Below are 114615 nucleotides of genomic sequence, written 5' to 3'. Positions count from 1 at the left end.
GCAAGCATGGCCTGGGGCACTGGGTGGCTCAGTCGGTTAAAGCCTCCGACTTTGGCTCAGGTCATGATCTCACTGTCCGGTCGTGAGTTCGAGCCCCGCGTCGGGCTCTGTGCTGACAGACAGCTCAGAGCCTGGAGCCTGCTTCTGATTCTGTGTCTCCCTTTCTCTGACCCTCCCCCGTTCATGCTGTCTCTCTCTGTCTCAAAGATAAATAAACGTTAAAAAAAAATTAAAAAAAAAAAAAGAGCAAGCATGCCCTTCATTTGGCAGGATCCAGTGCAAGGAAGAGCTCCTTTGTCATTAGTTCAGGAAATTTGTCTCCGCGGAGGTTATCCAGGAAGGTCTATCAGACCAGAAGGTTACCGAGGTTTCTACAGAATCGCCCCTTTGTTTCAATTCTCTTTTGCCCTGTACAGTCCCTTTGGTGGCTAGCAGATGAGAGTCACATTATGACCAAAAGAAGTATCTCTGCAACTCTCCTTTGCCATCACATCCCTTCCCAGAATGAACAGATCAAACCTTGGTGGGCTCTGCTGCCTGAGGCTCTTACTTTCATTTTTGCCAAAGCAGCCCAAACCAGCCAAGAAATGGTTTTCTTGGAGGACTTCCTCTCTGAGTTTGTGCGAATAGCTTAGCTCTTTGCTCTGGTTCAGGATCTACCACCGGTCCCTCCTGCTCTGCTTTTCCTCCCATCAATAGTTCTCATACTTGAAATCAAGCCACTGATGCCTCAGCAGCCAGCCTGGCCTCTGTGGCTTGAACTCTTTTCATTCTTTTCTCATTCTCCCACTTTTCATTCTTTTTTTTTTTCTCCCAAAGTCTTAGCCATCATTTAAATTTAAAAGAGGGGGGCGCCTGGGTGGCTCAGTTGGTTAAGCGTCTGACTTCAGCTCAGGTCATGAGCTCACAGTCCCGGAGTTCGAGCCCCGCGTCGGGCTCCGGGCTGACGGCTCAGAGCCTGGAGCCTGCTTCCGATTCTGTGCCTCCCTCGCTCTCTGCCCCTCCCCCGTTCATGCTCTGTCTCTCTCTGTCTCAAAAATAAAAAACATTTAAAAAAAATAAATTTAAAAGAGGAACAACGGGTTTCCATTATGCCAATCACAGTGCCCCGTCTCCAGCCATCACCCAGGGTTGGCTAACTGAAAAAACTCACAAGACTCTACACAGTATACTTACATAAGGCTTTAACAACAGTGAAAGATAAGATACAAAAATTAAAAATCATGAGGCACCTGGGTGGCTCGGTCGGTTAAGCGTCTGACCTCCACTCAGGTCATGATCTTGCGGTTGCTGAGTTCGAGCCCCATGTCGGGTTGGCCGCTGTCAGCCTGTCAGCGCAGTTTGCTTTAGATCCTCTGTCTCCCTCACTTCCGTCCCTCCCTCACCTGTGCTCTCCCCAAAAAATAAATATTGAAAAAAAAAATTAAAAACAGTCTACACGAGAGAGGGACTCAGACTCCAGGATCAGTACCTAGGGATTTTTCTCTGTTGCACAGGACATTCTTCATTTTAGGTAATGAACCACCTAGATAGCTCTTAGAGAAACCATAATCTCATCTGAGGAGGAGTCTTAGAGACCCCTCTGGTCCTGTGACCAAAACTAGGCTGCGGGACCGGTCCCAAAACCAGAAACAAGCTGACACCAGCTGCCTCCCACCCCCACCCCGGTCTGTTTCAGACCCTAGCACACGACTGACTACATTCATCACCACTTTGGACATTTCATTCAGGTTTGGCCAACATGCAGCATCTCGGATCCCTATCTCTCCGGGGGTACGGAAGTACAGGATTGCAAGAGACCAGCTGGTCCGCAGTCGTCCTGTACGTAGACAACCAAAGTTCATCCGGTCAGTTTTGCTGGTCCCCAGGCTGTTTCTGGGCAGAAGAGACCTCCGAAGCCCTCTCCAGCTTTCCTGTTCTTTTACAGCAAGAGCTAAGAGAGCCAGGGAGGCTCCTGTGTCGTGCAGCTAGGATTCAAACCCATCTGTGTGACCCTAGTGCCTGTCCTCTGGCCTCCCAGAGACAAACAGGAATGGAGAGAAACATGAGGAACTGCGAGGTGAGGTGTGGAAGCAAAGCACCATGATCAGAGAAGGTCATTTACTTACTGAGAGGCTTGTCGGAGTCCCACTCAGAAGGAAGGAGAGTGTGTGGCTGAGCCTCTGGCTAGCCCTTTAATGGGAAGCACTGAGAAAACATTTGAGGAACCAAAACTCAAATTGCGCAGTTCACTGGGAAGTTACCGGTCAGTGTTCCAGGGTTGTGAGTCAACAGGCATTAGGTCAGAACTCGAAAGGAATAATAAAACCTGCCAAGTTCCACAGCAGAAAGTATGTTATTCTAAATAGTTCATGATTAATGAAAGCTTATGATGCTAGTATAAATCTTCTTTCTGGGATGATGGCAGTTTCTAACCTTTCTGGTATCTTTGAGGATTTTCTCTTTTATCTTTGGGGTTTATTCATTCTTAGGATATTGTCTAGGTGTGGGCGCTTTTACATCCATTGCCCTGGGCACCCAGCGGGCTTTTTCATTCTGAACAGGTGGAGCTCCCAACAGCCCTGGGCGATTATCTTTAATTTCCTAACTTCCTACTGTTTTTCTCTTTTCACTCTGCCTGGTAACCCCATTCAGTTGGAAATCTAAGTCTTAACTTTCTTTTCCCTCAAACACTCTCTTACTAGTTTGCTCTACTTTCCAGAGATTTCCTCTCCTATTCTTTCAATTCTCCCACAACAATCCTTAGTGTCAGCCATTCTACTTCTATTTCCCCACAGCTCTTTCTTGTGGTGACGGTTCCTTGTTTTCACATCTAATTTTTTAAACCAATGCAATCCTTTTCAGTCTCTTCTATGATACTATCAAATGACAAAACTAAAACAATCTAGTAACAAGTTTGATGTCCTTTATTCAAGGGAACAGAATCCACGTATGGGGGAGTACATGACCTCACAAGCAGCTAGCATGCTCTTCCCGAGGGATTTTGCGCTGGCGCCAGCTTTATAGAGAAGAGTTAACATGGAAACAGTATGACTGGGTAGGAGGTCGACGCTTCCCTCGTAAGGCTGGCAGGCTCTGTTTCTACAGTGAGCTAAAGTAGCTAAAGCTGAGTTGAAGGATTGTGACTGGTATCGTTAGGCTTCCTTGACAGGTGTTCCTGTAAGTGCAGGCTGACTTAGGCTTTGTTGTTGTTTGTTTCATGTTTTTATTTATTTTTGAGAGAGAGCATGAGAGAGGGGAGGAGCGGGGGAACAAAGGATCCGAAGCAGGCTCTGTGCCGCAGCACGAAGCCCAATGCAAGGCTAGAACTCACAAACTGTGCACCAAAGAGGGATCCTCACCGACTGAGCCACCCAGCCGCCCCTGACTTACGTTTAGATTGTGACTTGACCTGGGCCCCTGGGGTCATCTCCATTTTGTGGGGCCCCTGTCTACAAATTAACTTTATCAATACTGATGTTTAAGTCCGTCTGTCTCCTGCATATCTGTTTCCTCCAAGGTTCTTACCATTTATCTTGGTGTCTATTTTTTCACATCATCAGCTTTCTCAAATGTATCCTGGTCTTCGGTTTCACATTTAGAATGAAGCAAATTAAATGCTGATTGGTCAGAGTTAGGGTTTAAAAAATCAAATTAAGTCACATGAGTGTGATTTGAACCTAAGCCCTTTATGGAGAACAGACTGGAAAACCAAGATTTACCCCAGCCAAGCCAGCCTTAAATGTCAGAGAAATCCCTCAGAAAATGATTTCCAGTTACCTGTAGGGACAGAGCTAGCAGCTGAAAGAAAGCTCACTTGAGATGTTCCTTGAGCATCAAATGGTCGGTTCTGGAAGGATTCTTTGGGGTGCCAGTGCCCACACTAACTCCTCAAAGTTCATTGAAACAGTTTTTTCTCTGTTTTTTAAGAGAAGAATCTGATTTTTTTGCCTTGGGGCTAACACCTTCCTACAAATAACCGAATGGTGCAGCAGAGGGAGCTGGCCTTTAAACTGGTCCCTCGACATTCAGCCCTTCCTGTCATTCCTGCCCTTCTCACCTGGCAATTTGGGTCCCCAGTCTTCTTTGCAGGGGACATACTCTCCCACAGGTTATGGGTACATTCAGGCTGTGGTTTTTCTTCGGCCTATTCATTGATACTACAGCGGTGTGCTGTTCCCAAGGGAACTCCCAGTGGCGTTCCCACCTTCCAAAAATTTGTTAAATATTCTGTGCATGGATGGTACCCTCCTGCTTTCTTAATTTTGGAGGGTTAATACTTTTTTAAAATCATTTCAGCAAGACTGTGTAACTATTACCAACAATAGGCAATTTACTAGGGTCTAAAATAATAGGTCTATTAAGTAGGTAATTTAACAGGTAAATTATTAAGGTCTAGTACTTGCCTGGCACAGCTCTAAGCATGTTAGATTTGTCCATCCATCCCTTGAACAGTCCAAAGGAAGTAGGTATGATTATGATCTCCATTTTACAGACGGGTAACTCAAGGCACATAGGGGTTCAGATGATCAGATAGTCTGGCTATGGAGTCTGCACTTTTAACTGCTATGTTGTGCTGCCATAAGGCTAGATTTTAGAGAAAGGCAAACCTAGGTAATCCAGAAAGCTCATTCCCTACCCTTTTTGGTAGTTGAGCAAATTGCTGAGTTAGGGAGGCTTTTGTTACCCGCATCATTGGAATGTGAACTCACTGGCTAAGCTCTGATCCACAAGGTCAGTTTCCCAGCTAAGAAGCAATCATTGTTGACTAGAGACCAGGTATTCACCAGCCCCTCCTCGTTTTTCTAATAGCATGTATATGTTACAGGGACAGTGCTCTTTTGATAGCACGTTCCATGGTGCATCCCGCTGTTGTTGAACCACAGTTCCTCTTATAGGTAGTCCAGAGGTCGGTGGAACCTGTCCACACCGCTGACACTTCTGCCTATAAACTTTCCCCAATCCACCTTACTGTTCATCTATAATGTTGTGTGCGTCTTGCCCATGCACATTACATTTATTGTAGCACCTTATAGATTTTGTTGCCTCTATGGACTGGATATTTTTTTTAACTTAAAATTCTATCTTCAAAATATTTATTGGTGATGTACAGGACTCTTTCTGGTCTGTTTTAAAGATATGAATGTAATGGGCACCTGCGTGGCTCAGTCGGTTAAGTGTCCAACTTCAACTCAGGTCACGATCTCACAGTTTGTGACCCGCGTCGGGCTCTGTGCTGACAGCTCAGAGCCTGGAGCCTGCTTCGGATTCTGTGTCTCCCTCTCTTTCTGCCCCTCCCCTGCTCACACTCTCTCTCTTTCTCTCTCAAAAATAAATAAACGTTAAAAAAAACTTTTTTTTAAATGTATGAGTGTAAATCCTCTTGTATATTGGAAGTAGATATTTGTATCTTCTCAACATGATGACACTTTGGTCTTTTACAGTCATTTCATTGTCTTGTCACATGGATTATATGCTTCAATATTATATTGCTTTATTTATTTAAAAAAAATTTTTTTTTATTTTTTTTTCAACGTTTATTTTTATTTTTGGGACAGAGAGAGACAGAGCATGAACGGGGGAGGGGCAGAGAGAGAGGGAGACACAGAATCGGAAACAGGCTCCAGGCTCTGAGCCATCAGCCCAGAGCCCGACGCGGGGCTCGAACTCACGGACCGCGAGATCGTGACCTGGCTGAAGTCGGACGCTTAACCGACTGAGCCACCCAGGCGCCCCCAAAAAAACATTTTTTTTAACGTTTATTTTTGAGACAGAGAGAGACAGAGCATGAACGGGGCAGGGTCAGAGACAGGGAGACACAAAATCTGAAACAGGCTCCAGGCTCTGAGCTGTCAGCACAGAGCCCGATGCGGGGTTCGAACTCACGGACCGCGAGATCGTGACCTGAGCCGAAGTCGGCTGTTCAACCGACTGAGCCACCCAGGCACCCCAATATTATGTTGCTTTAAAACAGTGATAATAGATATCCTATCTTACTTTTTATAAGATTCTTTTTAAGTTTATTTTTTGAGAGAGAGAGTGTGAGCAGGGGAAGGACAGAGAGAGAGGGAGAGAGAATCCCAAAGGCTGCTCCACATCGTCAGCCCAGATGCAGGGCTCGAATCCATCAACCGTGAGATCGTGACCTGAGCCGAAATCAAGAGTCCCTCAACTGACTGAGCCACCCAGGCACCCCACCCTTATTCTTGACTTCACTAGGAATTCTTCTAAACTTTCACCCTTAAGAATATTTGATGTGGGGGGTGCCTGGGTGGCTCAGTTGGTTGAGCGTCTGACTTCGCCTCAGGTCATGATCTCGCAGTTAAAGAGTTTGAGCCCCATGTCAGGCTCTGTGCTGACAGCTTAGAGTCTGGAGCCTGCTTTGGATTCTGTGTCTCTCTCCCTCTCTGCCCCTCCCCCGCTCACACTCTGTCTCTCTCTCTCAAAAATGAATAAATGTTAAAAAAAAAAAAAAGAATATTTGATGTGGATTTTTAGTGGATATCCCTTATCAGTTGAAAGAAGTCCCCATTTACTCCCAGTGACACTGAACTCTGCATAGCCTTAAAAGTCAGTAGAATTCTATTATTAGGACCTGTTTTTAAGCTCTGGGCACGTTTACAATATAGTGAGAGGCAGTGCTTTTCCTACTTTAGCATTTATCACAGCCACCCGGAGGATTTGCTGAGACACAGATGTCTAGGCCCACTCCCAAAGCTGGTGACAGGCCTGAGAATATGCCTGTCTATAGTTCCCAGGTGATGCTCATGCTACTGGTCCAGGAACCGGCCTTAGAATCATTGATTATAGAGGTCCTTGAAACATCCCTCTTCCTCCAAAGAGTCGATTCTTAATACCTAAAATTGGAACTGAATTATCCCAAGAGAGGCACATCTCAGGAAAGTCAGATACCTGAAAATTAAAAGATTATCTGCCCTTACGGTAAGATAGAGACAGGCCAGTAGATAAGTGTTATTTAGCCTGTGTGGCTTTTGAAAAATTATTTTAATTCTAGTACAGTTAACATAGCGTTTTGTTAGTTTCAGGTGTACAAGTAGCGATTCAACAATTCTATACATCGTATAGCCTGTGCGCTTTTTAAAAATTAGATGTCAACACTTAAAACTTAGGAGAACTCATTATTAGCACTTTCACACTGACTTCTTCATAGCTCTGCGTCTTAGGCTGGGAGGTCCACCGATCCACAGGGTTAGAGTTTGTGTCCTTTTTTTGCTGTCTACATCCTAATGCCTACGATCCCGTCAAGTAGGCAGCAGGTGTACAAGGTTTATTTAGAGAATTAATAAATCAAGAAGCTGTGTATTATTTCCAGGGCCCTGGCCCGAGGTGTGACTCAAATAGCAATCTAGTCAAGTGAAATAAGAATTTAAGTCCCATGAAAACCCGAGGAGAGTCCCCAGTCAACCTCATAACTGGAGGCCCCAGAGATTAGAGAACATGGAAAGAATATAATGAACCCTCTATTCTTATAAAACCAGATCCAAAGAGGGTATTAGGACACTCCTAAGACTATTTCCCAAAAGTGTGCCAATGTCTTCTGACCCCTTCTTCCTTGCTAGGTTCCCAGGACTCAAACTTCTCACCCTTTCTCATGAACTCTTGCACCCACTAAAGGCCTTAAGATTCTACCACCCCACTTTCTGTCATCTGGACATACCCTATATCACCACCATGAAACCATTCCTCTTGTTATGTATTAGCCAATCATTACAGAGATACAGACAGCTGAACACAGATACGGCCGCAAACATGAGGAAGTTACAAAGGATTGAGAAATGTTGCAAAATGTTTATGGTTCTTCTTCTGACTGCCATTCGGAGCATCAGTGGCCCTGTTGTCCCCTCACAGTTTCCACACTGTGAGTACAGCATGTATTCATATATACAGTGGGTCACATACAGTCCTTAAACACAGGACCTACAGGCTTTTAATCTACTCATTTCTTCATCTTGCATGGATATAGTTATCCTCAAGGGTATATTGCCATATGGAAAATGTATTGCTTGAACCAATGACCCAAATAAAATTTTATTCCAGTTCCCTCCCAACCTCCAGCTCCACACTTCCTACCTTATTTGATGAACATGACCGCTTTTGCGTTATTATTCAGGCCCTCAACTAACAGCTAACATTTAACTACATTCCTTTATTTTCATTTGCTTCATTACAGTTTCCCAGGATTCCATAAATTTTATTTTTGAATAATTTGTTTACAGGGCTCAAAAATTTAAACTGTGTAAAAATACTGAAAAATAATTCTCACTCTCTTCCCTGTGTTTGTCTACTCAGTTCTAGACCCTCACCCCAGACAAGTATTCTTCCAGTGTTTTATTTATTTTAAGTGTTTATTTTGGAGAGAGAGAGAGTGACCAGGGGAGGTACAGAGAGGGAGACAGGATCTGAAGCAGGCTCCTTCCTAACAGTGGAGAGCCTGATGTGGGGCTCAAATTCATGAACCACGAGATCATGACCCAAGCGGAAGTCAGATACTCGACCAACTGAGCGACCCAGGCACCCCTATTTTTTTTAAGTGTATTTATTTTGAGAGAGAACGCGTGAGTTGGGGAGGGGCAGAGAGAGAGGGAAAGGGAATCTGTCAGTGCAGAGCCTGATGCAGGGCTTGATCTCACGAACATGAGATCATGACCTGAGCTGAAGTCCGATGCGTAACCAACTGAGCCACCCAGGTGCCCCTGTGTTTTATTTTTTAAAGGCCCCTTACTGAGATATACTTCACATACCACACGACCTACCCATTCAAAGTGTACAATTCATCAGTTTTCAGTAGGTTCGCAGAGTTGAACAATCATTACCACCACACAATTCTAGATTATTTTTATCACTCCAGAAAGTAGCTCTATGCCCATTAACATTCACTCATTGCCCTAGCTGTTCACAGCACTCGTTTACAATCTTTACTTTCCTAAGGTGCAGAGAGATATCTCTTCCTTCATTCTTTTTTTTTTTTGGCCCAACATGAGGCTTGAATTCACAACCCAGAGATCAAATCTCATGCTCTACCTAATGACCCAGCCAGGCATCATAACGTATATTGTTTTTTGTTTGTTTTTTAAGTAATCTCTATGCCCACTGTGGGGCTCCTCATTCTTGATCTCAGTAATAGGAGTCTTTTTTTTTTTTTTTTTTTTTGGTTAATCTAGCTAAAGATCTGTCAATTTTGTTGAACCAACTTTAGGTTTGTTGATTTTCTCTATTGTTTTCTAGTATTTCTTTGCACTAACACAAATCATCTGAATTTTCCTTCTTCCTGACATAAATAGGAGGTAGCACACTGTGTACTTTGAGCATCAGTATATTCTGAAGGATGTAACTGAGGGAAAATGGTCCTAAATAAATCTGAGATGTAAGAAGAAATGAAGAGCCATGAAACTGGTAAATATGTAATTAGATCTTAATAAACGACGACTGATTAAAACAAATATTGTTTTATGAAACGAAGGAAATAATTATATACAATGACAATAACATAGAAATGAGGAAGAAGGTAAATGAGGTTTACTGTATTATCTGTGAGGAGCGTAAAGGCCCATATCAACTTTAGATTCTCATGTTATGAATGAATATTGTACACAAACTTTTTATTTATTTTTGAAAGCAGGGAGACAGCATGAGTGGGGGAGAGGCAGAGAGAGGGAGAGGGAGAGGGGAGAGAGAATCCCAAGCACTCTGCACTGTCAGCAGAGCCTGACACGGGGCTTGATCTCATGAGCCACGAGATCATGACCTGAGCTGAAATCAAGAGTTGAACACTTAACCGACTGAGCCATCCAGGCGCCCCTGAACACAAACTTCTATTGCCCCTTTACATTCCCGTGGCTGCTTCCTTCTTTCTGGGCTCTTGCCTGCCTCCAAACTGAAGTACACCAAGCCTATCTGACCCGAGGTTCCCCCACCTTCCACAGTTACCTGCAATGCCACACCACTGAGCAGGATGTTTGGCTTTCTAAGCAGTTGCCGATGGACCAAGTGACAACTCTGTGTGGCAAGCCTTGGCCAACGGGAAATGTCAGATGGAAGAAATTAGGAAATCACACTGCCCTCTTTCCTCCCTTTGAAGAACTGCTCGGAGGGGCAGTTTCTTCTTATAAACCTCCTGGAGAAGTCACGCACTCTGAGTAAACACTGCACGCTGGGTGACTCTTCACAGCTCATGACCAAGCCTGGCCATTGTGGGAACACATCACATCAGGACTTTCCATTTTCTTCCCTACCCTCACTTCCCTGAATCTATACCTCCTAATACTTTCATTTTCTGCCTCAAGTTCTACTTTCTAGAGGACTCAAGTTGAACAGTGGTGTGTATTGTAAATTCTAGGATAAATGCTAAAAGAATAAAAACAAGTATACACTTTCCACATTAGACAAGGAAAAACATAAAACGGTAAACTGTTGATCCAAAAAAGGACAAGAGAAGAAAAATAAAGATGGAATAGTTTAAACAAATAGCACAAAGTTAGATGGTAAATTTAAATCCAAATATATCAGCAGGCACATTAAGTATAAATGGACTAAATGTTTCAATTAAAAAACAAAGATTGTCAGGCCAAGTAAAAGAGAATATGAAGTAAGGGGTGCCTGGTGGCTCAGCTGGTTAAATGTCCCACTTGGGCTCAGGTCATGATCTCATGGTTCATGGTTTAGAGCTCTGCATTGGGCTCTGTGCAAACAGCCCAGAGCCTGGAGCCTGCATCAGATTCTGTGTCTCCCTCGCTCCTTGCCCCTCCCCCACTCACACTCTGTCTCTCAAAAAAAAATAAACATTTAAAACATTTAAAAAATATATGAAGTAAATCGTAGGCATTTAAAAGTATTTAAAATGAATCTAATTTTCATAACGAATGCTATGTATTAAAAAGTTTTCTCATTAATTCAATAAAAACTGAGAAATCCATACCATTCAGAAAGATCTCTAATGTTAAATAGTTTCCTTCAATAGCATAGTATACTGTGAAGTTCCAACACGGAAAGTAAAGACCAGAACTAAGTCTTAGATCACCATTTCTATTTCTGTAATCTTTTTAAAATTATTATTATTATTTGAGAGAGAGAGCGTGCGAGCAGGGGAAAAGGCAAAAAGGAAGTGAGAGACAATTTTAAGAGAATTATAAGACCCCAACTCGGGGCTCGATCCCATAACCCCAGGATCATGACCTGAGCCAAAATCAAGAGTCAGATGCTTAACCAACTGAGCCACACAGTTGGCGCCCCTATTTCTGTCATCTCCAACAAGCCAATATCTTCTCTATAATTGTGACAGAAATTCCTCAAGCCTAACTAAAATATTCACCTTACCCTTACCAAGTATGCACAGGAAATGCAACCATGTAGAGAGATAAAGCAGATTAAAAAAAGATGGCACTGAATATTCCTTTTATATAAGGTAGCGAGGGCGTATCTCTAACATATGTCTAGTAACTTTTCAAGACTCATGGCCTTTCTTCTAAATCAGGTGAGGGGGATACAACACTGTAATCATGTTAAGGAATCTCCTATAAGCTACTGATAACCTCTGTTGACAGAACAGAAGGAAGACAGTTTACCTATAGCTGAAATCTATTTCTGCATAAAGAACAATTTGGGGATAGGCTCAGAGAGTAGTAAGACTCATGGGAGAAAGATCTATTACTTTCATTTGGTCACATTATGTCTTCGTGAGTGTTTGTGCACACTATTCAAAATGCATATTCCTGGGCTCAGTTCAAGATTTTTTTTAGCTTTTGAAGTTTTATTTATTTGGCGGGGGGGGGGGGGTGGGGTGTGCAGAGAGAGAGGGAGAGAATCCCAAGCAGGCTCTGTACTGTCAGCGCAGACCAACACAGGGCTCAGTCCCCCGAATCATGAGATCATGACCTGAGCCAAAACAAGAGTTGAATGCCTAACCAACTGAGCCATGTGGGTGCCCCAAGATTCATTGAATAGACTCTCTAAGGTAGGATTATCATTTTTACTGATAATGTTTTTCACTAAGAATTGCTTTTATAAAATCATAAATATCATAGTGACACTCAATCTAGAGTAAAGTTTGTAGATTTAAAATAAACCTACCTTTGCTATGGAAACCTTAATAATTCTCAACAGGGTATACCATGAAGAGTTCTCCCTATAATGGTCCATCTATACTGAACCTGAAATACAGACCTCTTCATGCATTCTCACCTAAGTTTTTCCAGTAAAAACACTGGGAAAGTTGAAAGGGATTTTGTTGAATAATCCCTGGTTATGAACCTGAATGAGGCTAACAGGAACAGACACAACTTTGGCTCCATTAGCCTAAACAAAAAGGTAAACCTGTTTCATATCCAACAAAATGGTGGTATTAGATATACTCCATTAGGTAAAATCCTTTACCAACTATTACAAAGGATGCAGTAGGCTTACCTTATGAAAGTGAAGGAAGACCTTTTCTTTCCCTGCATATGAATGTCCCCTTTAGTTAAGCTTTCTGGCTGTGTTATCACGGTAACTGATGAAGGTAGGAATGTCAACTGTTTCTAGCCAACTTTCTGGTGACATAAAGGACTCCTGGCTACTAAACTGTATCTGGACTGAATGCACTATAAATCATCGGATGGGAACCTCAAGCTTTGGGCTCCTCTGAGTGTGGTATCTCTTAAGACTGATATGTCCCTTGTGGGGACCCTGGAAGTTGTAATTAGAGATAGTGGCTCCTTGAGGCCTGTGAAAGATCTCATCACCTTGCACCTAAACTGTTTTGGGTGAACACTACAGGACCTCTCGTGCTAAGAAGGACTGCTGGACACTGTCCTACTGGCAGCCCGCTGTTCCCATTTATTATCTCTTTTGAGTATACTGGTGCTACATGTGGTCATGGTAATCTTTTAAGTTTGAATGCTTAAACTTAAAAAGACCCCTTTTGGGGCGTCTGGGTGGCTCAGTCGATTGAGCATCCGACTTCGGCTCAGGTCATGATCTTGTGGCCTATGAGTTCGAGCCCCACGTCGGGCTCTGTGCTGACAGCTCAGAGCCTGGAGCCTGCTGCCGATTCTGTGTCTTCCTCTCTCTCTACCCCTTCCCCACTCATGTTCTGTCTCTCTCTCTCTGTCAAAAATAAATAAACATTAAAAAAAAAAAGGCCCCTTTTGGTCATAGCTATAAATAATTTTAGATACATGAATTCTGCAATTATATTCTAATTGTTTAGTTAAGCCTAAAGAAACCCCTCAGGTGGGTGTAGCAGTAATAATTTCCTAACTACTGCTTAATTTTCTTTTTTAATTTTTTTTAACATTTATTGATTTCTGAGAGACAGAATGTGAGAGGGGAAGGGCAGAGAGAGGACACACAGAATCCAAAGCAGGCTCCAGGCTCCAAGCTGTCAGCACAGAGCCTGACGCAAGGCCTGAACCCATGAACCGCGAGATCATGACCTGAGTCGAAGCTGGACACTTAATCAACTGAGCCACCTAGGCGCCCCTAACTACTGCTTCATGTGAGACGAATCTCAGTGAATTCACACTTATACTTTTCTTTTTACACTAAAATTGAATAAAAATAAACTATAGATTCTTCATTTACTTTAATTATAAGGCAGTAAACTGTCATATCAATTTAATAATTGTAAATAATTTAAATACAATAATGTATAATGACTGAAAACATTGTTAACTCAAAATAATAGAAAACAAAATTGAGTAAAGTACTATTGAAATCTGGGCATTTCTATGACAAGACATAAATTTTAAAATGTAATAAAATCCTACATTTTCTTTTTTACTTTTTTTTTTTTAAGTTTTTTATCTTTTAGTAATCCAACATGGGGCTCGGACTCAGAACCTTGAGATCAACAGTCTCATTCTCTTCCAACGGAACTAGCCAGGTGCTCCAATCCCTTATTTTCTCAGCAAAAAGCTTCTTAAATTTTCCTTTCAAACTGGTCTTCATATTTTAACTGGAACTTCTTTTAAAGGATCATTTCATTTACAGTTGCAGATGTCCTTTTAACACATACAATGTGCACTATATGCTGGAATCAAATCCCTGAAGAAGTTGGAATCTTATGAATACAGCCAGGACAGCAGTGGAGAGAATCGTGAACAAAAACATCACAGTCCACACAGAAAACATTTTGGCACACAGCACAAACATAGACCTGCAGTGAAAAGAAGAAAAGAAAATTTAAAAAATAGTTTCCCAGAGTTAAGTGCAGCATAGCTAGAAACATTCACACTGCTTTGCTCTTCCATTATCAATTTAAAATTATCCTTATCAATTTGCCCCGCCCACCTACCTATTATTTCCACTGTACTATTTATACTCAAATCTCAGGTGATTTTTTTCCAAAAAAACCCTATTCCTTAGAAATCAGAAAATTACTTTGTTTTGACTCATTACAGTCTGTTGTTATTGTAAGACACTGTCAATTGCTTCATTTTATGTAAATGTCTGGGGAAGACACATGAACTTGAAAGCAGGGCTGGTTTCAAATGCTTAGAGTGGTCATTTCTCTGATGCGAATAAAAAGAAAAGCATGGGAGCACCTGGGTGGCTCAGTCAGGTAAGTGTCCGACTCTTGATTTCAGCTCAGGTCATGATCTCACGGATTAAACACCCAGGGCTCTGGGCTGTCATGGCAGAGACTGCTTGGGATTGTCTCTCTCCCTGTCTCTCTTTCTCCCTCAAGATAACTTAATTGATATGAGACAGCTGTCAGTGCAAAGCCTGCTTGGGATTCTCTCTCCCTCTCTCCCTCAAAATAAATAAACTTAAAAAAAAAATCTTAAAAAAAATAAAAGAAAAGCACAAAATTGTAACACAGATTTAGTTATTGCTAGGGAATGACCTCACAACTGCACAAATCATATTCCCCTTTTACTTAACTATTGAACTACTTAATATGGGAAAAGACACCAATAAGATAAAATTTAAAAATCTATAATTCTATCAGTATTACATATAGGGATACTTGTGCCATGGAGTAAAATTACCAAGGCAGCACCATACACAGATAAAAAAATTACTAAATCTCAAAAAGTATACAAGTAAAGATGTGTTCTTAAAAACAGTCAAATGATGGCACAAAAATAGATGCTAAGAGGGCGCCTGGGTGGCGTAGTCGGTTAAGTGTCCGACTTCAGCCAGGTCACGATCTCGCAGTCCGTGAGTTCGAGCCCCGCGTCAGGCTCTGGGCTGATGGCTCAGAGCCTGGAACCTGTTTCCGATTTGTCTCCCTCTCTCTCTGCCCCCCCCCGTTCATGCTCTGTCTCTCTCTGTCCCAAAAAAAATAAATAAACGTTGAAAAAAATTAAAAAAAAAATAGATGCTAAGATCAATGGAACAGAAGAGAGAACCTGGAAATGGCCCCACAAACGTATGGCCAACTCATCTTTGACAAAGCAGGAAAGAATATCCAATGAATAAAAACAGTCTCTTCAGCAAGTGATGCTGGGAAAACTGGACAGCGACATGCAGAAAAATGAACCCGGACCACTTTCTTACACCACAGACAAAAATAAACTCAAAATGGATGAAAGACCTAAATGGAAGACAGGGAGCCATCAAAATCCTTGAGAAGAAAGCAGGCAAAAACCTCTTTGATCTTGGCCACAGCAACTTCTTACTCAACACGTCTCTGGAGGCAAGGGAAATCAAAGGAAAAATGAACTATCGGGACCTCATGAAAATAAAAAGCTTCTGCACAGTGAAGGAAACAATCAGCAAAACTAAAAAGCAACCAACAGAATGGGAGAAGATATATGCAAACAACATAGCAGATAAAGGCTTAGTATCCAAAATCTATAAAGAACTTATCAAACTCAACAACCAAAAAACAAATAATCTGGTGAAGAAATGGGCAAAAGACATGAACAGACACTTGTGAAGAAGACATCCAGATGGCCAACTGACACATGAAAAAATGCTCCCTCCACGTCACTCATCATCAGGGAAATACAAATCAAAACCACAATGAGATACCACCTCACACATGTCAGAATGGCTAACATTAACAACTCAGGCAACAACAGATGTTGTCAAGGATGTGGAGAAAGAGGATCTCTTCTGTATTGTTGGTGGGAATGCAAGCTGGTGCAGCCACTCTGGAAAACAGTATGGAGGTTCCTCAAAAAACTAAAAATAGAACTACCCTATGACCCAGCAATTGCACTACTAGGCATTTATCCAAGGGATACAGATGTGCTGTTTTGAAGGGATACATGCACCCCAATGTTTATAGCAGCACTATCAAAAATAGGCAAAGTATGAAAAGAGCCCAAATGTCCATCGATGGATGAATGGATAAAGAAGATAAAGAAGATGTGGTGTGTGTGTGTGTGTGTGTGTGTGTGTGTGTGTGTATTACTCAGCAATCAAAAAGAAGGAAATCTTGCCATTTGCAACTACGTGGATGAAACTAGAGGGTAATAGGCTAAGTGAAATTAGTTAGGGGAACACAAATATCAATATGACTACACTCATATGAGGATGTTATGATACAGCACAGATGAACATAAGGGAAGGGAAACAAAAATAACAAAAACAGGGAGGGGGACAAAACAGAAGAGACTCATAAATATGGAGAACAACTGAGGGTTGCTGGAGGGGTTGTGGGAGGGGGGATGGGCTAAATGGGTAAGGGCATTAAGGAATCTACTCCTGAAATTAGTGTTGCACTATATGTTAACTTAGATATAAATTAAAAAAAATTTTTTTTTAAAAAAACACATTTAACAGCATAGTCTAAGTTCAGACCTTCAGGAGGACAGTCTGGTAGCATATATTAAAATGTCAAATATGAATGCTGAATATGAATACCCTTTGACCTAACAATTTCTGTTCTGAGTCCCCAGAGAAACCACTGTGTATATGCAGAAAGAAATATGTACCAGATGTTCCCTGCATCATAGCTTGTAGCAAAAAAACTGTAAGAATCAAACCCACTCCCCGTCCAAAAAAAGTCAAAAGATTCAATGGTGGTTATAATGAGGATGAAGCTACCAATGTCAGAGGCACACAAAAATTAATAAATTGTTTTATCAAATATGAGAGTAAAACAAGCAAGCAATCCTGCCAACTAATATTTTATAGTGTATAAAGTACAGTTTTAAATATGGACACATTACCAATAAAAATAAAACTACACACTGATCTTATCTGCATCTTTACATCAGTGTATACATTCAAATTGCACCCTTCAAAATTTTTGAAAATATTTTCTAATTGGCACAATCGGGGAACAACCTCTGGTCTGAAACCACCTTAAATGGTAACTTCAAAGTACACTGTGACAGAGCCTAAAGTAAGGTATGGAGAAAAAACTTTTAATACTTTCCATCTAAATGCATTTTAGCTTGCAAACTAAAGACAGTTTAAAGTACTAAAATATTATTACAGGAAAATTAGAATGGAGAATTATAAAAAAAAAAACCTAATTTTTAAAAATTTTATTTATTTTTGGGAGAGAAAGAGAGCATGATTGGGGGGTCGGGGTCAGAAAGAGAGGGGGACAGAGGATCTGAAGAGGGCTCTGTGCTGACAGCAGCGAGTCTGATGCGGAGCTCACACTCACGAACTGGTGAAATCATGATCTGAGCTGAAATCAGATGCTCAACCAACTGAGCCACCTAGGTGCCCCTATTTAAACTAATTTACTTCCATTTACCCTCTACCTACTGTTATCCCTTCTGAGGGATAACCTGATAAGAGCCTGGTTTTTAATAATATACTGTAAACTTCTAATGCTATTTCCTCAGTATTTCTTAGACAATACTTAGCATTTAGAAAGCACATGAACTTACGTGCTGGTCTTTTAATTCCCCCTGACATCCATAACAAAATCTGAAAAAGAAAGTTTAAGAATTATTTGTTAGGAACTCACTTGTTAATACAGTTCGGCAAAATCTCAGTAACAAGATCCTGTAATTAATAAGTAATTATCTTTACATATGACTTTTATGAGAAAGACAGAATCAAGAATACCAATAATTTAAGAAAATTCTATAGTCCCAAGGTCATCTCACAAAGCAAAATGCTACCTTAAAAAATTTTTAATTTTTTAGATAAAGACAGGTATCATGTTTTCACCCATAGGAGGAAGTTGAGAAACTTAACAGAAGACCATGGGAGAAGGGAAAGAAAAAAATATATATCTATATAGTTACAGAGAGGGAGGCAAACCATAAGAGACTTTTAAAGAGAACAAATGGAGGGTGGAAGGGAGTGGGGGATGGGGAATGGGTGATGGGTACTGAGGAGGGCACTTGTTGGGAGGAAGCACTGGCTGTGGCATGGAAGTGATGAACCACAGGAATCTACAACCGAAGCCAAGAGCACACCATATACACTCTATGTTAGGTAGCTTGAAAAAATATATGTACTTCATTATATTTTATACAATTATATACATAATTATATATAAACTGGAAAAGAAATTGAATCACTATGATGTACACCTGAAATAACAGGATCTATGTCAATTATACCTCAATAAAAAATTGTTTTGGCTAAAAAATAAAAATAAATTAAAGTCGTAAGAAATTTTTAATTTTATTTTCATCAAGGTTAAATACGAACACACCTTTCCTACTGGGATTCTGCCAGGGAATTAAGCCCTACAGAAAATAATCCGAGTGACTATTTTGCAACTCTCCTGAAGATAGCAGACAGCTGGTACAATTCTAGGTGGACAGAAGAGAAATTAATTTATGTGTGGATGCCTAAGTGCTTAATTTTCAAGGAATGGTTTAAAGAGTTACAAGATCCCAAAATGGGGGCACCTGGGTGGCTCTGGCATCTGACTCTTGATTTAGACTCACGACCTCAGGGTTTGTGAGTTCCAGCCCTGTGCTGGGCGCCATGCTCATAGCATGGAGCCTGCTTGGGCTTCTCTTTAACTCTCTCCCTCTGACTCTCCCTCTCTCTCTCTCTCTCTCTCTCTCAAATAAATAAATAGACTTTAAAAAAAAAAAAAGAAAAGAAAAAGTTCGGGCACCTGGGTGACTCAGTCAGTTAAGCAGCTGACTTTGGCTCAGGTTATGATCTCGTGGTTCCCGAATTTTAAGCCCAGTGTTGGGCTCTATGCTGACAGTGCAGAACCTGCTTGGTATTCTCTCTCTCTGTGCCTCTCTCTCTCTACCCCTCCCTGACTCTCTCTCTCTCTCTCTCAAATAAATAAATGAACTTAAAAAAAAAAGAAAAAAAAACCTTACTACAAAAAAATAGAGGCCCTCTCCCCATCCACCCCCACTTCATTTCCAGTTCCCCACTTGCAAAACTTTTAACTGTTTGATAGTTACCTACGCTTACAGTGAGATCTCGTTTTTTTCTGGCATTGGCCATAGACCTCCTATTATGGGAGATGAGAATTTAATTCTCTTTCAACCTTCTTGAACCAACAGCATGCATACACACAACTAATTCTCAATTCTTTCTACGTAACGAAATAATTTTGAATAGAACAATATTAAATGTTTCTTTTTATTATGACTACATAAACATATTCAGCTGAGTCATGTAATAAAACTCTTCTTTTTTTCAAAATATTTCTTGGGGCACTTCGATGGCTCAGTTGGTTAAGCCTCTGACTTTGGCTCAGGTTATGATCTGGTGGTTCATGGGTTTGAGCCCCACGTTGGGCTCTGTGCTCACAGCTCAGAGCCTGGAGCCTGCTTTGGAGTCTGTTTCTCCCTCTCTCTCTGCTCCCCTCCGCCCTTGCTCATGCTCTGTCTCTCAGAAATAAACATTTAGAAAATAATAATAAAGCACATTAAAAAATATTTTCTTGCTGGAGGCATCAGGGTGGCTCAGTTGGTTAAGCATCTGACTCCTCTTGATTTCAGCTCAGGTCGTGACCTCGCGGTTTGTGAGACAGAACCCTGCTTGGGACTCTGAGAGCAGATTCTCTCCCTCTCTCTCAAAATAACTAAATAAACTTAAAAAAATTTTTTTTTCCTGGAGTTAATAACTATATTGTGGTCCACAACCTTAGTTTTATTTATTTTTTTTTAATTTTTTTTTTTCAACATTTATTTTTGGGACAGAGAGAGACAGAGCATGAACGGGGGAGGGGCAGAGAGAGAGGGAGACACAGAATCGGAAACAGGCTCCAGGCTCTGAGCCATCAGCCCAGAGCCCGACGCGGGGCTCGAACTCCCGGACCGCGAGATCGTGACCTGGCTGAAGTCGGACACTTAACCGACTGCGCCACCCAGGCGCACTGACAACCTTAGTTTTCTATGTAATTATCACCAACTCAGCCCCAACCTTTCCCTGAGAAGTCTCAAAGCCTTCTCCATGTTTGCCTCCATCAGGAATTCGTCCTCCAGGTGACATCTCTCCTGGCTGGAGCATTCAGACCTTCTCCAAATTGGATTTTTATTCTCCATATCTGATACACAAGTGTCATTCTGTAATCTCCCCTTAGCATCATCCTAGGGCTTTCTTTAGATAAATATTCCTATTCTCTTCTGGTTATTCTCTTTCTCAGTTCCTTTGAACCATCTCTTCCACAGCTTCCCCAGAAAGTCTTGTTTTGCGGCCTTACAAGTCTGAAAATGTCTTTATTCTACCTACATTTACTTGATAGGTTTGCCAGGTATGTAATTTAGGTTGGTAACAATTGTTACTCTCCAAATTTTGATGGAAATTGCTCCCTGGCAGCATCCAGTATTGCTAAAAAGCAAATTTATTTTAATTCCAGATTATGTAACCTAACTTTCCCTCTCCAGAAATGCTTACAGTTAGTATTTTGGCTGCATATTCTAATATTTCACAACAATAAACTTTAGTGTGGGTCTATATTTCTTAACTATGTTAGGCACTTGGCAATCCGTTTCAATCCACCAAGCTCTGTCCTCCAAAAGTAGAAAATATCCTTTAGGAAAGAAATAGCTAAAGAACATTAGACCACAGTATTAGACCTTCTGGATAATCCTTCGGTTTTACACTGCAGAAACTGGCTAAGGCTACAAATCAGGGCTTTTTTGTTGTTTTGGAGAGCTGATATATCAGCATACGACTACACTTACTATATATAGATGGGTTTAGGAAAATTAATTTCTGGAAATCCAGATCTCTCTAATAATGAGTCATTTCAGTCATAACGAAGGCATTCTACCATCTTATTATCAGAAGTAATCTTGCCCAAATTAATATGACTATCTTTTTATATGTAGTAACAATGCATTCAAACATTACGACGTATAATAGATATAAATTAATCAAAACTCATATACCTTTCTCCATTATGTTCTTCTAGAGGAATCTCTTGAAAAGCATCCAAAGGAAATAAATGATGATAAGACCGTGCCAAGTGGGGAGCAGACACCAAAGTAAGACCTAACAAATAAAACACAGAGTCATATTTAATAGCCCAAACCTCATTAAGACAATGGCTGAGGGGCACCTGGGTGGCTTAGTCGGTTAAGCATCCAACTTCAGTTCGGGTCATGATCTCCCGGTCCGTGAGTTTGGGCCCCGTGTCAGGCTCTGTGCTGACATCTCACAGCTAGAGCCTGTTTCGGACTCTGTGTCTCCCTCTCCTCTCTGCTCCTCCCCCATTCACGCTCTGTCTCTCTCTCAAAATAAATAAATGTTAAAAAAAAAAAAAAAACAGACAACGGCTAAAATGTGAAATGATAGGCTAACTATTTTCAAGGTATTTTTTTTTTAGGACTGCTGGTATTCATTTCTTATTTACATGTCTCTTAAAAAGGAGATTCCAGGATGGAGTCTTATTTCTGTCACTAATTGTGTGACCTCTCTTGGCCATTAGCCAACTTATAAATGAAACAATGAAAGTAGAGCTGTGGGGCGCCTGGGTGGCTCAGTCGGTTGAGCATCAGACTTCAGCTCAGGTCATGATCTCTGCGGTCCGTGAGTTTGAGCCCCACATCGGGCTCTGTGCTGACAGCCTGGAGCCTGCTTCAGATTCTGTGTCTCCCCTCTCTCTCTGCCCCTTCCCCACTCATGCTATGTCTCTCTCTCTCTCTCTCTCTGTCAAAATAATAAACATTTAAAAAAAACTTTTTTTAAAACGAAAGTAAGAGCTGCAAAAACGTCTACCAGATCTACTGCAATGCCTTTAAAGAACATACTCATTTCAGAAAGAGAATCAGAAAACTGTTCTAGAATGCCATGGTTATTCTTAGAAATGAAAGTACTGAGCATGTCAATAAAAAATATACTCTTCTCACACATTAATCCAGAAACATAGGCAGAGCTTAATACTAACAATTTACTTTAATAGCCATATATGTAAGAAACTTTAAAGATTAATTTACTGGATAAAGGATAGTTCGTTCCTACCACAGATTTTACATTCAACTGGAAGTTCACAGTACTTTGCTCGACATTGTGGGCAGAAATACCCTCCTAATGTAAGTCCTGGCTCAGTGTTGCTATCCAAGTGCCTGTGGGAGGAAACATTACTTTAAAATGACTATATGACAATGTGAATGGTTACAGCAAAAGAAAGTATCCTACCCTGTAAAATCTTGAAGTTGTTTCATAGTTTACTTACACAAGGTTCATTCTTAACCTTTTTTTCTCTCTGCATTTGTTTTGAATAGTGTGCATTAATGTCTTTGTTTTCTGGGTTTTTTAAAAAGTAATCTCTACACCCAACATGGGGCTCAAACTCACAACTCCGACATAAAGAGTCGTATGCTCTACTGACTAAGTCAGCCAGGCACCCCAATTTGCAGTAAGGTATTTGAATTCACTCATGTTTCTTCTTCAGGGACTCATCTGCTGTTAATGCCATCCAGGGTATTTCTCATCTCAGACATTTGTGTCTAGAACTTTGATTTGGGTCTTTTTTGTAATAGCTGTTTTAACACCTTAACCACTAATTCCATCAACTGTGTTGTTCTGGATATGTTCTGTTCAATGATTTTCTCCTTGTTATGGGTGATATTTTCATACTTCTTTGCAGGCCTGGTCATTTTTGATTGGCTGCCAGGCATTATGAATTTTATTTTGTTTTAGGTGCTGGATTTTTCTGGTATTCCCTTAAATATACTGGGGCTTTTTCTAGAATGTACTTGGAAATGAAGTATAGAATATTCTAGAATATACTTGGAAATAGTTTGATCGGTTCAAAACTTGCTTTTTATTTCATTAGGCTGTCCATAATAGCTGTTAGTCTGGAATTAATTTGGTTCCATTTGCTGTGAACACTGTTCAATGCCCATTGTTAAAAGGTTTCCTTCTCCACAATGACTGTGAGAACATGAAATATTCCCTGCCCCGTGTGAGCTCCAGTGACCTATGCTGCCTGTTCCTCTTCAGTGGTTCTTTCCTGGGCCTCTAGTAGCAGTCATAGGAGTGGGATAACCATAACTCAGCTGATGACTCCAGGGAAGTCCCTGCGATCCCAAGAGTTCTCTGTCCAGCCCTTTACTTTCTAGTACTGTGCCTAGAAATTATAGCCATTTCAGCCTCCCCAAACTCTGAACTTTTGTTTTCTTCAACTGATCAAGACCTCCAGGCTCTGTGTGGGTTTCCCCCTCCTACAATGCAGCCTAGATATTTCTTCTAGGCAGTAAGCTGCACTCACAGGGCTCACCTCATTTGTTTCCCTTCTTTCAGTGGACATTTACCTGCACTGTCTGTTGTCCAGTCTGAAAATCATTGGAGTTATATGTTTTGTCTGCTAGGAGGGGAGAAAAGTAAATTCAGTCCCTATGGTACTTTATAGCTGGAGACACAGAGTCTTACTTGTGATTTACGAATTATTTAACTTTGCTTTATAATTATGTAAATATAAGTTCTACAGTTAAAACAAGGTATGTTCAGAAAAGTCTAGGGGCCATCCCTTTGCCTTTCTCTACACACTGCCAGGTAAACATTTTTTTAGTGTCTACTTTTTATTTCAATAGTCTTTTTATCATTAATATAAACATACTGTATATCTAGTCAAATCCCACCTTCATCTTAAGAGGACTGGCAGTATACTATACACTTTTCTCTACTTTGCTGTTTTATCTAATAACATATCCTGAAGATACTCCACAGGAGTAAAGGAGATAGTCCTCACTCCTTGTTACAGCTATATAGAAGGTAACCTTTTACAAAAGCCAATACACTGCAAGCCCATATAATTTTAGCATTTTTTTAACTTATAGAAGGAATTTAAAACGTAAAAACATCATCACTGACAGTTTCAAAGTTTTACTTACGCCATGCTGAAAGAGGGTTTTGCATCTTGATCAGACAGAGAAGCAATGGTATGCTGAGGAAATCCTTCACAGAAGAAATGTATTACTTTCTTTTTCCAAGCACATAGCAAAATTCTAGGACTAGGAAGCTAAAAATGTTCTCTACCAGAAAGCCCACAAAGTTGTACAAAAGTTCTCTCTCCTGACTTTTGGAATGGCTTATTATAGTATGTATAGTAATTACCAGGTTATAAAAAAATTAAAAGTTGAGATATGGGGGAAAGATCGGTCCATACATATGGCCGTAGATTCTAAAGTTTGTAATTTTCTAATTCAGTAACAACACGTGCTGCTTTTTTAAAAAGAAAATGTTTGTAATTTTTAAATACTTCTGACATCATTGAGAAGTCTATTACATAGCTGTCACTTTCATTTATATAAGAATATACTTCTATGTTTAAAATTTTGGTATGCCCAAACCCATGTAATTTGCTTTCCATACATATTTTTTTAAGGAAGTTCTTTTTTCTTTTTTTAATGATTATTTCTTTACTTTGAGAGAGAAAGAAAAAGCAAGCGAGCACAAGCAGGAGAGGAGTAGAGATAGAGGGAGAGAGAAAATCCCAAGCAGACTCCATGCTGTCAGTGCAGAACCCGATGTGGGGCTAAATGTCACGAAACTATGAGATCATGACCTGAGCTAAAATCAAGAGTTGGCGGCTAACATGAGGCACCCAGGTCCCCCTCCATACATATTTTTAAATTCTGAAAACAAGTCCAAGAGAAGCAGAAACCATAAGAAAACGTATTTCATTACTAAAAAATTTAAGTCTATCTACAGATCAAAACAAGGAAAGGTAAAGGTAAATGGCCAAAATGAAAAAATATTTGCGGCATGTGACAAAAAGGGTTGATATTCCTAAATGGCTCTAACAAATCAATTTGAAGAATACATTATTATAAGTTTAAATAACTTTAAATGGGCGAAAGAAATGTTATCGGTAAATAAAAAAAATTAGCCAACCATAACATTTAAATATATTAACTGTTTATGTCAAGTATTATTCTGTATGCTTTAAGTGTATTACGTTAATTGTTGCAACACACGAGATAGACACATCATTTACAGATAAGGAAACAGGAGAGGTTGACCAGTACTAGAAATGGACTAAAAAAAGACAGAAAAGCATTCCATCTCACTAACAGTTAAAAAATGTGTATTAGCAAAGAAAACAAGAGGTGCTTGGGTGCTTCAGTCAGTTGAGCAGCTGATTTCAGCTCAGGTCATGATCTCAGTCAGTGAGTTCGAGCCCTGCATCAGGCTCTGCACTGAGCGCTCAGAGCCTGGAGCCTGCTTTGGATTCTGTGTGTGTCTCTCTCTCTCTGCTCCTCCCCCACTCACGCTGTCTTTCTCAAGAATAAATAAACATTAAAAAAAATTTTTTTTTAAAACACAACAAAATAAAAAAAATCAAAGGGCACCTAGGTGACTCAGTCACTTAAGCCTCTGACTCTTGATTTCTCCGTTCATGATCTCATGGTTCCTGGGATTGAGCCCCATGGGCTCTGCGCTACAACACTGAGCCTGCTTGTGTTTCTCTCTCTCTGACCCTTCCCCAGCGGCATTTGCAAGCGCTTGCTTATGTTCTCTCTTTCAAAATAAATAATAAACATTTTTATTTTTAACTTTATTTTTTAATGTTTGAGAGAGAGAGAGAGCAAGCGAGCACATATGCGTGGGAGGGGCAGGGAGACAGAGGATGGGTGGCTCAGTCAGGCATCCAATTCTTTATTTCAGCTCAGGTCATGATCTCACCAGTTCATGAGTTCAAGCCCCACGTCGGGCTCCATGCTGATAGTGCAGAGTCTGCTTGGGATTCTGTCTCTCCCTCTCTTCTGCTCCTCCCCATCTCGTTCTCTCTCTCAAAATAAATAAATAAGCTTTAAAAAAATGTATAAAGAAATCCTTTCTCATACTTAAAAAGTTTATGCCTTTTTCCACTGTAAACATGATAAGTGTTCATTATAAAAGTTTTGGAAAATATAAGAAAATGAAAAATTGTTTCAGACGATGCAAAACCCATCATTCTTCTTTTCTTGAAAAAAAATCCCTTTTAAAAAATATTTTATTTATTTTAAAAGATTTTAAGTAATCTCTACACTTACAGTGGGGCTCAAACTTATAACCCTGAGATCAAGACTCACAGGTTCTACCAACTAAGGCAGCCAGGTGCAACCCCCCAAAATCCCTTTTAAACAATGTGATGTACCTCCCTGCAACCTTCTGTGTTTGCAGTTTGTATTACACAGCTTTGATCAAACAGTACAAAGAATTTTGTAGCTTATCTTTTAAATTTCTTAACACAATAAGAATTTTTCTATAAATGCATTGTCTTTGTACCTTTCTAGCTTTAAAAATAAAACAAAGTCAGTAATGGCTGTTGTGACAGGACAACAAATGGTTTTGTTTTTTTTTTTTTTAATGTTTTATTATTTATTTTTGAGGTACAGAGAGAGAGAGAGAAAGAGAAAGACAGAGAGTGAGTGGGGGAGGGGCAGAGAGAGAGAGGGAGACACAGAATCTGAAGCAGGCTCCAGGCTCTGAGCTGCCAGCACAGAGCCCGAGGCAGGGATCGAACTCATGAACCGTGAGATCATGACCTGAGCCGAAGTTGGACACTTAACCGACTGAGACACCCAGGCGCCCCGGTTTTAGTTTTCTTTTAACTTCTTTGTACTTTCCAAGATTGCTTCAACAGGATAATTTTCTCTAATTATAAAACATTTAAGTTAAAAGAAATAAATTCTTAAGCATTAAAATAAACTTGTACAAATGAAAACAGCAAGTCTAATTTGACCCCAGTCATTTTTAAATATCCATTTTACAACAACATAAAATAAACACTTACCCATACGAATAAGTGAGCATTCAGAACCTGAGCTAGCAGGTGGAGGACTGACATGATGTGTCAGCAATTCTTTGTAATGGCTTTCATCTAAAATAACATGGTATGTGCCTAGGAAGACGAAAGTAAAAGAAAAAAAAATCAGCTTTCCAGACATGATATCAATTGTAATTTCTACGTAATTCTGTAAGTTATACCATCTGAAAATGTACATTTTCAAAATTAAGTATTTAAGTTAAATCATCATTTTTCAAAAACCTCATTTAACTGACATCTCTAAATTGACTTCTCTAGGAATAACTACAATTACAATTTAATTAGAGCCAAGTTATAAGATCTTTATTATTATTTTTAAATGTTTTATTTATTTATTTTGAGAGAGAGAGAGAGAGAGGAGGGAGAGGTTGAGCAAGGAAGGGGCAGAGAGAAAAGAAGGGAGAAAGAATCCCAAGCAGGCAAAGCCTGATGCAGGGCTCGATCCCATAAACAGTGAGACCATGACCTGAGCCAAGATCAAGAGTCAGACACTTAACCAACTAAGCCACCCAGGCGCCCCTAAGATCTTTACAAAGTATTACACATTAGTGAAATTTCTAGCATTTCAAGAGTCATAACACTTCCTCTAAATACTGCCATAACTACTAAAAAGTTCTTGCATTTTGAGATGATATCTTACAGAATCAATAATACATTTAAGATGACTATACTATTACAGACTTCAGGACATGAAGTGATTCAAACTTAGTAGCATGAAAATATCCTAATTTATAATTTTTTCCCATGTTTATTTATTTAATTCGAGAGAGAGTCAGAGAAAGAGCAGGGGAAGGCCAGAGAGAGACAGAGAGAGAGACAGATGAGAGAGAGAGAGAGAGAGAGAGAGAGAGACAGAGAGAATCCCAAGCAATCTCCACGCTACCAGTGCAGAGCCCCACACAGGGCTCTACCTCACGAACTGTGAGATCATGATCTGAGCTGAGATCAAGAATTGGACATCCAACTGACTGAGCCACCCAGGTGCCCTGAAAACATCCTAATTTAATTAATCAATTGTTATTTCTTACATAGTAATTATGATACTAATGAAGATTTTAGATATATACCACCAGTTTCACGAGCAAGTACAGTGCAAACCCGAACCTCTGCAGACAATCCGATAACAGACACTCTAATTTTAGTTGCCTTTAGGGTCTTCATAAAATCCACGTAAATGGAGCATTTGGGGGGGAAGAAAAAAACATGCAAGAATTAATGTGCTTGAAAAACAAGTTTCTGAAAACTAGTAATAAATTCACTACAGAATTCTCCTCTGGCTTTTATTATAAAGAAATGCACTGATTCTACCTTGATTAGATCATAGATATTAGATGGGTCACAAGTTGTGAGGCTGCTAAAGATGATTAGCACTTCTCTACTTGTATGTCCAGGCATGTGTCTACAGAAAGATAAAACATATTCCAATTAGGAGTAGATTAATTAATTTACCTAGAAAAAATAGTATTGTGGTTTATTTATTTAGACTATTGTTTTAACACCGCAAAGGAATGAATTGCGAGTATACTCTACGTCAATGTAAATTTTTCTAAAATTAGCTACACAAAAAATTGATTCATTTATTCATTCCATAAATACTGACTGAATACTGTTTTTAGGTTCTGGGGATAGAGTAATAAGCAAGACTGAACAACATTCCTGACATCATGAAGCTTACAAACTAGTAGATTCATTTCATACAAAGTCTAAAGTGTACATTGGAAAGTATGAAAATACCATACAGATCGACTTTAAGGTGTACCTTGATAAGAGTAACATACTTCTTTTTTACACTTATTGATTGACTTATTGATCAATTTATCTATTTATTTATTGAGAGAGTGCACAGCAAGCAGAAGAGGAGCTGAGGGAGACAGAGCATGAGAGAGAGGGACGAAGACTCTTAAGCAGGCTCCACACCCAGCACAGAACCCAGCGCAGACCCAGCATGGGGCTTGATCTTACAATCTGAGCCAAAACCAAGAGTCAGATGCTTAACCAACTGAGCCACCAAGGCACCCCAACATACTTCTTTTTTAAGGCTACAATTTAACCTCATATTTGATTCAGACTCACAATACTCACAAACAGTAATTTTTGTGTATCAATTACACAATAATTCATGGGACTTTAAGATGTGATGAGCTGTTTTCCACTCTACTAAACAGATTTTTATGCTTTTGGGGGGCAATTTTGTCAGTTATTTCTAGCTTTCTTCCTTTTATCTTCATTGTTGGGCTGATTTCATTTGTGGATGTTGCCATTGTGCCTACCTTTAATATGGGTATTACCTCCTCACCTACTTCAAACTAGAAAAATATCTATTATATAAAAGTACAAAAACCAGGATGGACAATCCAGGAATAAAATATATGAGCTAATACTAACTGAATATTTCTATTAGGGTCTTAGCTACATTCCACATACTTGAACTTGCTGGAAAAGTGTGCTATTGATTTGCAGATATACTACAAAACAAAAACGTCAATAAATGTACAACAAACTCACAATTAATTTCACATTAAATTCCATATATAATCAATTTTCAAAAAAAACATTTTCCATCAACATTTTCTTTGTACTAATACTGCTACAGTTTTAATTTTCTAAAATCTTTAAGAATCTATCTTACCAGCTAAAATGTAAAATAAAAATTACAAATCAATACCACACTAAACATCATAAATGACATTAGATATTTCTCTTAATAAGAGTTTCGTTACAGCTCAGTTTATGGACACACATATCAAAACATTATCATCTCAATTCACTCAAAAAGCTTGAAATGAATTATAAATAAAAAATGTAAAATACCAACTTTAGAGTTTGCATAGCCATGCTTAATGAGTTATAGAGAGATGGTTCTCCATGGCAGGTCATATCTACAGCTTTCTTCAAATGTAATGTGTTTCCTTGGGTTTCCTAAAATAGAAATGTAATAATCTACTTATAATAAAATTTTATTATACATTATAGAAATTTGTGTTTTCCCTAAATTTACTTATCCATGTTGTTAAAGAACAGAATCTCCTCATTTACATTTTACAGCAAGTGACTCTTTTATGAGGAATGTTTGTTGCATAAACTTTACTTCATATTGAAAAATAGAATAAAATAATCTGCTTCTATCTATTAGCACACATTTTTTTTTTTTTTTTTTTTTCTAATTTAAGTAGGCTCCAAATCCAACAAGGAGCCCATGACCGGCCTGAACTCACAAAACTGAAATCAAAACCTCAGCTGAGATCAAGAGTCAGATGCTTAACCAACTGAGCCACCCAGGTGCCCCAACACACATTTCTTTTTAACATGGGGCTTGAACTCATGACCCTGAGACCAAGAGTCGCATGCTCTACCAACTGAGCCAGCTTGGCGCCCTATTAGCACATACTTTAAATATTATTAAAGTGCACAACTTTTTACTTTTTTCCTTATTTCATCATTTTAGAAACTCATACATTTTAGCATTTTAACATCTCCAAAATCACACTGTGTCTTACAACCAGTGGCAGCCAGGCAGCATCACTGCCTGGTTACATGTGAACCTATGAATGGCTACTGATATGTTGTACCAACTGCATTACATACACTGTCCTATTCAAGTTCAGTTTAACTGCCATTTAAAGTGTTTCTAGGGCCCTGGGAGGCTCAGTCTGTTGAGCATCTGACTCTTGATTTTGGCTCAGGTCATGATCCCAGGGTCGTGGGACTGAGCCCCACATCAGGCTCCGCGCGGAGCACGGAGCCTCTTAAGATTCTTTCTCTCTCTCCCTCTGCCCCTCTCCCCTGCCTGTGTGCTCTCTAACATAATGTAATGTAACATAACATAAAGTGTTTCTAAAAAAGGTTATAATGCAAAAGGTGATATTTTATGTAGAAAGGCAAAGAACAGTGAAGTATAATTTATTATTAGTGAAGCAAAATGCATTGAGAGAAGAATGACTGTAATTTCCTATTTTTATTCAGGGATAAAAAAAGGAATTTTATATGACCTAAGAAAGGAAGATTTCCACAAATAAACATAGCTGTGTTATCTTCTATTACTGAAGTAACATCTGAAAAGATGGTCTATTTCATACCAAGCAGTACATATAAAGTGAGGAGAATTGCCAAGTTCTTGAGAATAGCTATCAGACATGTCAAATTATCAAGGAGCTAGTGTAAATATAATTTTTTTCTTTTTTTGGTATGAACAATTTACATTATCATCAGATACTATGTCAAAGTTTAACTGCTAGAGTGTTTCCTTCTTGATGGCTCATAAATAAAGGCATCTTATAAATGATGTAATCTGAGATTCAATGAAATATAGTTAGACATTTTCTATTTCAACACGGTCTTCACTTTAATGAAAACCAAAACATTATTAAATTGATTTTATCATATAATTCATCCAACTACCTCCATACTGTTGAACAATTCTTCCCAGTTTGTCACTAGTATATTTGTAAAATGAGGCTTTTTCTTTCATAATGTTTCCTAAGTATAAATTACAAGGAACAACCATTTTTATGGCTTTTCCCAAAAATGTTAAAAAATTAATCAGCCCATAAGCACTATAAGTACCAGTCAGTTTCTCCGTGGTTCAACAAGCAGTATACTGCTTCTCAAACTTCATTCTCCTCATTGAAAATACATAAAACAATTAAATGTTGTTGAGTGGTTTTGCTTTGTTTTTTGATCATTTGTTTGCCTAAATATTTTTTTAAAAAGTTTATTTCTTTTGAGAGAGAGAGACAGAATGCATGTGGGGGCAGGAGGCAAAGCGAGAAAAGGAGTCAATCCCAACAATCCCAAGCAGGCTCCATGCTGCCAGTGCACAGCCTGACACGGCACGGCGCTCAATCTTATAAATCGTGAGATCATGACAGAGCTATTTAGTTTTTCTTTTTATTCTGGTATGAATTATCTGTCTTCTTTGTCCATTCATCTCCTTGGAGCTTCTTGGTGTTCTTATTTATCTAAATAGGTTTTAAAATACTAAGCATTTGCCATTATTTATACATTTTTCAAGTATTTATTCTTGTAATCATAAAATTTAAAAATGAAAATTACCAGGGCATTGGGATGGCTTAGTCAGTTAAGCACCCGAGTCTTGATTTTGGCTCAGGTCATGATCTCTCGTTTCCTGAGTTCCTGAGTTCAAGCCCTGAGGCAGGCTTTGTACTGTCAGCACAGAGCCTGCTTGGGATTCTCTGTCTCCCTTTATCTCTGCCCCCCCTGCCTGCACACATACACACACACACTCTCTCTCTCAAAAATAAATATAAGATAAAAAAAAAAAAAGAAATAGTGGTACCTGAGTGGCTCAGTCAGTTAAGTGTCCAACTCTTGATTTCGGTTCAGGTCACGATCTCAAGGTCAAGGGATTGAGCCCGTGTTGGGCTCCATGCTGAACATGGAGCTGCTTGGGATTCTCTCCCTCTCTCTCTACCCCTCTCCCTGATTAGCATTCTCTCTCCCCCTCAAAATAATAGACGTGAAAGAAAAAGAAAGAAGAAAAAGAAGAAAAGAAAAGCAATAAGAAGAAAGAAAGAAAGAGAAAAAGAAAGAGGAAAAGAAGGGAAAGAAAGAAAGAAAGAAGAAAGAAAAAAAAAGAGAGAGAAAGAAAGAAAGAAGAAAGAAAGAAAGAAAAAGAAAAGAAAGAAAGAAAGAAAGAGATGAGAGGAAAGAAAGAAAGAAAGAAAATGCAAAGTACCTTACTAGGTCCAAATTCCTCCTTCATAAGTGAGAAACAAACATAACAAGTTAAATAATTGGCCACAAGACAAACACCTACCCAGTGGCATGACCAGAACTTAAACCTACATTTCCGGCTCTCCATCCACTTCTCATTCTACCATACCATACAAAATATTTTGTTCATCTCCTACTATATTGTGAGTACAGAAAACAGCCTATACATTACTGTCAGTGTGGTTTATAACAGTGATTCTAATCAGAGAGACAAAGTGTGGTTTATAACAGTGATTCTAATCAAGAGACAAAGGGTGCCCTCAAGAGGCCTATCAGAATATCGAGAGGATTTTTTTTTAATTAAAAAAAATTTTAACGTTTATTCATTTTTTAGAGAGAGAGAGAGAGACAGAGTCGTGAGCGGGGGAGGGGCAGAGAGAGTGGGAGACACAGAATCCGAAGCAGGCTCCAGGCTGTCAGCTGTCAGCAGTCAGCATAGAGCCCGACTCGGGGCTCAAACCCACAAACTGTGAGATCATGACCTGAGCCGAAGGCAGACGCCTAACCGACAGAGCCACCTAGGCTCCCCTCCTGAACTAACTTTTAAGATGATAAAATTCAGTTAGGCATGCCATATAAGCAGAAAAACTGAGTTATTAACAATATCTACAATTCAATTTTTAAACTCTTATTCTTTAGAGGTTTAAATTAAAAAAAAATTTTTTTTAATGTTTATTTATTTTGAGAGACAGAGAGACAGAGTGAGAGCAGGGGAGGGGCCAGAGAGAGAGAGGGAGACACAGAATTTGAAGCAGACTCCAGACTCTGGGCTGTCAGCACAGAGCCCGACACGGGCTCAAACCCACGAACTGTGAGATCATGACCTGAGTTGAAGTAGGTCGCCCAACCGACAGAGCACCTAGGCGCCCTAGAGGTTTAACTTTTAAAAAATTAATTTTAAGACTAAGTGGATTTTTAGAATGGTTACAATAATTTTATCTTAATTCTTTCGAGATAAGACTGTATGAATCTTAACATTTACATTCACTGCAGTAGTATTCATTACTGTACAGAACTCAATTTAAAACAGTTCATCTTAAATACCAAGAGTTTAATGGAGGATTTAATGGAGGGTTTATTAAGTGTTTCACAATGAGAGTATAAAAGAAGTCTTCATTTTACTTATTAGGCAACCTTATAAACAGGGTTACAAACAAGGTTGAGTAAATAGAGCCAAGTCCTTGAGTCCTATGAAGGTAATTTTATGCATACCTGAGAGTTCGGTCAGTTTTTCAGCTCTTTTACTCTTTGTTACAATTATTCCAATCTCAAAATAAAAACAAAAATGATCATTAATTTAACAATTTATTTTTTCTTGATAAGAATGTAAATAACCTGAATTAGTAATTACAAAAGAAATAAGAGAAATTTTTTCTCATGCTGCTTTTGACATAAATTTAGCTATGATTTCACTTTACATTATTTAATTTCTAGAGTTACCTTACTTTTCATTGACAAATGTACCAGAAACTGGTACACAATCTGGATCACTTAATAATCCACAGAATGTATGCCCAATGTTCTAAAAATAAATTATAATTGGCAGTAATATCAGGAATCTAATTGTGAATTCTATCACTTATCTACATACCTGACTAATAGGATTTTGATCAAAATACTCTTCTACGAAGTATTCCAACAACTGTATAAAGAAAACAAAAACACTAGATAAGGGCAAAATAATAACCATACAGAACATGTTTGGTGAAACCTATTTATCAAGCATCACTTTATGATTTTTAAAAAATGCTTAGTAAAAATATTAAATGAGAATAAGTTTAAAAATATTAAAAATAAAAATCACAACACTAAATAAGCCTGAATTTAAAATGGTAGATGGTGAGACAGAAACAATCTAAACATGGAAAGATCCAATGAAGCCAAACACAGGAGAATGAGCACAAGTGGGGATGGGTTTTGACAAATTAGGAATAATCTGAATATGTTTATAAGCTGAGGGGACTGATCTGAATTAAGTCCAGAGACAGTGAAAATTTGGTAAGGAAAAGGGATAACTGACCGACAAAGCAAGATGCTGACTGGCGTAGGAGGATAGAAATTAAGAGCATAAATAATTAGCCATTTTGGCGTATCATTTTTCAAAATGATGTGGTAGCACTTCTTACTTATAGTTTATAACTCAAAAAAAATTACATTCTTTAAAAAATTTCTTCATGGGAATGTACGATATTTACTCAGGGGAAGAGGATAGAAAGAAAAAGAGTGACCAAGTTCCAGGGCACTCCAGCATTCGAAAATTGGAGAGGAGCCTGAGAAGCAAATCAAGAGACTATCTATAACCAAAGTCAAAAGAAGAATGGGTGGGGCGCCTAGCTAGCTCAGTCCTTAGAGAGTGCAACTCTTGATCTCGGGGTCAAGACTTCGAGCCCCAAATCAGGGGTAGAGTTTACTTACAGCGCGTGCGCGCGGCACACACACACACACACACACACACACACAACTAACTAAAAAACAAAAGAGGGACACCTTTCAGGGAGAAGTGGTCAACTGTTTCAGTTTCTGATAAAGATAAAAAGGCACTGAATTTCACATCATGGAGGTTATGGTGGGCCTTTAAAATGTAGTCGTGAAGACAACATTCAAATTGGAGTATGTTAAAGAGAGAATGCTGTGGATATTAAACTGTAGAGAGCTGACTAATATTGGAATAAGCGCACACAAATTCACTAAAAGAGAAGGTAAAGAACAAATCTAATCTAGTAAATTTTAAGAACTTGTGTACAAAAAATGGAGCAGAGGATTCTGAAGAAGAATGGCTTCTCCCTCACCCTACTCTTCTGAAGCCCCATTCATGACTCATACAAGTCCCGTGAAATTTCACCAATACACTTGCTTTTGGGAAAAAGTAAAGAGAAGAAGTATTCTTATTTTTTCCCTCTTCTGCCAGAAATTATGAATGCATAGGGAAAGAAATCAAAAACAGACTTTCCTTGTCGGAAGATAACAATTCAAACTTCAGGCTTAGTTGGGGGAAGAGTTCAAAGTATGGGAATATCTCCTCATGGAAATGCATTACATCCTCCCTTCCTTGCCCATTAGTTAGAGTAAACAAGAAACAGGACAACATAATCTCAGAAGAGAAAAACGGATCCCCAGAAACCCAACACAGCCTGCACGCCACCCAAGCTGAGCTCCCTCCTTGCGTGCACACCACTCCATCCCAGCTGCTATTCTCTTGGGTCACGGAAAAGTGCATGAAATACAAAATACAAAACACCCAGGCTAAAATTAAGCATTAGAAAAGAAAAGATGATCCACATAAAAATCTGTTCATGAAGGTTCACAGCAGTATTATTCACAAAGGCCCCCAAAAGTGGAAATAACCCAGTGTTGTATATAATGGAATATTGTTTGGCAAAAATAAAGACATGAAGTACTGAAAAATGCTACAACACAGATGAATCTTGAAAACATTATACTAAGTGAAAGAAGTCAGTCACAAAAGATGACATGTTGTATGTTTCCATTTATATGAAATGTTCCAAATAAGAACGTCTATAGAGACAGAAAGAACATTAGTGGTTGCCTTGGCCTGAGATGGATTGGGGGAAAACAGAGGGTGACTGTTAAATGGTACGGGTTTTTTTTTTTTTCTTAGTAATAATAAAAATGCTCTAAAATTGACTGTGGTAATAATGTTGAACTGTAAATTTACAAAAAACTTTAACAGTATATTTTAAATAAGTTAATTTTATGGTATGTGAATTCCATCTTAATAAAGCTATTACAGTAAAAAAAAATTTTTATTTTAGAATTCAGTGTCCTTTTCCACATTTAGTATAAATAAGAATGATTTTACTATACCTTTAAAGTACAAGTCAATCTATTTGGCTTTAAATCTTGGTCTTCCATTGTTCTTGATCCATCTACTACCACATAAAGATGACGCATCTACCAAAAAAAAGGTAGACAATTCAAAAATGAAGACAATTTTCAAAAACATTTTTGACCAAGAAATAAAAATGTCATTTACTATTTACATATTATACACACACACACACACACACACACACACACACACACACTTTTTGTTTTTAAGAGTCGGGGTATGTGTGGGCGAGCGGGGGAGAGGGGCAAAGGGAAAGGGAGAATGTTAACCAAGCTCCATGCCCAAGGTGGCACCCAAGGAGGGGCTCAAACTCACAAGCCCATGAAATTATGACTTGAGCTGTAATCAAGAGTCAGACACTCAACCAATTGAGGCACCCAGGGAGCCCTCTTAACTTATATTTTTAATATATTCTTTTTAAAAGGTCTGTTGACTTAGTATTTTTATTCTGTCAAGACAAATGTTTCTGTAACCCAGCTAGTTCTGTCCTGGTAAAGAAAAAAAAAAATAGGGGCATCCTGGGTGGCTCAGTTGGTTGAGCATCTGACTTTGGTCAGGTCATGATCTCACGGTTCATGAGTTCGAGCCCTATAACGGGCTCTCTGTGTCAGTGAAGAAACCGCTTTCGGATACTCTGTCTCTCTCTCTCTCTGCCCCTCCTCCACTCGCTCTCTCTCTAAAATGAATAAACAATAAAACAAATTATATAAAAAATTAACATACCATTCCAAGTCGAACCTGTCCATGGTGCTCAACACTCTGTTAAAATTATGCAAACATTTTAATAGAATGTCCTTTATTACCCAAAATCAATATAACTTTTCAAGTAACCTGAATTTTTTTAGTGAAATAAATTATTAACTTAGGGGATCCACATAATTACAGGCATTTGGATAGTCCCTGAAGACCCAATTCCCTGCTGAGATGCTAGGTTGCTGGTTCCTTCCTCCTATTCAAGAGTTTAAAGGTCAGTTTCCTTGGAACACAGCTGTAATGAAATACTAAAGAGTGGGTATAGGTGGAGAGAAAGACTTAAAGGAGTCAGTTTTACCTTTTATAACACACTTACAAACAGTTTACATACCTTTTTCTCTTTGCTTTGAAGAGAATATCTTCTATTGTAGCTTTAAGTGATCCTGATTCATCTTCTTTAAGAATCTCCCTATAAGGAATAATGACTCATTAGAAAGAAAAGTTAAAAATTTATTAATCCAAAAGAATGAAAATGTGTATCTGCACAGATCTGGATTTGCACATGAACATTCACAGTGGCATTATTCGTAAAACCAAATGTTGTAATCAATCTAAATGTCCATCAACTGGTGAATAGAGGAATAAAAATATGGTATACAATATAATGCTATTCAGCAATAAAAAGGAAAGAATTATTGATCTCTGCTACAACATGGATGAACCTTGAAAATATTGTTATGTGAAAGAAGCCAGACATAAATGACTACATATTATATGATTACACTTATATGAAATATCTAAAAGGGCGAATCCATAGAGACAGAAAGTAGATTAGTAATTGCCTAGGGCTAGAGGTACGAATGGAATTAATCACAAATGGGCATGAAAGATCTTACTGGGGTGGTGAAAACATGTGTTAAATATATTTTAATAAATGTGTTAGAAAAACCCAATCACCGAGGAGTGCCTGGCTCAGTTGGTTAAGTGTCTGCCTCTTGATTTGGCTCAGGTCATAATCTCACAGGTTAGTAAGTTCAAGTCCTGAGTAGGGCTCTGCACTGACAGCCTGCCCGGAATTCTATGTCTCCCTCTCTCTCTGCCCCTCCCCTACTCATGCTCGAGCTCTCCCTCTCTCAAAATAAATTAACTTAAAACAAATAAATATTAAAAAAAAAAATAGTCACTGGAAGAGAGATAAAGCCGTAAAACAACACTGAGAAACAATGTTTAAAGAGAAAGAGAACAAGAACGCCCTACTCACCATGTCCTTTCATAGCCTCCTTCCCATCGCTTAGTTCTTTCAGTTCGTCATCCATTGCTTCTCTTAAATGTATTATCAATATCCTGTAAAAATCACTAGATCGTGAATTTTCTAAAAATATTTGCCACCAAATTCATACATTTCAATTTGAAAAGTAAAGAGAGGGAAGCAAACATATAAAGTAAAAAATAAATAAAAACAGAGAATGCAAGATCATTGAATTCTTAGCAATTTATTCACTAATTGTTGTTGAAAATACTTCACAAATTCTCATGAAACTTTTTCCCATTCTTAGGAAAAAATACAAACATTTACACACAATCTGGCACCAATGGAGATAAGCATCTTTTTACAATTTTTAAAAACAAAAATGCATTATAGATGTGTCATAGGATAAGGCCACAGAATTAGGGGAAGTGAAGTGAAGAGTAGATGAAACAAGATTAGCTGCAAATGATCGTTATTATAGCTGAGTGATGGATTCACGGTGATTCACTATATTACCTGTCCACTTTTGTGTATGTGAATTTTCTCATTATCAAAAATTTATTTTTTTATTTTTTTATTTTTTTAAATTTTTTTATTCAACGTTTATTTATTTTTGGAAAGAGAGAGAGCATGAACGGGGGAGGGGCAGAGAGAGAGGGAGACACAGAATCGGAAGCAGGCTCCAGGCTCTGAGCCATCAGCCCAGAGCCTGACGCGGGGCTCGAACTCACGGACCGCGAGATCGTGACCTGGCTGAAGTCGGACGCTTAACCGACTGCGCCACCCAGGCGCCCTCAAAAATTTATTTTAAGTAAGCTCTGCACCCAGTGTGGGGCTGGAACTCACAACCTCAAGATCAAGAGTTACATGCTCTATTGACTGAGCCAGGCAGGCACCCCCATCATAATCACAAGTTTTAAATGAAATTTATTGACAGATCCAACATGGCAGAGAAGGAGGGGGACCTGAAGATCCCTTGTCCGTCAAACACAGCAGTGTTTAGACCAAAGGACTTTGAATTCCAAGAGTCCGGGCTGCAGAGTGACAGAGCCATCTCCAGGGGCCCACTGGGGACAACCTGGAGGGCCACAGGTGGGGCCTCAGGGAACCAATAGCAGGCCCACAGTGGAGGGGGGACCCACCTACACCAAACCCCGCTCCTCCACACCTGGTAATGCTTATCTACTGGAGCAGAACTGACGTGCTGATGAACCAGACAGCCCCTCTTCCAGACAGTGCGTGCCACTGAGATTCCAAGGCACTCAGTGTTTTTGCATTTTTCTGATTAATTCTTGGACAATTCTTATTATACATATATTTTTTTCTTCCTTTTCTCCTTCTTATTTCTTCCCTCCTCTAGTCTGGTATTCTGGTTGTTGTTTTGTTTAAGCAGACTTTTTTTTTTTTTTTTACCTTCTTACGTTTAAAGTTTTATTTATTTTTATTTTTTAAAATTTACATCCAAATTAGTAAGCATATAGTGAAACAATGATTTCAGGAGTAGATTCCTTAATGCCCCTTACCCATTTAGCCCATCCCCCCTCCCACAACCCTTCAAGTAACCCTCTGTTTGTTCTCTATATTTAAGGAGTCTCTTCTATTTTTGTCTCCCTCCCTGTTTTTATATTATTTTTGTTTCCCTTCCCTTACGTTCATCTGTTTTGTGTCTTAAAGTCCTCATATGAGTGAAGTCATATGATTTGTCTTTCTCTAATTCACTTAGCATAATACCCTCCAGTTCCATCCACGTAGTTGCAAATGGCAGGATTTCATTCTTTTTGATTAAGCAGACATATTTGACTATTCTCTTTATACTTGTTCTATATCTCCTTTTTTGTTTTCCTCCCTCTCTCTCTGGATTAACCCATATAGTTTCTCTGACTGGTCAATTTTATTTTCTCTTCTTTTTCTCTGCCCCTGTTGTTTCTCTCTTTGTATGGGATAAGGCCTCTTCCACCAACACCGCCCCCCCCCCTTTGGTATTTGTTGTTGTTGGTGTTTTGTGGTTTTTTTGTTTTTGTTTTGTTTTGCTTTTTTCTCCAGGGATACTTCAACGAACAAATCAAAGCACACTTGGTGGAGGGCCCAAAACATCACTATGAGTAGGAACATAAAAAAACCATAGTCACAACGACAGAGAGTAAGTAACACACTCCAAAAAACACCTCCTGAACGGCCAGGCCCTGGACAGTGCAGCACCACTCTTTAATACAGTAGTGCTCACAGGTGCAGGACACATAACAAGCTTTTAAAACACATAAGAGACAAAAAACTAGCCGAAATGACAAATGGAAGACTTATGCTCAAAAGAAATTCCAGGAAAAATGACAGGTAAAGAACTGACCAAAACAGATATAAACAATATATCTGACCAAGAATTTAAAATAATAGTCATAAGATTAATCACTGGGCCTTGGAAAAAACCATAGAAGACAGCAGAGTATCTATTGCTGCAAAGATCAAGGAACTATTTCTTAGATGAATTCAGAAATGCCTGGGGCGCCTGGGTGGCGCAGTCGGTTAAGCGTCCGACTTCAGCCAGGTCACGATCTCGCAGTCCGTGAGTTCGAGCCCCGCGTCGGGCTCTGGGCTGATGGCTCAGAGCCTGGAGCCCGTTTCTGATTCTGTGTCTCCCTCTCTCTCTGCCCCTCGCCCGTTCATGCTCTGTCTCTCTCTGTCCCAAAATAAATAAACGTTGAAAAAAAAAAAAAAAGAAATGCCGTAAATGAGGTGCAAAATAAACTAGATGTGGTGACAGCAAGGACTGAAGGTGCAGAGAGGAGAGTAAGTGAAATAGAAAATCAAATTATGGAAAAAGTTGAAGCTGAGAAAAAGAGAGATAAAAAATTCTAGACCATGAGGGGAGAATTAAAGAACTAAGTCATTCAATGAAATGTAAACGTAATAATATCCAATATCATAGGAGTTCCAGAAGAAGAAGAGAGAGAAAAAGGGGCAGAAGGTTGTACTTCAACAAATCATAGCTGAGAACTTCCCCAATCTGGGGAAGGAACAGACATTGAGATCCAGGAGGCACAGAGAACTCCCTTCAGACATAACAGGAATCGATCTTCTACACAACATATCATAGTGAAACAGGCAAAGTATAAAGATAAAGAGAGAATTCTGAAAGCAGCTAGGGACAAATGGGTCTTAACCTACAAGGGTAAGCACATAAGGGAAAGTAGCAGACTATCTACTGAAACTTGGTAGGCCAGAAGGGAGTGACAGGAAATATTCAATGTCCTGAATAGGAAAAATATGCAGCCAAGAATCCTTTATCCAGCAAGGCTGTCATTCAGAATAGAAGGAGAGATAAAGGTTTCTCCAGACAAAAACTGAAGGAGTTCATCATCACTAAAACAGCCCTACAAGACATCCTAAGGGAAACTCTCTAAGTGGAATGTTGCAGAGACTACAAAGGATGAGAGACATCACCACAAGCATGAAACCTACAGATAACACAATGACCCTAAATCCCTATTTTTCAATAATAATGCTGAATGTAAATGGACTAAATGCTCCAATCAAAAGACCTAGGGTATCAGAATGGATAAAAAAATAAGACTCATCTATTTGCTGTCTACAAGAGACCTATCGTAGACCTGAGGACACCTTCAGATTGAAAGTGAGGGTATGGAGAACAATCTATCATGCTACTCGAAGTCAAAAGAAAGCTGGAGCAGCCATACTTATATCAGACAAACTAGATTTTAAACTAAAGGTTGTAACAAGAGATGAAGAAGGGCATTATATCACTATTACAGGGTCTATCCATCAAGAAGAGCTAACAATGATAGATGTTTATGCACCCAATATGAAAGCACCCAAATATTTAAAACAATAATCACAAACATAAGCAATCCTATTGATAAGAATGTGATAAGTGCAGGGGACTTTAATACTCCACTTACAACAACGGACAAATCATCTAAACAGAAAATCAGTTAAAGAAACAATGGCCCTGAATGATACACTGGACCACATGGACTTAACAGATATATTCAAAACTTTTCATTCAAAAGCAGCAGAATACACATTGTTCTTGAGTGCACATGGAACATTCTCCAAGATAGATCACATTACTGGGTCACAAACAGCCCTCAATAAATATAAAAGAATTGAGATCATACCATGCACACTTTCAAATCACAATGCTATGAAACTTGACATCAACCACAGGAAAAGTTTGTAAAACCTCCAAATGCATGGAGGTTAAAGAATATTCTACTAAAGAATGAATGGGTCAACCAGACAATTAAAGAAAAAATTAAAAAATATATGGAAACAAATGAAAATGAAAACACGACAGTCCAAATTCTTTGGGATGCAGCAAAGGCAGTCCTAAGAGGAAAATACATTGCAATCCAGGTCTATATCAACAAACAAGAAAAATCCCAAATACAAAATCTAACAGCACACCTAAAGGAACTAGAAGCAGAACCGCAAAGAAACCCCAAGCCCAGCAGAAGAAAAGACATAATAAAGATTAGAGCAGAAATAAACAATATAGAATCCAAAAAAAAAAAAAAAAAAAGTAGAACAAATCAATGAAACTAAGAGATGGTTTATGAAAAAATAAAACTGATAAACCCCTAACCAGACTTCACAAAAAGAAAAGAGAGAGGCGCTGGGGTGGCTCAGTTGGTTGGGCATCCAACTTTGGCTCAGGTCATGATCTCACGGTTCATGAGTTCAAGCCCCACATCGGGCTCTGTGATGACAGCTCAGAGCCTGGAGCCTGCTCTGAATTCTGCCCCTCCCCTGCGCATGCTCTGTCTGTCTCTCCCTCAACAATAAATAAACATTAAAAAAAACCCAAAAATTAAAAAAAAAAAGAAACTTCAAAAAGAAAAGGAAAGAAAAGAAAAGAGAGAGGACCCAAATAGATAAAATCATGAATGAAACTGGACTTACCACAACCAACCCTTCAGAAACACAAGCAATTATCAGAGAATACTATGAAAAATTATATGCCAATAAACTGGACAACTTGCAAGAAGTGGACAAATTCCTAGACATCCACACAGTACCAAAACTCAAACGGGAAGAAACAGAACATTTGAACAGACCCATAATTAGCAAAGAAATTGAAACAGTTATCAAATATCTCCCAATAAATAAGAGTCCTGGGCCAGATGGCTTCCCAGGGGAATTCTACCAAACATTTAAAGCAGAGTTAATACCTATCCTTCTCAAGCTGTTCCAATAAATAGAAGGAAAGCTTCCATACTCATTCCATGAAGCCAGAGTTACCTGATTCCCAAACCAGACAGAGACTCCCACAAAAAAGAATTACAGACAAATATCCCTGATGAACATGGATGCAAAATTCTAAACAGATACTAGCAAATCGAATTCAACAGCATACAAAAGAATTATTCACCATGATCAAGTGGGATTCATTCCTGGGCTGCAGGGCTGGTTCAATATATGCAAATCAATCAATGTGATACATCACATTAAAAAGAAAGGATAAGAACCATATGATCCTGTCAATAGATGTGGAAAAAGAATTTGACAAAATTACAGCATCCTTTCTTAATTAAAAACCCTCAAGAAAGTCAGGATAGAAGGAACATACCTAATATATGCTTATATTACCTTATATATTATAAAAGCTATATATGAAAAGCCCACAGCTAACATCATCCTCAATAGGGAAAAACTGAAAGCTTTCCCCCTGAGATCAGGAACACGACAGGGATGTCCATTCTCATCACTGTTGTTTAACATAGTGTCGGAAGTCCTAACCTCAGCAATCAGACAACAAAATGAAATAAAAGACAACCAAACTAGCAAGAAGTCAAACTTTCACTTTTTTGCAGACAACATGATACTCTACATGGAAAACCCAAAGACTCCACCAAAAAGCTGCTAGAACTGATACCGAATTTGGCAAAGTCACAGGATACAAAATCAATGTACAGAAATCAGTTGCATTTCTATACACCAATAAGCAAACAACAGAAAGAGAAATCAAGAAATCGATCCCATTTACAATTACACCAAAAACTGTAAAATACCTACGAATAAACCTAACCAAAGATGAAAAGGTCTGTATGCTGAAAACTATAGAAAACTTATGAAGGAAATTGAAGAAGACACAAAGAAATGGAAAAACATTCCATGCTCATGGATTGGAAGAATACATATTATTTAACGTCAATATTACCCAAAGCAGTCTACACATTCAATGCAATCCCAATCAAAATTGCACCGGCATTCTTATCAAAGCTAAAACGAACAATCCTAAAATTTGTATGGAGCCAAAAAAGACCCCGAATAGCCAAAGCAATGTTGAAAAAGAAAACCAAAGCAGAGGCATCACAATCCCAGACTTTAATCTCTACTACAAAGCTGTAATAATCAAGACAGTATGGTATTGGCACAATAACAGACACATAGGCCAATGGAAGAGAATAGAGAACCCAGAATAGCACCCGCAAATGTATGACCAACTAATCTTGGACAAAGCAGGAAAAGAGTATCCAATGGAAGAAGATTGTCTCTTTAGGAAACGGTGCTGGGAGGACTGGACAACATGCAGAAGAATGAAACAAGATCCCTTTCTTACACCATGCACAAAAATAAATTCAAAATGGATGAACGACCTAAATGCAAGACAGGAAACCATCAAAACCCTGTAGAAGAAAACAGGCAACAACCTCTTTGACCTCAGCTACAGCAATTTCTTGCTCAACACGTCTCCAAAGGCAAGGGAATTAAAAGCAAAAATGAACTATTGGGACCTCATCAAGATAAAAAGCTTCTGCACTGCAAAGGAAACAATCAACAAAACTAAAAGGCAACCTATGGAATAGGAAAAGATATTTGCAAATGACATACCAGATAAAGGGTAAGTATCCAAAATCTATAAAGAACTTACCAAACTCAACGTGCGAAAAACAAATAATCCAGTGAAGAAACAGGCAGAAGACACGAATAGACATTTTTCCAAAGAAGATATCCAGATGGCCAATGGACAGATGAAAAGATCCTCAACATCACTCATTATCAAGGACATACAAATCAAAATCACAATGAGATACCACCTCACACCGGTCAGAGTGGCTAAAATGAACAACTCAAGAAACGACAGATGCTGGTGAGGATATGAAGAAACGGGAAACCTCTTGCACTGTTGCTGGGAATGTAACTTGGTGTAGCCGCTCTGGAAAACAGTGTGAAGGTTCCTCAAAAAATGAAAAATAAAACTACCCTATGACCCAGCAATAGCACTACTAGGAATTTATCCAAAGGATAAAGGAGCGCTGATTCATAGGGGCACATGTACCACCATTTTTATAGCAGCGCTTTCAACAATAGCCAAATTACGGAAAGAGCATAGATGTCCATCCATTGATGAATGGCTAAAGATGTGGTTTATATATACAATGGAATACTACTTGGCAATGAGAAAGAATGAAATCCTGCCATTTGCAGCAATGTGGATGGAACTGGGAGGGTATTATGCTAAGTGAAATAAGTCAGTCAGAGAAAGACAGATATCATATGTTTTCACTCATATGTGGAACTTGAGAAACTTAACAGAAGGCTATGCGGGAAGGGAAGGGAAGGGAAGGGGGAAAAAATAGTTACAAACAGAGGGGGACCAAGGGAAACCGTAAGAGACTCTTAAATACAGAGGATAAACTGAGGGTTGATGTGGGGGGGGGGGAGGCGGGTAAGGGAGAGGGAAAAATGGGTGATGGGCATTGAGGAGGGCACTTGCTGAGATGAGCACTGGGTGTTGTATGTAAGCGATGAACCATGGGAATTTACTCCAAAAACCAAGAGCACACTTTACACATTGTATGTTAGCCAATTTGACAATAAATCGTATTAAAAATAAATAAATATGGGAATGCAAGCTGGTGCAGCCACTCTGGAAAACAGTATGGAGGTTTCTCAAAAAACTAAAAATAGAATTACCCTACGACCCACCCAGCAATTGCACTACTAGGCATTTATCCAAGGGATACAGGTGTGCTGTTTTGAAGGGACACATGCACCCCCATGTTTATAGCAGTACTATCTACAATTGCCAAAGTATGGAAAGAGTCCAAATGTCCATCGATGGATGAATGGACAAAGAAAATGTGGTATATATATACAATGGAGTATTACTTGGCAGTCAGAAAGAATGAAATCTTGCCATTTGCAACTACATGGATGGAACTGGAGGGTATTATGCTAAGCGAAATTAGTCAGAGAAAGACAAATATCATATGACTTCACTCATATGAGGACTTTAAGAGACAAAACAGATGAACATAAGGGAAGGGAAACAAAAATAATATAAAACAGGGAGGGGGACAAAACAGAAGAGACTCATAAATATGGAGAACAAACTGAGGGTTACTGGCGAGGTTGTGGGAGGGGGGGATGGGCTAAATGGGTAAGGGGCACTAAGGAATCTACTCCTGAAATCACTGTTGCACTATATGCTAATTTGGGTGTAAATTTTTAAAAATAAAAAATAAAATTAAAAAAATAAAAATAAATAAACAAAAATAAAACGGAATTTGTTATTTATAATTTTTTTAATGTTCATTTTATTTTTGAGAGAGAGACAGAGCACGAGCAGGGGAGGGGCAGAGAGAGACAGAAACACAGGATCCAAAGCAGGCTCCAGGCTCTAAGCCGTCAGCACAGGACCCGATGGGGGGCTTGAACCCACAAACCATGAGATCACGGCCTGAGCCAAAGTCGGTGCTTAACCAGTTGAGCCACCCAGGCACTCCTGAAATTTATTATTTATAAATGGTAAAGGCTTATGGCTCAAAATTCAAAAAGGACACAATATTAAAACTACATTATTATCTCAACTATTGAAAAAAATAAAGAGTGAGAGCACATGCACGTGAGTGGGGGCAGGGGCATGGAGGGGGCTAAAAGCACAGAGCCCAACACGGGACTCAATCTCACAAACTGAGCTCATGACCTCAGCCAAAATCAAGAGCTGGATGCTTAATGGACTGAGCCACCCAGGCATCCCCATATTTTTGTATTTTTCATATAAGCATGTATTTCTTTAATAATCAGGGATAAAACGGGTAATAGGGGGGTAATCTATTAACCATAACCAAGTAATAAAACATCCTAGTCACTTCTACACTCCCTTCCTCCCCAGTGGAATCTCCATGCCTACCCTACACTTTCACTATCAGCTTCCTTCTTTCATAAATGAAAGATCAAAGGAATCCTAAGGGCTAAGAAGACATTAAGGACAAAACAAATCCCACCACTGGCAGAGGAAAAATTAATTTCTGTAATACAGATCATATGCAAGACCTTACACCCCCACCCACACTATATATATTATATATATAATATATATTTAAATTTTTTAATGTTTGTTTATTTTTGAGAGAGAAAGAGTGTGAGAGGGAGAGGGGCAGAGAGAGAGGGAGACACAGAATCCCAAGCAAGCTCCTGGTTCTCAGCTGTCAGCACAGAGCCCCAGGTGGGAATGGAACTCATGAACCGAGAGATCATGACCTGAGTGGAATTTGGACACTTAATCCACTAAGTCACCCAGGCGCCCCTCCACTTACACTATAGAAAAATACATTTTAAGATCTAAAGAACTGATCTATAAATGGGCTTCTGGAATTAAAATCTATTGACAAGTTGCAAACTGCTTTTGTGGCATCAGTGCTTTCTGAGGCATCTGCTATTATCAGATATTATTTGCTAAAATTCTGTAGGTCTCTCATTTAAGTCACAAACCACTCCCTGGCACTGGAAGAGATCTACTTGTTTCATGGAATCTGGTGATCTACTATAGTATGAACTTAGGTAGACTGCATGAAATAATGACAAGTGACTTAATTCTAACATTTGTGTTATTTTAACACACTATGCTGGTGCTTGTAAACTTAATGGTCCATGTAGAAACAGCATATGGCGACTAAACTGAACATTTTGATCCTCCATCAAAGTTTCTGAATTACTGTGAATTACAAAATCAAAGTTTACATAGTGTTCTTGATGTTTTCAAACTCAAATTCTTAGAAATGTCACTATTGCCAACCATCCTATCAATATTTAAACTGTTATCTTATTCTTAGTTTCTACTTTTAATTCTCTGAAAGCTGAGAAACAGAACTGACAAGCAGAAGACTGCAAACAGGAACACTTCTGACTCATTGGACACAAGGACTTAGAGTTGTGTGCAATGGGAAATTACAGAGGTATTAAGCTCCCTGTAATTGCTGATATTCCAAGGGAAGCTGGATGTTTATAATGCATGTTATTCATAGAGAAAGAAGTTATGCAGCCTGGCAAAAGATGTACTTAGTGACCTCTTCGGTCAGCATCTCCAAAAGTTTATTCGTTTCATGGGAATCCAAACCCAGAAAAGCTATTTCTCCTAGCGTAAGCCTGTTGGTGTGATTCCAGGCACATGAGCTCAGAATGCTTCCAAAAACAAATGAGATCTGCACCAAACGTCCCAATTTATGAAGCTTTTACTCACACCTAACCCTGCCAAGCGCTTCGAGCCAGGCACGGGTGATCACTGCCCTGTGTTCAGACTTGGAACTCGAAGAGTCAAAAGGCTGGTAAACTCTGTCGAGGTCACATAGCTGGAGGTAGGTCAAACTCGGACCCACGACCACAATTCCCAAAACTCGCGTTCTGCCTTAAGGAAGGAAAGCCATTCCCTGGACTACAGACCCACACGCTTCTTTCCAGCTCCCACACGGAAGTTGCCCTCCTCCCACTCCATACGCTCCCTCCCACTCACGAATCCCTACGAGGCTGCTCGGAACCATTCAGCCTCCGCGCCCCCACGCGAAAGCCTTCCAAGCTGCCGCGCTCCCCAAACAGCCGGTGCCCACCTTGGCTCCTCTAGGAGCTCTAGCCGCGGACTCACCGGTCTCGTAGAATGCCGCTCTACCCGGAAGCCCCGCCCAGTCCGCTCCAAGGACGATGCGGAAATCCTTCCCCTGTGCGCGGCGGCGACGGACGAAGCGTTCCGGTTGCTTCGAGCCGGTGCTGGTGCTGGACCCTCGTGGGCGGACACGTAGCTGGAGCTGACTTAGGGTGCGAGGAAGGGCCTCTTACCCCACTTCCAGCGGTTATTCACAAAGAGGCGGGAAAAGTGATCGCCGTCTACCCCGGATCTGACGAGCTTGATTTTTGTTATATTATTTCTAAAAGGTTGGCGTGAATGACTCTAATAGCAGCAGCAGCAGCAGCAGCAGCAGCAGCAGCTGGGCCAGAACCTTACTGGACAACGGTTTTCTGGGAAGACCCCGCTGCTCCTGCTGTTCATGGAACAAGTATTATTGAGCACCTACTGTGGGCCTGCGACAGTTCTAGGCACTGAGTAAATAGCAGTGAAAAACTAACAAATCCTTGCCCTCCTGGAATTTTGCTTCTACCATGAAGGTATTTATCAAGAAAAGCATACTGTATCAAATGGTGATAGTGCCAATAGAAATTAAACATGGAAGGGGGAAAGGGTGGCAGCTTAAAATAGTCTAGTCAGAGGAACCCTCGCTGAGAAGATGGCTGAGCCATGACCAGAATGAGAAAGGGAGTTAACCATGCTGATACCTAGAGAAAGACCTCCCCAGACATAGAGAACTGCAAGTGCTAAGGTCCTGAGGTGGAAACACAATGATGTGTTTGAGGGACTGGGTGAGGAAATGGTTGAGTGATCGCTGCTGAAATCTGGTGGGAGCGCTGAACATTTTAATAACTTTTGGAGGAATGTTAGTGGTTTGGACTAGTATAGTATGGCAGTGCAGCTAGTGAGAAGATTGGATTCTAGAATCTGTTGGATTCTGCTCCAACAGAGCAGATGAGTGTTAGGATCCAATGACCCAGTTTTCAGTTGAGGTGTTGTAAGGTTAGAGTTGCAGTTACTGAGAGGGTGAAGGGGTGGTAAGGACAGTTCAGTTTTGGACAAGTTTGAGATGTTTGAGATGCCTGCTAATACATATGGAATTACCAGTATGCACGAAAACTGCAGTACCTTAAAAAAGGCAACTGATGGGGCACTTGGGTGGCCCAGTCAATTAGGTGTCCGACTTCCCCTCAAGTCATGATCTCGGGGTGCGTGAGGTAGAGCTCCGCATCAGGCTCTGTGCTGACAGCTCAGAGCCTGGAGCCTGCTTCAGATTCTGTTTCCCTCTCTCGCTGCCCCTCTCCCCTTTTCAAAAATAAAGAAACATTAAAATTATTTTTTAAAAAAGACGACTGATGGGGCACCTGGGTGGCGCAGTCGGTTGAGCGTCCGACTTCAGCCAGGTCACGATCTCGCGGTCCGTGAGTTCGAGCCCCGCGTCGGGCTCTGGGCTGATGGCTCAGAGCCTGGAGCCTGTTTCCAATTCTGTGTCTCCCTCTCTCTCTGCCCCTCCCCCATTCATGCTCTGTCTCTCTCTGTCCCCAAAATAAATAAACGTTAAAAAAAAAAAAAAAAAAAAAGACGACTGATGTCAACCTTCTCGAAGAGAAACCAAAACAAGAACAGGAAAACCAGTTAAGCAGAGGCATACAGTCAATATTTTTGAACAAATAGGCTAGAAACACAATGTATTAAGATGACCTAAGGGTTTTTCACGTGTCTATGTGGAAATCCATAAACCTTAATTTTTACAACCGAAACGATTATACCTTGTGACACATAATTATACATCAGAGAACTGCTAGCAAGCGTGTATACTCCTTACCCTTTTTATGTATAATCTCCGGTAAAGCTAAAAGTTTCAGAGCAGTTCTGAGCCATCTGAAACACTTTCCTGGGTTAGGGTCCTCAGTAAAACAACATATAATACATTTAGTAACCTATTTGAGGTTGGCTTTTTTTTTCCCCAGTTGATTCTAGCATTTCCCACACTTGAGAAATGGAGAGGCAAGGCACATCTAGAGCATCGGAAAAAGGTTACCGCAGGAGAGGAATAATAGGAACTGTACGTGCTGGGGCTTCTTTACTTCCCCATCAGTATATGCTTCCCCGCTGTTGCTTTGTTGGTACCAAAATCTTTCCTTGTGTTCTGGCCCCTCAAAAACATAAACACAAGGCATCCTGTATAGTAGTGGAAAGAACAGACTTGGATTTAAAATCAGCCTCCGCCACACTAGCAGGGTGACCACAAGCAAGTCACAACCTAAGTTTGACCTATAAAATGGGGATACCTTTACCTACCCTACAGGGCTTACACATCACACAGGGGAAACTCCGTTACCAGCATTTTTACTTACCCCCAGAAAACAAGGCCTTACCGTTTATTTTCGGTACTGGCTTTAAAAAGGGGAGGGGCGCCCGGGGGACTCAGTCTACGGAGCACCAGGCTCTTGGTTTAGCTCAGGTCAGGATCTCAGGGTTCTTGAGTTCAAGCCCAGCATTGGGCTCTGTGCTGACAGTGCAGAACCTGCTTGGGATTCTCTCTCTCCCTCTCTCTCTGCCCCTCACTTGCCCACCCTCTCTTTCTCTCTCTGAAAATTAATATATAAAAACTTTTTAAAAATTATAAAAAGGAGAGGAAGAGGGGTGACTGGTTGGCACAGTTGGTAGAGCATGTGATTCTTGATCTCAGGGTTGTGAGTTTGAGCCCCACATTGGGTGTAGAGATTACTTAAAAATAAAATCTTTAGGGGAGCGCCTGTGTGGCTCAGGTGGTAAAGTGTCCGACTCTTGATCTCACCTCAGGTCATGATCTCCCAGTTCATGGGTTCGAGTCCTGCTCTCGGGCTCTGTGCTGACAGCACAAAGCCTGCTTGGGATTCTCTCTCTCTAAAAGTATTTTTTAATGTTTACTTATTTTTTGTTTAAAAAAGATTTAATGTCTTATTTTATTTTTGAGAGAGAGATGGAATGCAAGTGGGGGAGGGGCAGAGAGAGAGGGAGACACAGAATCTGAAGCGGGCTCCAGGCTCTGAGCTGTCAGCACTCAAACTCGAGAACTGTGAGATCATGACCTGAGCTAAAGTCAGATGCTCAACCGACTGAGCCACCCAGGTGCTCCAAAAGTAAACATTTTAAAACAATAAAATAAATTTTTTTCAAAAAAATGAAAAGGAGAGGAGAAATTAGCACTGCTGATCCTAGTGCCATTTTTGCATCCCCCACATCGTTGACTCTCTTCAGGACTTTTTCTTTGCCCTTCTTACTTTTCCCCTATGCTCCCTTCCATTAACTCCACTTTTTCCTTTTTCTTTCCCTCCATTCCGGTTGGCCATCGTATTCCAAGACAGGATGCATTCCTTTGGGACAAGTGGCCACACCCCCAAGTCCCAAGTATATATCCTGTGTATGTTCACTATCCATCAGTCTGGGAACAACTTTTTTTAATTAAAAAAGCATTTTTAAATTTTAAGTAGGCTCCACACCCAATGTGGGGTTTGGACTCACAACCCTGAGATCAACAGTCATATGCTTTACTGACTGAGCCAGTCAGGAGCCCCTAAGGAAGGCCTTTGTTTTAAATGAAAAACTAGGAAAAGAACAGGAGTTCCCAATAAATTTAAAGCTTATTGGTGGAGAGGAGGCTGAATCATTTAAACAACTGTATAGATTTTATTCGTAGATCTTGATTCAAGTAGGAGTGGTACTAAGGCAAAACAAAAAATGCATAAATCCATGGATTATAATCTCTTGCCATAATTATGACTGACATAATATTCTAATTGTGTGCAAATGGGTAGAATAAACAAATGGATCTAACCTAGCCTAATGTTTCAACTAGTAAAACTCGGGGACAACTGTGAAGAATGAAACAGTTCTTTGCCCATGGGTAGCTGGACACAGTCCACTGAGTTAAGAAATTTATGAAGAGCTCAGCCCATGTTATTAGGCTGAAATTCAGGGTGTACAACTTTGGAGAATGGGAGAGGTGAGCCTGCCTATTCCAATGCCTTTATTTTTTATTTTTATTTTTTAATGTTTATTTTTGAGAGAGAGAGCACAAGCAGGGGAGGGGCAGACAGAGAGAGAGAGAGACTGAGACACAGAATCTGAAGCAGGCTCCAGGCTCTGGGTGTCAGCACAGAGCCCAGGACAGAGTTTGAACTTAGGAGCTATTAGATCATGACCTGAGCTGAAGTCAGACACTTAACTGATTGAACCACCCAGGCACCCCTCCAATACCTTTAGATAGAACCTAAATCGTTCCAGAGAAAGACTCACTGAAAACCTGCACACTTGCTTTTAACAGTACCTAATAGCCCTTATTTTGATATGTAAATCTATCTTTTAAAGCACCTGTTCATGATCTATGAAGTTGTGGTTAAGCCTAATACAGCTGTCTAGAATTCAAAAGAATTTATAGCCTAATTTATAACAGCCTAATTTATAGCCTAAGTTTATAAATTCATAGCCTAATTTATAGCACCCAGCACTGACCAAGCATATAGGGATTGGGACGATACATACATTCTTAAAACACTTTTTACTTTTTAAAAGCTTGCTTAAAGCATCACCTTCCAGCTTTGGGAGATAAGAGCCCGTATTTATTACTGTCCAACAAGGACTGTGGCTAAGTCCCACATGAACCTTAATAACAACTATGAGATCAGGTACAAATAGCTTTCACACAAATAAGCAAACTGAAGGAGAGGAAGGGTAAATAATGTGTCCAAGGTCAAGTAAGTGCTGCAGGGCAAAGCAAGAACACAACAACCCAAGCAGGGAAGAGCGAGCTGGTCCTGTGGCAGCAATTAGAAATCTTGGGGAGACGCCTACATTTTGTTGCAGTCACACACACAAAAAATCACAGTTATGTTTCCATGCTTTTCTGTAACCACAAAGTGGCATTATTTTAAGTGTTTTCTAAAAACTACCCAAGTTAATTGGGCATTTTTATGAAAACTATTTTCATTAAAAGAAATGTTAATATGAGACAAAGAAGGGATAATACACCCCTGTATCTAATTCATTTGTCTTTTTTTTTTTTTTAATGTTTATTTACTTTTGAGAGAGAGAGAGAGCGCGCGCGCGCGGGCGCACGCGAGCGGGGGAGGGGCAGAGACAGAGGGAGACACAAAATCCGAAGCAGGTTCCAGGTTCCAAGCTGTCAGCAAAGAGCCTGACTCAGGGCTCAAACTCATGAACTGTGAGATCATGACCTGAGCCAAAATCAAGAGTTGGACACCTAACCGACTGAGCCACCCAGGTGCCACTGTTCTTACCCTTCTTTACACACACACACCCACGCAGATCTTTACAGATACTTCAGATATTTCATATGAAGCATTTTACATTAATTCAAAGTACTTAAAATGCACTTACAATTAAAATACAAAATTTTATTAACACCATACAGACCAATCTCTTCTTACCCAAAACATTAATTTAGTGACAGTCAGCCTAGAACAGGAGTACAGAGCCTATTATTTTCAACAGATCAAGCTTCCAATCCTAGTTTAATCACTTGCTAGTATGTGACAGTGGACTAATCTACCACATTATTTTTCTTTCCTGTAAAATGAGAATGAGAAATGATAACGTCAATAGAATGATATAAGGAATAAGTGATAATTTCACGTGTATACAATGTAACTTTTAGTATAAGTACCAATACACTTAAATTTATTTCACAAAATAAAAGGCATATATGACAAAACTAACACCTGTCATTTCTTGGTGGTGGATATATGTGTTTCTTTTTAAGTTTATTCATTTTTGAGAGAGAGAGCGAGCAGGGAAGGGGCAGAGAGAGGGAGGGAGAGAGAGAATCCCAAGCAGGCTCCATACTATCAGCGTGGAGCCTGACGTGAGGCTCAAACCCACAAATCGTGAGATCACAACCTGAGCAGAAACCAAGAGTTGGATGCTTAACCAACTGAGCCACCCAGGCACCCTGGATATTTGTATTTTTCATTTTCTATACTTCTTTAAATTTTTCAAGATAAAGAGAAATTAAAATATTGATTTTGCCTTTTATCACAGAATCACCTACGTAAGGGAATCACTGTATGCAATTAACCTTTACTAACGACCACATCCTTTCACAACAGAATGTATGGAATGTTCTTTATAGAAGACAGAAGCACACATAAGAATCTCAGGTCAGGGGCGCCTGGGTGGCGCAGTCGGTTAAGCGTCCGACTTCAGCCAGGTCACGATCTCGCGGTCCGGGAGTTCGAGCCCCGCGTCAGGCTCTGGGCTGATGGCTCAGAGCCTGGAGCCTGTTTCCGATTCTGTGTCTCCCTCTCTCTCTGCCCCTCCCCCGTTCATGCTCTGTCTCTCTCTGTCCCAAAAATAAATAAACGTTGGAAAAAAAAAATTTAAAAAAAAAAAAAAAAAAAAAAAAAAAAAAAAAAAAAAAAAAAAAAAAAAAAAAAGAATCTCAGGTCAGAGGGGCACCTGGATAGTTCAGTTCAGTGTTGCCTCTTGATTTCAGCTTAGGTCATGATCTTATGCCTTGAGGGTTCAAGCCCTATATCGGGTTCTGAACTGACAGAGTGGAGCCTGCTTGGGATTCATTCTCTCTCTCTCTCTCTCTCTCTCCCTCTCTCTCTCTCTCTCTCTCTCCCCTCCTCACCCATTCTCCCTCCCCCGACTCACACATGCTCTTTTTCATAAAAAAAAAAAACGCAAAAAACAAAAAACCAAAAAAACTTAAAAAGAATCTCAGGTCAGACATGGAAGAGACTTCTGACATCTAACCTACATCTCCTTTTTCCAAACTAGAAATATGCCTGGGTGCTTCTTTAAAGTTACATCCAGCTGGTTAATACCAAGCAGTCTTTAAGTACATTTGAAAAATGACTTTCTTGTTTTTTTATTTCAGAGTTCAACTTTATGACACAAGTTTACAATGGAAACTCATGCTATTTGGTCTTCTGCATTCAGGTGAACAGTACTATTTTGTCAGAACACTGGCAATTTTGCCATCTTCGTAATCTAAGTACACGAACTTCCAAGAACAAAGAGATTTATATTTTAGCATGCATAAAAATGAGTTAAGTGCCTCAAAAGAGTCCTTACCATTTGGTGTGAATCCAAAAGGCATGAAAACTATAAACTACTACCTTTTGTAATAAGTATGTACAGCACATGGAAAATTAAGAATTTCTTCAATTTGAAGAAATGAACAATGTTATAAAAGAAACATTTTAAGGTTTATCTTTGGAAAATGATTCAGACTTGTGTATAATGTCTGAATTGCATACTAATGATTAAAGGTTATTCTTCCAAAATTTTCACAAAAACCACTCTAAACTCGGGGGGGGCGGGGGATAAAAACAATCAACTTGGCTAGCTGTATGCCCACTACTATCAGCTAATTTTACTTTACTAATAAAAATTTTAATTAAAAAAAAAAAAGTGGTGAGACCAAGGGCACCATCTGAAATAATTTGATGTTTTGTTGTATTGTGCTGTATTCTCAGACAAATCAGCCTTCTTATAACTGAAAGACTGGGAAATTCAGCAACCAGCACAGCAACCAATATAGTTTAATGCAATAAACTATATACTCAGATAAAACTGAGTGTAATTTTCCACATCTTCATATCAACAGCACGAATGATGTCAAACAAGTATATGAAAGAAAACACCAGGTTTAATACCTTATAAAATATGTACAGAACTTGAATATTCTCTTAAGACACGATCCAAGTCACAACCGAATTAGCAATGTAATCAGATATTCTGATATAATGAAAAAGCCTAGTTGGTTTAAAAAAAGGAAACAAACACACATGTAAACCATAAAAGATTTAAAAGAATTTTAGAATACACAACCAAATTCTAACCAGGTTTAAACTGTGATTTTTAAAAAGTGAATACCTGTATGTATTTACAATCTTTAAGTTTCACAATGTGTTATTTTTACATGATCTTTATTATCTGGAGAGCACACAACAATGAAAAGCTCTTTTAACCACTTATACACAGAAAACAAAAAAATGAATAGGGAGGTTGAGAGAATGCACTAGCCACAGGAGCTAAGGGAAAGGCCAAGGGACTTTAATTAATGGAGTCAAGTCGTAAAACAGACTTAACCAAAACTATAAGCCAGGAAACAGGCAGATTCACTTCAGAGCCTTCACTCCAGAGACTGGGTAGGGGACCCAGTCTCCCTACCTGAAAAGAAATGATTATAAATAACAGTTCTGAAGACAGATTTCTGGGAGGAATGGATGAGATCACCAATGTGAACCAGTGCGTGCACTTAGGTGTTAAGAAAACACTGCCTGAGTGTGCAAATTCATAGCACAGTTCACCATGGGACCTGCCTTCAAGGTTTAAAAACCTCAACCTAAAGTCAGTCCTTAATATAAGAGCCGAAGTTTAAAGTACAGAATCCTTAATTGGAGTGTTCAGCCCAGTTGATTATCAAAAGCAACTTATAAAATGCTTCAATACTGATGATATTAAACTGATGATAGTAAAGCCACCAAAAGTGTGTAATGTGACAAAGGTTTGTCTTCCTGGGTTAGAATCCACTCATTTTGCTTTCTGACAACATTGCAGAGATGTCAAATAACTTCTTAATCTCTCGAACAATGTGGTATCATCTGCCTTCTATGTCTTCTGTCTGTCATAATCTCCAACCATCTTCTTGATGTGCGACAATTTACTCTTCAACTGCTTGCAATAATTCCTCTTACTTTTGTAATCTGCAGACTTGGAGAAAAAAAAAAGCCAAGTAAACTTAACAAAATAAAAACAAGTTGTGTTAGCTGCTAGGAAGGCAGAGGTGAGCCAAAAAACCACAGAATGTTAGTCAAATGAAATTGTTGGGGTGTTGAACAGAGTAATATGCACAGTGATCTGGCAGTTTCTCTGACCATTCTGACCAAACAGGCAATGGATTCTTTTTGCTTAGTCATATCTTCTGAGTTTTACAAAACATATACTAATTTCTAGTGATTTATAAAGTGACCCCCAAAATTGACTCACCTTTCTGCTAACACATCATCTAAAAAAAATCAGTACCTGTTTCAGATTCTGTGTCTCCCTCTCTCTGACCCTCCCTCGTTCATGCTCTGTCTCTCTCTGTCTCAAAAATAAATAAACGTTAAAAAAAAAAAAATTTTTTTTTTAAAAATCAGTAAAACAGGGGTGCCTGGCTGGCTCAGTGGATGGAACATGTGACTCTTGGTCTCTGGGTTGTAGGTTCAAGCCCCATGCTAGGTGTAGAAATTACTTAAAAATAAATAAAATCCTTAAAACAAAAATCAGTACAACAAAAACTGGCGATATCAGTTGACTTGGAAAAGGAGGAATGGGTAAAGAGACAGGAAATTTTAGTATATATTCTTTCATTTTATTTTTTTATTTTTTATGTAATCTCTATACCCAACATGGGGCTTAAACTCACAACCCCGAGATCAAGAGTCATGTCCTACTGACTGAATTAGCCAGGCGCCCCACTATATAAAACTCTTGCATTTAAAATTACAGTGTTTTGTGACTTCAAAAAATTTTAATATAAAATCCTTTAAAAACAAAGCTTTAAATCAAGAAAGATTAATAACGCCAAGTGTTTACAAGGATATGGAGCAAAAGGAATATGCACACTTCAGTGGGAATATAAACTGGCAATCCAGGAAAGCAGTTTGACACTATTTAAGCCAAGGTTAGACAGACAGACCCAATGACCCTGCAATTCCACTCCCAAATATATCCTTAACATATGTGTGCAGATGTGCAAACATTCAAAAATGTTTGAAGTTGCATTAATTATAAAAGCCATAATCTAGGAATAACCCAAAGGCTCACTAACAAATGGATGAATCAATTGTCTTTTATTTACCAAGTAAAAATAAATGAACCATAGCCACACACAAAAATATGGGTGGGTATTCAAAAAGAGCAAAAGAAATTACACATGAAAAATACATACTGTAGTTGCCATTTACATCAAGTTCAAAATAGGCAAAACTCATTTATGATGTTAGAAATTAGGATGGTAGTTATCTGTGGGGAGAGTAAAAATTGGAGGGGAGTTCCAGAGGGGGTTGCCTAGGAAACTAGGAAATATATTTCTTCATCTGGGTGCCAGGTACAAAGGTATATGGTGGTTGGTGAAAATTTACCAAGTTGTGCACTCAGAATTTGTGCAAGTTTCTGTATGTATACTTCAACTTTAAAGAAAAAAGCTTGGGGCACCTGGATGGCTCAGACAGTTGAGCGTCCGACTTTGGCTCATGTTATGATCTCATGGTTTGTGGGTTCAAGCCCCACATCGGGCTCTGTGCAGACAGCTCAGAGCCTGGAGCCTGCTTCGGATTCTGTGTCTCCCTCTCTCTCTGCCCTTCCCCTGCTCGTGCTCTGTCTCTCTCTCTCTCTTTGTCTCAAGAATAAATAAACATTAAAAAAATGAAATAATCTTAAAAAATCAGTATTGGCTATAGTTGCAAACAACTGAAATTAAGGTCCTAACTTCTCAGGTACAGTTTTCACCTTGTAATGATAAGGCCTTTTGTCATAATCAGTGCTTGTGTGACTAGGTATTCACAGTCATTCCAAAGGTTAAATAAAAAACACATACTAGAAACATCCTCTCTGAAAGAATCTTACAATGTGGAATACTTACTCCCTTCACTTGCTTCAGTCTATTGTACTCATCAGCAGCAGCCTATCAAGGAGAAACACAATAGAATATGTTTAGGGGGGAATCTTCTCTTTCAAAAATGACATTCCTGATGATATATTCTGGAGCTAAAACTGCCAACAATACCCCAAATACAGGAAATTAAAATAATGAAGTCTTTAGGTCCTTAAAGCTATTATTCATATAGTCAGCAAGAGAGCCTGGAGGAAGCCAGGACAGAGGAATTTAAGACCTATTCCTCACATTCCATTCCCATAGACAGGTAATGGTTCTGCTGCTTCTCATCACTCCCCATGCGGGTCCATGGGCCGTGCTGACCCCACAGAGATCTTCTGTCAAGTGTAGCTCTCATCTAGTTATACCCCGTTATGAAACTGGTCTGAGCTCCCAGTAACTACCCCGTGTATGCATATTACATATATCGTTAAGTGAACGTGTTATATTATACATAAATAATTTGAGCAACAAAGTAAAGTAGTATTGGATTATAACCCAACGTATAAAATAGATATATGTATGAGTCAATACTGGTATAAGTGAATGATTAAGTAAATGGAAGGAAGTAACCAATTTCTCATGCACAAGAATTCCAAATAATTTGTGTAGGTACACGGTCTTTAAAGAGCTGGAACATAATTCTCCATTCCTTAGGTGTGATCTATGCATACTGACTTCCTTCACTATGAAAGTATGGAAAGGGGGATTAAAAAGGAAAGAGTAACTTTCATGGACAAACGTAACCTCAGCTGGGGGGGAAAAAAAGATAACTTTTTATCAAAGACGGTATGTGTCTAGGTGCACTTTTGCATGAAGGGGATATTTAAACAAACATTTTGGTGACAGTCAGGAGGCAGAATTTAAGGTAGTTTATCTTTCTGTACCCAATTCTGTAATGTTTAATAGTTTACAGAAAGAATGAACAGTGTTTTAAAATAGAAAAAATAACCCAGCTATTTTAAACAGGAAGGGATATATGTACATAGCCTTTTGTTTTCTATTTCTTACTTAACTACATTAGTACACTCTTCAATTTGGAAAGACTTTCATCTGAGACTGGACTTCAATTATTTCTCAATCAATCAATTTAAAAATTACTAGCAAAATCTGAATCAACATTAATAGAAAGGATACTGTATCTTCATAAATTAGAATGACATCATATATAATATACAATTATCAGGTTTGAATTTACCATGTAGTCTTCACTGTCTTCTCTATAGTCATCCAACTCTTTATCCAGACGAGAAAGTTCTTTATTGATTTCATCAAGTTCTGCCTGTAAGCTCTTGTATTCCTGCAGGCCAGTGTCAAAACTTCTCTTGTAGAGTTGTCTTTGTTGATCTGAAGTGATAGGTGGATATTCCCTAAAAATTCAGTGAGAAAATGACTACTTTTGACTCCAGCAGACATAAAATCCAGTATTTCTTCAGCCAAGACAATAAAGCTGGTGGGACGTGAGAGTGACATTCTCCTGTTTTCTTTTTCTTGCTTATGAGAGGAAGGTGAGAAGCAAGTGAGTTCTCTTAAGAATGATTCTACTTAGAGGCGCTTTAATGGCTCAGTTGGTTAAGGGTCTGACTTCGGCTCAGGTCATGATCTCACGGTTCCTGAGTTCCAGCCCCTGCACTGAGCCCTCCGCTGTCAGCAAGGAGCCTGCTTCAGATCCTCTGTCTCCCTCTCTCTCTGCCCCTCCCTTGCCCGCACTCGCCCCCTCTCTCTCAAAAATAAACATTAAAAAATGTTAAGCGTCCAACTCTTGGTTTGGGCTCAGGTGATAATCTCATGGGTTGGGAGTTCGAGCTCAGCATCTGGCTCTGAGCTGACAGCATTGAACCTGCTCAGGATTTCTCTCCTCTCTCTCTCTCTGCCTCTCCTCTACGTGCACTCTCTTTCTCCCTCAATCAATAACCAAATAAACTTAAAAAAAAAAAAAAAAGAATGATTATACTTCTACATCACTGGTTATGGTTTTAAAAATACTATGCTTAGGGGCACCTGGGTGACTCAGTTGGATGAGTGACGGACTCTTGATTTTGGCTCAGGTCATGATCTCACAGTTCCTGAGTTTGAGTCCCGCATTAGATTCTGCTGACAGTCCAGAGCCTGCCTGGCAATCTCTCTCTGTCTCCCTCTCTCTCCACTCCTCCCCTACTTGTGTTTTCTCTCTCTCTCAAAATACATAAACAAACTTAAAAAAAATTTAAAAAGGGGCACCTGGGTGGCTCAGTTGGTTAAGCATCTGACTCTCGCTCACTCACTCTGTCTCAAAAATAAATAAAAACATTAAAAAATTAAAAAAGAAAATACTATGCTTAGGGGTGTCCCTGGGTGCCTCAGTCAGTTGAGCACCTGACTTGCTCTCAGCTCGGTCTTGATCTCAGGATTGTGCCTCATGTTGGGCTCTGCATTGGGCGTGAAGCCTACTTAGAAAAGAAATACTATGCTAATATAATTTTTAGAAATAAAATTGAAAATCATTTATGAAATATGAGGTTCAAGTCATAGGAACTTATTTATTCTGAAAATACAACACCATGTGACAATAGAATATGTCTAAAATCTTACTTTTTTTAAATGTTTATTTATTTTTTTGAGACACAGAGCATGAGCGGGGGAGGGGTAGAGAGAGACAGAAACAAGAATCCGAAGCAGCCTAAAAGCTCCAAGCTGTCAGCACAGAGCCCGACGCGGGGCTCAAACTCATGAACCGTGAGATCATGACCTGAGCCGAAGTTGGACGCTCATCCGACTGAGCCACCTGGGCACCCCTGAATTTAAAGCGTGAAAACTGGAATACTGGAACACAAAGTGCATTCCCATCACTACGGCAGCAGAAGAACTGGCTGGTAGCTGGTTGTTTTCTGCCACCAACTACAATCTTCAGATTCTTTTTTCTTTTTCCAACTTAACTTGTTTTCCTCCACAGAAATGGCTTATTTTAAATCCTTTGATGGTAAGATCAGACATTAAAATGTACATGTACAAAAACGCATGCTCCTTGTACAAATAATCTGGTGATGCATGCAATTCTGTATCCCTTGTATCTCTCAAGAGACTAGCCATTCTTTACATTTCCAGGTGATGCTCTTCACTAATAAGCCACTGAGGAAACACTCTGACTTGTTTCACATGATGTAGGAACTTCACAGCAATATGGAATTTCAATTTTTACACCGAAATTGGCCTCCTATCTTCATTTTACAGAGGGGAGAAATTAAATGACTGCTCAAAAGAGAAACAAGAAAACAGTTTCTTAAAACTTTTCATTTAGATGTTCCATGAAACAAGTTAGGAAAGTATTTTCTAGCTAGATGACTGAACGTGGCCAAGAACTCTGTTTTTTTGTTCTGTTTTGTTTTTTAGGTCCATCCATTTATTTTGAGAGAGAAAGAGAGAGAGCACGTGAGCAGGGGGAGGGGCGGACAGAGAGAGAGAGAGGAGAGAGAGAATCCCAAGCAAGGCTTGATCCCACAAACTATGAGATCGTGATCTGAGCCAAAATCAAGAGCCGGACACTCAACCTACTGAGCCCCCCAGGTGCCTCTTGGCCAAGAACTCTTGTGGGAAGAAGGGAAGGTGTGGTATGAGAACCACCAGGGAGGCGATGTCAGGCTATGCTACACCACCCACCTCTCACAGTTCGAGAAGCAACGCTGTGACTGACCACCATCCAGACCACAAATGTTTCTGATTCGTGTCCCATTTCTCAGGACACTTGGGCATAAAAGGGCTATACACCATACATGAGGATAGTTAGTGATGATGAAGTATAACTAAACCACCAACACACAAAGGAACTTAACCACAACCTTGGCCAGAACACTAAATTGTTAACTTAATTGTTTACAAAACCGTTTGCCAAAGTCCTCTGGATTAAACTTTTAAAAGAATCTCTGGTCTCCCCATGAAACCTTAACTTATAAGTAAATGCCAAAACAAAGCCATAGCTCTGGTCTGGGAATTATATAATCAGTAACAAAAGTTCCTCCATACCTGTGTTTTATTTATTTGAAAGACCTTTCTTGGGTGACTACTGGTACAAGTAAAGAGTGAAGTTCATCAGTCATTTTGTGAAAGACACTGAGAGTGTTTTTAAGACGCAATGGAGCCAAACATATCCCCTCTACATCAATCTTTATTACAAAAGAGCACTAAAGAAAAGAACCTCTTGAAATACCATCTCCAGTCCTGGCTGTGCAGGAACGAAATCCTACCACCCAACTCCAATTTGGCAGGCAAAACCCCAAAGCTGACTGGCCCAGGTGACCCATCAGACAGATATGTGAGTGGTTCCAACACAAGGTGACCCCGTACCTGATCCAGTCCTCCTCCAGCTCGTCGCAGGACTCGCCCCCGGTCGTGTAGTCTGTTTCATAGTGGTCCTGCTCTGGCCTCTTGGACCTTCCTGCCCTTCCTTTCGTAGGTGCCCTTTTTGAAGGCGTCTCAAAGTTACCACTGCCGCTGTAGCGAGGCTGTCTGAAGTCGTCCACCGGTGAAGTCACTGGAAGCTCCTGCACCACCTCAGGCACCCTAACAAAACAGCCATCGTTTTTCAGGGGTCATAGGTACACCACAGCTCTTTGCCAGCAAGTGCGCTGTAATCACAAAGAGCAGCCACAGTAAGCAGTAAGAGACATCTAAACATAAATGCATTCATTCACGTAAGCAGCTCATGTTCCCAACACGAAGCAGATCCCCAGTTTCCCGTGTTCAGTTTCGCACCAGCTCAGATCCTCTGAGACAGACCAGTAGCTTTAAGGTTCCAATGTAAGGGGAGCCCATGTGTAAACATTCCTAAGCAGGATGGATCTAAGATTGCACTTGAGGAAGCCCAGGCTGATCTGGAAGAGGTGTTCACCCGACCTGTGCCAGGGACTTACTCCACAAAAGGCAGGCAGGAAAATAATGCTCAGGATTCTTTTCTACAGGTTCTTCCAGTTTCACGGAATGGTAAGCGGTCAAGAGAAATGCACGTACATATCTACTTTCAGAAGCTGATTCTCAGAGGTAAGCATATTGTAATACTAATTTTAGACTCCTGTGTATCAACTTTCTTTTCAAGATACAATCTTGAAAAAACTAGAGAGACTAAAAATTTAAACAACTGCTATGATAATCCTGCAGCCACGTAGACTGAATGGCCTGGAAGTGTTATCATTAGACTTATTTTCCCAATTGCATCAGTTCTGTTTTGTTTTTTTGTTTTTAATTTTTTTTTTAACATTTATTTATTTTTGAGACAGAGAGAGAGCATGAACAGGGGAGGGTCAGAGAAAGAGGGAGACACAGAATCTGAAACAGGCTCCAGGCTCTGAGCTGTCAGCACAGAGCCCGACACGGGGCTCGAACCCACGGACCGTGAGATCATGAACTGAGCCAAAGTCAGACACTCAAATGACTGAGCCACCCAGGCGCCCCTTGGTTTTTTTTTTTTAATGCTTATTTACTTTGAGAGAGAGTGCAAACATGCAAGAGTGGAGGAGGAGCAGAAAGAGAATCCCAAGCAGGATCCAAGCTGTCAGCACAGAGCCCAACGCAGGGCTCGATCCCACGAACCGTGAGATCATCACCTAAGCCGAAATCACGAGTCTGAAACTTAACCAACTGAGTCACCCAGGCGCCGCCCACATTGGAATTTTACGTGCAAATGTTTGTGCTGCAAGCATAAATATGAAGTCAAACGTGGAATAAAACACCAAGAGCTGTGGCAACAGTAAAGCACTTCTGAGTAACAGCAATGCGAAACTTAACTTTCCCTGATAACACAGCTAAAGAAGGTCAAGAAGAACAATGAAAGAACACAAAGGTTATGCCTGAGACTTTCCACCATTGGCCTGCTATTCAAATCAACTAGCAAAAATGTCTGAAGACTTTTGTTTTCTTATTGCTTTTCCACTTACAGAAACTATAATCTTTTTTTTTCTTTTAACATTTATTTTTGAGTCAGAGAGGGAGAGGAAGAGAGAGAGAGATGGAGACAGACAGAGAGTGAATGTGTGTGTGTGGGGGGGGGTGTGGGGGGTGGGTAAGGGGCAGAGAGAGAGGGAGACACAGAATCCGAAGCAGGCTCCAGGCTCTGAGCTGTCAGCACAGAGCCCAACACAGGGCTCAAACCCACAAACCATGAGATCATGACCTGAGCCGAAGTTGGACACTTAACTGACTGAGCCACCCAGGCACCTTGACAGAAACTATAATCTTGAGCTTTATCTATGAGGTGTGCTCTATTTTCTAGGTGATCCAGAACTGCTTGATTCTAATTGTTGTCCAAATCTTCAGATTTTTTTTAAATGTTTATTTTGAGAGAGTCCCAGTGTGTGTGCATGTGAATGCATGCACAAGTGGGAGAGGGGCAGAGAGAGAAGGAGAGAGAATCCCAAGCAGGCTCCAAGCTGTCAGCACAGAACCTGACACGGGGCTCAATCTTACAAACCGTGAGATCATGACCTCAACTGAAACCAAGAGTCAGACACTTAACCGATTGAGCCGCCCAGGTGCCCCAAAGTCTTCAGATTTCTAATCACACTTAGTAATTTCTTGTAGAATCCTAAAGCTTTGGGATGTGTGTACATAGTTGGGGGTGGTGGTGTGATTTATTCCTTCTGTTGGAATGTATTCAGGTTCCTGAGGCTTAGGGTGCTATATTAACGCTACATCTAAAGGAGGGAAAATGTGACTTTCTCCATGAGTCAATGAGTAACAAGTTCCTAGACACTCTGCCAAAACCGCCTGGTATTATGCTCCTCGTTTTGGGAATGCAGAAGGCTTATTTGAGGGAGTAGGGACTGGAGGAGGAGAAAACTAAAAAGCAAAACAAATTAGAAAAGAACAAAACCTAAAACATTAAAATGGGCATCCTCTCATAATTGTGTTAGATACTTATATTATAAATCCCGACTGTGGGAGCTTTCCACCTCCCATTCTCCTACATACTTTGAAACGCTAGAGGATAACTTACTTGATATGGCATAAAACCTAAAAACAAAATGCTTAGCAAATATATATAAATTCAAGAGTTAGGGAATTTTTGTACTGCCAATAATCTTTGAGCCTACTTTTATTTCTTTTTTATTTCTTTTATTTTTTAAGTTTATTTCCAGAGGGAGAGAGAGCACAAGCAGGGGAGAAGCAGAGAGAGAGAGGAAGAGAGGCTCTGCACTGTCAGCACAGAGCCTGATGTGGGGCTAGAACTCAGAAACTGTGAGATCATAACCTGAGCTGAAATCAAGAGTCGGACACTTAGGGGTGCCTAGGTGGCTCAGTCAGTTAAGCGTCCGACTTCAGCTGAGGACATGATCTCACAGTTTGAGTTCAAGCCACACGTCGGGCTGCTAACAGCTCAGAGCCTGGAGCCTGCTTCGGATTCTGTGTCTCCCTCTCTCTGGGCCCCTCCCTGACTCACTCTCTCTCTCTCTCTCTCTCTCTCAAAAATAAATAAACATTAAAAAAAGAAAGAAAGAGTCAGACACTTAACCAACTGAGCCACTCAGGTGCCCTTGAACCCACTTTTAGATACAAATCCTGTTAGGTCATAATCTGCATACCCCAGAAGAGGCAACCAACTGTATACTTTCCCTGGTATCCAACTCAGTATCCAAGTCCAGAAGTTCACCCTTTTGTATTGTCTTTTTTATTCATTTGTTTTATTTACACACACACACACACACACACACACACACACACACACACACCCCCTCTCACATGCATTTGGTGTTCCTATCTTGTCCTGACTCTCAGTGTAGCTACTGTGCACTGTCTTCTGTCCCTGATAGATTGCAACCTCCATGACAACAAGGATTTGCTATTCCAGGGGCAGCTACCCTACTATGTACCTGGCAGGTGTTCAGGATCATTAATGAATTGAAAACACCTTCACAAGAATTCTGATGACACCCAGTATCAGCGAGGGAAGAGAAACAATGCATGATCAACATCAGTGTCCTATGAGCATAATGTCCATGATGTACATGGTACTTCAGAACTGTCACCATTATCGGGGGGAATATCTAAGCCTTGTCCATCAGACAACTCCATCTCCCTGGCCTCAGGAAAGACAATGATCCATAAAGGGCTAATCAAGAAACTTTCAACAGGTTGTATATGTAAGCTTTGGAAGAGGGCATTCCATTTTCCAAATCCTATGCTGAAAGTTCAATTAGCGTAGCCTGGAAAATTTGGATGACCATTCTGCTCTACCGACAATAAAGCCCACAGAACAACAGGAGCCTTGCTAGCCTCTGAGTTTCTAGATCATGCCATTCTCTTTTTCTTTTTTCTTTTTTGATGTTTATTTATGTTTTGAGAGAGGGAGAGGGACAGGGTGCAAGCGGGGGAGGGGCAGAGAGAGAAGGAGACACAGAATCTGAAGAAGGCTCCAGGCTCTGAGCTGTCAGCACAGAGCCTGATGCGGGGCTTGAACTCATGGAACACGAGATCATAACCTGAGCCGAAGTTGGACGCTCAACCGACTGAGCCACCCAGGAGCCCCTATGCTTGTATTTTTTTAAAGGAAAATATAAGTAACGTACATTTTGGCCAGCATATTTATTTTAAAATAGCCTCTGGAAGGTTATATAAAAGAAACTGGTAACACCAGCTGCTCCTAGGAAGAGGAACTAGGTAGCTGGGGACAAAAGCTATCCTTCTGTCCATTTAAGATTTTACATTACAAAGGTACTGGCTTATTCAAGAATTAAGCTAAGATTTTTCAATGGTTCCAAATGAACTTGTGAAAATATCTTGGTTTTCATGAAAAGACAGCATGCGGAATGCTATGTAACCATTCAGGCTTTACAATTAGAGAGACAGCTGGCCACAGGATGCATTATAAATATTTCTCATGTATGCACAGAAGTCACGCAACTCCTAGCCTGAAACTTTTAAAAGGACTGTGTCTCTACCGGGTATATCCTTGCCCCTCACAGCCTCAAGTGCTTTGGATTTGTGTCAAAATCCACACAGAAGGAGAAGAGAGAAAATGCTTCTCCTCCAAATCATTCACAACTGATAGCAACAGGAAGGTCAACTGTGAAGACCAAAACAAAATATGTATCGAGGGTAAGGCAAACTGACAGTGTGTTTCCCACATTCCACTCCAGGGTAATAATAAAACCTACTGTCTCAAACTGAGTCCATAATTAACTCAGCTGCTGGTGTCACCTTAAGGGGTTCTAGGCGCCCAAACTACCGCACACTCAGGGTTGATCTCTATATTAACTGCCCCCTTAAAAGGAAGTGGGGCAGGGAGCTGTGGATAAAACTTTGAAAGTTTTCCAGCAGATACACCTTTAACGTAAAACAATCAAAGCAATTAAAGGAAAGGTGTTTTTTCTGTTTGTTTTTTTTTTCAGTCTACAAAGGAATTTGGAGTTCTAGAATTACATACATAAGAAGATGGGGCGCCTGGCTGGCTCGGTCAGTGGAGCATGCAACTCAGTCTTGGGGTTATGAGTTTGAGTCTCACGCTGGGTGTAGAGAATACTTAAAAATAAAATCTTTAGGGGCGCCTGGGTGGCTCAGTTGGTTAAGCGGCCGACTTCGGCTCAGGTCATGATCTCGCGGTCCGTGAGTTCGAGCCCCGCGTCGGGCTCTGTGCTGACAGCTCAGAGCCTGGAGCCTGTTTCAGATTCTGTGTCTCCCCCTCTCTGATCCTCCCCTGTTCATGCTCTGTCTCTCCCTGTCTCAAAAATAAATAAAACGTTAAAAATAAATAAATAAATAAATAAATAAATAAATAAATAAATAAAATCTTTAGGGGTGCCTGGGTGGCTCAGTTGGTTAAGTGTCCGACTTTGGCTCAAGTCATCATCTTGCGGTTCCTGAGTTCAAGCCCCACATGGGGTGCTGTGCTGACAGCTCAGAGTCTGGAGCCTGCTTGGGATTCTTTGTCTCCCTCGGTCTGCCCTCCCACATTCTCATTCTGTCTCTCTCTCAAAAAATGAATAAACATTAAAAAAAATCTTAAAAAAAAGAAAAAAGAAGAGCAATTTATCATCCCCTGGCAAAAATCACATCCAGTCAGTAACAGTCTCTCCAAACCCCCTCCTTCACTAGTCATTAGGATGAATTAGAATCAGGCTTTAGGGTAAACTAAACCCACCATGGAGATACCATTTCAGTAACCATAATGGCAGCTACTCTGGGCCAGAAACTCACTGTGAGGTTTTTTACACTACTTGTAACTCTAAACGTGGAGGCCTCATCAGTTTCACATCCCACAGGACATGAAGGATCCAGCACAGCAAGTGAGATCTCAGAATTCCTGAATTCAAACAAGGTCTGCTCCTTTAATAAAAATGTCTGTGGCTAAGGGTAGATCAACCAGCAATCTTCCCTTTCCATTAAATGAGCTCTAACAGTGACAGGCAAGGAGAGACACAACCACACACAGTTCCACTATCAGTAACGTCCTTGACCCTCACCTCAACCTCAAAACCAGAATCAGAAAGAGAACCATGTTTTTAGAGTGGAAAAAAACCCAACTTACCCTTTCTCTATTAAACCAACGAGAGAAAAAAGAAGCACTTTCAGCTTAGATGGGGAAAAAGACCCCACCAACTCACAGCCCCTCTCCCCTCGTCTTCCAAGTAGCTGCAAGCCTCCACCAACAAGGCCAACATCAGTCTCCAGTCTTTGGGAAAGTGTTTTTCTGTTTTGTGTTGTTTGTTTTTTAAGGCAAATGGCACAACAAGAACTGATTTATCAACACCAGCAAATATTCATTTTTGTTTAGACTCATTCTACCTGAAGAAGGAAGCTGCTACTTACGGTGTTGATTTATAGGAAGACTCTGGATATGACCTCCTGTCATTCACTTTACCATTGGAGGAGTAGGCCATGGGGCTGTCCACTCTTTCCACATAGTCAGAAGGGGGTGGAGGCATGTCTTGTGTGCCAGCAGAAATATTTTTAACCTACAGAAACAAACCCAAGAGATACAATTATCATTGAGCCTGCAATTTAAAGGGGAAAGAAATGTAAGAAAAATATCAGATATAAAATTACCTAATACTTATTGGGCTAATTAAATACTATTAACCGGTAATGACTACCTTGTTAGTGTAAACAATCAAATCAAATCCGTATTGTTACCAACACACAAATGATGCCAATTCGTTAGCTTAACAAGTCCAGAATGAATTACAAAAAAGGAAAAAAAAATCACAATGACCTGACTCTTATCCTGATGTGATTAGGCAGAATCATTATCCATGGTAATTGTTCCACCCCACATTAGAAAGATTAATCTCATCGTTTTAAGTTTATTTATTTATTTTTGTGAGACAGAGAGCATGCTCATGCACAAAGTAGGGAAGGGGCAGAAAGACAGAATCCCAAGCAGGTTCCACACTGTAAGTGTGGAACCTGATGCACAGGGCTCGAACCCTTGAACTAGGAGATAAGGACCTGACTGAAATCAAGAGTGCTATGCTTAACTGACTGAGACACCCAGATGCCCCTAATCTCATTTTTTCTAGGCTAGGTCTGGGTTAGGCAAGAATTTTCATTTCTAACAAGTTCTAAGGTAATGTTTATGCTGTAGTCTGGGCACCACACTTTGAAAACCACTAATATAGGACAAAAGACACTGGATCTTCTTTTTTTTTTTTTTTTATTAACGTTTATTTATTTTTGAGACAGAGACAGAGCATGAATGGGGGAGGGGCAAAGAGAGAGGGAGACAGAATCTGAAACGGGCTCCAGGCTCTGAGCTGTCAGCACAGAGCCCCACGCGGGGCGCGAACTCACAGGCTGCAAGATCATGACCTGAGCCGAAGTCGGATGCTTAACCGACTGAGCCATCCAGGCGCCCCAAAAGACACTGGATCTCTTAACCCATCCACACTAAATATGTAATGTTAAAACCACAGAAGAAATTAAGAAGCTTAAACTGATGATTTCTGCTATAGTTCTTTTTTTGTTTTGTTTTTTAAATCTTTATTTTTGAGAGAGAGAGAGAGAGACAGACAGACACACACACACACGTACACACATACACACACAGAATCCAAAGCAGGCTCCAGGCTTTGAGCTGTCAGAACAGAGCCCGACGCAGGGCTCGAACTCACGAACTAAGAGATCATGACCACAGCCAAAGTCGGATGCTTAATGAACTGAGCCACCCAGGTGCACCAGGTGCTACAGTTCTTTAATAAGAGATTTATTTTCCTTTAACATACATTCTCAATGCCTCTATTCTTAATAGCCTACACAGTAGAGTCCACGATCACTGCCTTCCTTCTCTACTTTACTACTTATTCCATTCTGATGTGTAAGTGAATTTGTCCTAGAAGGTAACACACATTGAGATTACGCACTGTTAACGTGAAAGATTTCCCAAAGGATCTGTCGGAGAAAAATTTAAATATCAGTAAGCATTGCCAATTAGATTCACAACATTTTTTACAAAGTTTACTTATTTATTATTTTTTTTAGTAATCTCTATATCCAGCATGGGGCTTGAACTCATAACCCTGAGATCAAGAGTCACATGCTCGTCTGACTGAGCCAGCTAGATGCCCCTAGATTCCCAATGTTGACTGTTGGAGTTCAGGTGGTAGATCCAACACTTTCTATTTCATTTCCAATCTTTAAGTTGTTATATATTACTCTGCAAATAATAACTGAGAAACCTAGGTAAGCCACTTAGTTGTTACAAAGTAATAGAAATAAGGTGTGGGAAAAATTAAAAGTAACTCCACAAAAATTAGTAATGTGAAAAAGAGCAACTTTTCAAAAATAAGGAGGAAATTACTGGTTTAGCTTGGTAATGAAAACAATGACATGAGATTAACTTGAGCTCACTCTAGATCTGCCAACGACAAGTTCTAGAAAGTCTGTCTCTTTTCTTCAAGAAATAGGGAAACTACCACTTTCATTCAACATAGTACTGGAAGTCGTAGCAGCAGCAGACAAGAAAAAGAAGTAAAAGGCATTCACATTGGTAAGAAGTAAACTTTCACTATTCGAAGGTGACATGATTGTACATATAGAAAACCCTAAAGACTCCACCAAAATACTACTAGAATAAATGAATCCAGTAAAGTTGCAAGATACAAAATCATCATAGAGAAATCTGTGGCATTTCTTTTTCTTTTTTTAAACACTCTTTAAAAAAAAAAAAAGTTTATTTTGAGAGACAGAGCAAGCAAGTGAGCAGGAGGGGTGGAGACAGAGGGAGAGAGAGAAAATCCCAAGCAGGCTCCACACTGTCAGTACAGAACTCGATGTGGGGCTTGAACTCACAAACCATGAGATCATGACCTGAACTGAAACCAAGAGTCAGACGCTTAACAAACTGAGCTACCCAGCCACCCATGTTGCATTTCTATGCACTAATAATAAAGTAGCTGCAAGAGAAATTAAGAAAACATTCCCATTTACAATTGCACCAACAGGTATAAAAAATACCTAAGGAATAAATTTAACCCAAGAGGTGAAAGACCTGTACTCCAAAAACCATAAAAAAATTGATGAAAGAAATTGAAGATGACACAAACAAATGGAAAGATGTTACATGCTCATGGATCAGATGACCCAATATTGTTAAAATGTCCACACTACTCAAAGCAATCTATAGATGTAATGCAATCCCTATCAAAATATCAACAGCATTGTTCACAGAAGTAGAATAATACCAAAATTTGTATGGAAACACAAAGACTCCCAACAGTCAAAACAGTTTTGAGAAAGAAGAAAGCTGGAGGTGTCACAATTCCAGATTACAAAATATACTTAAAAGCTGAAGTAATCAAAATAGTACGGTACTGGCACCAAAACAGACACATAGATCAATCGAACAGAACAGAGAGTCCAGAAACAAACCCAAACTTATATGGTCAATTAATCTACGACAAAGGAGGCCAAAATATGCAATGGGGAAAACACAGTCTCTTCAACAAATGCCACTGGGAAAACTGGACAGCTACGTGCCAAAGAATGAAACTGGGCCACTTTCTTACAACATACACTAAAATAAACTCAAATGGCCTAAAGACCCGATTGTGAGACCATAAAACTCCCAGAAGAAAACACAGGCAGTCATCTCTTAGGCATCAGCCACGAAAACATTTTTCTAGATATATTTCCTGAGGTAAGACAAACAAAAGCAAAAATAAACTACTGGAACTACACCAAAATAGAAAGCTTTTGGACAACAAAGGAAACAACTAACAAAACAAAAAGGCAACCTACTGAATTGGAGATTTTTGCAAATGATATATACAATAAGGGATTAATATCCAAAATATATAAAGAGCTTACACAACTCAACATCAAGTAAAACCAAATAATCTGATTAAAAAATGGGTCGAGGACCTGTTAAGCATTTTTCCCAAAAAGACAAACAGATGGCCAAAAGACACATGAAAAGAGGTTCAACATCACAAATCATCAGGGAGATGCAAATCAAAACCAAAATGAGGTATCTCCTTACACCTGTCAGAATGGCTAAAATAAAAAAGAAGTAATAAAAAGACAAAACACCAAAAAATAATAACAAAAAGATAAGAAATTGGCGAGGATGTGGAGAAATAGGAACCCTTGAAATAGGTTCCTAGGTTCTCTCCTAGGAAATAAGAGAGAATACAAACCGATGTATCCTCTTTGAAAAACAGTATGGAGGTTCCTCAAAGAATTAAAAACAGAAAGGCCATATGATCCAGGAAGTCCACTAGTGGCTATTTGCTCAACAAAAATAAAAACACTAATTTGAAAAGATACATGCACCTCTACGTTTACTGCAGCATTATTTACAATAGCCAAGACACGGAAGCAACCAAAATCTCCACTGACAGATGAACAGGTAAAGAAGATGTGACATATATGCACAATGGAATAATATTACTCTGCCATAAAAAAAGAACGAGACCTGGCCATTTGCAACGACATGAATGGACTTGATATTACACTACGTGAAATAAGTCAGATAAAGAGAAATACCTTATCATTTCACTCATATATGGAATTTAAGAAACAAAACAGAGAAAAAAGACAGAAAAACAGGCTCTTAAATACAGAGAACAAACTTCGGTTGCTAGACGGGAGGTGGTTGGGGGGATAAGTACATTCAAGAGGAATAAGGGGTACAAACTTCCAGTTACAAAATAAGTCACAAAGATGAAAAACACAGCATAGAAGGTATAGTTAATAAGCCTGGAAAAATCTTGCTTGGTGACAAATGGTGATTTCACATCATGAGGAGCATGGAGTCAAGTGCAAAACTGTTGAATCATTATGTTGTACAATGTAACACTGTATGTTAATTATACTTTAAGAAAAAAAGAAACTCGGGGTGGGGGGAGAAACTACCTACTTCATAACATTCTTTTGACAATCAAATCGGATGACAAGGTCTCATATTTGGCACAGTACCTTGATGAGCATTGTAAAAACTCACAAGATGCTGGATTCTGAAATTAAAGCTACTGGATCTAAACAAAGAATTTTTGTAAGTATTTGAAGGTGACAGCAGACTTTTATTTTTTTATTTTTTATTTTTTATTTTTTTGGGACAGAGAGAGACAGAGCATGAACCGGGGAGGGGCAGAGAGAGAGGGAGACACAGAATTGGAAACAGGCTCCAGGCTCCGAGCCATCAGCCCAGAGCCTGATGCGGGGCTCGAACCCACGGACCGCGAGACCGTGACCTGGCTGAAGTCGGACGCTTAACCGACTGCGCCACCCAGGCGCCCCGACAGCAGACTTTTAATGGGATTATTTTGCTATTATAAATCCTTGCAATTAGGTTCAGCATCAAGACAGTGTATTTCCCTGAAACACACACACTTTACGCTTTGTTTTCCATTATGCATAGCATCAAAACATGACCTCCTCCTTTCCTACCAAGGAAAGGTATGTTATTGCACCACTTTAAGTATATGAGGTATTCTTTTTTTAAAGTTTATTTATTTTTGAGAGAGACAGACAGTGTGAGTGGAGAGGGATAGAGAGAGAGGGGGAGAGAGAATCCTAAGCAAGCTCTATGCTGTCAGCGCAGAGCCTGATGCAGAGCTCGAACTCACGAAACCATGAGATCATGACCTGAGCAGAAACCAAGACGCGGATGCTTAACCAAATGAGCCACCCAGGCGCCCCAGAACACAAGGTATTCTTGATTGTTTAAAGAAAAGAATGGAATTATTTTCTTCTGAAAGTGGAGTCTGTCTGCAACGGGGAAACCAGTGGGTAGGTTGCAAGGGAGTGTGCTTAGATGTCACCACAGCAGGGACAGGGACAGGTGGGAACCACTCTTGGCTCCCACTGAATTCCCTAGGACTTGACACCATCAGCCAAGCTTCACAGGCACATGCGTTGCCAAGTCAAAGGTCTATTCTTATTCTGGACACTTCATCAGAATTTAAAACGACCTCCTTTTCTTAAAAACCCATTTAACCCTTTTCCAGGTTCTCCCCCTTTACAACCTGAACGGAGACTGCAAAGCTCTACTGACTCTGGCAAAGCCGAAACCAAAACTTTATTAAAAAAAAAAGATGCCTGGGTGTCCTTGTAAACTTCTTACAGCCTGGAATGGAATGTCCTTCCCCTTTCTTTGCCAGCTAATCCTTAATTGGGCTTCAAGTCTTGGCTCACTACTCCCTGGAGGCTTTGCACACATGTCTCTGCTGGGAGAGGCACCCACCTGTCCTCCTAGCTCCCTGAACACCTGTGCACACAAGCCTCCTACCAGAGCACTCGTGCACCGTGGAACAACTGCCCCCACACAGTATGATGGCTTGCTCCCATGGTCTCTAACTCCAGGGGGCAGTGCGCTTTCTTAAAGCCACCGCTGCCTGCCTGCTTACAACGTGCCAAACAATGAACTGACAGATGGTTTAGTAGGCTCGGCCTTACAGGTAAGTACTATTTTTCCCTTTTTAGAAATGAGGAAACTATGACAACTTTCCCAAGGACCTACACCTAGTAAATGGTCATGTGGGACTTAAATACACCACTCACGTGAAAGCCTCTGTGACAACCCACCATCGCAACCTGGGCAGCCTCCTACCTTCCCCTTTGGGTTTCCAGAGCCCAGCACGGTACCTGGCACAAATCAGGAGCCCAGAGTTGTTGCCTAAAGGTTACCTTATTTATTACTGCTGTACTTCTACACTGTGTATATTCGAACGTCTTATCAAATGGAGCTGCTCTGAGCTGACCTTTACCTCTTAGAGTCAGCAGAACTGGACTAGCCTGACCAACTTCACCCTCCAGCACAGGGCTCCCATTTCTAAAACCTTTTTTTACACACATGCACAAAAAATTCCAAGGCAGCGCGCTTGTTTTGCCAGAACACATATTCAAGTTAGAACAATGGAGGGAAGATTAATTATTAATATGGCCGCTGCAAGAAGGGCATGCAAATTTATGATGCATTGCAGATTAAAAAAAAAAAATCCCCAGCCAGGCCTAACGATGAATAAGCAGCAGTCTTTGTCTTTAAAAAGGAGCCTAAGAATCTAGAGGCCGAGGTGAAATGTATTTGTAAAAACAAGGAGTAAGGTATTTGTTTCCTGTTTATACTTCATTTTTCCCAAAGAAGCTAAAATACTGTGTTCCTCATATTACCGATGACACGTGAGTATAAACCTGCTGCTTTCAAAGGACAGAAGGGGGGAAGCCCCAGTAGGGCCTGACCAGGTGATAGTGATTTACACAAGAAGTCTTCAGCCTGTGTTCCTGGGGTGAGCAAATGGATTTCTGAGCTTCACTGTATTACGGACAGGGTGCCCAGCCCACCCACAAAACCTGATGATGTGGCTTGCTTTTTTTTTTTTTTTTTTTTAATGTTTCATTTATTTTTAAGGGGGTGGGGGGAGAAGGGCAGAGAGAGGGACAGAAGATCTGAAGCAGGCTCTACACTGACAGCAGCGAGCCCGACGTGGGGCTTGAACTCACAAATGGTGAGATCACGACCCAGGCCAAAAATGCTCAATGGGCTGAGCCACCCAGGCGCCCCTAGCTAAAGTTCTTTAAAACAAGCAAACAAACAAAACCAATCATTCTAATGACTGTAGTAAATTTTTAAAGCTTTAGAACCAGAGAAAAATGAGGCTTAATGCTATAGAGCAAACGGTGAACAATTTTCCTCCAATAACTTAAGAAAAGCTCTGTCTCCCTCTCTCTCTGCTCTTCCTCCACTCATGCTGTCTCTGTCTCTCAAAAATAAAATAAAACATTTTTAAAAAACTAAAAAAAAAAAAAGAAAAGGGGCGCCTGGGTGGCTCAGTCCGTTGGGTATCCGACTTCAGCTCAGGTCATGATCTCATAGCTCGTGAGCTCGAGTCCCGCGTCGGGCTCTGTGCCGACAGCTCGGAGCCTGGAGCCTGCTTCGGATTCTGTCTCTCCCTCTTTCTCTGCTCTTCCCCCACTCATGCTGTCTCTCTGTCTCTCAAAAATAAAACATTTTAAAAAATTAAAAAAAAAAAAAGGAAAAGCTCTAAGACATTAGGGTCAAAAGAAAGCAGAGTGAAACGTTAAGTAAGTAAAATTTGTCTTTTAATTACTGACGGGAAAGAAAAGTTTGAGAGTCCATCAAGGCTGGAGATGAGGCTCGGAAGCCCAGTGGACTCTCGGGCCAGGCAGGAGGGCTGATCCAGCAGACTCCCACCCCGGGGGCCCTCCGGTGGGGAGGAGACCTAAGTGAAGGGGGAGGGACACTGCAGGCAGCAGAAACCCACCCAGCAGGGCCCAGCTGGCTTCCCTTAACTGGGTTCTACTTGACAAGGTGCTGGCAGTGGCACCCCACCCCACCCCAGACTTTCAAAAAGAGGAAAACAACTGGGGTGGCTCAGTCGGTGAAGCGTCTGACTTCGGCTCGGGTCACGATCTCACGGTTCCTGAGTTCGAGCCCCGCACTGGGCTCTCTGCCATCAGCCCAGACCCCCCTTCTGATCCTCTGTCCCCTTCTCTCGCTGCCCCTCCCCCACTCATTCTCTCTCTCAAAAATAAACATTAAAAAAAAGGGAAAAACAAGACACCAGAAAGAAACACAGACACGCTAAGAGGCTGAGGAGAAAAAGCACACCTAACCAACCAAAAGAATGACTTAGACTCACTATTGAGACTAACTTCAAAAAAGGACAAGTACTCACAGAGACCATGTTTACAGAATACAGTGAATTAATTTAGCGTGATACACAGGGCAGATTCACTGAGATTCATATTCCAATCAAGAAAGAACTAAAGTGCCTGTGAAATGTCAAAATGAAATACACTGAAATCAAATAATTTCAAAAGATCTTCACAAGAGGTCATTATAATGAGGACAAATTTTTATTCCAAATTTAATTATCAGAAGAGTTCTGATCACACACTTGTGAAAAAAAAAATCTGGGTAACAAATGACATCTAACACTCCTTGGAGAGTTCATGAAAACATCCTAAATCCCCATGGGGTGTCAAGAGGCACACAAAGAGCGAGGCTCCAGAACAGCTGAGCTCCAAACACCTGTCCTCCTCACCGTGACTTCCTCACCTCACAAAGCCATCTCCACCCTCATTTGTGCCTACACGGACTCCTGAGCAGCCTCCTGACCCCAAATCCTTGAAGTCAAAGACGGCATAAAAAGGTCAAAAAACTTTTAGGTCACTCTGAAAGAAAACTTTCTAGGGACAGCTGGGTGGCTCAGTCGTTCAAGCATCCGACTTCAGCTCAGGTCATGATCTCGATGTTCATGGTTTCGAGGCCCAGGTCGGGCTCTGTGCTGACAGCTCAGAGCCTGGAGCCTGCTTCGGATTCTATCTCCCTCCCTCTCTGCCCCTCCCCCATTCACACTCTGTCTCTCTCAAAAATAAACAAAACATTAAAAACAATTGTATTTATTTATTTATTTTAATGTTTACTTATATTGGGGGGGGAGAGAGACAGACAGTACACAAGCTGGGGAGGGGCAGAGAGAGACGGAGATAGAATCTGAAGCAGGCTCCAGGCTCTGGGCTGTCAGCACAGAGCCTGACATGGGGCTCGAACCCACGAGCTGTGAGATCATGACCTGAGCCGAAGTTAGACTCTTAACTGACTGAGCCACCCAGGTGCCCCCAAAATAATATTTTTTTAAAGAAAGAAAACCTTCTTCTCTCAAAACTAAGTTTAGGGAAACACTTCTCTCCATGCAAATTAATGTCATTTGGAATTAGTACAACCAAAAAGGCGCAATGACAGCCATCCCCCACTTTTCTCTTCGTCCTGTCTTCATTCCTTGATCACATAACACAAGAAAATATCAGGCTAGACCTGCATCCAGCTGGTGGTAGCAATGTGACAAAAGTCACCTACCTCTAAGAACAAAAGGGAAAGTTCTGCATTTAAGTATCGATCATGTGCCTACGAAACCTGACATTATTACTCACCACTGCCTGGTGAGATAGGGTTATCTCCATTTTCAGATGAGGAAATTGAGCCTCTAAGGTTAAATTAATTTGCTCACGGTCACATGGTAGAGACAGGATTGGAACCCTCGGCCACCTGACTCCAAAACCAGCTCTTTCTGGCATAACATACTCATGTTCTCGAGGTACTGACTATTCCCTGTAACAAAAGGAACCATTCTTCTCAATGCCTTAACTCCTCACCACGCCCTAATGGGATATGATGTGAATCCATTATGAAGTTTTACTCACCAATTAGACTAACACTGTTAGAGCAGCTTTCGACACAAAATTACTATGGATTAAACTGACTTGAAAATTAAAAAGAATACATGCTGGGGCACCTGGGTGGCTCAGTCGGTTAAGCATCCAACTCCTGGTTTCAGCTCAGGTCATGATCTCACAGTTCATGGGTTCGAGCCCCACATCGGGCCCTGTGCTGACAGTGTGGAGGCTACTTGGGATTGTTTCTCTCTCTCCCTCTCTCTCTGTCCCCCCTCCCCCTGCTTGCTCTGTCTCTCTCAAAAAAAAAAAAAAAAAAAAAAAAAACACAAGAAACACAAAATACAACCTAAAATGAATACGTGCTTTATCACCAGGTGCCTTTGTTTAGAACAGAGCGTAGGAACACCACCCTCAAAAAGGGAAACAGAAAGGCTTTTCCTGCTTGGTAATTAAAAGTGGAGAAACACATCAGACATCAGAGAGAAGAGCACTGTAATCTCAAAGTACCATCACCAGTCTTTACAACCTGAGGTCCCCCTTCCCTTGCACTACAAGTTCTCAGAACAGTAAGTGGTCCAACTCGTTTTTCCTGTTTGCTGTTATTTTATACTCACAGATGCTCCCTCCACAGGAACCACAAAATTGCCTCAGGGAAAGTACCCTCAAAGGTTTTTCCACTCTTGGTTGCCTGAAGGCGATGCTCCCAGATGTACAAATCCCACAAACGAAGAGATCACGGATGGACGAGGCTTGAGCACAGTCTGATTAATGTATGTTAATCACACGGCACTGAGGATTTAGCAAGCACAAGGTCCCCTACCCAAATGCACGCTGCCCACAGGGAAATATTAACATATACCAGCCAAGATGAATTCTGCAGCTCCCTCAGAGTCAAGGAGTTGTTCGAGCTTCGGCAGGGGGTGCAGTGGAGAAACTTTACACTCAGTCTGTGATCTCCTTCTAGGCCCTCTTGTTCTAGTAACAGAAATCCTGGCGCAGACTGTATTTTAATAGGCACGTAGCTTGTGCCGGCACACGGCAACAGGTGTGCCACAAGGCACAGAACACCTTGGTCCTCAGAGCCTGTGGTCAGTCCACGTCTGGGGATCCAAATCCCCTTTCAGTTTACTCTATTGCTCTGTAGGACAATACCATTTTCTAAGTATGCCATGGGTTGGAAAACACCTCACCTTAACTCAACAGCTCTCTGGGCTTGCAGTGTTCCAGCTGCAGCTTTGGTTCTCAAAGTGTGGTCCCCAGACCAGTAACATCAACTTGGCCCGAGAACTAGTTAGAATCACCAATTCTCATGCCCCAGTCCTGAAAATGAGAAACCACGGGGGTGGGGGGTGGGGGGAGTGGGGGGGTGGGGTCCAACAGGCTGTTTTCACCAGCCCTGCAGGTGATGCTGATGCTTGCTAAGAACAGCTGAGGGAGGACACAACTTTCCTCCAGCCATGGACAATACCTACTGCTAACTTAGCATTAACAGCGGGGCTGGAAACCTAGGAATCTCTGCTTTCAGACAGCCACAGACACACCCACTGGCGAGAGCACACACTCTACCACCTACCTCGCCATTCATTACAACTCTCTAAACCGGCTCTCCAGGATGCCTTGGCCCATCCGCCACCCCGTTTCCATTGACGGTGGTGCTGGGACAGACAGGCTTTCTGTACTCCACGCTGTTGAGTGCTAGGTCAGTAGATGGATAGGCCACTTCCACTTTTGTTCCATTTTGTCCCCTGTAAGGCCACAGGTAACAGCACCATCCTTCCCGCAGGGAGAACCTAATGTCCTGATAGTCGGCAGCCCATAGGACTACTGGTACATTAAAGAATGCTGGCACTGGTTGAAAATTAAAAAGGCGTTCAAGTTTCTTTAGATGTCTAATGCTGATTACCACCACCGGCTAGTCCCAGCCACCTGCCCCACACCCACCTGCCTCCCCACTCGGTGTGCAGGGGGACATAACAAGCAGAGCCCGCCTGCGACCTTTAGGAAAGCCATTCTTATTTTATTTGTGGCAAGCTTACAAATAAGGAGATTAAGTTAAAGTGAACCAACATTAAAAGTATTTATATTTTGGGTACTCTTACCCAAGCTTCCTTATTCCAGCTCTCAGTGCAAACACTGACAATTTTACTCCAGCTAAAATTTACTGTGTGTTAATAAACTATGTGCTGGTCCTGACCTAAGCCCTTTAATCATGACCACATCAGCTTGTCTGCAGATGAAACCTTTATTTTCATTTACATATGAAGAACCCATTAAATGAACAGATAAAACCACCTCAGGGCAAAGTGATTTCCTTCATCAGAGTCCAAGGAAACCAAAAGCCACCCAAAGCTGACCATAAAGGACAGGGGCCAAGATATACATCGGGATCCTGCCCCCTTTCTCTACACCCAGCCAGATCATCCTCTCCATCCTGATGGGTGAAATGCTGAAAACAATGCTACATCGATGTTGCATCACCATGTCAAAAACCTTAAAAATTTCTAGAAATAAAACTACCCAGATAACAAAGTTATTAGCCTTCAGACTTAAGTATTTCCAACTTAAAAACAGGATCTTGTTTAACAGACTTCATTTACTACTTGATAACAATGGAGAAATGAGTCAATGGCATGTTCTCTCCAAACTTACTCTATTCTTGCTTCTGAAACAGATCAAGCGACGTGACAAGAAAAAGGGTGCAAATTAGGAGCCGTGCAGGAAATACTAGCTGAGAATGGCTAAGCTGGTTTGTAGCAGATAAGCACCTTACACATATACACCTCATTTTAATCTGTCAGTTTGACTATCTAAGTGGTATCTTCCCCAGTTCTGCTGGCAAAGAAAACTAAAGCTCAGAGGTTTTCAGAGGAAAAAACAACAGACCCCAAAACACAAGTTATAAGGCAAATACAATCCTTGTCCTGCTGATTATGATGTCAGGTTTGAGTCAAACTGCTGGAGCCCTCTGCAAACCTCAGTCTCTCCTTCTGCAAGAAGAGCGCCCACACCGTCAGGATTACAGTTAGGATAATAATCATGTATAAAGTGGCTAGCCTATAATGGTTACTTAGGAAATGCTGGTTCCTTTCTTTCTTTTGCTGTGATTTTTTTTTTATAGCTTTGTTGCCAAAATTAAAATGTGAAGCTCAAACCCGAGTCAGTTGATGTACTACACCGGCGAGAGCCCTGAGAAAGTCGTCTAAACAACAGCGGCCTATTCCTGACCCACTAAGTCACCACCCTGGCTGCCATCTAATTAGCGTGTCCGCCTGGCAGACCCACAGCTGCCTGCAGGTAAGGTCACTGAGGCAGACTGGAGGTCCATCCTAAGGTCCCAGACCTCCCTCAAATTGTTTCACTTTACCAAAGCCAAATCAAAAGTCATTCCCAGCAGCGCCTGAAAGTGAGGTTCTTAACTTTGTTACTATTGCACCGGAACGCTGTAGGTATCAATGAAAACTAACCTCAAGTGCACACCTCTTACAATCAACGCTTTAATAATTACCACTGGCGTATGCTTTCCCAAGGCCAGGCCCCGTTTATGAGTATTTACTTAAAGAAAAATGAGTCTGTATGTCTTGGTATTTATATTTATGACCTTCGGAAAGTGTGTGTGGGGGGGGGGAGAGATCTGAGCACAAAGATCAACAGGAAATACTCATCTTCACAGGCTAATGAATATTACTCCTTCCCGTGGCTCTGGCACCATGGCTGAACAGTGCGCCCCCATGACACTGTCCCCTGCCCTGTGGTAAGAATCCCAGCTCAAGCAGGGGCCCAAAGGGATCTGAGCAGCACGACACCCTCCTGGGAGGAGCCGACAGAGCACAGAGGGGCACTGGAGTGAAGCAGGCACATTCAAAGCTGCTCAGGAAGTCATCCTAAGCTCTTCCAAAGGCACTCTGAATGTGAACCTGGCTACATGTCCAGATGTTATCAAAAATAAGAGGGCAGTTACAATTAATTCATGTAGTACGTATTGTTTCCAGAGCCCTGTTTCTCTAGAAACCATCTCCCTATGCCACACAGTAACTGTGGGAAATGCCATCTGCCATATTATGTGATGAGGGCCCTCCCTGGAGCACAGCAGGCTGGTGTACAGATGGTGACCCGACCCAGGCCTCATCAGGGCCCTTCCCCGGCCCGGTCTTAGATGAAGCATTAATATGAAAAACTCCAGAGGAAACATGCTGGATCACAGAATTTTTAAAGTTAAAATACAACTCAATCTTCACTTAGGATATTGGTAAACGTTAGACTGGTAATGGCCAGGGCAGGGCAAAGATGCTGAGAAATGAGCACTCTCACATCACATACTGTCAGGAGAACTAAACAGCCTTTCACAATGAGGCAATTTCGCAGCACCTAACAAAATACAAAACTTGTACACTCGACGAACACTTCGAGAAATCTATCTTATACGAGCAAGGGCACATGAAGACACGTTTAAGAATGTTCACTGCACCGTTATCTCCAAGAGCAAACAACTGGAAGCAATCAAAATGTCCATCAACAGGGGGGATGAATCATGGTATCCTCATACCGTGTAATACCCTACAGCTGCTAAAAGCAATGAGGTACATGGGTTCTGTACCGACAGACTTAGGTATTTTAAGGATTTTACAAAGTTAATTCACTGTAACAAACCCATAAGGTGGATGCAATTACCATCCCCATTTTAGAGATGGGAAAGCTCAAGCACAGACACGGAAGACCCTGCCAGGCCTCACAAAATCAACGGGCAGGGCTGGACTGGGACCCAGGCAATTTGGCTCCACACTTCACACCCACTCTACTATACTGTACTGGTTTTGTGTCTGCGACGGTACACATGGAGGGAGTCTAAGACGAGGACTTGGGGGAGGAGAAGCGTCCACACTACAACAGTAAGAAGTACCTAATCTCAAAAAAATTACATTGGAGGGAACAAAGGAGTGTCTTAGAATGTATGACATCAGTAACAAAAAAAGGATATAAATCTGTCTGTTAAATGTCACTGCCCCAATGGGAAACAGAGGGAGAGGGGTGGGAACTTACCCCCCCCTTTTTTTTAAATTAAGTAGGCTTGGGCCACCTGGGTGACTCAGTCAGTTAAGCATCTGACTTTGGCTCAGGTCATGATCTCATAGTTCATGAGATGGGGCCCCGTGTCAGGCTCTGTACTGACAGCCAGGAGCCTGGATCCTGCTTCGGATTCTGTGTGTGTCTCTCTCTCCCAATCTCAAAAACAAAAAAAACATTTAAAATTTTTTAAATTAGTTAATTAATTAATTGGGCTCTATGCCCTAGTTGGGGCTTGAACTCACTACCCTGAGATCAAGAGCCGTATGCTCTACCAATTGAGCCAACCAGGTGCCCTTTCTTCCTTTTTCCTGTATTGCTTGTGTTTTGTTACAATAAATATGTACTCTTTTCACATTAAGAACTTCTTGCAAATCACCACAAACAAAAGTCATTATTTTAAAACGTCAAAAATTGAAAAAAATAACAGCAGGGATTGGCCAAATAACCTGTACCATGGAATGTTACTAGAAAAGGTGTGTGGACAGAATTTCATACATCACTGATGTTGTATAAAGTGGTACAACTACTCTAAAAGGCAACTTCAGTATTCAATTTCTCAATATTTATCAAAATTATAGACACATATATCCTCTGACTCAGTAATATTACTGAGTATTAGTAGGATACTCTGGGAAATCTATCCTAGAGAAGATTGTGTACACATGTACACAAGGTAAACAAAGATTTTAAATCATATCATTGTTTGTAATACTAAATAGCAAATGTAACCATCAATGACTTTGGTGACATAAAATCATGGTACATCCATACCAGGATGAGGCTCCTTAAAAACTGGGAAGAAAGTTCATCAGGATACACTGTAAAGCAAAAAGGGCAAGGTACGAGCAGAATGGTGTGATCACTACACTAATTTTTGCGTAAATAAGCAGGGAGTCTATTTTTCTTTGGTTTTATTTTTGCAAAATAAAACCATGAAACGCATGATAAAAAAGTAAGAGGAGTACCTAGAAGAGTGGGAAGGGGGGGAGGGGAAGATACCTAAAAAAAGAGAAAATGGGCACACAAGGATGGCAAGGAGACATTTCCTCAAAAACCTGTTTTTAAATTTTTATTTATTATTTTTTAAGTTATTATTTTAATTCTAGTTAGTTAATATATAGTATTCTATTAGTTTCAGGTGTACAATATAGTGATCCAACACTTTCATACACACCCGGTGCTCATCACAAGTGCCCTCCTTAATCCCCATCACTTACTTAACATATCCCCCTACCACCCTCCCCTCTGGTAACCTTCAGTTTGTTCTCTATAGTTAAGAGTCTGTTTCTTGCCTTGCCTCTCTCTTTATTTTCCCTTTGCTCATGTTTTATTTCTTAAATTCCACATGAAATCATATGGCACTTGTCTTTCTCTGGCTGAATAACTTCACTTAGCATTATACTGTCTACTCTAGCTCCATCCATGTCATTGCAAATGGCAAGATTTCATCCTTTTTTTATAGTTGAACAACATTCCATTGTGTATATATATATATACCACATTGTCCTTATTCATTCATCAATAGACACTTGGGCTGCTTCCGTATTTTGGCTATTGGAAATAACGCTGCTATTAACATACGGGTGCATGTATCCCTTTAGAATTAGTGTTTTCTTGGGGCGCCTGGGTGGCTCAGTCGGTTGAGCGTCCGACTTCAGCTCAGGTCACGATCTCGCGGTCCGTGGGTTCGAGCCCCGCCTCGGGCTCTGGGCTGATGGCTCAGAGCCTGGAGCCTGCTTCCGATTCTGTGTCTCCCTCTCTCTCTGCCCCTCCCCCGTTCATGCTCTGTCTCTCTCTGTCCCAAAAATAAATAAACGTTGAAAAAAAATTAAAAAAAAAAAAAGAATTAGTGTTTTCTTATCCTTTAGGTAGGCAAACACCTAGGAGTGCAATTGCTAGATCCTAGGGTAGTTCTGTTTTTAACTTTTTTTTTTTCTTTTCAACGTTTTTTATTTATTTTTGGGACAGAGAGAGACAGAGCATGAACGGGGGAGGGGCAGAGAGAGAGGGAGACACAGAATCGGAAACAGGCTCCAGGCTCCGAGCCATCAGCCCAGAGCCCGACGCGGGGCTCGAACTCACGGACCGCGAGATCGTGACCTGGCTGATGTCGGACGCTTAACCGACTGCGCCACCCAGGCGCCCCTGTTTTTAACTTTTTGAGGAACTTCCATACTGTTTTCCTCAGTGGCTGCACCAGTTTGCATTCCCACCAACAGTGCACAAGGGTTCCTTTTTCTCCACATCCTCACCATCACCCGTTGTTTGTGTTGTTGATTTCAGCCATTCTGACGGGTGTGAGGTGATGGCTCATGGTAGTTTTGATTTCTACTTCCCTGATGATGAGTGATGCTGAGCATCCTTTCAGGGGTCTGTTAGCCATCTGTATGTCTTCTTTGGAGAAATGTCTCTTGATGTCTTCTGCCCATTTTTAAATTGGATTATTTGTTTTTTGGATGTTGAGTCTTAGAAGTTCTTTATATATTTTGGATACTAACCCTTTATTGGATATGTCATTTGCATATATCTTACCCCATTTCATAGGTTGCCTTTTAGTTTTGTTAATTGTTTCTTTTCCTGTGCAGAAGAATTTTATTTTGATGTAGTCCCAATAACTTATTTTTGCTTTTGTCTCCCTTGCCTCAGGAGATGTATCTAGAAAAATGTTCCTATGGCCGATGTCAGAGACATTGATTCCTGAGCTCTCTTCCTGGATTTTTATGGTTTCAGGTCTCACATTTAGGTCTTTAATCCATTTCAAGTTTATTTGTGTGTATGATGTAAGAAAGTGGACCAGTTTCATCCTTTTGCACATAGCTGTCCAGTTTTCCCAACACCATTTGTTGAAGAGACTATCTTTTTTCATATTGCATATTCTTTCCTCCTTTGTTGAAGATAAATTGACCATATAATCACGGTTTATTTCTGGGCTGTCTATCCCGTTCTGTTGATCTTTGTGTCTATTTTTGTGCCAGTACCATGCTGATTACTACAGTTTTGTAATACAATGTGAAGTCTGGAATTGTGATTTGTATACAGTCTTTTCTTTTTCAAGACTGCTTTGGCTATTTGGGGTCTTCTGTGGTTCCATACACATTTTAGGATTGTTTGTTGTAATTCTGTGAAAAATGCTGGTGTTATTTTGATAGGGATTGCATTAAATGTGTAGATTGCATTCGGCAGTATAGACATTTTAACAATATTAATTCTTCCAATCCATGAGCATGGAATGTCTTTCCCTTTCTTTGTGTCATCTTCAATTTTTATCATCAGTGATGTCTTTCACCTCTTTTGGGAAAACCTTTTTTTTCACTGTAATTCTGACCAAGGGATCTTTTTAAAGGGGATACTTAGGAAAGTTTCTATTTTGCCAAAAAATACAAAAATTAAAACAGTATCATACTGATAGATGCAACAATATAAATGCATCTCGGGTGCCTGGGCGGCTCAGTCAGTTAAGTGTCCGACTTCAGCTCAAGTCATGATCTCATGGTCCGTGAGTTTGAGCCCCACATCAGGCTCTGTGCTGACAGCTCAGAGCCTGGAGCCTGCTTTGGATTCTGTGTCTCCCTCTCTCTCTGCCCCTCTCCCCACTCACACTCTGTCTCTCTCTCTCTCAAAAATAAACATTAAAAAAAATTTTTAAATGAATCTCACAGACAATATGTTCAGTGAGCACAAAAGTACACAGTACATAATTTCATTTATATGAAATTTAAGAACGGCAAAACCAATTGATGTGACAGAAATGACAGAGGTCACCACCCTCTAGAGGATACTGAGAAGAGGCATGAGGAAACCACGGACACTGGAATGAACTATGTCTTTATCTCTTTGATCACGACCATGATCTCATGATCATAAGCCACGCAATTAGTGTACCTGCTGTACTTTACTCTGTGTAAGATATACGTTGTACTTCAATAAAATTAAGAGTATCAAAAATGTTTTTGAGGAATATTTAATGATGTCATAAAAAGCCTACAATATAATGTTAAATCAAAAAATAGGATTTTAGGGTGCTTGGGTGGCTCAGTCAGTTAAGCATCTGACTGGCTCAGGTCATGATCTCGAGGTTCATGAGCTCAAGCTCCGCATCAGGCTCTGCTGTCAGCGCAGAACATACTTTGGATCCTCTGTCCTCTTCTCTCCCGCTCCTCTGCTTCTGCTCTCTCTCAAAAATAAATTAATGCTTTAGGGGCGCCTGGGTGCCTCAGTCAGTTAAATGTCCGACTGTGGCTCAGGGCATGAACTCGTGGATAAGCCCCATGTCAGGCCCTGTGCTGACAGCTCAGCTGAGCAGCCTACAGCCTGCTTCGGATTCTGTGCCCCTTCCGTGCCTGTGCTCTCTCTCTCTCTCAAATAAATAAATATTTTAAAAAATAAATAAAATTAAAAAAAAAATAAACATTAAAAAAATATAAGATTTTACATAGTGTACCTGGATGGCTCAGTCAATTAAGCATCCGACCCCTGAGTTAGGCTCAGGTCATGACCTCACAGTTTGTGGGTTTGAGCCCTGTGTTGGGCTCTGCTCTGATAGTGAGGAACCTGCTTGGGATTCTCTCTCCCTCTCCTGCTCATGCTTCGGCTCTATCTCAAAATAACTAAACTTTTAAAAAAATTCTATTAAAAAAATAGGATTTTACACTGATGGGGAACATAGTCCTACTTCTTCGGATTCAGATTAAGAAGGTGCAGGAGAGGCTGGGGTATGACAGAAAATACATGAGAACTGTAACTAAGGGTGGAAGAATTTTCTTTATAGCTCACTGTATTTCAAAATCTCTAGTTACCAATCAGATAAAATAAATTTTAAAAATACACACACACACACACATATACACACTTTAATTCAGACAAAGTACCAACTACATCTGGAATCTGAGGACATAACAGAAAAAAATAAACACGTGCAAATTTAATTAAAAGAACCTTCAAATATCTAATCTACAACGTTGGTACAAACTGAAGTGACTGACTGACTACAAAGGACCAGGTTAACACCCAAAACAATGTGCAAACATGGCCTGCTTATTTTACAAAGTACAAGATATCCAGAAGGGGAAGGGAAAAAAAACAACTCGAAAATTCCCTAGGAAGGCAGAGAAACCATTGTACTGGAGATTCAGAGACAGGAAATTAGCGAGTTGCACATTTTCCCCACACATAATACTTAAGAGCTGAAACCTGCTTACAACTCTTAAGGCTCAACTTTTGAGGCATCTTTGCTCAAAGGCTCCGATACTACAGATTTTAAAATCCAGGAAAGGCAGTAAGATCTAATAAAATAATGAACATCTAAACCTACCCTAACATATAGGGAAGGAGTAAACTAATATTCAGTAGCTAATTAATTGTTCCTCTGGTAAGTTTTTCTTCCCCTCTCCCCCACCAAAAAGAAACAAAACAAAACAAAAAACATTAGTAGCTAAATGGGGAGTATCTGGTCTTAGTTCTCTACAACGAGAATTCAAATTTTAATCCTTAGTACAAATAATCAATGCTAGAGTTTTTTACCATTATTTTAAGCAGAGATTATTTTTATATTAAAAATACATAGACCCTTGGGGCACCTGGGTGGCTCAGTCGGGTGAGCGTCCGAATTCGGCTCAGGTCATGATCTCACAGTTTATAAATTCGAGCCCACACCAGGCTCTGTGCTGACAGCTCGGAGCCTGGAGTCCGCTTCAGATTCTGTCTCTCCCTCTCTCTCTGCCCCTCTCCCACTCATGCTCTGTCTCTCTCAAAAATAAATAAACATTAAAAAAAATTTTTTTAAATAAAAAATAAATACATATACCCCAAATAATGCTTTTTTAAAAGTAAAGTGCTGGGGCACCTGGCTGGCACAGTCAGTGGACCATTCGACTTTTGATCTCCAGATGGTGGTTCGAGCCCCACAATGGGTGTAGAGATTACTTAAAAATACAATCTTGGGGCACCTGCGTGGCTCAGTTAAGCACCCAACTCTTGATTTGGGCTCAGGTCATGATCTCATGAATGGTGAGTTCAAGCCCCGAATTGGGCTCCAGGTGGCCTCCACATGGAGCCTGCTTGGGATTCTCTCTCTCCCTCTCTTTCTGCCCCTCTCCCACTTGCCCACAGGTGCTCTCTCTCTCTCTCTCTCTCTCTCTCAAAATAAATAAACTTCTTAAAACATTTCTTAAAATATTTCTTTATTTAAAAAAATAAAAAATAAAATCTTTAGGGTGCCTGGGTGGCACAGTCGGTTAAGCGTCCGACTTCAGCCAGGTCACGATCTCGCCGTCCGTGAGTTCGAGCCCCGCGTCGGGCTCTGGGCTGATGGCTCAGAGCCTGGAGCCTGTTTCCAATTCTGTGTCTCCCTCTCTCTCTGCCCCTCCCCCGTTCATGCTCTGTCTCTCTCTGTCCCAAAAATAAATAAACGTTGAAAAAAAAATTGAAAAAAAAAAATAAAATCTTTATAAAAATAAAAAATTAAAAATTAGATTAAAAAAAATTTTTTTTTTAACGTTTTATTTATTTTTGAGACAGAGAGAGAGCCAGAGCATGAACGGGGGAGGGGCAGAGAGAGGGGGAGACACAGAATGGAAGCAGGCTCCAGGCTCTGAGCCATCAGCCCAGAGCCTGACGCGGGGCTCGAACTCACGGACCGCGAGATCGTGACCTGGCTGAAGTCGGACGCTTAACCGACTGCGCCACCCAGGCGCCCCTAGATTAAAAATTTTTAATAAAAATCTAAAAAATAAAGTGCTTTCTGCTTCACCATCATTATCACCTCCATAAACTGTTAAGGCTATCTTTTGCCCAATTATCTAAAGCACCCAGAACTGATTAAAACCTCCTGACAGTAAAATCAGATGAGAAGCCAAAGTTCACTGGAACTCTACTATTACCAGCACTGGTCTCTCTTAAGTCAGTTTTTTTTTTTTTTTTTTTTTTTTGTTAGGCTCTCGAAACCTTAAATAAACAAATCCAACAGCCAGTGAAAACTGACACGCCCAGAAACTCCCAGAAACTCCCGGCGAAACATTTACTTCACAGTTCACAATAGACAGTCCTATTCCATCTACAGGTGGCCTTGCCTGGAGCTAAAGGTCGAAAGAAAACAGTCCTTAACACCTTCACATTTTTTGGGGGTGGGAGGGAAGGAGGAGGAAAAAGAGAACAAGCAGGCTTCAAGGAGAGATCAGGAACACAGGAACCCTACCACACCTGCTGATTTTCAAAAGAGTTTCGTTGTGGCTCCTTAACTAACCAGAAGAAAATCTCATCTACGTTTCTTCAAATCAGATACACAAAACGCCAGAGTTAAAGAGGCCTTCGAGATGAGCCATGTCTTTATCCCTCCCCTGACCAGCAGAACCCAACCTGAGCCCTGTTTACTCCACTCCCCCGGTCCAGAACACATCTACCCTGGAACCCGTGTCCAGGATTCACACCTCCCCTTCACGGCAAAACTTCAATCTGCTCCAGGAAACCTATGATGGGGGTTTCTGAGGATGCTCCCAACTGCATTCTAACAGGACTTCTGAGAAATAAAGTCTCACTGCAGACATCTCTAAAGACAGGTCAGGTATCAGGAACACCTATTTCTGAGATATTAACACATACTCGTACGAATAACAGTACAGTATACACAAAAAGGGAATCGCTCCAGTCTCTCTCTGCTTCACGGAAGTATCTCTTAGGTAAGTATCCATGCAGAATCAGTCACTGTAATTTGCTAGGCTGTTATCCATGGAAGAAGTTTAAACATATGCCACTTGCTACGACTCCAAAACACCACTGCCAATCCTGAGCCAAGAGACAGCAAGCATCCCGCCCAAGTGTTTCCCTCCAAAATGACAAGAAGGAAAATAGAAGGGGAGGGGAGAGGTGTTTTGTTTTGCAAAAGCCAAGTCCTTTCTGCACAATTCTTTAGAAGCCATTTGGTTTCAGGGCCTAGGTACACTTCTTTAAAATGGAAATCTGATTTTCATCTTGTAGTGAAACAATTTCCAGTTATCATACCACCTTCTCAGAGGTCTGAGCAAAACATGAGAGCACAACTTTTGCAACATATACAGACAATAATTCTAAGAACAGAGTTTCACAAAGCACTCAAAGTCAAATTTAGAGACAGAAACCTGGGGGGTTAATAAAATACCAGACATATGCTCTTTTTTTTTTTTTTTTTTTTTTTTAACAACACTTACCCATTCTTCGACATTGGGGGGTTGTTCATCATAAATATGTTCCTTGTCCCACAAAATATTCGACTTGTCATACCGGTCCATCTTACTTCGAGTTTTCACAGCAAAGAAAATTATTAAAGCAAAAGCCACAATAACCATGAATCCCAGGACAATGGCAATTGCCTAAAAAGAGATTAAAGATATTGACACGGTTAGATTTCAATTGTTTACTTTATCCTAATGCACTATCCAAAAATACCTAAGGCCCTGCACTTATACATCTGTGGTGTGATATATAAAACTGATACAAATAGTTACATTTTAGAAATATAAAATGTAGCCCATGTCAGTTGGGCGGAGGCTAGCAATACATATGTGACTTGATTCAATACTCAGAACAGGCTTAAAGTTAGGTACTCTCATCACCCCATTTTAAATGATAGAAATCGAGTTCCAAATCTTGAGCACTAAGTGGCCTTTTTACCAACAGATGAAAATGGCCAGTAAATTAACTCAATCACTGGTATACTTCTAAAGGGCTTTAAATTTTTTTTTAATGTTTATTTATTTTGAGAAAGAGACAGAGTGTGAGCAGGAGAGGGGCAGAGAGAGAGGGAGACACAGAATCCGAAGCAGACTCCAGGCTCTGAGCTGTCGGCACAGAGCCTGACAAGGGCCTCGAACTCAGGAGCTGTGAGATCATGACCTGAGCCGAAGTCGGCGGCTTAACCGACGGAGTCACCCAGGCGCCCCTCTCAGAAGTAGCTTCAAATACCCAATCATGTTTATAATCTTGTTCATAACACATGCTCGGCAAATCTTTTTATACTGAATGTAACTTCCAGTCTATAGAGGATCTACCTTACCATAAATTATGCAGACATGATCTAACCAAGCTATAAATTAGAGAAAATGATTCATTTAGTCTGGCAGGTGGTTTCTGTTGGGAGTCTTCTGTGCACTTACAAGAAAGGGCCCTGTGACAAGGAATCCCTCCCCGTGACAGTTCTCCCAGCGTCTGATAAGCATGTTGAGTGGTTCACTGGCCTGCAGACGTTTGAAATTAGGCAGGTACCTGGACCCTGGCCTGGATTCTGCTAATGGGTAACAAGTGGGTCTCTTTGCAGCCATCTAACAGTGATATCCTTTTTCAGTGAATACAAGTTTGGGGCATTCAGAGGACTAAGAGAGACGGGGGGTGTGGTAAGATAGGAATATCAGCCCTCAGCTCTATTTACCAGACATACATTCGCAAGTCAACAAACATTCCGAAAACCTACATTTGGGGTGAAAACATTTCAGTCTTCAAAATAATGATAGTTACTGGAGATGATCTAACCCCAAAAGAGTGACTCATTCAGGTAAAAGAATGAGAATTACTGAGTCAGTGTAAGGAGGGGGAAAACAAAACAAAACAAGAAGATAAGGGAAAAAAAGGTAAATCCATCAGGAAAAAAAGATTAGCAACTTCACACCCATCAGCATGGACAGAATCAAGCAGACAAAACACAATGTTGGTGACGATGCGCAGAAATTGCAATCATCATACGTTTCTAGTAAACGTAAAACAGTACAACCTGTTGGGAAAACAGTTCCTCAAGAGATTAAACACAGAGACACTGTCCATGAGTGGCTCAGTCAGTTAAGTGTCTGACTCTTGATTTCAACTCAGATCATGTTTGTTGAGATATAGCCCCGTGTTGGGCTTTGAGATGACAGTGTGGAGCCTGCATGGGATTCTCTCTCTCTTTCTAAATAAATAAACATTAAAAAAAAAAAAGAAAAGAAAAGAAAAAAAAGGCCCAGAGACAACATAAGACCTAGCAATTCTATCCCTAGGTACATACTCAAGAGAAACTAAAACATGAGTTCACATAAGAACTTGTACACAAATGTTCAGAGCATTATTCCAAACAATCAATGTGAAAACATCCCAAATATCCATCAACTGATGCATGGATAAACAATGATACAGGCATACAATCGACTGTTACTTGGCAACAAAAAGGAATTGACACAACATGCTATATAACATGGATGAACCCTGAGAATTTTACATTGATGTGAACTGGAAGGAGCCAATCACGGGGACACCCGGCTGGCTCGTTCAGGGGAGTATATGACTCTTGATCCCAGGGTCTTGAGTTCAAGCCCCACATTGGGTGTAGAGATTAAATAAAACTTTAAAAAAGGAAAGAAGGTTGGGTGCCTGGGTGGTTTATTTGGTTAAGCCTCCCACTTTGGCTCAGGTAATGATCACGGGGTCTGTGAGTTCAAGCCCCACATTGGGTGTAGAGATTAAATAAAACTTTAAAAAAGGAAAGAAGGTTGGGTGCCTGGGTGGTTCATTTGGTTAAGCCTCCCACTTTGGCTCAGGTAATGATCACGGGGTCTGTGAGTTCAAGCCCCACATCAGGGTCTCTGCTATCAGGGTAGAGCTCGCCTCAGATCCTTCTGTTCTCCCTCTTTCTGCCCCTTCCCCGCTAACATTTTTTTCTCTCTCTAACGTAAACTTTAAATAAATAAGGTCTTAAAAAAAGCCAATCACAAAAGACCTCGTATTGTGTGACTCTGTATATGAACTATCCAGAATAGGCAAAACTATAGAATAGGATTAGCGGTTGCCTTGGTCTGGGAAGGGTTAGAGAAAGGAGAAATTACCGCTAATTGTGTTATGGGGTTTCTTTCAGGGATAGCGAAAATGTTCTAAAACTGATTATGGGGATGGACACACAACTCTGAATATACTAAAAATTACTGAACCAAACTTCGGGGCACCTGGGTGGCGCAGTCGGTTAAGCGTCCGACTTCAGCCAGGTCACGATCTCGCGGTCCGTGCGTTCGAGCCCCGCGTCAGGCTCCGGGCTGATGGCTCGGAGCCTGGAGCCTGTTTCCGATTCTGTGTCTCCCTCTCACTCTGCCCCTCCCCCGTTCATGCTCTGTCTCTCTCTGTCCCAAAAATAAATAAACATTGAAAAAAATAAAAAAATAAAAAAAATAATAAAAATAAAAATTACTGAACCAAACTTTAAATGGATGAACTATCTGGTATTAAAAATATCATAATAATGACACCAGACCCTCTCCAGATTCTGACTTCAAAGGAAGTGAAGCCTTGTCATAAATACCTTTTGAAAGGTCCCAAAGTGATTCTACTAAGCCTCCCAAAAGCCTCTACCCAAAGCAGGGCAGGGAGGAAACCACCCATACCTCTTGGGGATCTACCACACAGTAGTGATACAAATACTGATCCACGTAGAGTCCACTAGCTGCAGGCGTGTAAAACTGGTTGCAGATGGCATATATCTGCGAACTGTACAGCGACCCAGAAGCCTGGGCAGTTGGATTGACTCCCATTATGTAGACAATTGTGGCAATAAACATCATGATGCCCAGGACAGCACTCAGTATTATCACGGTCAAGTAGTATCTTCTCGTTCTAGAGATTTCAGATCTGATAACGCTGGTAACAAATATCACCAATGCAGCAATGAAACAGAAGGCCACCATGGCCAGGAGGAAGCCCTTTGCGGCTCTTGGATCTGTGTAGCCTCCGTAGCCATAGCCGTAGCCATAACCATAGCCGTAGCCGGTTCCGTAGGTACCAAAGCCACTTCCGTAAGGGTAGCCTATACCACCCCCTATTAAGCCAGTTCCATAGCCTCTATCCCAGGCAAGCGTGGAGGCGACACAGGCAAATATGGCAATGCACATCACGATAACAAGCATAGACAGAATCCGAATCACTCCTGGAGGAGAGGTCCATTTGTAGAAGTGAAGAATTTCATCTTCCGGGTAAAAAGAATAGGCCGGCTGAGACAGCATTGGTCGAACATGCATGTCTCCACCATACATATCATTGCTTGGTGCGTAATGATTGGGTTTGCTGAAATACACATGAAAACAGTTTCAAGTTAGTATCGTTTGGAGGTAAGTAGAAAGAACATATCGTGTACTCGGAATAATTTAAATTATCCATTGGCAAATAAAACTATTATTAGTACCACCCCACTACAAGCAACAACAACACTTTATGCCTCCCCCCACCCCCTGCCGCAAATTCAAATGCCAACACCTTAAACTCCAATGTGATGCTATTAGGAGGTGGCCTAATTAGGTAATGAGATGGAGCCCTCATGAATGGAAACAATGCCTTTACAAAAGAGACTCCTTCTACCTTGCGAGGGGATACAACCACAAGCTGGCAGTCTGCAACCCAGAAGACGGACTTCACTAGAACCTGACCACAATGGCACCTGATCTTGGACTTTCAGCCTCCAGAACTGTGAGAGATAAATTATGTTGTTTATAAGTCACCCAGTCTGCACTGTTGTTTATAAGTCACGAAGTCGGTTAAGCGGCCGACTTCAGCTCAGGTCATGATCTCGCGGTGAGTGTGAGCCCCGCATCGGGTTCTGTGCTGACAGCTCAGAGCCTGGAGCCTGCTTCGGATTCTGTGGCTCCCTCTCTCTCTGCCCCTCCCTCACTCATGCTCGCTCTCTCTCTCTCTCTCTCTCAAAAATAAACATTAAAAAAAATTTTTAATAGAAAAAATAAGTCACCCAGTCTGTACTACTTTGTTATAGCAGTCTGAAGCTACTGAGACACCCAGTGAACAGTAAAAGTTTCTGTGCATCAGAATCCCCTGGAGGGCTTGTTAAAACAAAGACTGTTGGTCCCCAACCCCAAGGTGCTGATTCTGCAGGAAGGACAAGCTGCTGCTCGTGCAGCCAGTCTGGGAAACGTGCGCTGAGAATGACCACTCTATGGAGTGGATTTCTATGGAGTAGAGGTTCTCAAATTTTCGGCATATTAGAATCACCTGGGGAGTGGGTACAATCCCTAGACAGAGCATTCCACACCAGTTAAACTGTAATTCCTGGGGAGGGAAGCCCAAGAGGTTTAGAATAAGGATGTCAACCCTACTGCTTGTGGGATTTGAGACCAGTGCATTCAAATAGGACACCGAAGGTGGCCTACCCAGGGTCATGTCCAATTCCTGGCAGCTTCACTCTCTACCTGAGAAAGCACATTCATTCATTTATTCACATGATAGCTATTAACTGGAGCCACCAGGCTGATGTGCGCTGGGCACTACACTAGATACTGAGGATACAACAACGAACAGCAGTGTCTCAATCCAGACCCCTCAAAGGTTAGTTATGGTTAAGAGCTACGAAGTAAATCAAATATGCAAAGAGGACTCATCAAGGTGATGTCTAATTAGATCTTTATAAAGACATTTTGCAGGGGTGCCTGGGTGGCTCAGTCAATTGAGTGTCCGACTCTTGATTTTGGCTCACGTCATGATCCCAGGTCGTGGGATTGAGTCCCATATCGGGCTCTGTGCTGATCATGGAGCCTGTTTAGAATTCTCTCTCTCTCTCTCTCTCTCTCTCTCTCTCTCTCTGTCTCTGTCTCCCTCTGCCCATCTCCCCTGCTCTCGCCCTCTCTCTCAAAACAAAAAACAAAAAACAAAACAACTACTTTGCAAACTTCAGTAATACAATCATAAACATCACGGGAGACAGGCACATTGATCTGTGGACACGGTGAATGTAAGAAATGTGGGTCCTGCAGGAACAAAATTCAATTGCTCAACTGACCTCACCCCCTTTTGTTTTTGCCATTATTTCCTTGGTCCACTTCTCTCATTGCAAAGCAAGATATCTTACTACTGGGTGCTGCTAACCACTTGAATGCAAGGAAATGCAAACTAGAAAGAACACTGATAAGATGGTCTTTGAAAATGTCACATATGAAAACTCCATAACTCATTCTACTTGGATATTTGGGATGTCTCCATCTGGGGCTGTTGTGAACAATGTAGCTCTGAACATGATTGAGCATGTGTCCTCATATATAAAAGCACTTATTCTTTTCTTTTTTAAAAAAAATTTTAGGGGCGCCTGGGTGGCACAGTCGGTTAAGCGTCCGACTTCAGCCAGGTCACGATCTCGTGGTCCCGGAGTTCGAGCCCCGCGTCGGGCTCTGGGCTGATGGCTCAGGGCCTGGAGCCTGTTTCCGATTCTGTGTCTCCCTCTCTCTCTGCCCCTCCCCCGTTCATGCTCTGTCTCTCTCTGTCCCAAAAATAAATAAACGTTGAAAAAAAAAATTTTTTTTTTTAAAAATTTTAACATTTTTATTTATCTTTGAGAGACAAATCATGAGCGAGGGAGGAAAAGAGAGAGAGGGAGACACAGAATTCAAAGCAGGCTCTAAGTTGTGAGCACAGACTCTGACTCAGGGCCCGAACCCATGAATCGTGAGATCATGACCTGAGCCGAAGTCCGATGCTTAACAGACTAAGCCACCCAGGCATCCCTGAAAAGCACTTATTTTTCTAAGATATATATCCAGGAGAATTTTTGAGTCAAATTTTTCTTTTTTTTTAACTTCAGCTCTATAAGACAATGTCGAAGTGTTTTCCAAAATTATTATATCATTAAAAAATTGTTTAAATATTTATTATTTATTTTTGAGAGAGAGAGAGAGAGAGAGAGAGAGCGAGCAAGCAGTGGAGGGGCAGAGAGAGAAGTAGACACAGAATCTGAAGCAGGTTCCAGGCTCTGACCTGTCACGGGGCTTGAACCCACAAACTGTGAGAACATGACCTGAACCAAAGTCCGACACTTGACTGAGAAACCCAGACACCTCCCCAAAATGATTATATCATTAAAAAAAAAAAGATGATTACACCACTTAAAATTCCATTAACGTTGTAACATTCATAGAAGCATTGTTGAGAATAACCCAAAACTGGAAACAGTGTAAATTTCTACCTAGAGTGGAACAGGTAACTGTAACATATCCACAGGATGGAATGCTACAGGGCTGTGTCTAATATGGCAGCCACTAGCCACACGATCCACTGAACACTGGAAATGTGGCCAGTCCAAACTGATCATAGTGTAAAAAAAGAAACGTAGCACCATCAAGAGAAAACCCAATATTAACTACGTACTTTGGGTGACAATGATTTGTCAATGAAGGTTCATCAATTATAACATGTGCGCCACCCTGAAGGGGGATACTGAGACAGGCAATGTATGTATAAGGGCAGGGGGTATATGGGAAATCTCTGTACCTTCCTCTCCATTTTGCTGTGAATGTAAAGGTGCTCTAAAAAATAACATCTAGTAATAACAAGGAATATAAACTGCCTCATGAGTCAGTGTTTACATCACCTGTTGAAATAACATTTTAAATATACTGGGTTAAGCGAAATATTATTAATACGGTTAGAAAAAAAACAAAAAATTACATATATCATTCAATTTTATTTCTGTAGCATTGCTCTGAAGCAAAAAAAAAAAAAGGTTAAAAACAAGTAAAGCTAAAATGTACTGTTTAGATGTTTAAAAAAAAAAAAGAAAGAGAGAATATCAAGTGATAATCATGTCAGAACGGTGGTTTCCAGGGGAAGGAGAGGAGACAAGGATGCACTTGGAGGTGATCTACGTGATGATTTTGCTTTATCTTTATCTTACTCATCATCATCACATGTTCTGTGCCCTTTTCTGTGTGTGTGTTATATCTCACCCATGTTTATAGGGGCAATGTAATAGGAACACAACTCCTACTACAGTTATCAAAGACTTGAAGCTACAAACTACTTACAGGAAGAAATCCCTATCAAAGTCTGATAACAAATTTAAATTTTTTCATGGTTAAACCCCCAAATGAATAGGGATGCAAGAACCCTCAACTTTGCTTCTTGATTTTATTAATGGCAAGAATCACTCTAATGATGTGGATGGGGTGCCTGGGGAGCTCAGTCAGTTAAGTATCCAACTCTTGATCTTGGCTCAGGTCATGATCTCACAGTTTGTGAGTTCAAGCTCCACGTCGGGCTCTGCGGTGATGGTGCGGAACCTGCTTGGGATTCTGTCTCTCCTCTCTGCTCCTCCCCAGCTTGTGCTCGCTCTCTCTCTCTCTCCCCCAAAAAATAAACTTAAAAAAATTTTTTTTAAAGAAAAAAAACTAGGGGCGCCTGGGTGGCACAGTCGGTTAAGCGTCCGACTTCAGCCAGGTCACTATCTCGCGGTCCGTGAGTTCGAGCCCCATGTCAGGCTCTGGGCTGATGGCTCGGAGCCTGGAGCCTGTTTCCAATTCTGTGTCTCCCTCTCTCTCTGCCCCTCGCCCGTTCATGCTCTGTCTCTCTCTGTCCCAAAAATAAATAAAAAACGTTGAAAAAAAAAATTAAAAAAAAAAAAAAGATCCACCTCTCCGGTGGCTTTAAAAAAAAAAAAGACAAAAGAAAAGAAAAAAAACTAACGATGTGGAAAACATTATGCCAAGTGAAAGAATCAGCCACTGAGGATCACATATTGTGTGATTACATTTGTATGAGATGTCCGACATGGAACAATCTAGAAAGAGAAAGTGGACTGCTGATGGCCTAGTACTAGAGGGAAATGAGGAATGACTGCTGATCAGGGTGATGAAAATGTTTTAAAATTGATGTGGTGACCGCTGTACAACTCTGTGAATATATTAAAAGTACTAAACTGTCCATTCTAAATGGGTGGATTATTTGGTGTGTGAACCGTATGTCAATAAAAGTTATTACTACAAAATTGACAAGGAGTCAAGTTTAGGGTTAGTCACCTAAACAGGGCATTAATAAAGAAGCTTCGCACCATTTGTGAAAAAACAAAAAGGAATAAATATACCCACAAATATAAGCTTAAACTATCTAGAAGCAACCATTAGAAAGAGATAAGGGTGTCTGGGCGGCTCAGTCAGTTAAGTGTCTGACTCTTCATTTCAGCTCAGGTCATGATCCCAGGGTTGTGGGATCAAGCCTCAAGCTGGACTCTGCACTGAGTGTGGAATCTGCTTGGGATTCTCTCTCTCCCTCTCACTCGTTCTCTTTTTCTCCCTTGCCCACTCACATGTGCACCTGCTCTCTCTTGCAAAGAAAGAAAGGAAATAAGGAAAAAAAGGAAGGGAAGGAAGGGAAGGAAGGGAAGGAAAGGAAAAAGGAAAAAGGAAAAAGGAAAAAGGAAAAAGGAAAAAGGAAAGGAAAGAAGGAAGGAAGGAAGGAAGGAAGGAAGGAAGGAAGGAAGGAAGGAAGGGAGGGAGGGAAGGGAAGAAAGAAGGAACAGGTGACAATAGTTGCCTCTGCAGAGAAAAACTGTCATCCTGGAAGTTAAGCGGCAGAGGGAAACTTTCACTTGATAACCTTTGTTTCAATTTAAATTTATAAACACATATATATTTTTTAATGTTTATTTATTTTTGAGACAGACAGAGAGAGAGACAGCGTTGAGTAGCAAGACACAGAATCTGAAGCAGGCTCCAGGCTCTGAGCTGTCAGCACAGAACCTGACTCAGGACTCGAACCCACAAACTGTGAGATCATGACCTGAGCTGAAGTTGGACGCTTAACCGACTGAGCCACCCAGGGGCCCCTAAACAGACATTTTTAACAGCAAACACTTAACAGATGAAAATTTCAACTATACATATTTTTTACTTGTGACAGTTAAAAAAAAAAAAAAAAACAAAGAATTACTTACAATTCATCAGGTCTATAAGGAGGTGGACTTTCAAAAGGCCTCGATGACATGGCTGATACCAAGGATCACCTGATCTTCAGGATGAGCACTGCCCCGTAGCTTCCAAGATAAGGCAATCTAAGCAACATAAGTAGGGTAAGCGTGTCACTACTGAGCTCAGAGTTTCCTTGCACTGCTAAAAAAACTAATGAGACCAATCTCAAGTAACTTGTCACACCATGATTATTTCTCTTGTCCTTCTCACTGCCATCTTTATACAATGGATCATTAATTCCTTGAGTACAGAAAATCACTAAGCATAGGAATCATTCAGCCTGGTCGTCCTCACAGCACCAAGCACTGCCTATCACTGGCTTACAAATATTAACTTTCATTGCTAAGTTGTAGTAATAAAAATTTCACAAAGCTTTTACAGCACAGGTAAAAACTGGTAATTTTCTACTGGCACAAAAACAGACACTCAGATCAATGGAACAGAATAGAGAACTGAGAAATGGACCCACAAATATATGGCCAACTAATCTTTGACAAAGCAGGAAAGAATATCCAATGGAATAAAGACAGTGTCTTCAGCAAGTGGTGCTGGGAAATGCAGAAGAATGAACCTGGACCACTTTCTTACACCATACACAAAAATAAATTCAAAATGGATGAAAGACCTAAATGGAAGACAGGAAGCCAACAAAATCCTTGAGGAGAAAGCAGGCAACAACCTCTTGACCTCGGCCGCAGCAACTTCTTACTCAACATGTCTCCAGAGGCAAGGGAAACAAAAGCAAAAATGAACTATTGGGACCTCATCGAAATAAAAAGCTTCTGCAAAGCGAAGGAAACAATCAGCAAAACTAAAAGGCAATGGACGGAATGGGAGAAGATGTTTCCAAATGACCTATCAGATAAAGGGTTAGTATCCAAAATCTATAAAGAACTTACCAAACTCAACACCCAAAAAACAAATAATCCAGTGAAGAAATGGGCAAAAGACATGAATAGACACTTCTCCAAAGAAGACATCCAGATGGCCAACCGACACATGAAAAAATGCTCAACATCACTCATCATCAGGGAAATACAAATCAAAACCACAATGAGATACCACCTCACACCTGTCAGAATGGCTAACATGAACAACTCAGGCAACAACAGATGTTGGCGAGGATGTGGAGAAAGAGGATCTCTTTTGCACTGCTGGTGGGAATGCAAGATGGAAAACACTCTGGAAAACAGAATGGAGGCTCCTCAAAAAATCAAAAACAGAACTACCCTACGACCCAGCAATTGCACTACTAGGTATTTATCCATGGGATACAGGTATGCTGTTTCAAAGGGGCACACGCACCCCAATGTTTATAGCAGCACTGTCAGCAATAGCCACAGTATGGAAAGAGCCCAAATGTCCATCAACGGATAAATGGATAAAGATGTGGTATATATATATATATATATATATATATATATATACACACACACATACAGAATGTAGTATTACTCGGCAATTAAAAAGAATGAAGTCTTGCCATTTGCAACTACGTGGATGGAATTGGAGGGTATTATGCTAAGCGAAATTAGAGAAAGACAAGTATCATATGACTTCACTCATATGAGGACTTTAAGATACAAAACAGATGAACCTAAGGGATGAAAAGCAAAAATAATACAAAAACAGGGAGGGGGACAAAACATAAGAGACTCTTAAATATGGAGAACAGAGGGTTACTGGAGGGGTTGTGGGAGGGGGGATGGGCTAAATGGGTAAGGGGCATTCAGGAATCGACTCCTGAAATCATTGTTGCACTATATGCTAACTAACTTGGATGTAAATTATAAAATAAATTATAGAAAGAAAAAAAATTGGTAATTTTCAAAACAGTCCCTTCCAAGAACAAGAAACATAAAAAAAAGAAAACTTCTTAAAACTTATTGTTTCATATTACTTTTGAAAGGCCATATCAAAAGAGAATGCATAGGAAAGTGGATACAGAGCTGCATCTAGCACATACTAGTCCCTCAATGTTGAAACGTAATCTGGTTTAAAAGTATGCCTTTATCATTACCAATTATTACACAATACATCTATGGATGGTAGGATTGTGGACACTTTTTCTTTTCATTTTCCAAGTCTTCAAAATTGCGCATAATGTTTACAAAAAGGGGGGAAACATTAATTATGTGTTATATTAAAGAGTCTTCTGCCCTACGAGAAAAGCAGTATGATTTTGTTCTAAAATTCCTCAGAGCACAATCCCGACATACCTGAGAGGCAATTTCATTCAATCGACAAGTACTTATTAAGTGTCTACACTACACCATGGGAGTCTGTGGAAGTACTACAGAAGGTCACACACAAAGAAAAAAGCAACCACAACAGGCAGTTACCGAGTTATTAGGGTTGACTACATGATCGAGCCCAAGACGGGGCCAAGCAGAGAAGAAAGACCAAGACCCGAAGAAGAAGGGCGGGAAGTGAGAGTGGGAGGGGTCACTTGAGTAAGATCTACAATCTGAGTATATTCAAGGGTCTAGTATTGTGTTTCCTTTCCAAAAAAGCAAGTGCAAATAAGGTATTATGTTAGTCAAGCAAATAAATTCAAACTCTCTAAATTTTGTTCTTTAATATCAATGGCAACTATCTTCCACATCCTTTTTTTTTTTTTTTTACGTTTATTTATTTTTGAGACAGAGAGAGACAGAGCATGAACGGGGGAGGGGCAGAGAGAGAGGGAGACACAGAATCGGAAGCAGGCTCCAGGCTCCGAGCCATCAGCCCAGAGCCCGACGCGGGGCTCGAACCCACGGACCGCGAGATCGTGACCTGAGCTGAAGTCGGACGCACAACCGACTGAGCCACCCAGGCGCCCCTATCTTCCACATCCTTAAGGACAGTCAATTCCACCTTTCTCAGAAGAAAATAATGCCCAAACGTACATCAGCTAAAAACCTTAAAGACAGAAATAGAGTGAATGTTAGGAACACCAACACCATTAGCATGATTTTCCAAACACAGTGAGGGAAGACTTCGCTATGTTTTTCCTTTAAAAAACTGTTTTTACTGAAGTATTCACATACAAAAAGGTACACAAATCCTAAGCATACAGAGACCTATAACTAGCACCCAAATGTACATAAAAATGGGCAATTGAGGCCACTAGCACGTTACAGTGTTATGGGAGAGTGAAAGTCCAGATTGGCTTCATAACGGTTGTTCAGAAAAATAATATTAAGAAAAACGGAATTTAAACACTATTTAATGTAGGACTCTAGTTGTGAAACTGAATGTCAAATACTGACAAACTGACCTTCGAGGATTCTTACCCCCTTTTTTTTTTTTTAACATTTATTTATTTTTGAGACAGAGAGAGACAGAGCATGAACGGGGGAGGGGCAGAGAGAGAGGGAGACACAGAATCGGAAGCAGGCCCCAGGCTCTGAGCTGTCAGCACAGAGCCCAACGCGGGGCTTGAACTCACGGACCGCGAGATCATGACCTGAGCCAAAGTCGGACACTCAACCGACTGAGCCACCCAGGCACCCCTCTTACCCCTTTTATAGCCAGGGCTTACTCCTTCAAGACTAGGCCAAAAATTCCAGGCTCCACGGTAGGGTAGATTTTTGTTTTGCTTTGGCTTTTTTAAGTATCCTCTATGCCCAATGTAGGGCGTGAAGCCAGGACCCTGGAGATCAAGAGTCACATTTTCTACCGACTGAGCCAGCGAGGCGCCCCCTCCATGGTAGTTTTTGAAACTTCTAAATTAATCCAGGCTCAGGCTGAAGTTTATATTTTGTCAGAAACGGTGACAACAAAAATCCCTTTCCAAACTGCCATTTTCTGGATTCAGAGTTCTGTTATCAAATATCCTCTGATACCAGAGATTTTATATTGTGAAGCAAATAATTTTAGGAAGTTTATCAAGGACAAATCATGGCATATCAACTTCATTTACTTTTTTGAGAAGGTTGCCAGATTGGTAGATGAAGCCTGAGGATCTTGAGCACATCCCTATGCTCAGACAGCACGCTCAGGCAGATGCCTCTGGGACTGAAAAACAGAATCTAAATAGGATGAAAGAATGGAGCGTTTAGGTCCCCTAGAGGTTTTAACAGCTCACAATCAGAGGGGACAAATTCTACTTCTCTTCCTTGAACTTTACTACCCCCCTATGCCAAAGGGCTGGGGACAAACTTGACCTCTAGGGTGTTATAATTAAGATAATATATTAAGGAAGATGAGCAAAACCATTCACAGCAAGATGGTTACCTTGAAGGTGAGAAATTTCAGTGTTTGGGCATTTTAGGTACTTTGTCTCCATTTTCAAATATTAGTGGCATGAATAAATCACTTTACAAATGTAGACTCAATTTTTATTTTATTAAAAAAATTTTTTTAGGTTTATTTATTTTAAGAGAAAGAGCACATGTGCACATACAAGTGGGGTAGGTGCAGAGAGAGAGGGAGAGAGAATTCCAAGCAGGGCTCCACACTATCAGTGCAGAGCCCAATGCGGGGTTCGAACACATGAACCGTGAGATCATGAGCTGAGATCAAGAGTCGGACGCTTAACCAACTGAGCCACCCAAGCACCCCTAGACTCAATTTCTGGAAGTGTGTTTCCTTGCAGAGAATTTCAACAAAGTTAACAAGCCATCCCGAACTTTGGCAGTAGGCACAGACAGTGCTTAGATCTAGGAATGGTACAGTTATGAAAAAGAAACAAACCTCTGCACAACCTTGAAATGTGTACATCATGTTCCAAGCAGGTGCCTCTCCAGGAGGTGACTAAGAGTGTTAAAGAACCAGAAAAACCATGTCTTGAGACAAATGATTGATAAAACAGGAAATGTTTGGCCTGGACCAATCAACATTAGAAGGACCACTCCAGCAGCCTTCAAATATCTGCACAGCTGTCTTTGTAGTCCTACAAACCATTCTTTGAAGAAAAGATACCACAGGGTCAGATTTCATGTCAATGTTAGGAAGCCTCTCCCTTACCCTGACTTCACACACCCTTCAAAAATAACAAATAACAATGTGATCTCAAGCCATGTATGCAAAGCTTAAGTTGTTTGATACTCTAGGGGGACTGGACTGGAGGAATTCTAATGTCTCCTTCAAGGCAGTCGGGACTGTGCTTTAAGGCCACAGCCAAAGAAAAAAAGGACCAAGAAGAGACTGTTTACCCAACGCCCAGCACAACAATATTAACATTATCTGCTCAGTAAAAGTATGTTGAGTGAAGGACAAAATGAATGAAAAGGACACAGGATCTGGCCTAAGGGGCTCATCGGTCATCATCAAAGAACCCGTACCATGTGAATGATAGGGACATAAATCAAACAGCTGAGTAAAAGTCGAAAGCATAAGGCAAAGAGTAGACTCTTACAAAATATGTACAGCTGATTAATGTTAAAATATTTAAAAAGTTCTCCCCTTGAAAATGGTTACTGGCCAAAGCTGTCTTCATAGAAACCTAAGCATAAGAGGAAGAAGAGAAAGCCTGAAAATGCTATCCCCCTGAAAAATTCTTTGAAGCAACGGTCAGTAAGTAAAAGATAAACTTTATCATATTTAAGGAGAGCCTATTCCTTTTCAATCATATGCAGCAAGAGTTAATTTGCCTTTACGAAGTTTTTAAAAATTGTGCCTGGTATTAAATTATTATATTTTGGCATACAATTAGTAAACTGTCTAAAATTTTAAAATTAGGCATATTTTGAAACAGACTAGCTCTGTATCAGAAGGGGCATTTTTAGTAAGATCTACAGATGATTTTTTTTAAGTTTATTTATTTTGCAAGAGAGAGAGAAAGAGAGAGAGAGAGAAAGAGAGAGAAAACACAGCGAAACGAGGCAGGGGTGGGGGATGGGAAAGAATCCCAAACTGTCTCCGTACTAATGCAGAGCTCCATCCCATGAACTCTGAGATCATGACCTGAGCCGAAATCAAGAGTCGTCCACTCAACCAATTGAGCTACTCAGGCACCCCTCTCCAGATGATTTAAAAACAAAAACAAAAATTTTTTTAACGTTCATTTATTTTTGAGAGAGAGAGTGAGAATGTGGAGGGGCAGAGAGAGAGAGACACAGAATCGGAAGTAGGCTGCAGTCTCCAAGCTGTCAGCACAGAGCCCAATGCGAGGCTCGAATCCATGAAATCTAGAGATCATGACCTGAGCTGAAGTCAGACACAAAACCAACTGAACCACCCAGGTGCCCCTACAGGTGATTTAAAAAAAAAAAAATTGGGGGGGGGGCGCCTGGGTGGCTCAGTCGGTTAAGCGTCCGACTTCCGCTCAGGTCATGATTTCGCAGTCCGTGGGTTCGAGCCCCGTGTCGGTCTCTGTGCTGACAGCTCAGAGCCTGGAGCCTGTTTCAGATTCTGTGTCTCCCTCTCTCTGTCTCCCTCTCTCTGCCCCTCCCCCGTTCATGCTCTGTCTCTCTCTGTCTCAAAAATAAATAAACGTTAAAAAAAAATTTTTTTTAATTTTTTTTAACGTTTATTTATTATTGAGAGACAGAGACACAGCGTGAGCAGGGAGGGGCAGAGAGAGAGGGAGACACAGAATCCGAAGCAGGCTCCAGGCTCTGAGCTGTCAGCACAGAGTGCAATGTGGGGCTCGAACTCACAAACCACGAGATCATGACCTGAGCCGAAGTCGGACGCTCAACTGACTGAGCCACCCAGGCACCCCCCTTCCAGGTGATTTTTAAGCACACCATGTATTTTGAGCATCACTGCCTCAATTAAAAGCATCAATCCAAGGAGGGCCTTGATCTTGTCAGTTTCCTGTCTATAATGTCTAGATCTGTACATGGTGGGAAGGAACTAGCTGTCCAGCTTTCAACTCAAATGTCACCTCTTCAGAAGCTCCTTCCCTGCTATTCACTCCACCCACCAAGCCCGTTTTATTCTCAGAGCGAATTTCCCCCCTAATTATTATTTTTTCTTCTTTGTTATTTTTTAAATAATCTCCACCATCTCCACCTCAACTGGAACACCAGCCTTACAAGCACCCAGATGTCTGTCATGACCATCACTCTTCTTCCAGATCCCTACAGTCCCTGGTACAAAGTGATGGTCAATCAACATTTGATTTATAAAACCAACAACCCATATCAGAGTTGGGATTTCAATACAGCTGTGAATGCCTTCAAGTTCACAATGCTAACAGCCACTAAATATAATCCTTCACATTCAACCAAATCAGTTAAGTGTTTACAGTCTGAAGGAAAGGGAGAGTAAAGGGTCAAACATTTAACCATGGACATCATTTGTAGCTTGCTGAAAAACAGAATTCCAGGCCCCACATCTGACCTATGAATCAGAATCTATGTTAATAAGATCCCCAGGCAATTCGTACCATATTCGAGATTACGAAGCACTAAATCACACAGCAGCTCTCAGCCTAGAAGCTAAAACAAAAAGGGTAACAAAAATCCTCATTGTCTTTTTACCCCAGTACATCCATAAATAATAACTTGGAAGAAAAAAGCCCACTAGGGAATCTAATCCAGTAAGCCTTAAAATGCAAGTGAAGAAAACTTCCCTTCTGGCAGGCCCCTAGGCAGGTGAAAGGTTTTCTATCCGTTAATTTGTGTGGTTAAAAGTAATCTCCTAATTTTTAAAGGGCAGTAATTCCAACACTACCTTTAAAAGAAAACAAGAAGTTTATCTTCACATCAAACAAGACTTGGAAATATTCTATGAGACCATAGGGACCAGTCAAAGGTAGAGAGTTCCAGAAAAACCCCAGAGCGTTCTGGTGCTGGAATATCCAGGACTGCTGCTTGTCCAGTATACCTTCCCCGGTTTGTTGAAGCAGGTTTCAAGCCACCAACTTTGCAACACGTTTTCCCTACCGGTGTTTCACCTCTAAAATGGAGTTCTAGTAAGACTTACCTTCCAGAGTTGATAGTATCATTAAAGGATACAAAGCACAGAACTCTTTTTAGCCCAGCATTTAGGAGGCACTGCCCATCATTTCCCTGAACAGCCTGGAAGCTGCACAAATCTCGCCATCCTCCTCTCCATCATTTAACCAAAGAAGCACCTGGTAACTACAGAAATGCAGAACTACACAAAAAGGCGGTTTGGAGGAGACAGCCATTACTGTGGCTCCACCATTTACAATGTCTATTTTTAAATACCAGAAAGAGAAAATACTCATGTGTACCGTGCCAGAGAAGCACTGTTATACTGGGAATTGACCGCTTGAGAAATGTACCTCCGCCTGGAAAGAACTAGCTTCCAATCACAGCGGGAATCACTCGAAGTGCCTTAAAAGGAAGGTTTCACCTTTTCCAGGGATCCCAATAATACACCTGTTGTGCGTGAGGGCCACACACTAACCTGGAAGGCTGCCTCTTCCCCCGCCCCGGGTCATTTCCCAAATGGGCAGTGTGCCCAGCCAGCCCGAGGATGCCGTGGCTTCTCGGGGTTAGTCGCTTCACCTGGGGCACAGGGGCTCGGAGGTGCTCCTCCAGCCCCAAGGAGCAGAGGCCATTTTGACCCCTCAACCCTGCTCTCCCCGCACACTTCCTCCGACGCAGGGAACATGTCGGCAGGCAGCGCGCGCGCCGGCCCTTCCCGGGAGGTCTCTAAGCCCGCGGCAGTCCGTGTCCGTGCGCCCCGGCCGGTGCGCGCAGCGCGCGGTCAGCAGGGACCGCCCGGAGGCAGGTCCGCCCACCTGGCGGCGGCCAGCGGGTCACGGGTGAGGCTCCCAAGCGCGAACAGCTTCCCTCGAAGTACAGCCACGCTCGAAATTAAATCCCCGCCCCCAGGCTTAAATCGACGCGCGCTCGCACCGCTCGCACTAGCTGGATTCCAAAGAGCGGATCGGCCCACCCCAGGGCTCTAGGAATACTTCACGGATTAAACCCGTCACCCCTCTCCCCGCTCGGTACCCAAAGAGTGAACGGGGAGGAATCGATGAGGTCCCTCCCCGCCGCCGGGATCCAAGACCCCCGGTCTCCAGCCCTCACACTCAGGACCCCGAGGAGCCGGGCGCACGCCCCACTCCCTGAGGACCTCCCAGCTCTCCGTCCGGGGAGCCGCGCTCTGCGCTCCCTCAGTTCGGGAACCGCCCGCCCGCCCCCCTTTAAAGCGAGAAGGTGCCCGCGCCGCCTGGACTCGAGGAGCTGTAAGCGTTTCCGCCGAAAGAGTTGATCGGCGGCTCCAAGTGGCCCTTCGCTGGGGGAGGCAGCCGCCAAAGTAGCCCAGGGCTGCTCTCTCCGCGGACCCGCGCCCCTCCGGCTCCCGCCGGTCCCAGCCCAGAGGCGAAACCGCCACCGAAACTGGCGCCGGGCGTCCTCCCCCGCCGCGCCTCCCCTACCAGACCGGAGCCACGATCCCCTGGGGGACTCTGGGGCCACCGTGAGCCCGCGGCGCCGCGCCCAACTCCCATCTACTCACTGCAGCCCCGCACGACCCACCAAGGACCGCGGGAGCCAAGGAACGCGCTTACCTGGCGAGCGCACCTGACGAGGTGCGGGCCGCCCGCCAGCAGCCTGGGACTAGACTAAGAACTCTGTCGGTCCTCCTAGACTAAGAACTCTGTCGGTCCTCCACCTCCACTCCTCCTCCACTCCTTCTTCTCCTCCTCCCCCCCCCCCCCTGCGGTCCTGCCCCCGGGCATGCGCACCACCGCCGGGCCGGTGCTGGAGGTCTGGGGCCGCGCACTGGCCAGTCTCACCTGTTACACCAAGCGCGGGCTCTTGGGCGCTCTGGCTAGCTTTCCCCGGAGTCCCGCGGCCTCCAGCCGAGGAAGGACAGGTCGGGGGTGTGGGTGGACGCCAGCGAGGAATTGTGTGTCGTGGCTGTCTCCTCCCTCGGTGACCCATTCACCTGAAACTCGGATGGGAGGGGGAAGGGAGCGGTGGAGAAGGAGGCGGGAGGAACCAGCCCTTCCCCGCACACCCTCCCAGCGATCCCAATTAAAGGCACAGCGCAGCTTTGGCGACCGAGCGCAGAGGAGGGGCCCCGGCTCCCAGAAGGTGGGGGTGGTCCTGGACCGCCCTGCAGCGCGCTCCGAGCTCCTCTGCTTGGGGTAGAACAGCCGACGAGAGGCGGAGGGAGGTCTGGAGGGGACTGTTTTACTCTGAAGGAGGTCCCAGGGTGCTCACACGCTGACACGAAAGGCATGTCCTTACCCAACAATTTTCTGTTCCTAAAATTTGGTTAAAATTTTGTTGGAAAGCAGCCAGAAATGGGAGATTTGCAAAAGTCACTTGTAAATTAAGGAACCGGTTCTGAATCTCTGGAGCCAGATCAAAGACCATTACTCAAAGTGTGGTAGGAACTCGTTGGTAAACTTGCTGTAAAAATAAAGTGCATGCGGTGGTGTACATGATTACCAGCTCAAGGTCCTTTGCACCCCCCCAAGGGATTTAAACTATTTTAATGTTTTTTTAGCTTAAAAAAAAGGGGGGTACGCCTGAATAGCTGAGTCCTTAAGCTTCTGACTTTGGCCTCTGTCATGATCTCACAGTTAGTAGGTTCGAGCCTGGAATAGGGCTCTGCACTGGCAGTGGGTAGCCGGCTTCGGATTTTCTCTCTGCCCCTCCCCCACTTGCACTGTCTCTGTCTCTCTCAAAAATGAATAAATTTTAAAAAGAATAAAAAATTAAAGGCCCTAGTTCTGTGTACTATGTTCTTTTTCGTGATCTGGAGGCTGGTTCCAAAGGAGAGTTCACTTAGGAAAATTCATAGTCTACACAAAACTGTGTATCCTTTTATGTATGTATATAGCATATCTGTATCTATATATTTTTTTAATTTAAGTTTATTTATTTTGAGAGAGAGAGCCTGCAAGTGGGGAAGTGGCAGAGAGACTCCCAAGCAGGCTCTGCCTTACCACTGCAGAGGCCAATGCAGGGCTTTACTCCATGAACCTGTGAGATCGTGACCTGAACCAAAGTCAGACCCTTAACTGAGTCACCCAGGCGCCCATCAATATATATATTTTTCAATTATACTCCAGATTATCGCGATTTTATTTTTTTTTTTAATTTTTTTTTCAACGTTTTTTATTTATTTTTGGGACAGAGAGAGACAGAGCATGAACGGGGGAGGGGCAGAGAGAGAGGGAGACACAGAATCGGAAACAGGCTCCAGGCTCTGAGCCATCAGCCCAGAGCCTGACGCGGGGCTCGAACTCACGG

At 41.1% G+C, this 114615-nt stretch overlaps 2 protein-coding genes across 3 annotated transcripts; both read right to left on the bottom strand.

Annotated features, from left to right (window-relative positions):
* Positions 1 to 13543: 13543 nt before the first annotated feature.
* On the bottom strand, positions 13544 to 49533 carry LOC115518983 (general transcription factor IIH subunit 2-like). Its single transcript, XM_032593305.1, is given in 17 exon segments — positions 13544 to 14131; positions 17775 to 17814; positions 21210 to 21312; positions 22282 to 22385; positions 24156 to 24219; positions 27044 to 27151; positions 28144 to 28231; positions 28385 to 28475; positions 29892 to 29972; positions 29974 to 29995; positions 34022 to 34076; positions 34401 to 34451; positions 36635 to 36721; positions 37383 to 37418; positions 37744 to 37821; positions 38614 to 38696; positions 49484 to 49533. Coding segments are annotated over 14 exon segments (1017 nt in total). The 5' UTR covers positions 37386 to 37418; positions 37744 to 37821; positions 38614 to 38696; positions 49484 to 49533; the 3' UTR covers positions 13544 to 14011.
* Positions 49534 to 57104: 7571 nt separating this feature from the next.
* On the bottom strand, positions 57105 to 113393 carry OCLN (occludin). Of its 2 annotated transcripts, none has more exons than XM_030322529.1 (9): positions 113148 to 113393; positions 103462 to 103578; positions 97148 to 97823; positions 93959 to 94120; positions 70890 to 71035; positions 64437 to 64652; positions 61315 to 61486; positions 60105 to 60146; positions 57105 to 58189 (listed from the first exon to the last, which is right to left on the bottom strand). In XM_030322529.1, the coding sequence occupies exons 2-9, from the start codon at positions 103509 to 103511 to the stop codon at positions 58088 to 58090; spliced, it is 1566 nt and encodes a 521-aa protein (XP_030178389.1). In that variant the 5' UTR covers positions 103512 to 103578; positions 113148 to 113393; the 3' UTR covers positions 57105 to 58087. The 2 variants fall into 2 exon arrangements, with proteins under 2 accessions (XP_030178389.1, XP_030178384.1); XM_030322524.2 differs by lacking the exon at positions 113148 to 113393 and adding an exon at positions 112920 to 113049.
* Between the last annotated feature and the right edge of the window lie 1222 nt (positions 113394 to 114615).

Source organism: Lynx canadensis, chromosome A1 (genome assembly GCF_007474595.2).
Source record: "Lynx canadensis isolate LIC74 chromosome A1, mLynCan4.pri.v2, whole genome shotgun sequence".
Lineage (NCBI taxonomy): Eukaryota > Metazoa > Chordata > Mammalia > Carnivora > Felidae > Lynx > Lynx canadensis.
Note: the sequence above shows the minus strand (reverse complement) of the source record. Positions and strands in the feature narration are given on the sequence as shown.

Bases quoted from the DNA above. Each gene is read 5' to 3' on its own strand.
- OCLN (XM_030322529.1), bottom strand. From the start codon at position 103,511: ATGTCATCGAGGCCTTTTGAAAGTCCACCTCCTTATAGACCTGATGAA. The intron at 64,653-70,889 runs GTAAGTAGCAGC...CTGTTTTGTTAG, and splicing joins TCTTCCTATAAATCAACACC to GGTGCCTGAGGTGGTGCAGG. The intron at 58,190-60,104 runs GTAAGTATTCCA...TTTTTCTCCAAG, and splicing joins GACTGAAGCAAGTGAAGGGA to TCTGCAGATTACAAAAGTAA.